This window comes from Macrobrachium rosenbergii, chromosome 25 (genome assembly GCF_040412425.1).
Source record: "Macrobrachium rosenbergii isolate ZJJX-2024 chromosome 25, ASM4041242v1, whole genome shotgun sequence".
Classification (NCBI taxonomy): domain Eukaryota; kingdom Metazoa; phylum Arthropoda; class Malacostraca; order Decapoda; family Palaemonidae; genus Macrobrachium; species Macrobrachium rosenbergii.
This window is the reverse complement of record NC_089765.1, coordinates 14,769,030-14,890,925: the sequence shown is the minus strand read 5'-3', so window position 1 is coordinate 14,890,925 and position 121,896 is coordinate 14,769,030. Positions and strand designations below refer to the sequence as shown.

The 121,896-nt window shown below is 37.1% G+C and overlaps 6 protein-coding genes and 1 pseudogene across 13 annotated transcripts; 5 read left to right on the top strand and 2 right to left on the bottom strand.

Annotated features, from left to right (window-relative positions):
* The first annotated feature begins 1,053 nt into the window (after window positions 1-1,053).
* LOC136852354 (methyltransferase-like protein 25B) lies at window positions 1,054-14,676 on the top strand. Of its 2 annotated transcripts, none has more exons than XM_067126935.1 (12): window positions 1,054-1,137; window positions 3,744-3,900; window positions 5,442-5,551; window positions 6,704-7,026; window positions 7,619-7,853; window positions 8,609-8,744; window positions 9,919-10,091; window positions 10,727-10,874; window positions 11,581-11,690; window positions 12,465-12,564; window positions 13,344-13,434; window positions 14,577-14,676. In XM_067126935.1, the coding sequence occupies exons 2-12, from the start codon at window positions 3,787-3,789 to the stop codon at window positions 14,666-14,668; spliced, it is 1,632 nt and encodes a 543-aa protein (XP_066983036.1). In that variant the 5' UTR covers window positions 1,054-1,137; window positions 3,744-3,786; the 3' UTR covers window positions 14,669-14,676. The 2 variants fall into 2 exon arrangements, with proteins under 2 accessions (XP_066983036.1, XP_066983035.1); XM_067126934.1 differs by having other exon boundaries at window positions 1,080-1,181.
* Window positions 14,677-15,932: 1,256 nt separating this feature from the next.
* On the bottom strand, window positions 15,933-37,283 carry Sec3 (exocyst complex component Sec3). 4 transcript variants are annotated; one of them, XM_067126930.1, is made up of 19 exons: window positions 37,179-37,283; window positions 34,897-35,074; window positions 34,343-34,432; window positions 33,836-33,931; window positions 33,116-33,224; window positions 32,415-32,581; window positions 31,682-31,909; window positions 31,373-31,522; window positions 30,731-30,823; window positions 30,097-30,337; window positions 29,354-29,505; window positions 28,328-28,456; window positions 24,451-24,665; window positions 22,951-23,158; window positions 22,596-22,749; window positions 21,754-21,899; window positions 20,651-20,754; window positions 20,121-20,211; window positions 15,933-16,716 (listed from the first exon to the last, which is right to left on the bottom strand). In XM_067126930.1, the coding sequence occupies exons 2-19, from the start codon at window positions 35,056-35,058 to the stop codon at window positions 16,564-16,566; spliced, it is 2,688 nt and encodes an 895-aa protein (XP_066983031.1). In that variant the 5' UTR covers window positions 35,059-35,074; window positions 37,179-37,283; the 3' UTR covers window positions 15,933-16,563. The 4 variants fall into 4 exon arrangements, with proteins under 4 accessions (XP_066983031.1, XP_066983034.1, XP_066983032.1 ...); XM_067126933.1 differs by having other exon boundaries at window positions 34,897-35,067; window positions 37,179-37,256; XM_067126931.1 differs by having other exon boundaries at window positions 37,127-37,234.
* Window positions 37,284-39,032: 1,749 nt separating this feature from the next.
* On the top strand, window positions 39,033-59,863 carry LOC136852173 (cyclic nucleotide-gated channel beta-1-like). Its single transcript, XM_067126616.1, has 2 exons — window positions 39,033-39,373; window positions 59,684-59,863. The coding sequence occupies exons 1-2, from the start codon at window positions 39,221-39,223 to the stop codon at window positions 59,861-59,863; spliced, it is 333 nt and encodes a 110-aa protein (XP_066982717.1). The 5' UTR covers window positions 39,033-39,220.
* Window positions 44,672-57,328, top strand: LOC136852352 (beta-alanyl-dopamine/carcinine hydrolase-like). The gene is given in 10 exon segments (XM_067126929.1): window positions 44,672-44,751; window positions 50,661-51,009; window positions 51,488-51,639; window positions 51,641-51,683; window positions 53,539-53,643; window positions 54,785-55,019; window positions 55,691-55,903; window positions 55,906-55,927; window positions 56,570-56,766; window positions 56,943-57,328. Coding segments are annotated over 9 exon segments (1,161 nt in total). The 5' UTR covers window positions 44,672-44,751; window positions 50,661-50,919; the 3' UTR covers window positions 57,047-57,328.
* Window positions 59,864-61,845: 1,982 nt separating the features above from the next.
* On the top strand, window positions 61,846-80,926 carry LOC136852351 (beta-alanyl-dopamine/carcinine hydrolase-like). Of its 3 annotated transcripts, none has more exons than XM_067126925.1 (8): window positions 61,846-61,919; window positions 74,219-74,569; window positions 75,047-75,244; window positions 77,135-77,239; window positions 78,418-78,652; window positions 79,288-79,525; window positions 80,165-80,361; window positions 80,538-80,926. In XM_067126925.1, exons 2-8 carry the CDS (start codon window positions 74,480-74,482, stop codon window positions 80,639-80,641), a joined length of 1,167 nt encoding a protein of 388 aa, XP_066983026.1. In that variant the 5' UTR covers window positions 61,846-61,919; window positions 74,219-74,479; the 3' UTR covers window positions 80,642-80,926. The 3 variants fall into 3 exon arrangements, with proteins under 3 accessions (XP_066983026.1, XP_066983029.1, XP_066983027.1); XM_067126928.1 differs by lacking the exon at window positions 61,846-61,919 and adding an exon at window positions 61,964-62,157; XM_067126926.1 differs by lacking the exon at window positions 61,846-61,919 and adding an exon at window positions 73,070-73,233.
* Window positions 80,927-81,952: 1,026 nt separating this feature from the next.
* LOC136852350 (zinc finger protein 585A-like) lies at window positions 81,953-92,067 on the top strand. Of its 2 annotated transcripts, XM_067126924.1 has the most exons (5): window positions 81,953-82,068; window positions 83,972-84,090; window positions 84,299-84,440; window positions 85,206-85,406; window positions 87,539-92,067. In XM_067126924.1, exon 5 carries the CDS (start codon window positions 87,655-87,657, stop codon window positions 90,445-90,447), a length of 2,793 nt encoding a protein of 930 aa, XP_066983025.1. In that variant the 5' UTR covers window positions 81,953-82,068; window positions 83,972-84,090; window positions 84,299-84,440; window positions 85,206-85,406; window positions 87,539-87,654; the 3' UTR covers window positions 90,448-92,067. The 2 variants fall into 2 exon arrangements, with proteins under 2 accessions (XP_066983025.1, XP_066983024.1); XM_067126923.1 differs by lacking the exon at window positions 84,299-84,440.
* Window positions 92,068-95,861: 3,794 nt separating this feature from the next.
* LOC136852348 (uncharacterized) overlaps window positions 95,862-121,896 on the bottom strand; it is a 302,795-nt pseudogene continuing 276,760 nt past the window's right edge.

Genomic DNA, 121,896 nt, shown 5'->3' with positions numbered 1-121,896 from the left:
GTTGGAATTTGGGGCTAATAGATGTAACTTCGTTATTTTTGACCGAGCTTCCCGTGAAAAATGGTGTATTGTTTCTTACATAAGACTGACAAAGCGATTTTCCCCATTATATTCATAATTAAACAATAATGCATTCAGTTTTGTAGTCGTAAATAGCTATTCTCAAAAATATATTTAGTTAATTCTGTAGTTCCTCTGGAATTCTCACTGAATCGGTAGGCAGGCTCCCAGAAAAAATTAAAAGTCTTGTCTAAGTATGGTTATTCGAAAACAAGACACTCAACTTGGCATTCTCTAAAATAAATTTCTAAAAATTTACTCAGAGCTACAAATTCTTAGAGCCCTTAGAGACGTAGAGGATAATCCAGATGATTTTATTTAAGGGCTCAAAGAATCTGTAACCCTGAGATCATAGAAGATTAGTTTATCAAGATGTTTTTGGATTTTTCTGTTATTTTGCTTTTATTGATTGTTTTTAAATGACCTTTCTTACCTTTTCATGAATGCTCTTGAGAAAACTAAATAATAAGGGCAATGTTTAGATATATCTGCACATTGAAAAATATATTAATCATAAATAGCCCTATGATACAGTTTACCATGTACAGAGTAATTTTATTTTTAAGACTGGGTAAGGTAGATCATATCCTCTCCAATGTAGCACCTCGTTATAGGCCTGACATCTTTATGCAAAATCTCCGTAGACATAAGTTATATTCCTTACCTGTATACTTTTATTGGCTCAATTCTTCATTATCCAAAATTATCAGCAACTGATATTAAATAAACGCACGTAGGGGATGATCTCTAAACCTCATCGACTGCATAATGTAAATTGTTTCTCTTACACAAGTCAAATACTCATGAACGTAGCCATTTTCAACTTATAAACTGATATATACAATTGACTCAAGACGAAATTCAAGTCAGAAAGTAACTAGTGTAAGAGCTTCATAAGTATATTACAAAAAAATAAGCTTACATTTCACAGATACAAATTCATACACGGCAAAAAATAATGGTTATAGACGTTACAAAGGCAAAATGAGAGAGCCGTTGAAAAGAAAGAGCTTTACTTTACTACTACTACTATTCTTCCCTCGACTACCATTCGGATTTTGACAGTTCGTTTGACAGGTAGTTACTTAATTTGTGATAGTTTTAAAACACAGGTTTTTTTGGTGAGTATTGCAGAGTTGTTTATTTTACCAATGAAAATCATTTGGTAATTATTTAATAGATGAATTTATTGTTAAATAAGCTATATTAACCGAATATTTTCTCGAGGTTTTGTATGTTAGATTATATCTTATTTTAGGTACGAGTTTTTGACCATCATTGTTTGTGCAAACCACGTGGTTGTTTGTTTATTTATTTTTCATTATTACCATATATCTAGCAATTATGGGGAGAAATAATGCATTTTTTGTCAGGTAATATGATAATTAGGCCCTATAGAAATACAGGGACTTAGGTTAGTAGTCTATAACCTAAGTTAACAAAGGCCTGTCCTAGGGTAAAGCACCATACCCCAAATCGTATAGTCCTAGGAACACCATGACCCCATGGCTATGGTTTCTGAATGGGATCCTCCGTATTGTTAGAAATACGGGTAGAACTAAGCATTAGCTCCGTGTCGGGCATTTCTTTAAAAATTGAATACTCCTATAGTATTTTGGTTGCTTATCGAGAATTTATCGTTATTTTTTGTCGGTCGACTGTAATTAACCTGTGATTAACCTCAGGACTGATTATGTTTATGTATGCTGGCCATTCTGGAATGCTATCGCACATGCGCAGTTTCATAGGGGAGCTTTTGGTAAAAAGCGGTTTCCTTTACCCGGGGGGTTCGGGGGCCTCCGCCCCCTGGCTAAGTAACACGGCCTGCTAGGTCAGGTTAGGTTAGGGTACATTAGGTTAGTGTGGTTCCTTTTATAATAGATATCCATAGCCAATCCCCTCTTGAACATATGGCTCCGTAATGACCCTTGTATTCACGGAACCGTCCTATACAGTCGTGCGGAGCTATTACTTAGAAATACTGGATTATGGGTGCGTAAGCCTGTAATAATTTCAATTTACCAATTTTTGTCACAATTGAATATCTAGGCAAGGCCTATTGCCCATATGCATTAGTAACTGTCAGCAAAATCATATTTCATATGTATAATATCTTTAAGTCACCGTCATTTTCAGAACTTAGACTCATCCAAATGGAACATTCTGTACTTGTTAGTCTTAAATTGTGTCCAAAACCAGCCAATGTGAAAAACACTAGCCAAGGCTATTTCATATTTTAAAATCACTTACGCTCTAAGTGCCAGTTTTTTTAAGCCTGCTCGCATCCAAATGAGACTTTTTTTTCCTGTTTACACAGAATTCACACATCCAAATAGAATGTTCTTTACTTGCAAGAACCCTAAAATCATATCCAAAACTATCTCTTATGAAAAACCTTAGCCTAGGTTATTTCATGTTTTGTAAAGGCTTATGTTGTAAGTGCACAAGTTTTTTGGAGCCTGCTTACATCCATATATGACAATTTTTTCCTTTTTACACAGTATTGTGGATACATAGGCATTTTACAAAGCCCTATCAACGCATGATTAAATGTTACAATGTTGGAACCATGATTACATAGAAAACAAGCAGCTAATCATGCAAAATCTGTTTTGAAACACTAATTGGCCAGTTTGGTAAATGATGTTACTCAGGTGGACCAAATGTTAGAGGAGGAAAGAATACAAAATCAGGTAAAATTTTACTTTAAATCGTTATCGTGTTTTGGACATGAAAATATAATTTTCTTATGTTTCAATGTGTGCTTTGAACGCCCGTAAATGATCGAACTAACCTTACCTAACCTAGGATATCTGGTCCTTATCCCAGTGCATGATAGTAGTGGAAAAACATTTCTTAAACTATCAGTGGGATTAAGATTCTTGTATTTTACTCATTTTGTATTTTTTGCCTACCAAAAACCCCTGCTTCCCCAGTGTGGTCCCAGGAATTGTAGGATATAAAGGTGGGTCCACTATCTCTAAAAGTACTTGTCTGTGAATGAAACAAATATCTGAAATGTTCAAAACACACTTTAAAACTTTGGAAAATTACATCTTCAAGTCCAAAATGCAGTAACGGTTTAAAGTAAAATAATATTCACAACAAACCAAAGTCGTAAACTGAGATAGTAAACATTTGCAAAAATTTTGTCATAGAAGAAAGAATTCTTAAAACTAAAATAGACACAGACTGTACTGTAATATTGTTGTTGTATCTTATTATAGGTTAAAAGTAATCAATATCAAATAGTTGGCAATGGCAGTTACAGGGATACAACCTAACCTCTTCATCATAAAGCACCTGTTGACACCCAGACTTAGATATCGAGAAAAATTTGAATAGTTTTATAGTTAAAATTTTTATACTACTTTGTGTGATTCAAATTTTCTGCTTCTTTTTGTGGTTTTAAGAACTCTGTTAAGGTTTTAGGAACTCTGTTAATGATGAATAAGAATTCCTGTCACAGTGTTAAGGGAACTGACATCTTGGTACAGAATCTAGTTGCATTGTTACATGAAAACTGATAGACGAAATGCCAGGCTTGACAAGTCCACTGTTTAGACATTTACTTAATTTTGCACCTTTTAATTCCTAAATTGACTTGCATCTGTAGTTCCTTGTAACTTTGAAAACATTGTGGTAATTGTAACTTTATTAACAATATGCCTATTTTATTTCAGATTGACATTTCTTAAACTTTAAAAAGAAAATAAATGTCAAAGAATGGTACAATCAATAGGAATAACCAAGGACAATGTTGACGTCTGGAAGGAGTTTCTTAAGAACTCCGTGAAATTTGTTGAAATGTACCGAAGCCTTCTTGATACCTATGTTTTAGTAAGTAAAGCAGAACTGTTTGTAACTATCTTATGTTAAAATAGCCACAGTCATTTCTGTAAATTTGGATTGCAGTGCCAGTAACCTTAAAACTTTTTCTTTAATTCTCAAAGAGTTAGTGGGAACATTTAATCATTTGGTATATTTGGTTATCTAAGTGATGGTCAGGTACCTGTATATTATTTACTGAAATATGTATGTTTATCACAAACCCATTACTTCCTTTATACTAACCTACATTTTTGGTCTTCAAATGCCCCAGGTACTAGTCTTATGTTTAACAAACAGAAGAGCATCATTGGACCAAGGGTTCATCCAATATCTATCATGCATCTCTTGTGCAAAGGCTGCTAAACTTCACCTGCTCTGTGCTAGACTTCGGGAGTGGTTCCACATCAAAGGGGCCATTGATGTGGTTGCTCTGATCTGGAATAATATTAGGAGATTAATATGGCAAAATTTATGGTTGAAATTGTGGCCAGACACTATATTTCAGGAAGATGGTTGACACGGAGGAATTTATGTACTTTTAGGGACAGGAGGGTGAGCAATTGCAAGAACACCCAGTAGGTTATTTGAGGCACCCCAGCAAGAAATATGAGCAAGGTCTCAGAACTGGTTTTCATGGACATGTTCAACCAGACAGCAACCCTCTATTAGTCTTGAAGATGTGAGGTGATGAAATGAAGTTATTTTAATATAAATCTGATTTTTCACACAAATCCATCAGTTCTAGATAAGCTATTACTCTTAAGTCCCCTTGTTATGGCCATTTTGAAAGCTTTGCTTAAAAGAATGAGGCTGTTACTTTCCTCATATTGCTGAATCATAGGTGTTCTCTGCCCTAAAATGGAAAACTGCAGTATCTGCATAATTTTTGAAATTGAGATATGCAAAATCAGTAGTAAGGCAAGGGAAAACTGCAGTATCTACCATTTTTCTCAGTTTTGTATTTTTGCAGATACTGCAGTCTTCCATTTTAGGGCAGTTCTCTCACCAGTAGTTAGTCAGTGGTTACTATTTAGTTATTCTTCATCTGTCATCAAGCCTTCAGAAGGTATGCGTTTGGGGGATTTTACATTGTAAATTAAGGCTAATTGTGATTGGTAGTTTTGCATGAAAAAATTAGCTTTACATTATTAAAACTAAATACCTAGATAATGTGAAAATTCAGGTGAAGAGTGAAAAGACCCAAAACAATTTAGAGAACTCATAGCATGTTTAGGCCTGTAAAGGGAAAATCTTATGTAGTAATACTGTTTTAATGATGATGAGACTAAAGTTTTCCATTTGTATTCCTATGCTTTATTTACCCATTTAAAATACTATACTAGATGATTGGATCATCAACTAGCACTCTTCCTATGCAAAGCGTGAAACTCACAAATAACTGCTGATGAGCTTATTCCTTGAAAAAATGTCCCAAATCTCCACAGAATTTATTATTGAGAGAATCTACTTGTGAATAATACTCTACTTTAATCTCATTATTTATTTGTGAAAATTCCTTACTATTTATATATAATTTACATATTTTGCAGGATTTCTTCACGGAAGACTTATGGAATCACATTAAACCAGGCTGGAGGGAAGTTCTTATTGAGCTAACTCCATCTCAGCTCGCAGATTTCTTATGTGATAACGCTCTTAGGTTTGTATAGATATTTTCTTCTCAAAACTTCATCTTCGTTGTCATTATTGTTTCAAACAAATTTCAGGCATATGTCACAAACCCATCAATTACATTTGCATGTTTTGTGGCCTTCACAATTCCTAAACACTCCATTCGAAAATAATAGCTTCAAGATCTTCAGATGACTGTTTGCGTGTTCATGCTGTAGGACCTTTGGTTCGAGGTAGTTGAAAACCTCACTTCTTGTGTGTCTATCTTGCTGACAGCAAGGCTCTAGACCTGATTGATACAAAAACATAAAATTTTGTGATGATGTTTCTGTGTGTTTTCGTACAGGGCGTCCCCGAGTTATGGGCGCACCGACTTAGGACGTTCTGATCTTTTTCAAATACATTTATCAAGAATAGGTATCTAGTTATGGTGCTGTAATCAAGTTACGGTGCCGTAAGCACCATTAACGGTTGCTTTAAACAAGAATAGGTATCTAGTTATGGCACTGTAATCAAGTTACAGCGCCCATTTATTAATAAGCACCAACTTACGGCGGAAATCGACTTATAGTGCGCCGCTGGAACGGAACCCCCATCATGAATCGGGGACTGCCTGTACCAGCCATTAATGTTTTGTTGGTGAGTTGTACTTTTTTTACCTTGCTGTACTTTGCATTTTTATTTGACAGGTATAAATGCTTATATTGTGTATCAGCGTTTCATTACTACAGTACTTATGGTACATTTTGGCCTTTGTCTGGTTGGTAAGTTACAATTTAACTACCCCCAAAAAGTAAGTACTGTCCTATAGGTATGTTTTGCTATTACCGTATTATCTTCAGAGATTTTCATTTTTCCACCAGTGGATCACATATACTTAAAACCCTGTACATTAACATTAAGAAAGAAATGAGATTATTTGCATAGCTTGTAAATTGTTATTTGACCAACAGCTAAATTGTTGAACATGTGTAAACTCTGTTGAATTTTATTGTTTTTTACCAATTTTTCAGTTATAAAGTGCGAAGCTTCACTGAGTATGATTTTATAAATAAATTGTCTTAAATAAGAATGTTTTACTTTATGTATATTAAATTATTACTGTACAGTACTATCAAATTGATTAGACTATTAAATCCTTACCTTGATAAATACTGTATATTTCCTCTCTCCCTTTTAGGCAAGAGAAAGTTTGGCCCCTATCTCTTCAAGCTCTTCGCGCATCAGCCTTTGCATATACCCTCCCAAGAAAGTCCGTAACAACAGATGCCTCATTTAAAGCATATCTAAGGAGGCACAGGAATCGGCATGTTTCGGAAAGTGAATATTCGTCTTGCGCAACAAATTTCAAGCAAGGATCTTTTTGCTCCCACGGCAGCAACTCGGACACACCAAAACTGGATGTTGTAAATGACAATTATGAGACTAATTTAAGTACGAATCATCCTCTGCAGGAGACAGCAGTTGTATCCTGGGAAGAGGCATTTTCTGAACTCAACCCAAGTAAGATAAGCTTCATTTTCTCATTATACTGCACACCTGTGTTATTATATTTCTGTGTGTTGTAATATTTGTTTCACAGCAAACCCATTACATGTAAGTAACCATTTTGTGTGCCCCACAGTTGTCTTAGATGCTTCAGTTCTTCTTAAGAAGAAAACAGTAATCAGCTATCACTACTTACATAAGAGCCAATTAAAGGTTTAGCTTTTACTCTGAGCAGTTTTCCTGTGGATAGATTCAACTCATTGTGGAAAGTTTGTTTTGCATTTTACTTTTACTATAATTTTCTTTTAGCCACATTTGCTTGATTTAATTTAGTGATAACAGCGACTTACAAAGATTTTTGTACAAAAAACGATTGGTTAGGACCACCCTCCTTAGAGAGGAATAAGTCATAAAAATGCAGTACTCTGTACTGTACTGTGTATAATTGCCATCATTGAATGTTCTGCGTTGTATAAGTATCTGAAGCATCTGCCGCTTAGATTTGTGACTCTAGACATCTCATTTGCGAGTCTGATTTTCCCACCTGCTGTACGAAAGGTCATGATTTTAGTTTTTCCCTGTTTATTAAGAAATCCTTCTATTCCAGAGACTGGTCAACACAAATTGTTGCAGCACGTTTTCCGAAGACATCTCAAGCCCAAGAAACAGCATGAAGTTGCCCGCTTAGCTTATATTGCCGGAAACGTCGCTCGCTGTGCTTGCGATAGCCTGATGGTTGACGTTGGTTCTGGCCAGGGACATCTTTCCAGATTTCTGGCGTATGGCCATAATGTGAGAGTCTTATGTTTAGAAGCTCAGGATGAATTCATCAGAGGTGCAAAGTAAGTTAATCCAATGGAGTCTATGTTAATCCCCGGAAGTCAGCTGTGTCCTCACACAAATACAGGCTTGATATTTTGCAGATTATTTTATTATCTGATATGTGTAGAGAAATTTGTCCATTTTAAATTGACAGATGGTTATGCAGACTTCTTGTAGGGAGCTGGTTGTAGAAGTATGCACAGCTTTGGTCATAAATATTTGGAACTGAGAGAAGGGCTAATCACAGTCAGTGGATCTGACAACCTGAATAATGACACTTGTAGATAATTGAAACCCAAACATGCATAGAAGTACTGTACTACCAGCTGACTGCTGTTTTCTTTATTTTTAAGAGGGACTGATGCATCTAAGATGATTTTACATGCACAAATTGTCTAACTATAAGTAATAGGTTTGTATGAAAAATTGTTTGAGAACATTGCCTATTTTGTGTAGTTCCTTGACTTAAGTCATTGTTGCAAGGGTACCGTAAAAGTACATTATTTGTTTACTTTAGTATTTTTGCCATTTCTTTATCCTGTTTTTGTTTTCCTAGACTGGGAATAGGCTAATTTTACAATTTCTAGAAATTTGTGTTCAGCCCTTTGTATATTTATTTGTTTGTTGCTGCTGTTCTTCTTTTCTCACTTTTGATGAAGACTAGGAGTATTTTGACTTTAGTGTTTTAGTTGTAAATATTATGAAAGTACTATTGGTATTAAATTCTTTGTTAGACATAGCTGATTAAATAATTTTCACTCCTCTCTCTTTGTAGAAAGTTTGATAATCAGCTAAAGGAGACTGTTGATAAGATGCACCGCAAGTATGAAAATCTTCCGCCATTACCACCACCTCCACGACACACCCACTGTCATTTAGAACCCAACATGGACCCTCAAGTATTTAGAGAGGTTGGTTATTCATACTACTGTTACATATTTGAATGCCTTTCATATATGAGCATGTCTGTTGTGATTTTAATTTTATTAAAATCACAAATTACAAAATTACAAAACCTCTTTTAATGAAGTAATTTGTTTATGGATCACATAAACAATGAAGATCTGGTTAGCAACAAGTAAAGTACTGATAAAGAGGGGAATGAACCCTACTTTGTTACAAGTACCTCCTGTATCCTTGTCTGGTAACTCAGATTTTATCAGGTAATAATTACTTTGCATATTTGCTTTCACTGACATCCATTTTTTTGTCTGCTTCGTTTTCGCGGTCATAATTACTTTGAAGTTTCCATTTAGCTTTTTCTGGAGTATTTACTCGTCACTTATCCTTGTTATTTTTGATATTTGGTGTGTGAGAGCTGTGTTTCGTTGATGACTGGGTGTGTTTCCACGGCTTTTCAAAGGCTGGCATAACCAGCATTTACCTACTTAGTGTATGTTTGCTGTTTTTTTCTGTTCTGATGCAAAATTAACAGTTCATTATATTTCTAGTTTGTGTTTTATGAATATATCATATAAAATTTTGTTAATTTTTCTCTGGTGTTGCTGTTGTTATGTGTGCAATTGATGCACTTTCCAACAGTGTGGTAAAAGTAAGCACAAGTATAGTACAGTATTGTGTCGTTTATTTGTTTGGAATCACTTACATATCTGTACTTAGTTTTCCTTTGTATCCTTCGTCTGAAGTTGAGACTACTACTAAGACACTTCTTGGGATATAAAGATGTCACATTAGCCTGGACCAGGTCCTGCCCATGCCCCATTAACCTAACTTAACTTAATGTAACCTAACCAGGTGCAGCCTGTGTACAGGGCTACCAGAGCATTTTTTGATGAGGCAGGTGCCATGAGTAGTTTATACCATATTCAACCGATGCCTTATTCTTTTTGCAGCTCATTTTACAGCCAGAAATCACCAAAGAACACTTCTAGTATAACTTCATTCACAGCTGTGCCTCCCTTTAAGAGTATCAAAGATGTATGACCTTAGCAACCCACAGAATCATCTCATGGAATCATTTTAGTTACTCATGCAAACACAAGACTGCCTGAAATGTGTGGTTTTTTTTTTATTAGTAAATTCAGTGATCTGTTTAGATCCTCATGTATTTTAAAACTGTTGCAGGTCGTGACCAGTGCTTGGCCAGAATTGGAATCCTGTGGATTTGAGCATGGACTTCTGGGTCTTCATACATGTGGAGATCTGGGACCAACCTTACTCCGTATATTTGCAAATTCGCCAGCATGTCATGGTGTTGTGTCTGTTGGCTGCTGTTACATGAAGTTGACTGTGAATGAGTAAGTATTTGTTTCACATAAAACCCATTTTTTATAAGCCCTTTTCTTTCTTAGAAATTGTCCCAGGTGCTTAAGTAACCTTTAAAAGAAAATGGCAGGCACTTGATAGTACTGCATGAATTGATCCCCAGGACTCGGGCTGCTCTTGAGAGTCATTACTGCTGATACTTGATCAGTGAAGTCTGAGAAATGACAGACCTATTACAAACTTGAGCTTGAAAAATTCAATAACCATATTACATGTATTCAGTGGGAGGTGAACGCCCCCAAGGTATTTGTAAATAATTGATAAATGCAAAGACTCCTAAACAAGAAAGAAACCTGAAGCTATATGTATACAATGTACAAATACAGAGCTGACTGGTATAAGTGAAAAAATATACATGAAACATCCAACCATTTTCAAGTTTACAAAATCACATTGATACCAATAGATTACATTAGTTTTGTAATTAGATTTAGAGCTCATGTTTTTCATATTTTATGTTTATGAAATTTTAAAAATTCATGAAGTTTCCCCTCTGTGGGACTTATAATTATCCAGTATACACTGCACAGAACAGCATACATTTCAGAGTAAAGCATTCCATTTCATTCCTCATGGCAATAGATTCAATTATTGCCTCATTTTTCAGTACAGGCATTAGTTATCCAGGCTACCCAATGAGCAAGTTTGTTCAGTCACTGAAAGGCAATCACCTGAGCTACGAAGCAAGGGAGGTTGCGTGTCACGCCATCGAAATGTACTCGGAGCGTCTGCATTTGGGTGCGGATAACCTCAAAGTGAGTTGAAATTTATATGACTATGCTCGTCATCTTTGTACTTAGCTTAGAATTGGATATCAGTGGAAATTTGATTTTCTGTCCGTAATTCATCTGAAATCCTGAATAAATTTCAAATTTTAGTTATGTTGCTATTAATAGCTTGGCTGTGTAAAACACAATTTTAAGAGTACATATAGAAAAATCTTTCCTTCACATGTTGGACTCGAGACAATTGTTATGGCATGTTTTAAACCTTAACCTAGATTTATTTTCTAGTGGTTTTTGTGTACAGTAATGAAAAGAGGATTTTGACCTTTTGGATAATGAATTTTATTCATATTTATTGTACATTACACTGTTTTAGGCTACTTTTAAAATGTTTTTGGTATAAATAAGTAAAAAATGTCAAAAATTGAGGGAAAAAATGGATGAAAACTACAAAGTCATAAAACAAATGTCTTAGGTCTTTCTGAGATGATAAATATCATTTCTCATAGTATAATTTCTGTAAAGATGTGGTATTGTTTAGTAGATTTATTTTATGTTTTGTGCCCAGAATGTTATTAAGCTATGCCTGCCTCTAAAGCTTCTTGTGATAGAATGGTAAAGGGCTCATATCATATAAATTTAAGTTTACTTTGTACAAGTACAATGAACTTTTTTCGTTGGATATAGCTTAAATATTAAGATTTTCAATCAAGTGCTCTGTTTTTCATATTGACAGGTTCATTGCTATCGAGCAGCGTTAGAGGATATTATTGTGAAACACTGGCCTGAACATCGCCATGCTGGGTTACGTTCCGTCAACCATGCCCATAAAATGGAGTTTGCAGAGTAAGCTATCAAAATTTGTCTCATATTGGTACTTTGGGGGAATATTGCCTCTGTTAATATTAACATTCACATTGGGGTTAAAGCTTTGTAATAAATTAATTTAGCCTCTCAATAATGAATGGATTATATCTTGATTAGTCTGTTTATGATTATTTTGTAGTTTTGGCAGTTAATAAGAATTAAGGTTTGAAGTTTGTTCAAAATATCTCTCTCTCAACTTATCTTTTCAGTATATCTTTACTGTTCCTCAATGAAACCTCAGTTTAGCTTAAGAAAGAACTTTTTTATGTGTTAAACATGCTACAAAAATCTGGAAAGTAAAAGAAGGGCATTAGAGCATTTGCAGTTGAAAGATAATTTTTTTATTTATCCATGATAGTGCACATATCTTAAAGGCAAGTAGATGATTATATAGGAATGAGTCCAGTGCAGTGAGTTCAGTTATCGTATTAAAAGATTATTGTTATCAAAGATTTGTTCTTAAACTTGAGGAAAAAATGAGAGTGAGGCAGTTTGAGAGAAGGAGAATAGTTTGTTAAGAAGATATAAAAAGGAATGGGCGATGAAATGTACTGTCTAGGACAGAAAGCAGTTATTTTAATCTCCCTTTGACTTCTTTTGACAGATATTTTGAATCTCAGGAAAAAGTACAAATATTTAGTTATATCCCTTTTGACATAATTTCTTGATGCCAAATAATTATCTGACAATTTTCTTAGAAACGCATTGGATGGTTTCATTGCGATTTCATTTCAAAGAATGTCTCTCTCGTAGGTATGCAGAAGCAGCTGTGAGTCGACTGAAGGATGTTAGTCTCAACAAAGAGGATTTAAATAGTGAGAAAACTAAGGAAAATCTTGGTCGTTGGATGCAGGTAAGATAGTCGAAAGGATTTTTTCTAGTGCCCAGTTCAGAGGGTTGTGGTTTTTCATGCTGAAAGTTTTATATTAATAGCATTGCCTTCATCTAATTATCTCATGTATATCACTAAAGGTAAATATTATCATTCGAGAATGTTTTTATGATGTATTGATACTTGGTTGATTTTGTGCATAGGACGATAATCTTTTGTTTTACATCATTGTCCAAGTTCATGGTGGTCATGAGACCAATTTTACTGCTGTATTTCAAGTTAATTCAGTGGTCTGGCTAAACTACCTGGCAATAATAATAATAATAATAATAATAATAATTGGTATAAGCACCTTTAGTTATTTAAATTTTAATCACTCACTTGTATGTGTCAAAGTTCCAACAAGATCAGGTTGACAGGGAAACAGCTGTGTTCTATTGCTGTTTAAATCTAAAGTGTCATTTGTTGTGATTATTTTTCTCTTATGTAATGATTAATAGTTTTTGCCCAGAAGTTACTGCTTTGTTGGTCTTAAATATTGTGAAAGTATTTTAACACAACAAATGCAAGGAACCTAGCCATTATATCCTTTCTTACTATGGTTTTGTCCTCCTTACCAAAGTATTCTTATTTATTTATCCTTTATGGGATTTTGATGATTATGCTCAGAGAAATTTAATTGTCATCTTTCTAAATGTATACAAAGGTTATGTTAGATGACTGGGCCTGAGGTATATAACCCCCAAACATACACAACTTGAAGTTCTTCATTTTCTTTAATCGATGACTATTTGTTACAGGTAGTCGTTTATTACTCTCTGAGATTGCTGCTAGCACCGGTAGTGGAATCTGTAATATTATTGGACAGACTAATCTTTCTCTATGAGGAAGGTAAGTGGTGCTTTTAAAGTATGTCGTTTATCATAATAATCATAGTTGATGAACCGTCAATATGCTAGACTTCAGGATAAATTTTGCTGTTCAGAAGATCATTTGATTAATTTTGCAAACTTTATCTCGTAACAACAGTTATACGATAGGAGTGGTGTTATCAGAGTCTTGTTATTGCTAAATTATAAACTGCTGTAAGAATTTATTGAGACTAGTGCCAAGTAGTTTAGTTTTAGGATAGATGGGTGAGCCATATTGATTTTGCTTGAGGTTCAATTAGTTCAGCACTGTTGTTAGGATTCCTTGATTCTTCTGATAGAAGTTACAGCAGACTTCATATTTGAAATGGAATATTCTGGCTTTTCTGTAAGCCTAGATTTATTTGCTGTAAGACAGAATTCACAGAAGGCTGTGCTAGTTGCTGTGCAGGTCACTTTATTAGTGGCTAGGCTGTGCAGTAGGCTGTCGAGGGCATGCTGACTGTGGAGTTTGGGGCAGTACTGGTCTAGGGATTTTTGAAGACGTAATAGAAGACTTTACTATAGTTACCCATGGAGATAACTAGCAGGCTTGCGGTTTAATTCTTCATACATGGAGGTGTTCCTCTCCCAAATAAAGAAACATAACTGTGATTGGATTAATTAAGAATACAGTAACATGCTTTTAACTCGAAGTTGGTACTGTATTTTGTGACTGAATTCTTAGTTTAGATTTTACCTTATGTACATTGTATTTTTATGTGTACAGTACACTGATGAGTCATCAAAATATTTTTATGCTTATTACTGTTCACTTAAAACTTCATTAATAAAATTTACTGAGGAAACTGGTGCAGATTGCAACAGCTCTTATTCCATGTATAAATACTTGCCACCTTTATGTAATTAAGAAACTTAGTGAGGAGAAGCACCGATGCAATATCTCCTACAGTCAGATATTATACACTATTATACAGTATTTTGAAACTACATAAAGAACACATAACATTCAAAACAAGTTTTATTTTATATGCTTTTGAAGCCTGAATTAAGGACAGTGAGAGAGAGCAAATAAAATAAAAAGTATTGATATTTGTACAATAGAGTACCATAGTTGATTTTGAATTTAAAAATAGACATCGATAAATTCTTTTGTATTTTCAGGTATAGAAGGAATTCTCCTACCTGCTTTTGACCCACTCCTGTCTCCTAGAAATCACGTGTTAGTGGCAATTAAAAATAAGGAAGTTTTATGATTATTAAATCAAGAGTTTTATTGCTTACACCCTGGGTGGTAAGGAGAATTTAAAATTATTTTCTTATAGCCTATACCCCAACATTTGCCCCTTTATTTTGTACAGTCATCATTATGCTTGTAATTTTATCTGATAAGCTACCATACTTGCAGCTCATGTGGAGTCTCTCTCACTTGCTGCCTAAGCCCTGCTGGACAGTTGAATATGATTTCTGAGCATGATCAGCACTTGGTGTATGTAAGTAAATATAATTCTCACACATCAGCTTCCAATTTATTAAGTGGTAATGTGAGAAACCATTTGCTGTGCCTGTTACATTAATTTTAGAAGCCAAGTGATGGAGGTCCAAGGAGAGAACTAGACAGAATCTGCGAGTATAAAGGATAGTGTATGTTAGTGTAGTTTCTTAATGGTAAGAATAACTATGTAGATTTGTGTTCATATGAGATTCAAACAAAAAATTATTTTTTGTGCCAGTATAGTACCTCTGATGAATAGGAGTAGACGGGTTGAGTTGTCGCCCGATTTAAGCAGTGTTTGAATGGAGTAGACGGGTTGAGTTGTCGCCTGATTTAAGCAGTGTTTGAACCATCAGTGAGACCCTGTCTTTACCTATCAATAACATTGACTTTGCCTTTCTTAGTGTACCTACAACACGTGCTGGAGTATTCTTCATGAGACCTACAGTCAGGTTTTCCTGTTTTCATCAGAAATTTTGGTATCTTATATGGCAACTATTTTTATTCAGCACTTACACTGGATTTCTTCTTGTAATTTGAAGACAATACCAAATGTTAAAAATGATTTCCCCTGCTGGGTTTGTCTGTCCATTGAATTCTTAGCTTCTGCATCAGTTTTCCAGTTTACTGGGCAGTTCAAGTACCAAGTGACAATGCACAGCTTCATGTTGATGACGATTCTCAGATTGCCACAAAGATTGCCACATAAATATTCATCTTTTTCTGTAGACGGATGGGAATATCCATATACAAGACAGTATATATATACCATATACAATAGAGATTATGTATTTACCATATACAGGGAATTATTTATATATCTTTTTCAAGTTTTTTTAATGCATTTTTAATATATCTTCCAGCATTTCATATTCTGTTTTCAGGAACGTTATATTTCCAGGTATATCAAATTCTCCCTCAGTCTCTGAAGTTATGACGCTGCAATTCCAACTATTTTAGGCTTCTTGGTAACCATCAAGGCTCTAAATAAGGCCATTACAATGTTTGAGAAATTAAAAATCTTATGTTGTTGAGATTTATACAAGGTGAACAGTATAAATATAACAATAGAATCAGCAAAAGGAACATTTAAGGTAACAAGAGAGTCTGGAAAGGAAAAACAATAAACTATTACAAATTAAAGCACTACACAGTAGTTATACAGTTTTTTGGAATGGAAAATTTACCATACATGTACTCAAGTTCAAGTTTCCGAGTACATAAGCACCCATAGCCGTAGAGGACAAGAACTCTAGAATGAGAATCTTTTACATTTTGTAATACAAAAGTCTATTCCAGCCTACTTGTAAAATGTTGCAAGTAGGCCTGAAATAAACAAACTGTCCACTCTGTGTCATATATATATATACATAATATACTTTATATAAAATTTAATATACAGCGGTTTATCTCTTGAACGATAAGCAGCGACTAAAAACAACCAACCACTAAAAGAAGACAGCAACTAACAAATTTATAAACTTCCATACAGAATTTATCAAGCATATAGCAATTTCCATACTGTGCCTTTATATCACTATCATAAAGATTATGTCATCTAATAAGAGGCAAATTTATATATATATGATGTACCTTCCTCAAAAAAGGCAACTAATTAACCTCCAGTGTATGGAAGTGTTTTTACTTCCCGCTGTCCTAATGAGATTGTGCAATATCAGAGAAGTAATTCAATATGTCATCAATGGAAAATTCTAAATTGATCATGGCTCCTGGGTAACAACGATGAATAAGATCCTCAATCAGTTTGTACTGACGAATAAATTCCTCTTGCATTGCCCTCCAAACAACCTGAAATGAAGAGCAAGAAAGTAAATAGTTAAACCCAACAAAAATCTAGACTGTCATGTGACGACACGACGGGTTAGATCTTAAGCATAGTATAATTTAGTTCTTATGAAACAAAATTGTTTTTCATACAAACCTATCAAAATCAGCCTTAGGATGAATTCCCAATTACATATCTTGGTTATTATAGGAATAAAAACACCAAGCCTTTCGTATGTAAGGTATCCTTCCTGCTCGTGCACTAGACTGGCCATGTACTAACTAAACAAGGGTGGTACCTAAGTTGAGAAGGGGGAGAGGGACATCCACTCTCACCCAACCAAAAGTACTTGTTCTTTCAGCTGCAATACAGGTCAGATGCGTCTCATGTTCTGTCTTTTTACCACTATTATTTGTGGTTTTGTGAATGATACATTTTCTGTCCATATGTATGCTACTGATGTAGTTTTGTGTAAGAAAGTGCTATTGTTTTTAATTGGAGCATTGCTTTTGGTGCTATTATGTCTCATGAAGGGCAAACAGGAGAACTGTTCTGAAAATTGTTGACATTTTAGTAATTTTATGTCACCTTTAAAAGTAGACCCTCACTTCGTGTATTTCTTTCAGGGGTTAAGTGTTTTCATGATTCATCCTGTCCTTAATGTGCTGAATGGCCTTCTCCACAATGGAAGCATTATGAGAAGAGGGGAAGGAAGCCAAAGAAAGATGCTTCATCTAGCACAGACCCCATGCCAAGTCCTGGAAGTCTAAGAAAGATGCTTCATCTAGCATAGACCCCATGCCAAGTAATGGAAGCCAAAGAAAGATGCTTCATCTTGCATAGTCCCCATGCTAAGTCCTGGAAGCCGCTTCCATGAAAGATGCTTCATCTAGCATAGACCCCATGCCAAGTCCTGGAAGCCTAAGAAAGACGCTTCATCCAGCAGAGACCACACACCAAGTTCTGGAAGCCGAAGAAGACACTTCATCTAGCAAGAGACCCCATGCCAACTCCTGGAAGCTGAAGAAAGACGCTTCCTCTAGCAAGAGACCCCATGCCAACTCCTGGAAGCTGAAGAAAGATGCTTCCTCTAGCAAGAGACCCCATGCCAACTCCTGGAAGCTGAAGAAAGACGCTTCCTCTAGCAAGAGACCCCATGCCAACTCCTGGAAGCTGAAGAAAGACGCTTCCTCTAGCAAGAGACCCCATGCCAACTCCTGGAAGCTGAAGAAAGATGCTTCCTCTAGCAAGAGACCCCATGCCAACTCCTGGAAGCTGAAGAAAGATGCTTCCTCTAGCAAGAGACCCCATTCCAAGTCCTGGAAGCTGAAGAAAGACCCCTCATCTAGTAAGAGACCCCATGCCAAGTCCTGGAAGCCAAAGAAAGACCCTTCATCTAGCCAGAGACTCCATGCCAAGTCCTGGAAACCCAAGAAAGACACTTCATCTAGCAAGAGACTCCATGCCAAGTCCTGGAAGCCGAAGAAAGATGCCTCATCTAGCAAGACCCCCCATGCCAATTCCTGGAAGCCCAAGAAAGATGCTTCATTTAGCAAGAGACCCCACACCAATTTCTAGAAACCGAAGAAAGACACTTGTTCCAGCAAGAGACCCCAAGCCAACTGCTCGAAGCTGAAGAAAGACGCTTCATCTAGCAAGAGACCCCATGCCAACTCCTGGAAGTTGGAGAAAGGCACTTCATCTAACAAGAGACCCCATTGCAGAGTCCTGGACGCCGAAGAAAGACGCTTCATCTAGCAAGAGCCCACATTCAAAGTCCTGGAAGCTGAAGAAAAATGCTTCATCTAGTGAGAGAACCCACATCAAGTCCTGGAAGCTGAAGAAAGAAGCTTCTTCTAGCACAGATTTAATGCCATATCCTGGAAGCCCAAGAAAGATGCTTCATCTAGCAAGAGACCCCATTTCAACTCCTGGAAGCAGAAGAAAAATGCTTCTTCTAATAGAGACCCCACATTAAGTCCTGGAAGCTGAAGTAAGACACTTCTTCATCCAGCAGAGACCTCACGTCAAGTCCTGGAAGCCGAAGAATGATGCTTCACCTAGCAGAGACCCCATGCCAAGTCCTTCCAGAATTTTCTCTCCCCCTGTGTCCATCCCCCTTTTCCCACTCTTCCCCAGCACTGCTGCTTCTTCAGAAGCACAGACTGCAATTTTATGAAAACAACTACACCTTCTTAAGACAAGGATGGGTTACAACAACTGAAACCCCTACAGCAACTGAGGAAGGTCTTCATTAAGTATTACAGGCTCACCTTCCCTCTCAACATTATTTGGAGTCCTTGGCTGAGTAAAGGGATGGGATTCAGTACAGTCTCTCCTATGGGAGCTTGCATGACAATGATGGGACTCCATTCCTCCACAGACCAGGAGAATAGAGTCCCATCACTCCCATGCAAGCTCCCTCCCATAGGAGAAATTGTACTGATTCTCATCCCTCTACTCAGCCAAGGACTCCAAAAAAACATGTTGAGTGGGAAGGTGAGCTTGTAATGCTTAGTAAAAGCTAAACCTTCCTCAGTTGCTGTAGGGATTTCAGTTGTTGTAACTCAAGATCCTTGTCTTCTGAAGGTGTAGTTATTTTCAGAAAACTGCAGTTTGTGCTTCTGAAGATGCAGCCGTGCTGGGAGTGTGGGAAAAGGGGTATGGACGCAGGGAGAGAGAAAATTCTGGAAGGACTTGGCGTGGGGGGGTCTGCTATAAGAAGCGTCTTTCTCGGGCTTCCAGGGCTTGACGTGGGATCTCTGCTGGAAGAAGCATCTTTCTTTGGCTTCCAGGACTCGGCTCTCTGCTAGATGAAGCCGGTACTACTCCAGTGACGACCCGCTCACTTTAGCCTCTCTGGTCTATTACATGGAGAGCAGGGATGGAAGGAAGTACAGCCTCACTCTCAAGGGTTGTGTCAGCAGAGCAGCCTGACCTGTCCTCTGGGACAGTGTCAGTGAACCATCCAGGGTAGCGTCAGCAGAGTGGCACTAGTAAACCCCCTTTTTTGTCTGCTCAGTGGCACTCTCCTCTGCCTGCAAATTAATTAGCCTTGACTGCAGGTTCTAACTTTCATTTAACTAGTAAAAGGCATAGTTGTGTTTGTATCCCTGTAGGAACAAATGCCAAATTTGAAAATTTTGTTTTTTCACAGGTATACAAACAGCAGCCTTTCATATTGGAGGTAGCCCTCCTTATCCACCTCATTTTGTTGTTTCTCTTCAGTTTTCTATATCGAATGTGGGTTGGAAGAACAATGGGTAGTGTTGGTTGGGTGATAATGGGGATATCCTCTTCCTCATCTTCACCTGAGTACCTCTTGTTTAGTTGGTACACAGCCATTTGGCATTTTCAACTTAAGAGTTTTAAATATCACATATATTGTTCCACAGAACCTGAACTAACAAGGACTTTTAGGACTTACCTGAAGCAAGTTACCTTCCTCTGACAGATGTTTCTCCACCTTTTTATACAGCTGATCCAAACCTCGTTTTACTTCCTTCCCTGGATACTCCCTATGACGACAGGGAAAAAGAATTAATATCCTAAAAGTAAACAATATAATTCCATAATTTATGTAAAAATGACAAACACCCAGGGTTTAAAATTGCGTGTGCAATGAGTTTCAAAAAATATGGTTTGCTACAGATCTAGAGGTACTAATTGAACACTATCTTAAAGACCAGGATACACCACTGGCCCTAAAAGATGAAGCAAAAGGCTATTCCTTAAATCAGCTATGAATGGAAGTAAGGAGACCAGCAAGGGTTACAAGACTGGTCTTTGGCAGCAATATACTCTTTCCTACTGCACTTGAGGCTGTGATATTTCTATAAAATCAATAAACTGGCAACCAAACTTTACATTTCACTATAGAATGACATATTTGAAAAATATACCAGTTCAGAGTTTGACATCACTCCTGTTTACTTAGAGTTATGAAAGAATACTTACTTGATAACTTTCCTGAGCTCTTGTTTACTAAAAGCCAACTGATATCCAACTTCTGATTCCTTCACACCACCAGCAACCTTTGCAGTAACACCATCAAAGAACAACTGTCAATAAAAAGTAAGTGTTGTAAAATATGAACACAATAAGAACACAATACTTGTCATAAACGATTTGGTTAGAATGGTATTTATCACTGTCATAAAAACTGCATTATTTACAATAAGCAAAACTCATCACACAAATTAAAAGGACATGAAATGAATAGAGGATTACTGGACATCAACAGAGACAGTGAGATTATGATCTCACTGTGTCTGCTGAGAAAATGAGAGTATAGAAACCGTGAGTGCTGAACCACCCTTTGGACAACTCTGATTTTAAAGTCATTCTGGTACCCAAACCTGCGATCAAGAGTCTCTCCAACTTTCCACAGGTCTGGTTTGATTATCAAAACCTACACGATGTCACTTTGGCCATTTCTGATCCAGCTATTTTGTCCAAAGCCACTTCATTACCAGGTAACTGCTCTGGTGACCAAAATCACAGACTTGATCATTTGTCTTCATGATCAAATTCCATCTAATGGCGGAACTACAATCAAAGCTGATATAGTGGCCAATCTGTAGCAAGAGCTTTTCTCAGTTTCATGACGAATGCCATTCTAATGTGCAGAGCTTTGAACAAAGCCACTCTAACTGCCTTAGCCATGACCACAGATGCACTGGTTCCGAACCGCTGCAGCTTTCTTGACTATTGTATTACCACTTAGAGGAACAAAGTGACTAACATACAGATTTGCTCTAGCCTTTTATAACTAAAGCAGCTCTGATGACTAGGACCAGCCCGGTTGCCAGAGTTCTCCAATTCAAAAAGTTCTACAGCTCTTTTAGCCTCCAGGCTCGAATCTGAGATGTTCCTCTCAGGTTCAACACCAACCTTGGTACAAGACTTGACCCAAAAGGTAGCAAAATTTATCTTTACCCTCTGAGGTTCCAAGCTTCAAAAGCAAGCATCATAGTCCCTATGATTTCCACAAAGCATAGCGTGGGACACTGACCAATAAACGTCAAAGCCAGAATAAGGTACGACTCACGAAAACTCACATTAAGTTTTTCAAGAGGTCTGCCGAAGTACTGTGTGACATAAGCATTCAGTGCCTCTTGGTAACGTTGCTTCGCTTCTTTTCTTTGAGCATCCATGCCTGGTAACTTCAACTGGAACATTAGCTGATGCAAAACATGGTAGTTCTCTGAAAAGAAGGAAAGAATGATAAATGCAGATCCATAAAAATCAAGTTCATAATGGAACAAGTATATAAGTGTTGAAAGCATTCAATGAAAAGCCATCATCTGTACAGTAGCTGAAAAATATAACCAGACAGGAATCTGACAATATTGTGAGGATATTAACTTTTCTCCAAGAGCACAGAGCATGGATACTGTATTAACCTAAACTGCATCCTACCATGCCTTGCTTCATAAACATTTGTAGAGGGGGTGATGAATATTTGTGATAGCATTTTGGAATTGACAGTCTAAGGTCCTTAACTGTAACAAACAGAGGGTGTTGATTTTTCATGGGTTGAAGGTATGTATACTGCAAAGAACCAAATGCATTTTTTCAATTTTTTATTAAGTTTGTTGTATTTCTGTGCACTGAATGTTCATTGTAGTTACGACATCAAATTTTTGGTTACTTGTGTCTTGTTCACTCCCAGAATTTAATTCTTTTCAACTGTACTCTCATTCACTCACCCTCAGACACTGTAAGAGTATCATAGCAGGAATTGTACGAATTTTTTAATTCCAAAATATCATAAATCTTATGGCGTTATTTTAGCATGTTGCCCAGTTAAATCTGCTTCTCAAATAACTAAATAAAACTGTATTAAAAACTTCCAAAAGAAAATATTTTAGAGCAGAAATTCATCCCTTATTAAACTTACCCATTTTGATAACTTCGGGTGGCGTTCTTTGGTGTTCACCTGCTACCCTTGGGATGTGCTCAAACATTGCCATAACTAACCGGACATACCATTTGTCCAAGTCGGCACGCCTCTCGCTCTTTTTGAAGACACTTTCCGCGGTGTGGCAGAAATCCTATAAAAGAGAAGAAAAGAATGAAATGCTTGCTAAACAAATTAAAATATATCCCAAATAAGCTCTTCAAAGACTTAAAATTTTAACATTTTTGTTCTATAGGTATGTAGGTAACTCCATAAAGAAAACAAAAAGTCAGACTACAAATAGTAAAATAATAAATAGGGTATCCCTTATATGAGAGAGAGAGAGATATTATACCTCAAAATTATTAATGAACGGAATGATTCCACATTTCTTCTTGGTGACACGGCATTCTTGAATAGACTGCAGTTGTGAATTCATGAATCGATCAAAATTCCGCTTGGCTTGTACAAGGCATGATCCAAAAGTTGTGCTCAAGAATGATCCAGTGTCTTCTGCGGTTAAAACGTGCTCACTCAACCTGACATATATGTAGAGGCAGCAACTGGAAAAAATGAAAAATTAGCAGCATAATAAAACCCTATATGGCTCATCAATTTCAATTAAATGCGGCCGAATGTATGTAGAAATGATTCCTATGTTTGATACGAATATTATGCATGCTGTTGAACTCCACCCCCCCTTCATGGCTTAAGACTAATTGAAACTAAGATTAAATATGTGCTTGTGTTGTCAATAGGGGGTCTATTCTGACAGAAGAAAGGAAAATGAACAAGCGAAAAGGACAGCAAGCAACTCTTAAGGCCAAGTTATGAGCTAAATTAAATAATTGATCCATGAAGTCCACATCCAATGTCAAGGTACTTATGAACCGGTTGAAAGCAAAGGAACTATAACTTATGTCAAGTTTTCTTTGAGTGATTTAAGATTTATACATGCATATATGTATTGCAAAGCACCCTAGCAATTGTTAAGGGGGCTCTTTTGACTAAGTCTATATCATTCTTCAGTGGCTGGGAATGTATTCCTACTATACAACACTTTGCTGTAATGCTACCAATATATGATCTATCACCTTTCAGGAACCCTAACCCTACTGTACAAAAGTAAGAGTAGCCTGTTAATGTGAGAATTTCTTTGCAAGTATGATGTGTCTTAAGGAACTCGAAAAGTTTACAGCTATAAAGATTTCCAATTGCAATTAAAGGAAGAGATAATCTATAAAGTTAAATAATGGCTTCTCATTAAGGTTCCTTGGTCGCAGTAAGGTCTTACAACCTATAATACTGTACTGTTCAATTGTGTGCATAACCAAATTGCAAGCAAACAACGTACAAAAATAGCCAGCATCAGCTAAAAGTAAAATCTGGAATATTTAAGTGAACAATATACAGTACTCTATGTTATTTTCTTTAGGTTATAATTATAAGGGAAAGAACAGTATATCTCAATTGATAATTATGAAGACCTTCCTAGTAAAAAAAGTAAATTTTAATAAGCTGAGGGTCTACCCTCCTAGTAAATCAAGTAAATTTTAATAAGCTGAGGGCCTATGAAATTAAGTATGACCCATTTACATCTTTCTTTACTTTCCTTCCAGCACAAATCATCAAAACACACATTTGTTTTCCTTTCACTAGAACTTCCATGTTTGTATCTCCTTTACTTTCCCGCAAGAAAAACCGAACAAAAGTTAAGTATACCTTAGTTTTACCAGACCACTGAGCTGATTAACAGGTCTCCTAGGGCTGGCCCGAAGGATTAGACTTATTTTACGTGGCTAAGAACCAATAAAACGTACATCTGTACACATATCACTTATGAACTGGAACTTACTAGGAATCTGCACGGTCATACGTATTGATGAATGAGTTGAGCTGCTGTTCCAGTGTCGTGAAGAGGGCTACCATCATGGCTCTAACTTCCCTGTTTACAAGTCTGCACTGACCCGGGGTACCGGCTGCCCCTCCACCAGATGAAGTTCCTGCTGATCCGCTACTTTCTTCACTGCCACTTGATCCGGGTGTGCTGGCCACAGATGACGGGGCTTTCTATGTGATAAATTTACAGGACTGTTATTACTCTTCAGTATTGAAGCTGACAAGTATCACAGTATTACTTTTGATGGGGGAAATTAAACAAGACTCGTTAGCTAGTAAATTGATACAAGTGCCTAATTTGAAAATTATCTAGGTTGCAATAATCAGCTCAGCTTCCATCTTTAAGAAAATGTGATTTTACAAAAAACAAAAGGAAAAGTGGACACTGGAACCAATTAAGAAGAGCTGCTAGTTTTCAGAATGAGATTACTCCCTGTCTTGAACTCCTCGTCTGATGACGACTTTCTTGAGAAGCTGCATTTAGTCTGAGACGCAGACAAAGCAACATTTTGGAAAATAATCATCAATCTAATTCTCTAGTACATGATAAGATCACCCACAGATAATAACTTATCCCTGCAAGTCATTAGTTAACCAAGTCTGAAATTTGTGGATAAAATTGTGGCACAATCAGATAATAAACAACAAAAGTCTAGTAATGCAGAGAAATGTTTAAGTTGAGGTTTTCTATGTTATAAGCTGCTTGAGTATAGTAACTTTACCAAACTGTTGTTTCTCCTGTAATCTGAGGATTTAATTATATAAAGTTCTGGGTCCTCCATAAGAAACCTTTGATGACTTTGTTGTGCGGTTGCTGCCTATTTAGGTAACAAGGTTTCAGAGTTCCAGACAACAAGTGAATAATTTTAGAATTTTTTTTTTTACTGGCACCAAGAGTCAATGTTTACTTTTATTTTTTGCATAACGGAGTTTTTGTGTTGAAGATAGGACACTGCACAGCAGCTTGCATGCACATAATAATAGAATTTTTCTAAAATGAATAATCACGTTACAGTACTTCTAGGTATTTTCCACTATTTTTTATGCAATATTCTAAGAAATAATATGATGTCAGATCAAAAGGTATCTGGAACTAACAAGTAATACAGTAATACTGCCATGAAAAATTTTTTAAGTCTATGACTTACGACAAAAATATAAAAATTAATGTCAACTCAGCATAAAAAATGTCATATGTTCAGACAAGTGACTTCTCGTTGCGTTAGGATTTTTAAGTGTCAATACAGTTCACAATATATACAGTGATTACGTTGTAGCAAAGCGTCATTATCAAGTCAGAAAAAGAAGAAAAATAGTCTTATCTAAATGAACATGAGACGAAAACATAAGCTGCATTAAACATAGGTTACTGTTGCATTAACTAATTTAATCAAGAGCATTTTATAGAATTGCCAGCAAACACTGACACATAAATACAGTACTCAAGAGGTGCTTCCCTTTAACATACTGCAGTACACTACTGGTTTCCCAAATCAATCAGGAAAGACTTCAACAACATAACTTAAACCTCAAACTTAAAGAATCCAGGAAATTTGAAAGTTAATGACAAAAGATAATTATATACAGTATACTGTATAACCTTTCAGAGAAAAAAATTAGTAACCTTTATAATTTCATTAAAAGTATTAATGATTATAATTCAAGTCTACAATTGAGTAAAGGTAAGAACACAGTAATTCTATTAAATGTACAATCTTTGAACTCCAATGGCTTCAAAAACAGGAACCCTGAAATCTGAAGAACAAAGTAAGTTCAACTCTGAATTTAACTCAGTCATGGGTGATTGTTTAAAGAAGCTCAGTCCTAAATTTAACTCAGTCATGAGTGATTGTTTAAAGGCGGCTCAATTCTGAATTTAACTCAGTCATGAGAGACCCATTTTAAAGAAGGCTCAATTCTGAATTTAACTCAGTCATGAGAGATAGTTTTCTTTTAAGAATTCACAACACACTAAGACTTCTTAATATTACAGGACTATTACTATTATTAAGCAGTGGCAATATGTGCACGCACAACGCTATTACGCATACACTTTGTGAGCTCGGTGAAATAACTGAGCATTCTACAGCTTCAGCAGAAGATTGATTGCATTGTCATGTTGACTTCTCATGACAGCTGATAATACTATATTTGCTCTGGACCAGGATGTTCCAAATTCAGTTTCCGAGCAGTAAGTACTGTAGTTACTTCCTACAGGTTGGTTTTTGCGATAAGCTCAGCAGCCCCATTGAAAATATATAACTATGCATTAAACTCACTCACTTTGGGTTCCTAATAAGAAACATCTGAATAGGATTGCAAGTCGAATGAGGAAACAACGAACACCATATTACACAACCCATACCAGATGGGATACACGTCGGTAGGTAGCTGTGTCATCTAATGTTAGGCTAAATATAAAATTAAAGCATTTGACTATAAATTGTGCTCTAATACTTAAGCCATTTTTAAAATAGTGAGCTTCAACAGATGGTACTATGGTTCTGCAGCTGTGCTACCATATTCCTTTACATCTATGAGATTCCTTTGCCATATTCCTTCATGTCTGTCCAACTTCTTTAACTTTACCTGGCTCTAATTTACACCTCTATACTTAAGAATAAATCCTCTGGGTGAGTAACATCACAAAATACACATTCACTCGCAACTTCTGCTGAATTGTGCGTGTGATAGCATTTTTAGTGACTACAAGCTATCTGGATGTATATGTACAAGGACTTTAAGGCGCTAGTGAAGTTTTGACACACAGTGCTATTATTGTAAAAGCTTTGATGACTTTTTTCAAGACAGTTTTGTTCTGGATTCAGTTTTCAAGTCACAACGACGATTTGCGTGTCAGATTTCCGTGCACGACGCCACGATCGATTATTTAAGCCGCAATTGCTGTAGCAGGCAAAAAATGGGGGAAGTTTGAACAGCAGCAGCAGTGCCTAGTGCAAACATACGACGATTTAATATGCTCGTGTGGTATTTAGGGAAATACCTGAGCCATCGACAGCCATACCGAAGGATGGCATCCCGTCACTTTGGAAGCCACTGTGGCCCAGTGACTAAAACCTCTTTCTCCCCTTTGGGCCGTCCTTGATCTCATTCTCGAGATGTGGCTGTTTCTTTCCTGCTCAAATTTATTTGTGGTGGAAGTCACATCAAGAGAGAAATAAACATATATAAAACAAGTTCTGGAAGGCAAAAGAAGCTTAAAAAACAGGATACATTTTTGTTCATGTCTGAGTTTGCTATTTTTTGGCAAAACTCTCCATGTTAATAATTACACAAATATTCGTTTTACATAAACTGTTCTTATCACATCAAAATTAAGTCGCTACTTCTTCTACATGCACTGTTCTAAATAAATTAAAATTATATCAGTGAAGGGCCAAGTGCTAGAGGTGTAACTCTAACAAATAATGCTAAAAGCACTGCACTGGTCAAAATGCATATATCAATGTTTCTTTGCAATTATTAAGTATAAAAATAAATCTTAAAACTGATGTCTAATTGAGAGACAGAGTGGACATATTTATATTCTAGTGTAAGCTAGAATGAAATATTTGTACTACTTTTTAACATCTCTGAGCAAAGTACAAAATTAAATAGTAATACAGCAATCATGAATCACTGTACACTTGACTGTGTGGTGTACATGTGACAATCCTGAGGTTATAGGAAATTACCAGAACTGTATAGCTACCTATCTAGTACAACAAACCAATCGAATATCTATCACTGAAAGAACATGCAATACCTGGCTGCCTTTGTAAATACTTTAAAATTCTTTAATGTTACAACTAAACCCGGATATACAATCTTACCTCCGTGCCAGCTGCATTTAAATTGAAGAATGCTATACAGAACTCTTGCTCTGCTAGACACACTGGTTGCAGCTCACTTAGTACCCTTTCAAATATCTCGTCAAACTTCTGTCTCTCTTGCATGTCCAACTGAAATGGCATTTCATGTATCAGAACAAGAGCATCAATTAACATACAACTGATAATAGTAACCATCAAAATGTCAGGTGGGAGAAAAGCTGTATACTGTACGGTTTCTCTAAGGAAGACAGCGATAAGAGAGTGAGATTGGTACACTACGGCTGAGGAGCTCAGCCCTGGTGGACGAAAAGATTGATTCAATTTCTGAAAAATATTGAAACTTCAGTTTTCTGAAGAATACTGCCAGAGCTATTCACAATTCTAAGCTGAGGTTTCATTGAAAAATATTAGCATACATAATATAAATGATAAGAAAGGAACAAAAAATGTTAATTAGCAATATTATTCAATCCTGAAGAGTTCCAAAAGTCTGGGAAACTCTGGGGCTTTTGATTAGTTAGCAGCCATGTAAAACAAAATGATGCTTATGGGTTTAGTGGAATATATCCATCAATACAGGACTAGTGCAATAATGATTAGCTTCACATCAGCTAGCCAAAAATTCAATTGTCTTTTGGGGTACCTATACCACATTAGATAACTACAGCTAATCTGGTTGAACTAATAATAATAACAATAAATAATAATAATAATAATAATAATAATAATAATGCTTACATGAGGTTCCACCATCTCTAAACTGCGATGGTGACACTTAAAAGCTTAAAAAAATATAGTTTTTATACTGAGTGGGAACATACTATATATTTTTTAAAATCATATTTTACAATGTGCTATAATAATAAAATGACAATAAATGCTAAAAAAAAAAATTGCAGATAAAACTTCAATAAATGCTATAAAAACTGCAGACGATATTTTTAATCATTCTGACCAACATCACAAGAATGAGGACAGAGCTCATATGAGTCAGTCCTACTTAAAGGAAGAAACACATCAACTTACCTCAGAGCCCCACAGATCGCGATCAACGCCCAGCAATGCTCCCGTGGTGGTTCGCGTGCTTAAAGTCTGAGCCCCGTGTTTTATCTGAGACGTCAACTTTCCAGCAACGCCTGCCATGCTGGCCAGATCTTGACTGGATCCGCTGCCCCTTACTTTGAATAAAATAGGAAAATTGATTTTAGATTTCATTCTGCGACAAGTATTTTAAGAAGTATTAAGAAATATAGAGTCAATAAAATAAAGTTATACACCTCCCCTTACTTTGAATAAAATAGGAAAATTGTTTTTAGATTTCATTTTGCGACAAGTATTTTAAGAAATATTAATATAGAGTCAATAAAATAAAGTTATACATACAAATGTGACAAAAATAAATACTAACAACTTTCACAGCTTGATCTTTTTCCTAAACTGAACCCCTTATCACATAATATTCAATCTGATATAGTCAAATATATCTCTCTGCAACATGTCTTTGCCTATCTCATATTTCTTGGGGTCAAACTGTTTCAGAAAAACTGTCAGGATCTATACATTATTCAGTATATAGGAAACATCACAGCAAATGCAAATGACTGGGACCATATTATCTTTCACAATATATAAACTTGTGGGAATTATTGGACACATATTCCTAGAAGGAAGAAATGTTTCAGTATAAAAAACCAATCTTCAGTACCATATAATTTAACAGAATTATAAAGAATTTTAAATATCAAGTTATACAACACATATAAACTTACATCTCCTGCCCCCAGAGATACGCTGACGTGCTTCTTCAAAGAACAGCCTTATATCCCTCTCATACAGTTTACTTATGGAGTTGGCATAAGTTTTATTCAGATGCTGGTATGCTTTGTGATCCAATGCTCTGACCCAGTGCATAAGAGGAGTGTATGGAGACAGTTCTGTGTGGATGCTCCCATGTCGTGGAAGAGTCAGTTGCTCGGCATGAAGGCTGAGTGTTTCCCCTGGATCATTCCCCTAAAATGAATTTATATTTACGATGCAAATCACTTCTGCTATGGTAAAAGTAGGTAAACTTCCTGGAACCGACTGTTTTAGGAATGGATATCTTATAATGATACCAGAAATTCAGTACACCATATACATATAGTCAAGAAATTGGCCTTGATATATCTAGTGGTACCTTATGTGCTCCATGTTGAAACAATTTTGCTGGTTACCACATCATAAATTTTGTACTTTAATTCTAAAATTGTTAAAGGAAAATGTATGCCATTTTTTGCAAAGTAACAAAAGCAACAGTCTAAGTTCTTGTCTTTTCAGACAAGTTACAAATGTTCATTAAAGATGCACAAAACTTACCATGAATATTTGAAATATATGTTAACCAAAAAATATCCACAAACTTACCAAATGAATGAACAGGTTATTAAGGTGCCTTGATATTATTTGACTGAACCTACTTTTCAATTTCTCAAATCTCTTCTTTTGGTCTTGAACAGCCTGAAAATAAGAAAAGTAACCATGTCAAAGACGAGGCTGAATTTGCTTCTCTTCATTAATATCTATCTTACAAAGCCATGTGACATCTTATGGTTTTTAAGTAACTTCAAAGTTTTAAGAGTGGTCAATGATTTCTTACATACACTGCATAATGGAAAATGAAATCTGTAGGTTTCATGCAATTTTGTTTCATTGTCAAAACACATGTAGGAGTCAGCGAGGTCAGCAAAAAGGCATTTAAAAAAAATAAAAAAAAGAGTGACTTTTTACCTGTTAGCAAGATTCACCACCACGAAAAGACCAAGTTTACACAAGGGGAAGAATTCAAAGAATTGGAAGCTCAAGGTATCTTTGCTTCTATCCTTTGCAGGTATGAGTGAAATTCTTTACTGTCAATATCATCCTCATGACCAATGCTGAGCGATGCCTGGGGCTTCTTGGAATTTCCACCACTCATGTAGTTTAGTCAAAGTATCTACACAAACTTTTATTATAAGGCCATTACCTGAGCACTATCCACTAATTTACAAAACATCTTACAACTCATACCTGTAGTTGTGACAAGTGCATTGGAATTGGAGCACTAATTGCAGTTTGAAGAGCTGTTGCCGCCTCAATGATTTGAGGAAGGGAGCCAGTTTTGTTCAAATCTGCCTCTAACAAAACTTGTTGATGTCGCTGATGGAGTTCTAACTGATTCTGAAACATGAAAATTCAAGTTTTTATCGATGCAAACGTTAAAATGGTATCTTCAAAAGAGGGGAAACAACATATTGCAAGTAGATACAATCCATGTGTAAATGTATGGGATTTGAGAACTGAAAAAACAAGCAAATATAGTGCATGTACAAAACTTACAATTAATTTATCCAGCTCCTCTAAGAGTTTAGAATTATTAGCATTCGTCTGCTCTATGGAAGTGTTCTTGTCCGCCATCTTTTCAATGGAGTCCTTTACGTGCTGCAGGATCTCGTCGTACGAATCAAGCCGACTCTCAATCTTTTCTGCTTCCGTGTAAGCTGCATCAATCATATCCATCAGAGCCTCTACCTGGGCTTCTGATGCCATCATACTGTGAATGTTAGCCTGGAATGTAAACATAATTCTTTAGTTCAGAAACAAGAAGACGGTGAATGTAACTGACATACAAGTATGTCTGTATAAACACAGTCAACTTACCATGGACTAAACTTACCATGGCAAGGCTTTGGTGAAAGCAAATTATAAACAATTTTGTCCCTATCAAACACTCGCTACCAGATTTCAAAATTTAAATTGCCAAAAATATAATCTGACATCCTCTCCAAGAAATTAAAATATATGTTGTGTTACCAAGCAACACTTTCATTTGAATAAATTTTTCACTGCGCTACTAACAATTCCTACAATAAATTCCAGATATTTTAGCTTATTTTCAAGTACTTCTGGTATGACAAGATACAGTTATATTTCATTATAAGTTATGTTACTAAATCAAAGCAAATATTCTATTAGTAACTGCCTGGACCCATTTTACATAACACCAACATCCAGTTAATAAACAAACCATATCTAAAATTTCTTCCTTAAATCTTATCTGTAACATACTTACCCCATCAAGTACAGACAGATCACGAGACAGCTGTTCAGCAAAGGCCTCGGCATTACTGACAGCCGAGTCACATTGTTCCATCAGTCTTTCTAAATCTAGCTGTTCTTTTTCTGACAACGCCCGATAATCACCTTCATCCTCTAACGCGGCTTCAACTGTGTCAAAAGCTGGAAAAGCAAATGTAAAAAGACAAAAATAAGGGTCCAAGCAAAATTGTAAGGTCGCTTACGCATGGAAAAACTTTCATTGCAGATCCAGTGTGCATTAATTTTGTCAGTATACATGTGAATGGCATATAAAAACAATATACGTACATTAATTAAAACTACTTAGAAATACTTGTGGCATCTCATTAATTATTAAATAATAATAAATTACAATTATTATTGTTACTGATACTGTATTAGTATGCAGTTTACCCTCGCTATATAATGAAATAGAAAAGGTCACTATGCCAAGTTGTGCAAAGAATGAAATTAAAGAAGTGAAGGGAACTGAAAAACCATCTGTGAACATCAGATATGAAATGTTTAACCATCAAGTTTGCATTAGCAAATCCTATTCAACATTACCAACTTGCCATTAAGAGCATGCTGTCTATACAGTAACATGCTTTTCCTACTTTTACGTGAAAGCTAATTTCATGTACGACTCGCCACATTTTTATCATAATGCAAAAAATATAATATTAGAAAACATACCTGCAGTAGTCACATCGCCACTGTCAGCAAATGCAGCATTTTCTTCAATTAAGTCAGAAGGAATATTAATAAACTGTGGTTTCTGCTTCGGTAGGTAACGACAGCAAAGCTGCAAAGAAAGCACAGAAATTAGATGTAATCTCCCAAAAAAAAATTGGTTAAAAATTGCTGCTTTATAGCTACACACTGACTGAAATGTGGCTATAACCTTGCACTGATAAATGAAAGGAAGAGTAAGCACCTTCTTAAAAGTATGTGTCTGAATTTATGACAAATATTATAGCCAAAAAAGTGGGATTTGTACCATTTTATTATATCTTTTAAGGCAAGCAAAGCAAACTGACGTTACCAGCAAAGCTAGACCCCTGAAAACATACAACTTGAAAATAAGAGAGCAATAATTCGGATTTTAACAAGTAAAGTGTATAATATTTCCTCTTAAAATAAGATGGCAAGTCTCTTAGATTTATGGATTTTAAGCTATCAAAATATTCAGTCTTAACACTCCAATAAAAGGTAACAGATGAGTCAACAAATGCAATACAATGAACAACGACAACAAACATTGCTAAATTTTCACACACGTAGATTGTGAGTCCCTCTGTTCTTCGCAAATTTGAAAGAATATGAGACAAATAAGGATTACATGGTATCAACATTTCTTATTTCAATAAGCCTAGGTCTAAATTAAAACATAAAGGATGGCAAATTCCAACTTACCTTCCAAAGAACTTGAATAAAGGCATTCTTGTCAGGAGTGCTGTTCGCAACCCACTTGTAAACGCGATCAAAAGTCAGATCAAGCTCTGCCGTATCCTGGAAGTATTTGCACAAAAATAAGAAAATCCTTCGCTAATACCTGACTTTTCCTCCAACAACAAAGCACAGATGATTATCAATTTTCATTTTACCTTGGTATACAAAGTTCAAGCTTTTTATAATGAGTTAGCCACACAACTCTTAAGACTGCTTTTTTTTGCATGGTTCCATATTTCTTCTACTAAAACAAAGATAAACAAAAACATTCATCAGAATTCAAGTCAGCAATACAAACACTGGCCCCAACAAAACGATCAAGCATCTAAATACTTCATTTCACCTGGGACACCTTTACTGTTCATAGGCACTTCTCCCTACAACAGCATCCATCATTCTCTCAAAATAGTAACCACAATTACAAAAATAAGATTAATATACTGCTTTATATCTAAACAAACATAATCTTACCTTATTCTCATCTCTCCCATCAACTACCTGCAACTCACGAAGGAGCCAAGAGTTTTTCTTCTTATATATATCCTTGTCTGTCTTTTTGACCTGAAAAACAAATAAGTATAAATTTTACAGTTCTAAAGTGAAAATTATCTTTTACAATACTAAGGATATCTCAGCTTTGTTCTATAGTGAAATTTATCTTTGACAATACTAAGAATATCTCAACTTTAAAGTTTTTATAAGTGTTTCTACACAAATACGATTCTTTTAATCTCCATAAACCTGAATCTATATGCAAAGTAATAACATGATCCTACACTAACTGTCAAATAGACAGCACCAATACGATCATAAGTTTAAACAGCCAAGTACAGAGATTCACCTAAATCTTAAATAGGTAAGTGTTCTTAAGTATGCTTTTGTGGTGTAAAAATGGATGCTAATAAGAAGAGTCAAGTTTCATTTTCCATCAAAAATGTACGAACCAGTTTTTGGAGTTTGACGTTTGCCCTACCTACTTTTCGGCGCTTGCCATACCGTACTTGTTTTTCACCTAGTATATTTACCTGGTGAACTGTAGCACTGACTGGTTTTTCCTTATTTATGGTGGCACACAGGAAACTGGTTTTCTTTTTCTTCCCAGGCTTCGTAACATACAGGACTCCAATAAGACGTTCTTCGGTAGGCTCAAAGACATCACGCTGGAGACTATGGCGAATAGTTGCCATGTTTTCGCCCTAAAAGCTTCAAAGAAATTAGCATAGGATTAGCTGAAATAACAGATTCATAAAAACTGGTATTTACATCACAACTATTACTGTAAAAATGTTTTTCAACAATCCCTGAAGTTTACTATTATTATTGTGATATTTGCTATGTTCTTCTAGATCACGGTTTGTATTTCAAATCCAGTAAGTGCCCAAGAACAAAGATAACAAAGAATCTAGAGGATACAGGTAGACCATCGATTTTCCGGCATCCTTGGTTCCTAGGCCATGCTGGATTTTCGATTTTCCCGGACCAGTGAGGTTCCCCTCTTGCCAACATACTAAACAAATATTAAATATAAATTAAATTAAATGGAATACAGGTATAAACGATTAAATAATGAAATCTACAAAGGGGTGCATCTTCCGAACAGGCTAATTACCTTCTACTGTACTGTACTAGTTTTCCTGCATTTGTCATGCCCATTTTTTATGCAAAACTGACTGCTATTGTGCTCTGTCATTTTTAAAACATGTGACATATAACATGGATCTTAGACAAGGTATGATCATTTACCCAATATTAGGCCTATATCATGTGATTCAGCAAGACTTTCTTCGTCGATAATGCTGTACAGTACAGTATATGCTTCTTTATAGCAATTCTTACAAAATCTTTCTTCTTAAGAGTTACCAAAAATATAAGCAAAATTAGCAAATAATGCAACAATATTCGATAATCACTACCAGCATTAACAAAGCCAACAAACAGAATGAGCGCTGGAACAATCAGTGCCATCTATCAGCCGCCCAGTAAACTAGTCTAGCGGCGGTGGAAATTTTAAAGTTTTGATGGGCAATTCAAAGCTCCAATCGTAATTTTGTCCTGATTAAAAGAGGCACTGGACCAGCCAATACTGGAAAATCCATGGTCAACTTGCACAGGCAGTCCCCAGATATTGGCAGGCTTGGTTATCGGCGATCTGGTTTTATGGCGCTTGTCTAGCACGAAAATCAGTGATTTTTGGCGGCAACATGCGCCGATTTCCGCTTATCGCCACCGATAATCGGGTATTGGCACCGATACATACCTAACAGAAGTGCCTACCTCCGGTTATCGGCGCTGAAAATCGCTGATTTTCAATTATCGGCGATTTTCGCTTATTGTCATGCCGTCGGAACGAAACCCCCACTGATAACCGGGGAGTGACTGTACCTCCCTTTCAAAACTGCAGCACAAACTTCTCAACTCCCTGCAAGCACCTAGGTTAACACTCCTCGTCTAAAGCACCTGAGACAAATCCAATCTACAGCCCCTGACTGCAAACATGGCAAAATTGTAACCAGTAAACACCCCTACAGTCCAGCAAACACCCCTAAATATACCAACCTAACGTACCGTAGGGGCATTTACTGGTTACAATTTTGCCGTATTAGCTATGGAGGGAGGTGGTGGGCTCGCTGCGGAATGTCGGCTTACACCTACCCCGCATTAGGTAATTCAAGTCGTGTAGTCTTCAAAGGTCAATTACAGTTCAGTTACAGCCGGCCGACAAAATATTACTTTAAATTCTTGCAAAGCAAGTAAACTAACATAAGAGAACGTCAAATGCCATAGTCTAGCTCACAGCGGACAGCCGGCTTAGAATTACCAATATAAAAAGGGGAACAAAATAAAAAAATCTAATAAATACACATACACACACATATATACATATATGAAAACTAGTGACCCTCCATGAAATTTTTCTAGTGCAACAATTACCGAACCAGAGGGCCGCGGTAGTAGTCTTCAGTTTTACCATATTCACTTCAAATGCCTGATACCTGTATTATTCTATCTGCCTGTTTTACGATTTATTAATAAATTACCATTCTTGCTCATGTAACAGGCTATAGTCTTGGCTATAACGAAGAAAAGTCTGAATTCATTACACACAAAAATACGACTATTACCCGTAATTAGTGTCATTGCAATTAGGCTACGCCTTCAACAACTGACGACTGGTTATCAAGATAATTTAACCCACAGCTGATAAATTAACATCTACTTCATTAATCTGCCTTATTTTGTCACGGAATAACGTACCTGGTGGATAATCTTCGTCAAAATAAGAATGAAATGCCAAAAAATCACACACCTTAGGGGGAGTGTCGGGTCTATGAAGTGTCAATCGACTTCCCTTGTTTACATTTCTTCTTCTTGGTTTGGCGAACGTAGACTTGAAGGCTATTCTGAAACTGTGATTCTGTAATTGCTATTTAAAAAGGTTTATATACATTCTAAATCAATCGTTTTGTTATATAATTCCCCACATGAAATTATTTAAATAGTTTATTTTGTATTTAATGTGAAACAACTCACCTAAAGAATGTTTTCAAGCATATGTGTGGCCACTCTTTCCCTTGCCAGTTCTTGGCAGATGTCTTTGAAGGCTGTAATTGGCGATCGTTACCTGGATTTTAGAGATAAGCTATCAGTGGTCCTTTTCCGACTTCCATTGCCCTATATTTCAATATTTTTTATCATTCATGTACACTCTATATTTTTAGGTTGCCCTAAAGTACAGAAGGATATTTTAATAAACTGAATTATGTGTATCTTCAATGTTATGTACCTTTAAAGTTTTATTGTGCCTATAAACTCATTTCCAGAGGTGCCACAGGGCATTGGTAGACAATGCAAGACTAGATTTGTGTTCTTTTCATAAATTTCCTACAAAGAAGTAGAGTTTATTGTAAAGTTATTTATTTATAGTAATTCATTTAAACTATAAAGGTATGGTTGAACAGCCAGCCAACTGAATTTCTTAGTAATTGTGCCGTAGTGGGAAGCACATAAAAATTTCTTGAACCAGCTGAGAATTTTCCAGATTCATCACCAACGGTAGCAAAATGGGTAGATCTGAATGTTTATGTCAACATAATGCCTCGAGAAAAGATGAATGGGTTTGGGTGAATACATAACTATTAATTAGGCGAGACCTCAAGAGGATAGTGACCTTTTGAAAATTCTCACACCAAGACTGGACAATAATTGATCGTCACTGAAACCATCCTAATCATTGTAACATATTCCCACTAAATTGCAATTTATTACAATTGCATTCGAGATTTGCAACTCAAAACAATTTTACCCACTTTGGAGGCCCAAGCCCCAGACAAAATGCTGTTGTAGAACAGGAACTGACAGCGGTACCGTTCATACAAAACCGAGAAATCGTTTTCTGTTTACATGGCTGAAAATACTTCCTGTCTACGAGACAGTTTCCTTACTACAAGCATTTAAGCAAAATAATCATAGCAATGATGCTTTGCAGGATACCAAAATAGCACAAGAATTTTTAATGTTACGATTGCAATACAAAGGGTTAGTCATGATTTACAGTATTCTGGTCATACACATTCGTGCAAGTACATAATACTTGATATAAACAATTATCTTAAAGCTTTGGAGCAGAGATGGTGTGAGAGGGCATTGAAAATTTAACATATATCTCAGTAATAGTAGTTCACGAAACCACAGTAGCGTTGAAGCCATATAAATGATAATCAACCAATAACCCATTATAAAAGAGCTGTCTCTCTCTCTTCTTGTCATAAGGAAATGAATGACTTTTTCAAGTATGGCTGACAGGCTAAATGGCACTGCAATGCTGGTCTTAAGTATTGCAACTGAACAGGAACATTATGCTTTTGTGTTCATTCCGGTCAAAGAATCACAAACTTTATCAGGTTCGTTTGGTTTGACTTGTTTGTCAAGTTTATCAGGAGCATAACCTGTGAGAACCAGGACATTTGTAATCATGCTAAATTGGCTCTAATTTCAAGTTTTGGGAAAGTAACATGAGCAGTATATGTTACATTTTTAGAAGTGAAACTCAGGAGCGTAGTATAGGGAGGATGAAGTCTCAGGCTACCTTCTTTTGTTTCGAACACTGCAGAAATGAAACTCATGCATCTACGGAAGAGTCAGCCAAATACCCTCAAGAAGAAGAAGTGTATATCGGTCTAGTTGTACTGGTGTATCACGTTATGCAAACATTTTCCCTTATTTAACTGTTTAATGCCAAAAGAAAATACAGCTTAATAGTGACGACAGGATGATAAAGCATTTTGGTTTACAAAAGAAATAACGAGAGAGGAAACTTGCAGATAACGGATAAAAAACAAACATGTTAAAATGAGGCGACAAGAAGAAGAAGAAGAAGAAGAAGAAGAAGAAGAAGAAGAAGAAGAAGAAGAAGAAGAAGAAGAAGAAGAAGAAGAAGAAGAAGAAGAAGAAGGCAAAATAAAAGAAGAGACGAGAAAGCAAAGGAAACGTGGGGAGGAAGCCGTATAGCTTGTTCAGGCGAGGAATCTGATAATATGTATTAGCCCTGCGACCTCCGTCAAGCTTGTTACAAAGGACTTATGCAGCTTCAACAAAACCAGGTTAATAGCAGCTCCTTTTTGGCACTGCTCGGACTCTTGTCACTCTCTCTCATTCTCTCTCTGTCTTCTCCTTCTCATGTGCTTTCTTTGTCCGCAAGCGTACCCTTTTAAGGCTCTGGTACTGATGTAATGCCAATGAGATTATTCGCGGTTCCGTTGGAACGTGGCGTTTTCAGAATATCCTTCCACCCCGTTATGAGAATAGCCTAATCATCTTTGTTCATTATTGTTCTCGTTGCTGTGTGTTTTTTTTTTTTTCTGAGGTCTCTTGGTGTCTATTGCTTCGACAGTGTCTTGTTTTTTGTTTCGAATTCCTCATCCTGAAGGATAAACTGTATGAAGGGTAACTGACGTCATCGGTCAGAGAGGAGAACAAGTTTGAGAGAGAGAGAGAGAGAGAGAGTGCATTTAGTACGTATTTACAATATATCTAAAAAAAAATCACTAAAAGAAAGTTGTAAACGACATTGTAGAACCTATTAAAACAATGTATAGTACTAATGAGAAAACCCTCAGACACATGAAATGATAAAACTATTTAAGAGCTAAACTATAAACAACACTTAAATAGAAGAAGAGCAGAATTGAGAGCCGTTCGCCGCAGAAAGAACCAATGTTATCGTAATAAATAGATGATGTAAACATGCTCAAAATTCATGCAAAGATTCGTCTGAACTCTTCACAAACTGCGCAAACACAGACGTGTACAGTACATAAAGTAGGTTGCAAGAGACACCTTGATCGCTAATCATCCCAAGAATACGCAAAAAGCTTAGCTAGGCTGAGAGGGTCTCTGAACAGAAGCCTACAAAAGCAGCCGAGGAGGGGGGGGAGGAGGAAGAACCCCTCCCTCCCAAAAAAAAGCCCGGAACTCCGGCGGGAGACCCCTAAGCTGATCCGCTCCTCATTTACATAAAGCGACGCTCTTGGATACGCTATTCCGATTCCCTCCGTAATTATTGTGCAGTCTTGTTAGCAAAAATGTCTAAAATTTGCAGTGATGGATTTGATATGGGAATAAATTCGAAAAGAAACTTGTGGCAACTTTTTACTTCTAAATACGTAAAGCCTAACCAGTTCGAAATTGGTTAGACATGTCGACCTTCCTGTACCCTCCAAAAACAAACTGAAAGTGTTTTTTTTTTTTTTTTTTAACTAAATTTAGCCTGTCACAGACTCAGCAAAATTCGCTGGAAGTCTCGGGAAGTTTAGTCAACTCTGGGTATTCTTAAATTTTGCAGAAACTGCATAAACCGAAGGCAATCCACGTTGCCATCACTTATTGTGGGCCTATGCCAAAACCATTTTGTGCGCTGTCGATAAAAAAAAGATTCTGCGGAGTCGTTTTTTGCTACATGACAGCGTTCATCAAAAGCTACTTTTAAAATTTTAGGAAAAGTGACCAGAAAAATTCAGAATGTCTTTCTAGGACCAGAGAGAGAGAGAGAGAGAGAGAGAGAGAGAGAGAGAGAGAGAGAGAGAGAGAGAGAGAGAGAGAGAGAGAGAGAGTGTGTTTACGTCTAACGCTGACGGTCGTAGGAACACATACCATAGTTATTTTTAAGTAGCGTTTCCTACGTAAGGTACTGAAGCCTCACCAATTTCCCCGAGGTCAATTTACGTGATGTGTAACTGTACGTAACGCTGTCTGCGTATTTGACAGCCTAGTTTCAGTGAACTTTTAAATGAAAGTCTCGATTGCAAAGGTAAAATTACAGCCCTTGAAAGTATGTTTTAATCTTTCTGACACATATTCCATAACTCGATTTCATCAGCACCTAAGAAGATATTCTACGGTGTTTTTGTCAAAACCTTGAATTGTCTTAACACGAAGCACACCCCTGGGTCCACATAAGTATGCGTCTCCTGACACAAACTGCAGACCTGACTTGAATCTTGATAAGTTAATTATATCTTAGTTTAACCAGACCACTGAGCTGATTAACAGCTCTCCTAGGGCTGGCCCGACGGATTAGATTTATTTTTACGTGGCTAAGAACCAATTGGTTACATAGCAACAGGACCTACAGCTTATTGTGGGATCCGAACCACATTATAGCAGAAACAAATTCCTCTTGTTCTTCACTGGCCGGTCGGAGATTCGAACTCGCGACCAACACAGTGGTAGTTGAGGACGGAACCCGCTCACCCAGCGAGGAACAAAATCTGGAAATATATTTCATATGCTTCATGAAACTTTGTTTTTTGTGATCTGGTCATTTCCAGAAACTTGAACATCACAGTATGAAGACTTATAGAATGGAACTGAATATAAGAGTTTAGGCCACAGGCCAAGCACTGGGACCTATGAGGTCATTCAGCGCTGGAAAGGAAACTGAAGGTAGGTAAGTCTGAAAGGTGCAGGAAAACCTCGCAGTTGCACTATGAAATATTTGTTAAGAGAAGGTGGATAGCGAGATGAAAGAAAGATAATACGAACGGAGGTACAGTAAAATGAATGAGAGGGGGTTGCAGCTAGGGGCCGAAGGGACGCCGCAAAGAACCTTTAGTCATGCCTACAGTACACCGCATGAGGTACACTGACGGGACTACTCCCCTACGGGGCAAGACTTATAGATATCGAGTCTGTTATCAATTCATTTTTATGCTGTAAACTTAAGGAAATTCTCTTCTGTAAAATATTTACTCTGCTTGTGGCATCAGCACCGATAATGACGCATTTTTATCGATTTTTACAATCCTCGATTTTGTTGAGTCGATAAGACTGATTTCGAGCAAGAATCTCACGACTATGGCACTGGATTCGTGACGAACCTCAGACTTAATCAATTTAGCTTCAGGCAGCTCCGTTTCTCCTTTATTCTCTGACCTTGGGATATTGAGGGACAACAGTGTCTGCCCATGAATTCAATTCGTGTCTTGGGGCATTCTTTGGGCACATATCTCACGGCCGAAGGGAATCTGAAATTTCGGCATTAATTTTAGACGATGCGTTTGTCCACCAGTAGTTTATGATGTTTTGTTTTCTCTGAAAACAAAACATCACAAACTACCGAACAAAGGTGCAATGGAATGCTTCCTGAGCCCTTGCGACGAAACCGAGAAGAAGAAGAAGAAGAAGAAGAAGAAGAAGAAGAAGAAGAAGAAGAAGAAGAAGAAGAAGAAGAAATGCGTGAAATAGGAAGCATTTCGAACAGAGTCGTATCATTTTTAATGATACAACAACAGCAAAAGGTTGCGGACGAAACGATTAGTTAAGAATGTTAAACTGCATTTGTCCTGCAACTCGGCAACGCCTGAGGCAAACTTCGAGATGGTCAGGAGTATAACAAGTGAGACTCAAACATATAAAGTATATTTGTCGACGTGGTTCTACGTCGTGTTTTTACATCTGAGAAATGGAATGAATCATCGAGTAGGATGCCGAGGATTGAGAAAGCACAAAAGACCGTCGAATCGAGGAAAGAAGATAATTGGTGAACGTAGTTTTGGAGATTTTGGGAAAAACGAGTTTCCAGCAAACGCCTGACTCAATGACTCAATCGTCCGGGTCGAGAGCGAAAGAGATACAAATAATTTTGAAGTTGACACCGATCTATTAGTCTAGGAAATACCCAGGTGTGGTAGGTGCATAATCCTGTCTCAAGACGAAACGAGCATCTATGTCTATATATATATATATATATATATATATATATATATATATATATATATATATATATATATATATATATATATGTTATGTGCACAACAACGATATTCTCCATTTTTTTAGACTCGTGATCAGTCTAGCTAGTGACCAGACTCTTTGCTATCTGGTGCCTATTCAAGTACTGAGCTGTCAAGCACTGGAGATCAACAACAATCAGCCATATCTCGTTAATTCCTGTATTTACACTTCGCTAGCTGGTTTATCATTGAAGTGGGAGAGATGATAGCAGGCTGATTGTTCTGACAACATCAGAAGTGCCTTGTGGGATGAGGGAACTTGCTAAATCAGGGAAGCCACGATACGACGCAATCCAGGCGCCTTCCTGGTAACAGGTGGTGTCCAAATCCTCACGTTTTATCTGGTCAGTTCTCTCTAACTGTAATCAGAGCGATTCGTATTTCATGGCTTCAATTGCTGCTTACTCATTTGTCCTGCTATTTCAGAAGGTTTCACAGAGATGGCACCTTCTGTAGCTCTGTAGCAGAGAAGAAACTGGCAGATGCGATGACGCCATGTAGGCAATCCAGTCACAGAATGGAAAGGTACCGAGTGTTTTTTTTTTTTCTGAAATTCAGCTCTACCACGGAGGAAGAGTGACTAATATGGTTACTCAGGGGTGCAAGGTTTGTATGAACGAAAGATAAGTGTTTGAGAAACGTGTGAAAAGCATAACTGTTCCCTTGAACAAGGATAAAATGGGAAAGGGGTATTGCAGGATAAAAAGAGCAATTAAGGCAGAATTAGAGCTATATGCAGTATCATGGGCATAAGCAAGGGTGGACAAGAATATTTTAAGAGTGGTTGCTTTGATAGTGATGGAAAACTGCAGAGACTAGTGGAAGAAAGCCTGCAAGTGCTTGCAAGAGTAGAGAATGGAAAGGGAATTCGAGCAAGAAAATATTGTGAGGGGAAATGGGAAGTAGTTGATGGTAAAGAGAAAGTTGATATATATTGTTGAAGAATGGACTAATAAATTCTAATATCTTGCCAAACTGTTTAAGAATGTACACAAGGAGATTATTTATCATCTCCAGGGGACATCCTCTGATAAACTGACGTACTCATGTCACTGGGTACGTAAATTTTGCTTATTGTACTACTTAACTCTCTCTCTCTCTCTCCCGGAGGACGTGCGCAATTTCCAACATCGTGCATATGCGTTGCACTGATACAGCACCACCTATCAGTAACTAATTCAGCTTTCTTATCTCTCTCTCTTTCTCTCTCTCTCTCTCTCTCGCCGTCTATAAAACCAATAAATTTCTCCCAAGATCCCGAAAATATAAAAACTGGTCTATAATTGTGACCTACACTCACTTCTTTAAAGGTGTCACTTACATTTAACTGGGTCGCTTCAGAAGCAAATATGGACGTGTTATTTGAAGATGAAGTTTGTGTAAACCAATTACCCATCTCCCTCTCTCTTCTCCCTCCCCTCCCTCTCTCTCTCTCCCCTCTCTCTCTCTCTCCCCCTCTCTCTCTCTCTCCCCCCCTCTCTCTCTCTCTCTCTCTCTCTCTCTCACCGTGAGACAGGTAAGCGAGGCTGGGTTAATACCGGGCCCGCATTCTAACTTGGATCCTCCTTCGCTCCGCTCCTAACTGACTAGGTAAGTACTGCTGAATTTGCTTGTAAGACTGCCTTCCGTTCTCCAGTCGCTTTTCGCTTGCTTGAAACTTCCAAGACATTAAATAAACTTCTAGAAAACATCTGATTATCTTCGGGATTTCTCCCTTTCGAAGCGTACTCATAAACACCAGTTAGTAATTGAAGAAGGGCTGTTCATCTCGAATAAGTTCGCGAGATTGCTGATCGTCTCGGACCTGACAAGCAACACTTGCATTCAGGTCATATTTCGTTTCTCTTTAAAATCACCCTGGGGGGGGGGTTTCGAATTTATTTTACTTCAACGTGAAGCGGCATATTTGACTTCAGATCATTTTTCTTTTTACAGCGGTTCAGTGTTTACGTTTATGCAGTCGATGAATTCCATTAGCAACAGTCCCTTGACCTACTAAAGGCTGCCCAAGATAATATTCTCCACGTTGGACTACGAACAAAAGCTTTCGGTGTCTTACTTTAAACCCAAGACACGTTTTTGTTCACTCATGGGACTTTTCATCCTCCAAGAGAGACTGATGCGTAAATAGATAGATAGATTGATAGATGGAGCCAGGAGCAGTTGCTCATGTATCACTCCTGAGAATTGATGAGGCCTAAAGATGACTACGAATTTGCACGTCTTGCGATGCGTGGCTTTTGTTACCAGGACATGAAAGGCCCACGTACGGGAAAAATTCTTTTCCTGTTTTCCAGGGATCCCCCAGAATAATTTTTTGGTCACTTTTACTATCTTTTTTTTTTTATTTTGAAAGAATACTCAGGGGTGTGTTCCCTTCTGCTACAAGTATTTAGCTCTGAGCAATAGCAAGACAAGTGGTCGATGTTTAACTATGCTGGAACTTCACTTATCGTGCTCAGATGTCGGCTATCTTTCAGTATTTCATAAGTTCTTCTTTTGTTAATGTTGGTTGAATGAAATTTACGTTTCCCCTTAATTACATTTATTTAGTCTTTAAACTGTATAACTTTTCCACCTTTCAATGGGTAGCAATGATCGAGTCTTTATTTTAAAAGGCACATCGTCAAATTCGTGGACTTAGAATTTCACTTGTACTGTGGGCATTCAGAAATTTTATAAGTTCACAAGTCTGGGTTTTCACAGTCACCTCTCCACACATCTCGCACACTCCCTGCCCTGATGCCTTTTTCTAACCGACTCCGCTTCCAGAGCCTTCATATATATGGGTATGGGTTCGATGCCTAAATCTGGTATAATTTTCCCTATCTTCGTCCAGATAGGCTTCCCTTTTCCATTAATGTTTCACGTTTAATTGTCTATGCAGTTCGTTCGATGGCTGTTATCGAGTTAACGTTATGGTGTGCGAGAGGTCACCGGGCGAGGTCAAGATCTAAATTAGTTCATCTTTTTGCCCAGCGCAGTGCGGGTAAACACTTTTAGTCGCCGGCGACGAACGGTTAAACTCGGCATCTGTTATACATAGTTTTTTGTTAACGTCTGTCTGTTTTTGCTGTCTGTCTTTATCAGTGAGTATATATATATATATATATATATATATATATATATATATATATATATATATATATATATATATATATATCAAACAGCGGTGGCCACAACCAGATATATATCATTGGGGAGGCGGACATAAAGACTTGTTTAAAAGGGGCCAATTTATTCCCGACGTTTCGTTAACGGCTTCATTACATTTTCGAGGGCTGTACAAAATAAAGAACAAATTACAAAAAGGCGATAAATTTAAATTTAAAAAAAAATTAGGACTGCACAATGGATTACAATTTAAAAAAAAAATAGAAGGGACAATTAAAAAGGACAACATAAAAAACAAAACAAAATCTCTCTAAAAAAAATATATATATACAATATAAAAAAATAATAAAAAGTAAGCAGATCTGGACCAACCTCTTCAGTGGCAATGTTAAAACTGGACTGAAAACGAAAGACTAAGAGAGGTACAGTGTGCCGGCAGAGGTCTGGCTGTTTAACAAGGGGGACGAGTCGTTTATTCATTAAGGATTCCAAAATGGGCAATTCATGGCTGCTTGAAGCTCGCCCTAAAACAGAAGAATCCTTATTTTCAATTGAAGTTTTACACATCCTGGAACGATTTCTGACGTTCGAAAACTCTGGGTTTGTAATTTTACTGCCTGTCCTATGACTTACGCCACGATGAGAGTCTATGCGTGCCTTCAGAAGCCTCCTGGTGGATCCAATGTAAGTTCCTAAATTACATTTAGGACACGTATAGCTATTACACACATCCGGAGGACATATAAGGGCATAAACGATCTTTGTACTTAAACCAAGACCCGATGGTGAGAGGATTGACAGGTATCAGGTGGACCTTAATGGCTCCAAACTTACTTTGGATCTGTTGTAAAAAGCTTTTTCTAGAAGTATTATCAAATAAAAACGGAAATTTAGCATAAAAATTCAATTTAGGAACACTGTAAATTGTAGGTTTGAGGAGAAGTATTTGTCTAGAAGCGTGCGGAGTATCGTGTGCAATGCTAATTTTTTTAATTTAAATTTATAGCCTTTTGTAATTTATGTTATTTATTTTGTACAGCCCTCGAAAATGTAATGAAGCCATTACGAAACGTCGGGAATAAATTGACACTTTTAAAACTAGTCTTTATGTCCGCCTCCCCATTTGATATATATATATATATATATATATATATATATATATATATATATATATATATATATATATATATATATATATATATATACATATACAGAAGGACAGGGTGACAAGGAGATAGCCGGTCATCAAAAGGTGATACATATAATGCCGACGCGTTTCGTAACAACATAGTTACGTCATCAAGGCTAAAAGAGAAAACAACAGAGATTAAAAACACATGGAATATAACTTTGACTTTAAGAGTCTCAACAAATTATACCAAACTTACATTAAAACAAAACAAGATTTAAAAAGCACCTGCTAGACTAAAGGCTGAAGGCTTTATGATTCGGAAAACGGCTCAAGCCAGAAACAACTGTATAGAGGTGGTGTGATTGTTCAACTTGGCCACTAACTGCTTAATAAATAATGACTCTAAGATAAGCAGTTCGTGTAAACGGCTTGTTTGGCCCAAGACAGAGAAGTCAGAATTGTTAATGCTGGTGTTACAAATTTTTGTGTGATTTCTGATATTAGAAAATTCGGGATTGGACAATCTGCAGCCAGTACGATGGCTGACACCATTATGTGAATCAGCTCTGACCTTGAGCAATCGCTTAGTCGAACCTACGTAAGTCCCCAAATTACATCTGGGGCAAGTATATTTATATACGACTGAGGATTGCAATAATGGGCAGATTTTGTCTTTAAATTTAAAAAGTGATCCTATTGTAAGGGGATTTTTTGGAATTAAAATAACTTGCAACATATTAAAGTGTTTTTCAATTGCAGACTTGAGATTCCTTCTAAATTTGTCATCTTGGATGTATGGAATACTGGCATACAGTTTCTTTCGTGGAACAGTGCTTATGGAAGGGGAGTCTGATAGTTTCTTATTTAGAAAATTCTTGCAATGTCTGAAGAAAAGAATTGGTTCTTAGCCACGTAAAATAAGTCTTATCCTTCCAGTCATTAGGCTAATTTATCCATTGTGTGATTTTTCTTTTCGTGTTTGCCTTTTTTTAATGTTTCTTAGTCCTGTGTTTTTTTTGATGTTTTTTTTTATTTTTTCTCGTCTTGAGTTTGTTTTTTCTTAGTTTTATTGGCTATTGTAACTCACTGAATTGTATTAGTTTTAAGTCGCTATGTTTTCTTTTCTGAGTAGTGTGGTTTTTTTATGGTAGCGTAGTTTATCAAAAATATTCTCGAGTGTGACCTTTCTTTGATTTGTATTTTACTAGTATAAAGTTTTATGTTTTGCTTCTTATTTTAGGTCGATAGTGGCTTAGTGTGTTCGAGCCGAAACGTCCCAGTGGAGTAAACATGTTGAGACATAGCTCTTGTTGGGCTGTTCTTGATGAGGATCATATATATATATATATATATATATATATATATATATATATATATATATATATATATATATATATATATATATATATTATGTATATATATATTATGTATATATATATTATGTATATATATATTATGTATATATATATTATGTATATATATATATATATATATATATATATATATGTATATATATATGTATATATATATATATATATATATATATATATATATATATATATATATATATATATATATATATATATATATATATATATTATATAGGTATTATTACAGTTTCGGTCAAATTCGGATATCTAATATTTTTTACTTGCTATCATATATTTTTGTCATGATTCATACGAAATACTTACTCGCATCTTCCGCAAATTAAGAGTTACGGAGATATTTGCCGATGAATATTGTGCCTTGTTGTTATCGCAAGGATGCGTTTATGCTGCCATGTCAGTTTTTCTGCTGAGGCGTTTTTGTTTTTTGTCAATGTATTGTGGGTAAAAATGCCTAATCGTCTTTTGTTTTTCGTTATGAATTATAAGTACGGTACAAATGCTGAAACCTGATTGGTTGCTTTGTTTCAAGAATATCCAATTAACTGCGATTTTGGAATAAGCCGGCTTTCTACAAAAGTGCGCTTCAGTTGACTGCCATGGATTCCGTCGTGCACGTCTGCAGTGGGTGTTCTCTGTCTTACTTTAAGGCTATTGGTCGTTTCCATGGACATTACAATGGAACTCCACAGGTTGTGAATACCTTTCTTCGTGAAAATTTAGTACTACCATCTATTTAAGGTAAGTGAAGTGGTTAACAGAAAGGGTAACATTGCAGTTTTGGCCGTGAATTTCACCGAAACTGTAACTAGACGTTAGGGGTAAAATTTCGTTCCCTGTAACCCCTGTGGCAAGCGCGCGCAGCGCAATATTACCGCTTGCCAGAACATACGAGCTTGCAACAATCATTTAAAATGTGCATAAGCCGCGAAGCGGCGTTGCACCACCCGAAACTGAGAGCGGTACCCATGGCCGCCATGTATCTCAAAATCTAATCATTTGCGGAAGAAATAAAGGTCAGATTCGTTGAAAGTACACTATTTAAGCTAGGGAAAATGTAATTTTATATCGGAAATGTGAATTTGACCGAAACTGTAAATTTACCATTATATATATATATATTATATATATATATATATATATATATATATATATATATATATATATATATATATATATATATATATATATATATATATATATATATATATATATATATATATTTATAAACATTTGTTCATTTCTGTATGCTCGAACACTAACATTACTTGTGGTGCATCACTATATTGTGATCGAAAATAATGAGTAAAGAGCCGCAACAATGTAACTGATAAACTATTTTTTGTATTTTTTTTTGTATCTTGAAAAAATACAGTTTATCAGTTACATTATTGTGGCTTTTTTACTCACTCACACTACTCATTTCTCTTATTTCCGCACACTCACGGCTACACACAACACACACACACATATATATATATATATACACAGTATATATATTCCCAGAGGAATGACTTACGGTTATCAGCAAGTGTCTGTCTATACTGAGAATCTTTTCCTGACCCTTACCATCAGAAAAACAGATTTATAAGAAAAGATACAAAGACGAATACTAACAATAATTATTGTCCGCACACCAACTGTCCACGTGTGTTATGTTACACACGTGGACAGTTGTGTGGCGGACAATAATTATTGTTAGTATTCGTCTTTGTATCTTTTCTTATAAATCTGTTTTTCTGATGGTAAGGGTCAGGAAAAGATTCTCAGTATAGACAGACACTTGCTGATAACCGTAAATCCAAAGAGCAGAACTATATGAAAACCAAGCTCGGTTCTAATGTCTGCCTCCCTCCATGTTTCAGGATCACTAGGACAAACTGACACTCGGAAAATAGCAACAGATTTTACGCGCCTTCGTTTCTCTCTCTCTCGTCGACCTCCCTACTTCCTAAAGGCCCTTCCTGACCTCGTCCTCTCCTATATGAACGCCGAGTAATTCCTCAGGAAGGCCTACCTACTCTTACTTGCCCAAAGAAACTCACCTCAAGAGTCTACAGCCGTCGAGGGCGTGATTCCTCTCCCGGATTTTATCTTTCGAACACTCGCTTAACTTCGGCCAAGATGCCTTCAGTTCCAGCCGATATTGGACGCAGGAATGCCCTGCCAGTGCTCTACACGAAGGGCACGTACTACGAAGTTGGCTTCGACGTGGTAAGACATTTTTTTCTTTGTGTTTTGGTGTGGGTGGGACGGTGAACCACAGAATGGATCCGCGAAGTGAGCTAGTGCTAGTTTCGACTGGGCGCGTTTGACCAAGGTCTTACTTTATGCAAGTTCTTCATGCAAATAAAACACTCCCAGTCGAATGTGTCAGGCTAATTTTATTGCTTTAAAGAATATATTCTATAGTGTCTTGAATTTTTCATATTTATGGTGGACCTTTCCTTGTCTATATTGCTTCAATCCACACTATGAGGAAATATACTAAAAAGCAGTGGAATTAAGTAAATTTTAAGCTAGTGTGAATGTTTGGGAGCATGTATATATTTTTCTTGTGTAATTTTGAAGGTTCCTCATAAACAATGCTCTTCTGAAATGTGGAAATATGTTTATCGAGCTTCTGCTGTAACAGATTTTACTCCCAGTAAAATATCTGACAGATCAAGGCTTCCCTTTCTTCTTCTTCCAGGGCAGAACATTCCGCGGGATCATCGAGGACTTCTTGAACACCTTTAAAGAACTGCACGAAAGTCTCCTGCCCGCCTACGAGACTCCCGAAGGGCGCGCTGCCTACGATCAGACGCTGGCATCTCTTCAGGAGAACTATCCTCACTACGTCAGGAGCTCCAGGAACGGCAGATGGCGCCCGTGTACCATTCCATCATGTGAGTCTCTCTCTCTCTCTCTCTCTCTCTCTCTCTCTCCTGATAAGCAGGTCAAGGGAAAAAGTCAGCTTTCGGGTATGATTCACATCAGTATTCATATGCAAAATTGACATATAGGTCGATCTAATGCATAGACTCACAAATCTGAGATATTAGCATTCGAATGGCTTATTGATATTTTCCTGCATATATTGAAGGGACAGACATAACTTAATGTCTTTTCTTGAGTCAATATTAAAAACAAATAGAAAATAAGACATTCTTTGCTAATAATTAAATTTATAACTCATACTTTAGCACTCGAAGAAAGAGGTATAATTAATCCGATTCGTTTTTGTTTTTCCCGAATATTCTCTAGGCCTAATGCTAGGTTAGCGTAATCTAAAGGAATCTATCGTGTCTGCGTTATAAAAGATTACATCAGGTGCCTGTATCGTAAAAGAGACCTTAGATTGAATAAATAAAACGATTAACTATATAATCAATGTCCATTACGGTTTTAATCCTTTTAGAATGCTTTATACACACATGTACGTTAACCCTATAGAATCGAAGCGCCACAGATGAACATACGCAACCTCGATACTGTATTTCCCTCGCGTTGCTTTTTTTTTTCAAACAGAAAACTGAAAATTAGAACGTTTCGGCTGCTGCTATCATCTAGACGCGGCATGTAACATAACATAACATCTTGAAGGGCAGATAACATCTCGTTTAATTAGTGCTTCTCGCCTTGATTGCGACATGTAAATGAAGTTTCCAATTTCCGTTATGGACGACACCAAAACCAACACCACACCAACCGTCTCTCTCTCTCTCTCTCCCTCTCTCTCTCTCTCTCTCTCTCTCTCTCTCTCTCTCTCTCTCTCTCTCAAACCGATTTTCTCTTTCTCTCTCAAACCGATTCTCTCTCGCTAGATGGTCGTCAATATCGGGAAATTAAGAGCTCGCCTCTCTGTGCGCTGGAGTTCTGTAAACGAGAGGAAGAAGAGGAGCCATGTTAACATAGTATAGCAATGACGTTTTGATAACTTGCATACGAATTATGTATGTTATGAAGCCATTGATCTTGTAGCGAGTAATTCAGATGCGTTGGTCGATAGGTGCTTAATTACACGAGAATTTCGGGAATATTTTGTGGTATAAATATGAAGTTAGATACTTTTTACTTATATGAAGATACTTTTTATTTGTAAGAAGTTTCGATTGCATGTTTTTTTTTTTGTCCTGTCAAACTGTTCTTTGCGAATGCTTTTAGTTTCATTAGAGAGAGAGAGAGAGAGAGAGAGAGAGAGAGAGAGAGAGAGAGAGAGAGAGAGACGTAATTTGGGTGCAAAATGATGAACACGGGAGAAACGACATTGCTAACTATGGTTTCGCGGCACAGATTTATAAATAACAGGAAAGTCTGTGAAATACGGGAAAACGTATACATACTCCACCTCATACAAAGCATTAGAAATGCAAGATATTTGCTTCATTAAATAGTTTATGGGAAAGAAGGAACGCTAGATAGAGAGGCTTTTCAGTGACGTAACAATATCTGGTCATTTTGTTTTGATAAGCCAATAACAGGACAGAGACGAGCGAACTAAATTATGCTGAGGAAGAGTTTACTCGCGTGTTGAATGCTCTCTCTCTCTCTCTCTCTCTCTCTCAAGTGGTGGTTGATAACTGTGAAACACAGGAACCTGATTTCATCTTTCTGTAACGTAAATCGCGAATGTTTAGGCCTACGCACTGAAAAACTGTAATATAGAGACGAATGAACACAAGAATTAAAGTTGATAGGCCTAGTTTGATTTCTTAAAGCCAATTCATGGTTATTATATTATCTTTATCTTTCCTTTTACAGCTCATGCTACTACACATGGACCAAATTGTACCAATGAACTCCGGACTACCGAGGTCAACTGGAACAAACGGATGTTCGTCAGTTTGTGTCAATCACGATGAACACGTACGTAACTTGATCAAGAAATCATTCAACTTTACCCTTAAAATTCTTTTAATACCATTTTCACTTCCTACTTATAAAAGTGATTTTGACTGAAGGCTACTTCTCTGACTTGGCAGAAAGGTTAAAATAACTGCAGACTAAATCATTTTGTATTTTTTTTTGGGGGCGACGTTTTTGTCAACTGGCGGAAGAGGAAGCCATATGAATGGCATTTAAGGTTGTTATGGGAAGAGACTTCCTGGCCTGATGCCCTACTGAAGAATTATTAGGTCTTCGCCTCAATGAGATATATATATAAATATATATAATATATATATATATACATATATATATGTATGTATAATATATATGTATATATATATATATATATATATATATATATATATATATATATATATATATATATATATATATATATATATATATATCACACCAGCTTCTTATGAAGAATTTTTACAGTGAAGTCAAGGTTAAGCTCAACATCATACTGAGATGTTAAAAGTTGTCAGATGGGAATTGAACCTTAGCCTTAACCTTTGAACTAAACAAGCTAGTAATTTCATATTTGGCAAGTGCGTTCCGTTAGTGAGGTTTAGGTCAAGGTCAAATCATATCATACTAGAAGGTCAAAGGGGTAATGGAACGAACCTTGGTAATACCTTTGAACTATGCAACATAGAAGCTTAATTCTTGTGCACAATCCAGCAATGAAGCTGATATGCAGTCTGAAGTCAAGGTCAAAATGATACTCTGAGGTCAAAGGTTAAATAGGAATTTAGCCTTGGCTATAATTCTTGAACTATATGCGATAAAGATCCCACATTTGACACAAGTAATCGCCTAATAATGCTGATGTACAGAGGGACGCCAAAGTTAAGGTATAGAGGTCAGACTAAGAGGTCACAGATCAGAATAATTTCGTACTGAGAGGTCACAGATCAAAATAATCTCGTACTGAGAGGTCACAGGTCAAAATAATCTCGTACTGAGAGGTCACAGATCAAAATAATCTCGTACTGAGAGGTCACAGGTCAAAATAATCTGGTATGTGCAGCCAAACTTCCAAATCTACCATTGATCCAATTTGCCACGAAGTTATTTTAGCAATAAAACTCCTAAGGACATCCTTCCATCCTTCCAGGTATTACTAGGACACACGGAGGACGCCTTACCAGAGACCCTAAACCACGCCTACATCGTCAGCGCCCACATCCACGAGGAGACGCCCCAGGGACGGTACGGCACCAAGAGCGAGGGCTTCATGGCCCTCTGCTACGCCGGACACCTTCCCGGGTTCTGCATGGGGTACAATCACCATGGCCTCGTCTTTTCCATCAACGTCATCAGCCCCCAGAAAGTCTTGGCTGGAAAGACGCGTAAGTGGAGATGTATGTCCGTTTGCCTGGAAAGGCAAGTAAGCGAAGATATATTGGCCTGCCTGGAAAGGCATGTAAGTAAAGATGTACTGGTCTGCCTGGAAAGGCACGTAAGCAAAAGACTTATTGGTCTGCCTGGAAAGACACGTAAGCAAAAGAGTTATTGGTCTGCCTGGAAATACATGTATGTGAAGACACATGAGTCTGCCTAGAAAGATGCGTAAGTAAAGACATATATCAGTCTGCCTGGAAAGGCACATAAGCAAAGACATGTTGGTCTGCCTGGAAATACATGTAAGTGAAGGCATATATCAGCCTGCCTGGAAAGACATGTAGGTAAAGACGCACATGAGTCTGCCTGGAAAGACGTGTAAGTAAAGACATAGATTAATCTGCCTGGAAAGGCACATACATAAAGACTTATTGGTCTGCCTGGAAAGTCACATAAGAGAATATATATCAGTCTGCCTGGTAAGTAAGTGAAGGCCTACTGTCTGCCTGGAAAGACACATAAGTGGAAACATACCAAGTAATTAAAGCCTTACGTTTGCTGTGGTACAGCTCTTATATAACAGACAGTTAGCACATCAGTCTATAGGCCTAATCCTTCTATAAAGCTTAGTTCCAGTTTCCTCCTGGAAAATCCTCAACGGCCACTTTTCACCTTCCAGCTCGTCACTTCCTGTGCCGCACCCTCCTGTCTGCGGAGACGATGATGGCCGCCCAAGAGATCCTGAGGGACAGGAACACGGGTTCTGCCGACGGCTTCAGCGTCAACATGAGCTTTATGAGACAGGAGGGAGACCACCTCTTCCACAATGCGGAAGTCGGACCGGCCGAGGATTGTGATGAGAGTCCCATATCAATTCTCACCATCAGCCCAGGGAGCATCTCATTCACACAAACAAGTAAGGAGAAGAGGAAGATTTTCTTTTCATTTTCTCGTCTGGGTGGGAACTGACAGTGCTGTTATAGATCTAGGCATTGTCATGAGACAGTACGGTGCATTTTACTCAATAATCAGAATGAAATAAGATGCAGAGGTTTACATTTTGTTCTCTTGCCACTTCCATAACACATGAATGACCCTTGGCCACAAATGTGTCCCCAGAGTTTTGTGAACCGAGGTCACGTGAAGATATATTTGTGGGGGTACCTTTTTATATCTTATATAACAAGAGACAAAGAGACCGATTTTGGTAACACTGGCGTAGCTACTGAGAGGGGGCGTGGCTGGGACCCTTACCTACAGATGGGTGCCTAGAGTTTTGCGAACCAAGATCATATGAACATAATTTTGTGGGGAAGTTTTTTTTTTTTATAGCTCTTAACCAGGTTTCGCACATAGGGACCAATTTTAGGTAACAGTGGCCTAGCTACTGAAAGAGGCAAGTCCCGCTCAGTATTTCACTTATTGCACTATCATTATTGCACCAATGACCCTGTTCTCTTATGTTCAAACATCCTTTCCTATCCTGACAAATATCCTGCTGAACTCCACCTCTAATTAAAGTCCTTTAACTACTGTGATAATGACCCCACTCCTTCAGGTACTTGCGCCTTGAAGTCCCTGAGGACGCAGGCCTCTGTATGGAGAGCAGCAACCACCGTCACGAGCGTGCTGCCGTCTGCGCCCCTCCAGAATCCAAGGAGGCCCTCTTGGCCCTTCTCTCAGATACCCACGACACCGAATACGCGTTCTTCAGGGAAGGAGGCGAGCCTGATTTCGTCAAAACCATTGCACTCGGTAAGGTCACTCGGAAATCACATTCGAGAACTGACGCTCTTGAAAGTTTTCATATTTAATTTAAAACAAAATGCATAAAAACTAAATCCTATACCATCTTAACACTGCCTGGAGATTGCTTAACAAATCAATCTATTATTTAAGGGATTTTAAAAGAGATTTACTTTCATTTTTAGGCATATTTGACCTCATAGACAAGACCTGGACCGTCTGGATGAAGAACCCACGTAACTACGATTGCCTCTTCTCCATTCCAATGCTCTTCAAGTGGGACAAATAAGAGACTGATTATCCGTTCGTTCCTCCTCTTCGAGATGATTTATATATATATATATTTATACATATTTTCTTCATTATTTTATGTATGTTATTAACAGCCGTCCTTAGTGCGTAAAAGAATAAGACGTTAAATAAAATAATCAGCTTGGTTGTATTGATTTTTTAAGACTTACTTCACTTTGCAGCCAATAGTAAACTGAGACTTAATTTTTTTCTTCATTTGCACTTGAATTTTTTTGGACGTAAGTTAATCAAGTTTTGCTACATTAAAATGTCCACGCAATACTCATTCTTATTTTCCTGCTTATTGAAATCAAGAGGTATCGAGGTCCTTTTAAATTTAACACACAAACTACCAACAAGATTTAGCAGATAATCTTCCAACACTTTTTCTTAATGACACTCAAACACAAAGCAGTGATGTTCATTTGTTTATTTTTTGTATTGTCTCTCTATTTTACCTCTTAGTTTGTAAATCATATATGTCATTCATGAAGTGATTCATCAGTTCCAGTCAGTCATAGCAACCCTTCTTTTCAAAAGATATATAATTTGACTGGCATTTACGTTCTTGTGTTTTTTGTTTTCGTTCAAAATAGAAAACCTGAAATCCTGTATAAATGTACACACTAACAAATGCTTAATCTTTATTCATATGGAAAGGTAAGGTCAACTATATTACTGTTCGACAGAGCAGCGAGGCACAAGAATATGGCCTTAGGCTGACCCAGGAAGGTCAAAGGTCAAATTCAATTGAAACAATGTTACTCATTTCTTCAATGGTAAAATGAGCAATGAGATTAAAGTTTAGATATATATTCTTCTTTTCAGCAGGTGAAGTAAAGGGAATAAGAACCGTAAAATACAGAAAATTTTACCTAGGTGTTACAATAACTCGAAAGATTGCTTCTGAGGATAAATGAAAAAGACCCACATCGCACCTAAAATAAGTAAATAAATAAAAGTCAGTTTATAAAGCAATACAGAAAGCACCAAAGTACTCACCATACTGCGCCTTAAGATCTGAAATAAGGGGCGTTGTGAGTCACTCAGAGACATAAAGAATAAATGAATTAATCTGAAGGTTACTCTCAATATAAATACGCTTAGGCTGCACTATAAGCTAACACAAGTGATTAAGCACATTAAACACCATTCTATATGAAGGAGTTAAACATGAATCTAAGCAACACTGAGCGAATTAAATACAGTAAATCAAAATGTTAATAAATTACGACATATAGGCTTGGAAAAGAATATAAAAAACTGAATATTTATATTATGAAATGGTAAAATGGAATAATAGGGCGCGGGAATAAAAGGAGCGGGGGAGCCGTTACAAAGGTAATATCCATATTACCAGTAACATTACTACTACTACAATTTGACAGCTATTACTACTACTACGATTTCATTCAGAAAACAGTACGTAAACAAAGCTCAGGCCTATTTACACGTAAATAAAAACAATCTAGATTAAAGGTAATCGAGGTTATCGCTCGTGGTAGGTTAATGGAATGACTAATAAAATTTTCGTAAAATACCCCATTAACTCGGACTACCCTGGGCATCTTAGGCATACCCTAGGCTACGCCTGTAGGGTAACATAGCAACAGGACCTACAGCTTATTGTGGGATCCGAACCACATTATAGCAGAAACAAATTCCTCTTGTTCTTCACTGGCCGGTCGGAGATTCGAACTCGCGACCAACACAGTGGTAGTTGAGGACGGAACCCGCTCACCCAGCGAGGAACAAAATCTGGAAATATATTTCATATGCTTCATGAAACTTTGTTTTTGTGATCTGGTCATTTCCAGAAACTTGAACATCACAGTATGAAGACTTATAGAATGGAACTGAATATAAGAGTTTAGGCCACAGGCCAAGCACTGGGACCTATGAGGTCATTCAGCGCTGGAAAGGAAACTGAAGGTAGGTAAGTCTGAAAGGTGCAGGAAAACCTCGCAGTTGCACTATGAAATATTTGTTAAGAGAAGGTGGATAGCGAGATGAAAGAAAGATAATACGAACGGAGGTACAGTAAAATGAATGAGAGGGGTTGCAGCTAGGGGCCGAAGGGACGCCGCAAAGAACCTTTAGTCATGCCTACAGTACACCGCATGAGGTACACTGACGGGACTACTCCCCTACGGGGCAAGACTTATAGATATCGAGTCTGTTATCAATTCATTTTTATGCTGTAAACTTAAGGAAATTCGCTTCTGTAAAATATTTACTCTGCTTGTGGCATCAGCACCGATAATGACGTATTTTTATCGATTTTTCCAATCCTCGATTTTGTTGAGTCGATAAGACTGATTTCGAGTAAGAATCTCACGACTATGGCACTGGATTCGTGACGAACCTCAGACTTAATCAATTTAGCTTCAGGCAACTCAGTTTCTCCTTTATTCTCTGACCTTGGGATATTGAGGGACAACAGTGTCTGCCCATGAATTCAATTCGTGTCTTGGGGCATTCTTTGGGCACATATCTCACGGCCGAAGGGAATCTGAAATTTCGGCATTAATTTTAGACGATGCGTTTGCCCACCAGTAGTTTATGATGTTTTGTTTTCTCTGAAAACAAAACATCACAAACTACCGAACAAAGGTGCAATGGAATGCTTCCTGAGCCCTTGCGACGAAACCGAGAAGAAGAAGAAGAAGAAGAAGAAGAAGAAGAAGAAGAAGAAGAAGAAGAAGAAGAAGAAGAAGAAGAAGAAATGCGTGAAATAGGAAGCATTTCGAACAGAGTCGTATCATTTTTAATGATACAACAACAGCAAAAGGTTGCGGACGAAACGATTAGTTAAGAATGTTAAACTGCATTTGTCCTGCAACTCGGCAACGCCTGAGGCAAACTTCGAGATGGTCAGGAGTATAACAAGTGAGACTCAAACATATAAAGTATATTTGTCGACGTGGTTCTACGTCGTGTTTTTACATCTGAGAAATGGAATGAATCATCGAGTAGGATGCCGAGGGATTGAGAAAGCACAAAAGACCGTCGAATCGAGGAAAGAAGATAATTGGTGAACGTAGTTTTGGAGATTTTGGGAAAAACGAGTTTCCAGCAAACGCCTGACTCAATGACTCAATCGTCCGGGTCGAGAGCGAAAGAGATACAAATAATTTTGAAGTTGACACCGATCTATTAGTCTAGGAAATACCCAGGTGTGGTAGGTGCATAATCCTGTCTCAAGACGAAACGAGCATCTATGTCTATATATATATATATATATATATATATATATATATATATATATATATATATATATATATATATATATATGTTATGTGCACAACAACGATATTCTCCATTTTTTTAGACTCGTGATCAGTCTAGCTAGTGACCAGACTCTTTGCTATCTGGTGCTTATTCAAGTACTGAGCTGTCAAGCACTGGAGATCAACAACAATCAGCCATATCTCGTTAATTCCTGTATTTACACTTCGCTAGCTGGTTTATCATTGAAGTGGGAGAGATGATAGCAGGCTGATTGTTCTGACAACATCAGAAGTGCCTTGTGGGATGAGGGAACTTGCTAAATCAGGGAAGCCACGATACGACGCAATCCAGGCGCCTTCCTGGTAACAGGTGGTGTCCAAATCCTCACGTTTTATCTGGTCAGTTCTCTCTAACTGTAATCAGAGCGATTCGTATTTCATGGCTTCAATTGCTGCTTACTCATTTGTCCTGCTATTTCAGAAGGTTTCACAGAGATGGCACCTTCTGTAGCTCTGTAGCAGAGAAGAAACTGGCAGATGCGATGACGCCATGTAGGCAATCCAGTCACAGAATGGAAAGGTACCGAGTGTTTTTTTTTTTCTGAAATTCAGCTCTACTACGGAGGAAGAGTGACTAATATGGTTACTCAGGGGTGCAAGGTTTGTATGAACGAAAGATAAGTGTTTGAGAAACGTGTGAAAAGCATAACTGTTCCCTTGAACAAGGATAAAATGGGAAAGGGGTATTGCAGGATAAAAAGAGCAATTAAGGCAGAATTAGAGCTATATGCAGTATCATGGGCATAAGCAAGGGTGGACAAGAATATTTTAAGAGTGGTTGCTTTGATAGTGATGGAAAACTGCAGAGACTAGTGGAAGAAAGCCTGCAAGTGCTTGCAAGAGTAGAGAATGGAAAGGGAATTCGAGCAAGAAAATATTGTGAGGGGAAATGGGAAGTAGTTGATGGTAAAGAGAAAGTTGATATATATTGTTGAAGAATGGACTAATAAATTCTAATATCTTGCCAAACTGTTTAAGAATGTACACAAGGAGATTATTTATCATCTCCAGGGACATCCTCTGATAAACTGACGTACTCATGTCACTGGGTACGTAAATTTTGCTTATTGTACTACTTAACTCTCTCTCTCTCCCGGAGGACGTGCGCAATTTCCAACATCGTGCATATGCGTTGCACTGATACAGCACCACCTATCAGTAACTAATTCAGCTTTCTTATCTCTCTCTCTTTCTCTCTCTCTCTCTCTCGCCGTCTATAAAACCAATAAATTTCTCCCAAGATCCCGAAAATATAAAAACTGGTCTATAATTGTGACCTACACTCACTTCTTTAAAGGTGTCACTTACATTTAACTGGGTCGCTTCAGAAGCAAATATGGACGTGTTATTTGAAGATGAAGTTTGTGTAAACCAATTACCCATCTCTCTCTCTCTTCCCTCCCCTCCCCTCTCTCTCTCCCCCTCTCTCTCTCTCCCCCTCTCTCTCTCTCCCCTCCCCTCTCTCTCTCTCTCTCTCTCTCTCTCTCTCTCTCTCACCGTGAGACAGGTAAGCGAGGCTGGGTTAATACCGGGCCCGCATTCTAACTTGGATCCTCCTTCGCTCCGCTCCTAACTGACTAGGTAAGTACTGCTGAATTTGCTTGTAAGACTGCCTTCCGTTCTCCAGTCGCTTTTCGCTTGCTTGAAACTTCCAAGACATTAAATAAACTTCTAGAAAACATCTGATTATCTTCGGGATTTCTCCCTTTCGAAGCGTACTCATAAACACCAGTTAGTAATTGAAGAAGGGCTGTTCATCTCGAATAAGTTCGCGAGAGCGCTGATCGTCTCGGACCTGACAAGCAACACTTGCATTCAGGTCATATTTCGTTTCTCTTTAAAATCACCCTGGGGGGGTTTTCGAATTTATTTTACTTCAACGTGAAGCGGCATATTTGACTTCAGATCATTTTTCTTTTTACAGCGGTTCAGTGTTTACGTTTATGCAGTCGATGAATTCCATTAGCAACAGTCCCTTGACCTACTAAAGGCTGCCCAAGATAATATTCTCCACGTTGGACTACGAACAAAAGCTTTCGGTGTCATACTTTAAACCCAAGACACGTTTTTGTTCACTCATGGGACTTTTCATCCTCCAAGAGAGACTGATGCGTAAATAGATAGATAGACTGACAGATGGAGCCAGGAGCAGTTGCTCATGTATCACTCCTGAGAATTGATGAGGCCTAAAGATGACTACGAATTTGCACGTCTTGCGATGCGTGGCTTTTGTTACCAGGACATGAAAGGCCCACGTACGGGAAAAATTCTTTTCCTGTTTTCCAGGGATCCCCCAGAATAATTTTTTGGTCACTTTTACTATCTTTTTTTTTTTTTTCAATTTTGAAAGAATACTCAGGGGTGTGTTCCCTTCTGCTACAAGTATTTAGCTCTGAGCAATAGCGAGACAAGTGGTCGATGTTTAACTATGCTGGAACTTCACTTATCGTGCTCAGATGTCGGCTATCTTTCAGTATTTCAGAAGTTCTTCTTTTGTTAATGTTGGTTGAATGAAATTTACGTTTCCCCTTAATTACATTCATTTAGTCTTTAAACTGTATAACTTTTCCACCTTTCAATGGGTAGCAATGACCGAGTCTTTATTTTAAAAGGCACATCGTCAAATTCGTGGACTTAGAATTTCACTTGTACTATGGGCATTCAGAAATTTTATAAGTTCACAAGTCTGGGTTTTCACAGTCACCTCTCCACACATCTCGCACACTCCCTGCGCTCATGCCTTTTTCTAACCGACTCTGCTTCCAGAGCCTTCATATATATGGGTATGGGTTCGATGCCTAAATCTGGTATAATTTTCCCTATCTTCGTCCAGATAGGCTTCCCTTTTCCATTAATGTTTCACGTTTAATTGTCTATGCAGTTCGTTCGATGGCTGTTATCGAGTTAACGTTATGGTGTGCGAGAGGTCACCGGGCGAGGTCAAGATCTAAATTAGTTCATCTTTTTGCCCAGCGCAGTGCGGGTAAACACTTTTTAGTCACCGGCGACGAACGGTTAAACTCGGCATCTGTTATACATAGTTTTTTGTTAACGTCTGTCTGTTTTTGCTGTCTCTGTCTTTATCAGTGATTTTATGTATGCCCTTGTGCGTATATCAAAGTACTTAGTTTATTCAATTATAGACTCGTTTCTATTATATATATATATATATATATATATATATATATATATATATATATATATATATATATATATATACAAACAGCGGTGGCCACAACCAGATATATATCATTGGGGAGGCGGACATAAAGACTTGTTTTAAAAAGGGCCAATTTATTCCCGACGTTTCGTTAACGGCTTCATTACATTTTCCAGGGCTGTACAAAATAAAGAACAAATTACAAAAAGGCGATAAATTTAAATTTTCAAAAAAATTAGGATTGCACAATGGATTACAATTAAAAAAAAAATAGAAGGGACAATTAAAAAGGACAACATAAAAAACAAAACAAAATCTCACTAAAAAAAAATATATATATATACAATATAAAAAAATAATAAAAAGTAAGCAGATCTGGACCAACCTCTTCAGTGGCAATGTTAAAACTGGACTGAAAACGAAAGACTAAGAGAGGTACAGTGTGCCGGCAGAGGTCTGGCTGTTTAACAAGGGGACGAGTCGTTCAATCATTAAGGATTCCAAAATGGTCAATTCATGGCTGCTTGAAGCTCGCCCTAAAACAGAAGAATCCTTATTTTCAATTGAAGTTTTACACATCCTGGAACGATTTCTGACGTTCGAAAACTCTGGGTTTGTAATTTTACTGCCTGTCCTATAGCTTACGCCACGATGAGAGTCTATGCGTGCCTTCAGAAGCCTCCTGGTGGATCCAATGTAAGTTCCTAAATTACATTTAGGACACGTATAGCTATTACACACATCCGGAGGACATATAAGGGCATAAACGATCTTTGTACTTAAACCAAGACCCGATGGTGAGATGACTGACAGGTATCAGGTGGACCTTAATGGCTCCAAACTTACTTTGGATCTGTTGTAAAAAGCTTTTTCTAGAAGTATTATCAAATAAAAACGGAAATTTAGCATAAAAATTCAATTTAGGAACACTGTAAATTGTAGGTTTGAGGGAGAAGTATTTGTCTAGAAGCGTGCGGAGTATCGTGTGCAATGCTAATTTTTTTTTTAATTTAAATTTATAGCCTTTTTGTAATTTATGTTATTTATTTTGTACAGCCCTCGAAAATGTAATGAAGCCATTACGAAACGTCGGGAATAAATTGACAATTTTTAAAACAAGTCTTTATGTCCGCCTCCCCATTGATATATATATATATATATATATATATATATATATATATATATATATATATATATATATATATATATATATATATATATATATATATTACTAAAAGGACCTCATTCAAACTGGATGGTATTTAATGGAGTTTTATTCAAAAAGTTACAAGCTTTCTTGGACAAACAGTCCACATTATCATATCCGTACAATGAGCAAACGCATAGTCCGGCTGTATTTATATCTGTGTGCTGGGTACTTTTAATCCTATAATCGCCTAGCTCTTCCTGTGTGACCTCCACCCTCTCTTGACCTTGGTCTTTCTCTGATCCCTGGTTCCAGATGTCCGTTTTCCGTGCGTTCTCTTGCGTTTTTTCTTCGTTTCCTTGCTACTGTGGAGTATATGATTTTTCTAGATATGCTGTCTTCAAAGCCGTTTCCGGTGTTCCCTGCCATCGTGTTGTTGGCGCAAGTTATGAAGGCATTCTCTACAACCAGTCTAGATGTTTTGTTGGTGTTCCTGTACAGAAAACTCATATTTTCCCAGTCTATTGTGTGATCATTTTCCCAACAGTGTTTGGCAACTGCCGACGTCTGATTATAATGCCTTATGTTCTGCAGATGTTGTTTGCTTCGCTCTTTACATGATTTGCCAGTTTCGCCATAGTACCCTTCTTCACAGTCTAGACACGCTGCCATATAAACCCCCTCTAATCTCTTCCCCTCTACCGACTTTTTGTTTCTAACTATTTTATTCCTAATGGTGTTTTTTAGCTGCCTATCAATTTGAAATTATTTAGCTTCCTGTTGATGGGTGCAATGAGTTGTTGTCCGGAACTGTAATTATTTTCTTTCCTACCAAATGTTCCTTTTCAATCCTTTCCCTCTCCCAAAATAGTTTTTCCTTGCTTTGATATGTGCCCACTCCCACCAATACTTAGGGTAGCCTAATCTCCTAAAACTCTCCCTCAGGTAATCCAACTCTTCGTCTAAAAAAATTCGGGACTGCAAATCCTATAAGCCCTGATGCCAACCCTGTCATTAATCCTATTTTTATTTCTTTCCTATGACTGGAGAACCTATGTATGTATGAATTGGTGTGTGTCTTCTTCCTATATACCTTGAATTTTAAATTCTCCCCTACCCTCTTGACCAGGACATCCAAGAAAGGAATTTCTCCTTCCTTCTCTTCTTCTAATGTGAACTTGATGTGTTCATTTAGTTTATTTATGTTTTCTAAAAACTTGTGTAGATCTTCCCTTTCTCCCTTGTAAATGATGACATCTTGATCATTTACAAGGGAGAAAGGGAAGATCTACACAAGTTTTTAGAAAACATAAATAAACTAAATGAACACATCAAGTTCACATTAGAAGAAGAGAAGGAAGGAGAAATTCCTTTCTTGGATGTCCTGGTCAAGAGGGTAGGGGAGAATTTAAAATTCAAGGTATATAGGAAGAAGACACACACCAATTCATACATACATAGGTTCTCCAGTCATAGGAAAGAAATAAAAATAGATTAATGACAGGGTTGGCCATCAGGGCTTATAGGATTTTGCAGTCCCGAATTTTTAGACGAAGAGTTGGATTACCTGAGGGAGAGTTTTAGGAGATTAGGCTACCCTAAGTATTGGTGGGAGTGGGGCACATATCAAAGCAAGGAAAACTATTTTGGGGAGAGGGAAAGGATTGAAAAGGAACATTTGGTAGGAAAGAAAATAATTACAGTTCCGGACAACAACTCTATTGCACCCATCAACAGGAAGCTAAATAATTTCAAATTGATAGGCAGCTACAAAAACACCATTAGGAATAAAATAGTTAGAAACAAAAAGTCGGTAGAGGGGGAAGAGATTAGAGGGGGGTTTATATGGCAGCGTGTCTAGACTGTGAAGAAGGGTACTATGGCGAAACTGGCAAATCATGTAAAGAGCGAAGCAAACAACATCTGCAGAACATAAGGCATTATAATCAGACGTCGGCAGTTGCCAAACACTGTTGGGAAAATGATCACACAATAGACTGGGAAAATATGAGTTTTCTGTACAGGAACACCAACAAAACATCTAGACTGGTTGTAGAGAATGCCTTCATAACTTGCGCCAACAACACGATGGCAGGGAACACTGGAAACGGCTTTGAAGACAGCATATCTAGAAAATCATATACTCCACAGTAGCAAGGAAACGAAGAAAAACGCAAGAGAACGCACGGAAAACGGACATCTGGAACCAGGGATCAGAGAAAGACCAAGGTCAAGAGAGGGTGGAGGTCACACAGGAAGAGCTAGGCGATTATAGGATTAAAAAGTACCCAGCACACAGATATAAATACAGCCGGACTATGCGTTTGCTCATTGTACGGATACTTGATAATGTGGACTGTTTGTCCAAGAAAGCTTGTAACTTTTTGAATAAAAACTCCATTAAATACCATCCAGTTTGAATGAGGTCCTTTAGTAATTCTACTAATGCACAGAACAATTGTGTATGTGATAAAGTTATATATATATATATATATATATATATATATATATATATATATATATATATATATATATATATATATATATATATATATATATATATATATATATATATATATATATATATATATATATATACAGAAGGACAGGGTGACAAGGAGATAGCCGGTCATCAAAAGGTGATACATTTATTGCCGACGCGTTTCGTAACAACATAGTTACATCATCAAGGCTAAAAGAGAAAACAACACAAATTAAAAACACATGGAATATAACTTTGACTTTAAGAGTCTCAACAAATTATACCAAACTTACATTAAAACAAAACAAGATTTAAAAAGCACCTGCTAGACTAAAGGCTGAAGGCTTTATGATTCGGAAAACGGCTCAAGCCAGAAACAACTGTATAGAGGTGGTGTGATTGTTCAACTTGGCCACTAACTGCTTAATAAATAATGACTCTAAGATAAGCAGTTCGTGTAAACGGCTTGTTTGGCCCAAGACAGAGAAGTCAGAATTGTTAATGCTGGTGTTACAAATTTTTGTGTGATTTCTGATATTAGAAAATTCGGGATTGGACAATCTGCAGCCAGTACGATGGCTGACACCATTATGTGAATCAGCTCTGACCTTGAGCAATCGCTTAGTCGAACCTACGTAAGTCCCCAAATTACATCTGGGGCAAGTATATTTATATACGACTGAGGATTGCAATAATGGGCAGATTTTGTCTTTAAATTTAAAAAGTGATCCTATTGTAAGGGGATTCTTCGGAATTAAAATAACTTGCAACATATTAAAGTGTTTTTCAATTGCAGACTTGAGATTCCTTCTAAATTTGTCATCTTGGATGTATGGAATACTGGCATACAGTTTCTTTCGTGGAACAGTGCTTATGGAAGGGGAGTCTGATAGTTTCTTATTTAGAAAATTCTTGCAATGTCTGAAGAAAACATGTGAGGGAAACCAGTTATCGGTAAAATATTTATACAAGAACAAAATTTCTTTATGATATGAATCCCAGGAAGAGGTTAGAGTGTAAGCCCGATGAAACAGGGTAAAAATTGAATTGAGTTTAAAATGATAAAAACAAGCACTATAAAAGTTTGAACCCAGACCTGAGAAAGTCTTTTTTCTAAAAACGGAAGTGTTAAAACTATTACCATGTCGAAACACCAAAACATCCAAAAATGGCAATCGATCGTTCTCCTCCGTCTCTAATGTAAACTTGATATTCGGATGTAATTCATTAATGTACGAGAGCAACTGGTCAGCATGGAAAGCTGATTTAAAGAGAACAAAGGTGTCATCAACAAACCGTTTATACACAAGAGGATAAAAAGCAAGGGGGCAATTTTCCAACATGTCCTCCTCCAGGGAGCACATAAAAATATTGGAAAACGTAGGACCGAGGGGTGATCCCATTGCCATACCGTCAACCTGTTTGTACAAACAATCATTAAAAATAAAGGCAGTGTCCAGCACTGCTAACTGCAACAATTTCTTAAAATAGCAACGATCTCAGTTAAAATAAGTATCACTGGGTTCAATAAAAATTTTATCTAAAATAACCTCGATTGTTTCTTCTACTGGGACATTTGTGAATAAGGATTCCACATCGTAACTGGTCATATACAAGTCAGAGTCTTGACATAAAACATATGATTTAAATTCTTCAGAGTTTTTTAAGGTATGTTGATTAGAAGTAAACGGCTCAAGCATAGGAACTAGGTATTTGGCTAGTTTATAATTGGGAGCATGAATTGATGACAGTATTGGTCTCAATGGGGTTCCCTCTTTGTGAGTTTTAGGTAGACCATAAATGACTCCAAAGGATGTACCTGAGCAATATAAATCTTCGTAGGTGTCTTTGTTAATGATATTCTTAGTATTAAGTTCTTTTAAAAATCTATTGATTCTGTCTTCAACTTTAAATATATGTTTACATTCAGGTTTACCAATTTTCTGAAATATTTTACCGATAACTGGTTTCCCTCACATGTTTTCTTCAGACATTGCAAGAATTTTCTAAATAAGAAACTATCAGACTCCCCTTCCATAAGCACTGTTCCACGAAAGAAACTGTATGCCAGTATTCCATACATCCAAGATGACAAATTTAGAAGGAATCTCAAGTCTGCAATTAAAAAACACTTTGATATGTTGCAAGTTATTTTAATTCCAAAAAATCCCCTTACAATAGGATCACTTTTTAAATTTAAAGACAAAATCTGCCCATTATTGCAATCCTCAGTCGTATATAAATATACTTGCCCCAGATGTAATTTGGGGACTTACGTAGGTTCGACTAAGCGATTGCTCAAGGTCAGAGCTGATTCACATAATGGTGTCAGCCATCGTACTGGCTGCAGATTGTCCAATCCCGAATTTTCTAATATCAGAAATCACACAAAAATTTGTAACACCAGCATTAACAATTCTGACTTCTCTGTCTTGGGCCAAACAAGCCGTTTACACGAACTGCTTATCTTAGAGTCATTATTTATTAAGCAGTTAGTGGCCAAGTTGAACAATCACACCACCTCTATACAGTTGTTTCTGGCTTGAGCCGTTTTCCGAATCATAAAGCCTTCAGCCTTTAGTCTAGCAGGTGCTTTTTAAATCTTGTTTTGTTTGAATGTAAGTTTGGTATAATTTGTTGAGACTCTTAAAGTCAAAGTTATATTCCATGTGTTTTTAATCTGTGTTGTTTTCTCTTTTAGCCTTGATGATGTAACTATGTTGTTACGAAACGCGTCGGCAATAAATGTATCACCTTTGATGACCGGCTATCTCCTTGTCACCCTGTCCTTGTGTGTGCTGTGGCCCTTGATGCCAACGTATTCTGTCTTATATATATATATATATATATATATATATATATATATATATATATATATATATATATATATATATATATATATATATATATATATATATTAGAGAGAGTTACTGCCTGGTGTGTATGAGAAAGGTCCCACTTGCACAAAATCCGCAATAGGCCCACCCAAATTTGGAAACGTAGCCGGAGGAATCAAATGAAAGAAATATTTCGAGGGAATAAAATATCACATCTTTGAAACGTCGTTGCATTTATTCGCGTTAATGAGGAACGACAAAAAAAAAAAAAAAAAAAAAACTATGACTTTTCAATAATCTTGATACTAAAAATGAGTACTCTAAAAATAGAAAAAAAAATGAGAGTCACTCTGATGAGGAAAGCGATGTTGCCATTACTAATCAGTTTCCAAGTTTTATTAAAACTGTTCGATAATAACATCAGGTGTAACGGCTTCAAGACACTCATATACGTAGCAAAAGAAAGTTCTGACGTATTTCAACAGCTGAAACACTTCTACCAACGTGCATATTGAAAAAAAAAGTGGGGAAAGAGCGTTCTAATGAACCTTACGACATCGAGCCAACAGCTGCGGAGTGACATCTGTGATGTAGGCGGTCGATAACCTTGTGGATTGCGAATGTTCTAGCCTCAGGGTGATAAGCAAGTGTTTAATGTAATGGTGGTGAAACCTGATATAAACGTTAATGGGCTGGTTTTAAGGCATATTGAGAAACTGGTCTATTTATATGTGGGCCTCTTTTTTTTAATATATATATATATATATATATATATATATATATATATATATATATATATATATATATATATATATATATATATATGAAACCTGATATAAACGTTAATGGGCTGGTTTTAAGGCATATTGAGAAACTGGTCTATTTATATGTGGGCCTCTTTTTTAATAATATATATATATATATATATATATATATATATATATATATATATATATATATATATATATATATATATATATATATATATATAAGACAGAATACGTTGGCATGCAAGGGTTACAGCACACAGTGCTGTGCACTGTAGGCATTACTTCTTTACTGTACCTCCGTTCATATTCTCTTTCTTACACCTAGCTTTCCACCCTCTCTAACAATCGATCCATAATGCAACTGCTTTGAGGTTTTCCTCTTGTTGCACTTCTCAAACCTTTTATTGTCAATTTCCGTTTCAGCGCTGGATGACCTCATAGGTCCCAGTGATTGGGCTTTGGCCGAAACTCTATATTCAGTTCAATTCAGTTCAACAGAAAGGAAACTAAGAAAGTTAAATTCAGAAACCTCTCCAACCCTAGATCTTTAGGATGACTTTTAAGAAACTCCTTGACCTTGGGATCAACGCACAGATAAGGATTCCCAACTCCCGGTTCTGAAACGTTCGTCTGTGGAATCTGGGGCGATGTGGGGAATTCCCAGATAGGAAATATTAAAAGCTTGCGTGGATTCTCAACGGGGACTTATTTGTCATGCTGTACACACACACACACTCACACATATATATGTGTGTATATATATATATATATATATATATATATATATATATATATATATATATATATATATATATATATATATATATATATATTATATATATATATTTGTATATGTATATATATGCATATAATATAATAAACATATATAGATATATAAATATATATATGCATATATATACACATATACTCTACTTATACATACATTATATACACACATATACATATATATTATATATATTCACATATATTTATACACACACACACATATATATATATATATATATATATATATATATATATATATATATATATATATATATATAGTTGCTAGATTTTGATTCCCAGGAATCTGGTCCTCATCAGGAACAGCCAAATAAGTCGCTTAGTTTTTGTTTTAAAAGAATAATTATATTTCAGATGAAGAATGCGACAACTGTCATGCAAGCGGTTGTTCCCTCGCTGTTTCATACGGATTATTACCGAAGATCCTTAAGACGAACGTACCCTTAAGACCGGTGGTTGCTTCTTACAACACCCCGTCTTATCATCTTCTTCTATTTTAGCGAAATTCTTAGCGCCCTCTTTAAGCGCTGTAAAGGACGCTACTCATTCTCTAAAATAAACTCATACGAATTAGTTAGTGGCTTAAAGCATTTGAATATACCTCGAAATCATTTTTTAGGCAGTTTTGAAACTGAATCTTTATTTACGAACATGCCTCTTCATGGAACCGTTGCCATAGCAGTGAATGAAATGTACAGGGATTGGAACACTTTCAGAAATTCGCCTGGGAATAAGTTCCAGACACTTTTGGAACTTCATGTTTAATGATGAGTTGTATCTACAATTAGATGGGGTCACAATGGGTAGCCCAATTTCATTTGAAACCTTTGCTCCCTCTATAAGCGATTTGTAGATGATACTATTTTAACTTTTGAAAATAAACAACTGGCTAATAGTTTTCTCCACTACCTAAATAGCAAACATGAAGATATAAAATTTACTTTAGATAGGGAGGTGAATGATAAGATGCCATTTTTAGATATTTTCATCGACAAATCCGAGAGTTAATTCTCTGTTGACAGAGAACCCACTTTTTCAGGATTGGGTTTGAGTTTTTTCAGTCACTGTCCAAACATTTTCAAATAAAATGCAATTAACGCTGTGATCTCCAAGGCTTATCAATTATGCTTCAATTTTGCTTTGTTTCTTGAAGGGATGGAATTCTCGGTACAATTTTTCGCAAATAATAATGGTTATCCAACCAGTTCGGTCTTTAAACATATTAGGGTGTTTCTGGAAGGTATTTACAGTCCTGAAATGCCACATGTTGCAGTTCCTAACCTAGTTTTTTTGTATTGCAAATTGCCTCACATTGGTGAATCAATTAAGCAACTTGAACTGAAATACTGTTTTGAGAGATTTAACAATGACTTTACAATAAAAAGCCTACTACCTCTCAAAGATAAACTGCCTGATTCATTGCGTTCTGGTATTGTGTAGTATTATACATGCCCCAACTGCCAAGTGGGGTATTTGGGTACTTCCATGAAGGCGCTCAAAACGCCAGGTAGAGAGAGACAGAGACTGCGCAGTCGAGCAGCTATCTTCCTTCCGTGAACAGTGCAGTGATTGCAGTCAGGCAAGACCAAATATAAGGGATTTTAGTTGTAGATTCTTGTTCAAAATGGTCTCATTTGAGGATTTTAGAATCTTTATATATATATATTCACAAACTTAAGCCACAACTCAACCAAGGTCAGTCATCCTTTCCTTTATCTATAATCTACTGATTTTCTATCCGCTCCCCTCCCCCCCTGCCCCCACCAGTTCCTCGTTGGACGAGTCGGTAGAGTTCTCGGCTAGCATTCTGCTAGGCCCGAGTTCGAGTCTCCGGCCGGCCAGTGAAGAATTAGAGAAATTCATTTCTCGGTATAATGTGGTTCGGATTCCACAATAAGCTGTAGGTCCCGTTGCTAGGTAAGCAATTGGTTCTTAGCCACGTAAAATAAGTCTTATCCTTCCAGTCATTAGGCTAATTTATCCATTGTGTGATTTTTCTTTTCGTGTTTGCCTTTTTTTAATGTTTCTTAGTCCTGTGTTTTTTTTTATGTTTTTTTTTATTTTTTCTCGTCTTGAGTTTGTTTTTTCTTAGTTTTATTGGCTATTGTAACTCACTGAATTGTATTAAGTTTTAAGTCGCTATGTTTTCTTTTCTGAGTAGTGTGGTTTTTTTTTATGGTAGCGTAGTTTATCAAAAATATTCTCGAGTGTGACCTTTCTTTGATTTGTATTTTACTAGTATAAAGTTTTATGTTTTGCCTCTTATTTTAGGTCGATAGTGGCTTAGTGTGTTCGAGCCGAAACGTCCCAGTGGAGTAAACATGTTGAGACATAGCTCTTGTTGGGCTGTTCCTGATGAGGATCATATATATATATATATATATATATATATATATATATATATATATATATATATATATATACACAGTATATATATTCCCAGAGGAATGACTTACGGTTATCAGCAAGTGTCTGTCTATACTGAGAATCTTTTCCTGACATTCTTATGACCCTTACCATCAGAAAAACAGATTTATAAGAAAAGATACAAAGACGAATACTAACAATAATTATTGTCCGCCACACCAACTGTCCACGTGTGTAACATAATTAAATCCAAAGAGCAGAACTATATGAAAACCAAGCTCGGTTCTAATGTCTGCCTCCCTCCATGTTTCAGGATCACTAGGACAAACTGACATTCGGAAAATAGCAACAGATTTTACGCGCCTTCGTTTCTCTCTCTCTCTCGTCGACCTCCCTACTTCCTAAAGGCCCTTCCTGACCTCGTCCTCTCCTATATGAACGCCGAGTAATTCCTCAGGAAGGCCTACCTACTCTTACTTGCCCAAAGAAACTCACCTCAAGAGTCTACAGCCGTCGAGGGCGTGATTCCTCTCCCGGATTTTATCTTTCGAACACTCGCTTAACTTCGGCCAAGATGCCTTCAGTTCCAGCCGATATTGGACGCAGGAATGCCCTGCCAGTGCTCTACACGAAGGGCACGTACTACGAAGTTGGCTTCGACGTGGTAAGACATTTTTTCTTTGTGTTTTGGTGTGGGTGGGACGGTGAACCACAGAATGGATCCGCGAAGTGAGCTAGTGCTAGTTTCGTCTGGGCGCGTTTGACCAAGGTCTTACTTTATGCAAGTTCTTCATGCAAATAAAACACTCCCAGTCGAATGTGTCAGGCTAATTTTATTGCTTTAAAGAATATATTCTATAGTGTCTTGAATTTTTCATATTTATGGTGGACCTTTCCTTGTCGATATTGCTTCAATCCACACTATGAGGAAATATACTAAAAAGCAGTGGAATTAAGTAAATTTTAAGCTAGTGTGAATGTTTGGGAGCATGTATATATTTTTCTTGTGTAATTTTGAAGGTTCCCCATAAACAATGCTCTTCTGAAACGTGGAAATATGTTTATCATGCTCCTGCTGTAACAGATTTTACTCCCAGTAAAATATCTGACAGATAAACGCTTCCCTTTCTTCTTCTTCCAGGGTAGGACATTCCGCGGAATCATCGAGGACTTCTTGAACACCTTTAAAGAACTGCACGAAAGTCTCCTGCCCGCCTACGAGACTCCCGAAGGGCGCGCTGCCTACGATCAGACGCTGGCATCTCTTCAGGAGAACTATCCTCACTACGTCAGGGAGCTCCAGGGAACGGCAGATGGCGCCCGTGTACCATTCCATCATGTGAGTCTCTCTCTCTCTCTCTCTCTCTCTCTCTCTCTCTCTCTCTCTCCTGATAAGCAGGTCAAGGGAAAAAGTCAGCTTTCGGGTATGATTCACATCAGTATTCATATGCAAAATTGACATATAGGTCGATCTAATGCATAGACTCACAAATCTGAGATATTAGCATTCGAATGGCTTATTGATATTTTCCTGCATATATTGAAGGACAGACAACTTAATGTCTTTTCTTGAGTCAATATTAAAAACAAATAGAAAATAAGACATTCTTTGCTAATAATTAAATTTATAACTCATGCTTTAGCACTCGAAGAAAGAGGTATAATTAATCCGATTCGTTTTTGTTTTTCCCGAATATTCTCTAGGCCTAATGCTAGGTTAGCGTAATCTAAAGGAATCTATCGTGTCTGCGTTATAAAAGATTACATCAGGTGCCTGTATCGTAAAAGAGACCTTAGGTTGAATAAATAAAACGATTAACTATATAATCAATGTCCATTACGGTTTTAATCCTTTTAGAATGCTTTATACACACATGTACGTTAACCCTATAGAATCGAAGCGCCACAGATGAACATACGCAACCTCGATACTGTATTTCCCTCGCGTTGCTTTTTTTTTTTTTCAAACAGAAAACTGAAAATTAGAACGTTTCGGCTGCTGCTATCATCTAGACGCGGCATGTAACATAACATAACATCTTGAAGGGCAGATAACATCTCGTTTAATTAGTGCTTCTCGCCTTGATTGCGACATGTAAATGAAGTTTCCAATTTCCGTTATGGACGACACCAAAACCAACACCACACCAACCGTCTCTCTCTCTCTCTCTCTCTCTCTCTCTCTCTCTCTCTCTCTCTCTCTCTCTCTCTCTCGCTAGATGGTCGTCAATATCGGGAAATTAAGAGCTCGCCTCTCTGTGCGCTGGAGTTCTGTAAACGAGAGGAAGAAGAGGAGCCATGTTAACATAGTATAGCAATGACGTTTTGATAACTTGCATACGAATTATGTATGTTATGAAGCCATTGATCTTGTAGCGAGTAATTCAGATGCGTTGGTCGATAGGTGCTTAATTACACGAGAATTTCGGGAATATTTTGTGGTATAAATATGAAGTTAGATACTTTTTACTTATATGAAGATACTTTTTATTTGTAAGAAGTTTCGATTGCATGTTTTTTTTTGTCCTGTCAAACTGTTCTTTGCGAATGCTTTTAGTTTCATTAGAGAGAGAGAGAGAGAGAGAGAGAGAGAGAGAGAGAGAGAGAGAGAGAGAGAGAGAGAGAGAGAGAGAGAGAGAGACGTAATTTGGGTGCAAAATGATGAACACGGGAGAAACGACATTGCTAACTATGGTTTCGCGGCACAGATTTATAAATAACAGGAAAGTTTGTGAAATACGGGAAAACGTATACATACTCCACCTCATACAAAGCATTAGAAATGCAAGATATTTGCTTCATTAAATAGTTTATGGGAAAGAAGGAACGCTAGATAGAGAGGCTTTTCAGTGACGTAACAATATCTGGTCATTTTGTTTTGATAAGCCAATAACAGGACAGAGACGAGCGAACTAAATTATGCTGAGGAAGAGTTTACTCGCGTGTTGAATCTCTCTCTCTCTCTCTCTCTCTCTCTCTCTCTCTCTCTCTCTCTCTCTCTCTCTCTCTCTCTCTCTCTCTCTCTCTCTCTCAAGTGGTGGATGATAACTGTGAAACACAGGAACCTGATTTCATCTTTCTGTAACGTAAATCGCGAATGTTTAGGCCTACGCACTGAAAAACTGTAATATAGAGACGAATGAACACAAGAATTAAAGTTGATAGGCCTAGTTTGATTTCTTAAAGCCAATTCATGGTTATTATATTATCTTTATCTTTCCTTTTACAGCTCATGCTGCTACACATGGACCAAATTGTACCAATGAACTCCGGACTACCGAGGTCAACTGGAACAAACGGATGTTCGTCAGTTTGTGTCAATCACGATGAACACGTACGTAACTTGATCAAGAAATCATTCAACTTTACCCTTAAAATTCTTTTAATACCATTTTCACTTCCTACTTATAAAAGTGATTTTGACTGAAGGCTACTTTTCTGACTTGGCAGAAAGGTTAAAATAACTGCAGACTAAATCATTTTGTATTTTTTTTTTTTGGGGGGGGGGCGACGTTTTTGTCAACTGGCGGAAGAGGAAGCCATATGAATGGCATTTAAGGTTATGGGAAGAGACTTCCTGGCCTGATGCCCTACTGAAGAATTATTAGGTCTTCGCCTCAATGAGATATATATATATATAATATATATATATATATATATATATATATATATATATATATATACATATATATATGTATGTATAATATGTATATATATATATATATATATATATATATATATATATATATATATATATATATATATATATATATATATATATATATATATATATATATATATATCACCAGCTTCTTATGAAGAATTTTTAGTGAAGTCAAGGTTAAGCTCAACATCATACTGAGATGTTAAAAGTTGTCAGATGGGAATTGAACCTTAGCCTTAACCTTTGAACTAAACAAGCTAGTAATTTCATATTTGGCAAGTGCGTTCCGTTAGTGAGGTTTAGGTCAAGGTCAAATCATATCATACTAGAAGGTTAAAGGGGTAATGGAACGAACCTTGGTAATACCTTTGAACTATGCAACATAGAAGCTTAATTCTTGTGCACAATCCAGCAATGAAGCTGATATGCAGTCTGAAGTCAAGGTCAAAATGATACTCTGAGGTCAAAGGTTAAATAGGAATTTAGCCTTGGCTATAATTCTTGAACTATATGCGATAAAGATCCCACATTTGACACAAGTAATCGCCTAATAATGCTGATGTACAGAGGGACGCCAAAGTTAAGGTATAGCGGTCAGACTAAGCGGTCACAGATCAGAATAATTTTGTACTGAGAGGTCACAGATCAAAATAATCTCGTACTGAGAGGTCACAGGTCAAAATAATCTCGTACTGAGAGGTCACAGATCAAAATAATCTCGTACTGAGAGGTCACAGGTCAAAATAATCTGGTATGTGCAGCCAAACTTCCAAATCTACCATTGATCCAATTTGCCACGAAGTTATTTTAGCAATAAAACTCCTAAGGACATCCTTCCATCCTTCCAGGTATTACTAGGACACACGGAGGACGCCTTACCAGAGACCCTAAACCACGCCTACATCGTCAGCGCCCACATCCACGAGGAGACGCCCCAGGGACGGTACGGCACCAAGAGCGAGGGCTTCACGGCCCTCTGCTACGCCGGACACCTTCCCGGGTTCTGCATGGGGTACAATCACCATGGCCTCGTCTTTTCCATCAACGTCATCAGCCCCCAGAAAGTCTTGGCTGGAAAGACGCGTAAGTGGAGATGTATGTCCGTTTGCCTGGAAAGGCAAGTAAGCGAAGATATATTGGCCTGCCTGGAAAGGCATGTAAGTAAAGATGTATTGGTCTGCCTGGAAAGGCACGTAAGCAAAAGACTTATTGGTCTGCCTGGAAATACATGTATGTGAAGACACATGAGTCTGCCTAGAAAGATGCGTAAGTAAAGACATATATCAGTCTGCCTGGAAAGGCACATAAGCAAAGACATGTTGGTCTGCCTGGAAATACATGTAAGTGAAGGCATATATCAGCCTGCCTGGAAAGACATGTAGGTAAAGACGCACATGAGTCTGCCTGGAAAGACGTGTAAGTAAAGACATAGATTAATCTGCCTGGAAAGGCACATACGCAAAGACTTATTGGTCTGCCTGGAAAGTCACATAAGAGAATATATATCAGTCTGCCTGGTAAGTAAGTGAAGGCCTACTGGTCTGCCTGGAAAGACACATAAGTGGAAACATACCAAGTAATTAAAGCCTTACGTTTGCTGTGGTACAGCTCTTATATAACAGACAGTTAGCACATCAGTCTATAGGCCTAATCCTTCTATAAAGCTTAGTTCCAGTTTCCTCCTGGAAAATCCTCAACGGCCACTTTTCACCTTCCAGCTCGTCACTTCCTGTGCCGCACCCTCCTGTCTGCGGAGACGATGATGGCCGCCCAAGAGATCCTGAGGGACAGGAACACGGGTTCTGCCGACGGCTTCAGCGTCAACATGAGCTTTATGAGACAGGAGGGAGACCACCTCTTCCACAATGCGGAAGTCGGACCGGCCGAGGATTGTGATGAGAGTCCCATATCAATTCTCACCATCAGCCCAGGGGAGCATCTCATTCACACAAACAAGTAAGGAGAAGAGGAAGATTTTCTTTTCATTTTCTCGTCTGGGTGGGAACTGACAGTGCTGTTATAGATCTAGGCATTGTCATGAGACAGTACGGTGCATTTTACTCAATAATCAGAATGAAATAAGATGCAGAGGTTTACATTTTGTTCTCTTGCCACTTCCATAACACATGAATGACCCTTGGCCACAAATGTGTCCCCAGAGTTTTGTGAACCGAGGTCACGTGAAGATATATTTGTGGGGGTACCTTTTTATATCTTATATAACAAGAGACAAAGAGACCGATTTTGGTAACACTGGCGTAGCTACTGAGAGGGGGCGTGGCTGGGACCCTTACCTACAGATGGGTGCCTAGAGTTTTGCGAACCAAGATCACATGAACATAATTTTGTGGGGAAGTTTTTTTTTATAGCTCTTAACCAGGTTTCGCACATAGGGACCAATTTTAGGTAACAGTGGCCTAGCTACTGAAAGAGGCAAGTCCCGCTCAGTATTTCACTTATTGCACTATCATTATTGCACCAATGACCCTGTTCTCTTATGTTCAAACATCCTTTCCTATCCTGACAAATATCCTGCTGAACTCCACCTCTAATTAAAGTCCTTTAACTACTGTGATAATGACCCCACTCCTTCAGGTACTTGCGCCTTGAAGTCCCTGAGGACGCAGGCCTCTGTATGGAGAGCAGCAACCACCGTCACGAGCGTGCTGCCGTCTGCGCCCCTCCAGAATCCAAGGAGGCCCTCTTGGCCCTTCTCTCAGATACCCACGACACCGAATACGCGTTCTTCAGGGAAGGAGGCGAGCCTGATTTCGTCAAAACCATTGCACTCGGTAAGGTCACTCGGAAATCACATTCGAGAACTGACGCTCTTGAAAGTTTTCATATTTAATTTAAAACAAAATGCATAAAAACTAAATCCTATACCATCTTAACACTGCCTGGAGATTGCTTAACAAATCAATCTATTATTTAAGGGATTTTAAAAGAGATTTACTTTCATTTTTAGGCATATTTGACCTCATAGACAAGACCTGGACCGTCTGGATGAAGAACCCACGTAACTACGATTGCCTCTTCTCCATTCCAATGCTCTTCAAGTGGGACAAATAAGAGACTGATTATCCGTTCGTTCCCTCCTCTTCGAGATGATTTATATATATATATATTTATACATATTTTCTTCATTATTTTATGTATGTTATTAACAGCCGTCCTTAGTGCGTAAAAGAATAAGACGTTAAATAAAATAATCAGCTTGGTTGTATTGATTTTTTAAGACTTACTTCACTTTGCAGCCAATAGTAAACTGAGACTTAATTTTTTTCTTCATTTGCACTTGAATTTTTTTTTGGACGTAAGTTAATCAAGTTTTGCTACATTAAAATGTCCACGCAATACTCATTCTTATTTTCCTGCTTATTGAAATCAAGAGGTATCGAGTTCCTTTTAAATTTAACACACAAACTACCAACAAGATTTAGCAGATAATCTTCCAACACTTTTTCTTAATGACACTCAAACACAAAGCAGTGATGTTCATTTGTTTATTTTTTGTATTGTCTCTCTATTTTACCTCTTAGTTTGTAAATCATATATGTCATTCATGAAGTGATTCATCAGTTCCAGTCAGTCATAGCAACCCTTCTTTTCAAAAGATATATAATTTGACTGGCATTTACGTTCTTGTGTTTTTTGTTTTCGTTCAAAATAGAAAATCTGAAATCCTGTATAAATGTACACACTAACAAATGCTTAATCTTTATTCATATGGAAAGGTAAGGTCAACTATATTACTGTTCGACAGAGCAGCGAGGCACAAGAATATGGCCTTAGGCTGACCCAGGAAGGTCAAAGGTCAAATTCAATTGGAAACAATGTTACTCATTTCTTCAATGGTAAAATGAGCAATGAGATTAAAGTTTAGATATATATTCTTCTTTTCAGCAGGTGAAGTAAAGGGAATAAGAACCGTAAAATACAGAAAATTTTACCTAGGTGTTACAATAACTCGAAAGATTGCTTCTGAGGATAAATGAAAAGACCCACATCGCACCTAAAATAAGTAAATAAATAAAAGTCAGTTTATAAAGCAATACAGAAAGCACCAAAGTACTCACCATACTGCGCCTTAAGATCTGAAATAAGGGACGTTGTGAGTCACTCAGAGACATAAAGAATAAATGAATTAATCTGAAGGTTACTCTCAATATAAATACGCTTAGGCTGCACTACAAGCTAACACAAGTGATTAAGCACATTAAACACCATTCTTTATGAAGGAGTTAAACATGAATCTAAGCAACACTGAGCGAATTAAATACAGTAAATCAAAATGTTAATAAATTACGACATATATGCTTGGAAAAGAATATAAAAAACTGAATATTTATATTATGAAATGGTAAAATGGAATAATAGAGCGCGGGAATAAAAGGAGCGGGGGAGCCGTTACAAAGGTAATATCCATATTACCAGTAACATCACTACTACTACAATTTGACAGCTATTACTACTACTACGATTTCATTCAGAAAACAGTACGTAAACAAAGCTCAGGCCTATTTAAACGTAAATAAAAACAATCTAGATTAAAGGTAATCGAGGTTATCGCTCGTGGTAGGTTAATGGAATGATTAATAAAATTTTCGTAAAATACCCCATTAACTCGGACTACCCTGGGCATCTTAGGCATACCCTAGGCTACGCCTGTAGGGTAACAGTACTAAAAAAAAAACCTGTCCTAGCTTCTCATTTTGTTTTATGATCATTAAATAGCTTAGCTGTAGCTTAGGCTTTTGCTCCAAAGACAATAGACTAGCAGTAGCGTAGCCTAGTTCTAAATAGCCTAGTATTAGGCTATAGGCTGTTTAATATAGTTCTGAATAGGGCTATTGGAGTTTTTTTTTTTTTGCCTTGTCTGACGTTCCCTTAATATGCAAATTGCATATTGCAATTTGGTAAAAATGGAGACTTGGCCCACCACTGCGCCCCCCTCTACTTCGGTACCTTCTGGTTTGTGTGCGGAATGGAAGCCGTCTTTAGACATTTGGGGATGAACATAACATAAAAAAAAAGACGATTAATATCATAAATATGAATAAAAGACATGAACAACAAAAAGGTGATAAATATTATGGTCAGCATTTATAAACCTAGGCTCCTTGTAAGTTCTTTGCTTGGATAATGCTCGTTTTTTTTATTATATCTTTTGAATCTTCATAAAAAAATGAAAAAAATATTCTTTATACATAATTCTTGGAAACGAATATTTATCACAGTTAAAAATAAAATGCACGTCAATGATTGAGGATTTTTCCTTAGTTCTAATTTTGTGAATTGCACTTGTGGGCATTTGAAGGGACATTTGATTCCCCAGGGGCTAGTACTGAACACAGCGAAATACATTTGACCCCCCCAGGGGCCAGTACTAAACACAGTGAAACAGTGTAGATGAATCGCTGTTTAGTACTAGCAGTTCGGACCGGAAACGAACTTTTACCCTTTGTTTAGGTTAGGTTAGGTTCCAAGTTCCCCCAGTCAGGTCTAAGCTTAAGTGGGGTTTTGAAACTGGGGAATTGCTTGAGAAAATTGGTTAATTATTGTTCCTTGGATTATTTCAGCTGATATGAATGATTTAATGTGTATTGAATGTTTATGATTCTCAATTTGGTAATAAATTGCTATTGAAAGATATAAGAACGGTATCCTACAGTTATGGGTGACCGCAGGTGGAAACTTGGGTTTTTGAGCTGGGAAAATATACTAAAGATTAAATACAAGAATGTATTCTAAGTTTGCCATGATAGCCTGCCCATGCAAATCCTGATTTTGGTTATTGTAATGTTTATACGAACGTTTTTAAAGTGACACCATATACTAGATAGCCTAAGTAAGGACCTGATGTCCTAGGTTAGGTTACTGATTTTAATTTACAGCAGCATAGGTATTGGGGAAACACTAAATGAGAATTTTTTTGTGTGTCTTTTACCCCATGGTTTTAAAATTCTTAAAATTCTTCTGTCTTAAAATGCGCTGTTGTGGCTGACTGTTTATAATCTTAATTTTCTTTTATTACAGGCTATATTTTATTTTCCATGGTGTGATGCTGGTTTTCTCATTTAGAAACTGGATAAGTGTACTTTATAGCATTATGTGTATGGATAAAATGCAAAAAATTTAGTTCAGAATAATGCCTTGAAGTTTTTTGAGAACAGAAATTTCTCTACTTTAAATAAATTAATCTCTAAAGAAAGTATCAGAGTTTTGTAAAGTCTTTATATACCATGAAGATAAAGTGTAAGTCTCTTTTCCAGTGATATTGTGTTCTTCTACTTATACTTGTATTGCTTATAAAAAAATTAAGTAAAAATAGGGAAAAGTTGGCAAAAGTTTTATGATTTTCTCTTCGTATTTATTTGAATGATAATTCTTTTTGAACAGTACCTGTGGTCATGGCATCCCCAACTCCCTCTAGATGTCATCCCAAAGCTACGTGACGTCAGAGGGTTGATATTTGCATGAAGTCATTCCTCGTCATTGGAATCTCAGAAAGTTAAAGGGTAAAAGATATGTTATGTATTTTTGTTCCGCACCCAACCCTTGGGAGATATTTTAGCCAGATAGTGTATATTATTAATTACATGACTCAGAGTAATGCACAAGCCCGTAACATTAAATGTACAGTGTTTTGTTTCATTGCAAATGTATTAATTTTTAAATGCATAATTGTGCGTGGCTCATGATTTCAAACATGTCATCCACAAGAAGATGAAGCAGCTACTTGGGTAGATCTGAATATGAACACATACACCCAGCGGATTGTGGCCGCTAACAGAATTGTTTTTTCTCCGTCTACTCACTGGTTAATAGCATGAGCAACTCATGCCTTATGGATAAGTTCAGGATGATTGTGAGTGTCTTCCAGTTTCCTTTTATTCTTTATTGAAATTTTAATTTTATAAAAATTAATTTTTCCTATGCAGACCCATTACTGTTGTATCGCCTGTTTGTGCACCTTCATATCATCTCAGACACTCTTATCCCTGAATAAGTGTGGCACGTGTATATCTGGTCCAGAGTGAGAAAACCTCAGTTCTTGTGTCCTTGTTAAGTTGCTGAAGTGTAGTCATAATGTATCCAAGGTACTTTACATTTTTGGGATTTTTGTATGATAAGAATTTTAAATCCATCAACAAGGTGCATTTGTGTGCTGTATATGATGAATATCTATCTCAGCCTTTTGGGAAGGCTGGGTCTTCCTGAAATATGTCATTTTGGCTCTGACTGCACACAACATTTTAAGGCTATTTTAAGTCAATTTGCAAAGTATTATTTATGAAACATACCACAGCAGTGATATGGCTGATTTTTTATGTTAACTTACCTACAGTATTTTCATATCAGTAATACTGTATTTTGGTTTATGTACTGTGAGAATCATATTTTTAAAAATCACATGAACTGTACTTACTTGTAAGACAACAACAGATATTTCAGTAGGAAAATAACAATAGATCAGTCTACCCTCTGTATTCACTTAGTGAGGATATTATTAGAGAAATTGTCAAAATTATAAAAATTTTAATCAGGGCACAAGAGTAAAGCTAAATAAATCATTTTATTCATGACGTTCTGCGGAGGTGATCATTAAATGTTTGCATACTTCATTTTTCAGCATTGCCACTTCGGAAAAGTAGGATGCAATCAAGATGACCCACTTCTTGAAGAAGGAATTAATGTCATCTAGCATTATACCAAGAAAGAGAATATTTCAAGGAACATCGATACTTTCAAGAGAAATGGTGAAGCTCGACATTGCCTCCTAGCTGATGGATGAAAAACAAGACCAGGACAACTTTCTGTACTCTACTGAATGGTATGTTTCCTTTACATTTAACTGTAAAACTACTTGAGCTTGTCTTTAAATGTATTATGAAAAGTTTTACTTTCTGAGAAACCAGTTGTAAATTGACAAAACTGTAAAACAAAAAGGATATATAGTACAGAGCTATCAACTGTACAGTACTTTATACCCTAATCTGACTTACCGTTTACATGCTCAGGCACTTACCATAGGCCAAAGTTGGGCAAAATCACCTTACAACAGCGCTCATTTCATAATAAAGGGTTTAATATCTTGTATAAATATCATATAGACTACTGAAAGAAGTTTTGCATGCCTTAGGCTAGGCTAGCCTATCTTAAATGTACTCAGATAACTTACCAAAGCCAACAGCTTTCGCAAATTTAAGGTAAACAGCCTTTGGCAGTTATGACACTTGTTTTTCTTTGAAATGATGTAGTGGGGTTGTGCATGGATGCACAAATAGGCTAAGTCAGAGTAATGCATATGTATTAAATTATTATTGCTGTTAGATATCCTCACATTTGAAGGAGAACCTATGTCAAAGACCAGTAAAATTTTTCCTGCAATAGGAATAGCTATCATGTCAGGCCTCATTTATGGTTCCACCAATGATGAAGCTCTCGTAATTATTTTCAGTAACGTAGGTCTTCAAAAGAATCATCGTTCGACCACATGAAACAGATTTTCTAAAGGAATGGGAGAAACTGAATTTTCACAACCTTTCCCAAAGTTTTCATGTGATTGTGGTACTTGAGGAAACTTTGTAGAAACTGTGCCAGTATTAGGATCAGTAACTTGTTCATCGTTTCCAGTAAAAGTGTGATGCACTGCGCAGGTGTAAGACTTTTTCCGATTCCCAGAAAAATGATTTGTGTGATTGTAGCCTTGATTTTTTGCATAATTGGTCTAAATTCTTCTTACGCAGAATTTCTATCTGATTATAAGAAGAGTTAAAATGCTTACTGAAATCAGTTTAGCCATGACCAGTTGTTTTATGAAAGCTGCAGCACCTAACCACTCATTTGTTTATCATAAAACCAAGATACTTACATTTAAAGAGCCTAATAATCCCTTATATGTTCATAACTGTTTGGAGTAGATTTTCTGTTAACAAAGAAAACCTGTGATTTTCTTTACCTTTGATGAGCGTAGGATCTAGATTCTTACACCTAAATTGAAGTTTTTTGATGTGCCTCATCATGTCTCTTTCTGGACTGGAATAGGTGAAGTACAGTAATCCTTAATTTTCTGAAGTGGCTGCACCAGCATTGGCTGGAGTTTTATCACAAGGATATAGTTCCAAAACCTGAAAAAGTTTCTTTGCACAGTATAACAATACTGTAGTGCATTTATCATGGATGAAGGAACTGCCTCAATAATTATGAACAGTGATGAAAGACTCAAGTGTGTGAATTGGGTTTGAAGTTGAACGAACGACATGAATTTCAAACAAAAGTTTCTTCTTGTTCCACTTATCAATATTATAATGTTATCTCAATTTAACCCTTTTGCCTGTATTCCCCTACCAAATCCATATAAGCCTTAGCTTCTTGTATCCGCAAAGTATCGGTTATCTTCCAGTATAGTCATTGTATTACTGTAGTGATTAACCATTTCAGTTGTCATCCTATATTCTCTCTTGTTGCTTTGTCGCTGAGAGTTCAGCCACAAACTTGACATGTAAATGATTTTAGTATTCCTATGTTATCAAAGACCTCTGGCAATATAGTTCTGTAGCTCGACAAAGATGGCTGAAGAGGTGCTATAGCAAATCCCACTTACATAGTTGTTCACTATAAGTAAAATTAGAGGTCTGTATTGCGGGGGGAGCCTGCCTCCTAATCCATCTGTTTAATGCTTTGCAATGATTACTACTTCACCATTAATTAAATGGAACTATGATGTAAGGAGGTACAGGAATGTCCCCACTGGCACATGCACTTTAGGGGAGTAATTCAGGGATTCTTTTGTCTTGTGTAACTTTTCACTTGGCCAACCAATCCTTTATAGGCATTGGGCATAAGTAAAATTACAGATTTGTATCTGTGGAACATGGGAAATGTTTAAAATTTTGTCTAATTTCATATTGCGTAATAAATGTATTCAGAGATGTGATTCTTGCATCCACTTTTCTTTGACAGATGCAGCTTCCACATTACAAGGGTGATTCATGGAAAGAGAAGACAACAGTTGAATAGGCTCATGACTTACAACTGATATCACTGAGCACAGAGTAAAGGTGCACATTTCGACAATAATGGATAGTGTGTTACCAAGTCTCTTTCATGATTGTTTTCAAGAGTCATCAAGCAGTAACAGTAGTTCTGAACCGGATGTGTTGGATGTCAGTGCTGACAAGATGGGTAAATCGTGTGGTTTAGTAAAACCATTCTCTCTTGAGCTGTACGATGTGCACATTGAAGAGGATACAGCAGATTATGTTGAGGTTGAGGTATACGACAAAGATGCTAAGAAAGAACCTATGATTATCGTTAAGAATCTAGTAGGAAATGTTCCTAATGCGTCAAATGTCAGTGAGGAAACTTTAAATTCACAACATGGCACACTTGTGGAACACACCAGTTCTCCAAAGGGAAGGGCTAAAAAGAATGTTGGTAAAACTAAAAAATCTTTAAGAAAAGATGAGGACAACTTGCAGGAATTCAAGTGTAGTGCTTGCCAAAAAGTCTTCTCTGAGTCCTCTGATTTCCATAAACATATGAAAACCCATCGTTCGGAAAAACTTTACCAGTGTGAACAGTGTTGCAAAACATTCAGGCAACTGAATCACTTTAATATGCACAAACAGATTCACACAGAAAGATCCTTCAAGTGCGACATATGTTTGGAGATTTTAAAGTCAAAGTCGTCTTTAAAATCTCACGTGAAAAAGCATTTAGGAGTGAAAAATTACGTTTGTAATGTATGCCCTGCTGCTTTTCATTCAAAGTATGAGCTGAAGATACACCTCATCAAACATGCAGGTGACTTGCCTTACAGTTGCTTAGTGTGTGGTGATAAGTTTCCTGTCAAGTCCAGGCTGAAGCGTCATATGATGATTCACACTGGAGAACGACCTTTTCAGTGCGAAGTGTGCGGAGTCATTTTCCGCGAACAGCTTACTTTAGATATTCACATGAGCGTCCACTTATCCCGCAGACCTTTTATTTGTGACATATGTGGGGAAAAGTTTTCTCGCCTTAATGGTTTGACATTGCACCAAAGAGTTCATAAAACTGATGAGACTTATTCTTATGTAGCCAAGAGAAAAAGCAGTGATGAAAAAGATAGCCTCTCCTCAGCAAAACCACCTGCTAGTGACTCATTCATAGAAAATTGCATGAGTGATGAACTGGTCTCAAAAACAGATAGTTCTCATCCTCCAGAGATGAAATTGGAAGGTAAAACGCTGAACTTTCCTGTTATCGAGACTTCTCCGAGGGTTGATGGGGCATTGCCTACTTGCGTGAGTGAGGCCACATCTGCAGCTAGGTGTAACCTAGAAAAATGTTTGTCAGAGGTTGAAGGGACAAATATACCTCATCCAGGTGTTATTCGGGATGTGCTTTCATCTGGCACAATCTTAAAATCACAAGAGGATGGTAAGGGGTATTTTATAATGTTGCCTAAGACGTTAACCGAGAAAAATTGTACTTTGTACACTGCGTACCCATCGTCAGTAGTTTCCTATAGTAAAATCAGTGAGGGTCAGGTTGCTTCTGATAAAGATAATGAACAGGATTCACAAAATAATGATAACTTGTTTGCAAGTGATAGCCACATTGACTCAGCTAGACCTTCTGCCATTCAGCTTAATCAGGAAAGCGATGCTGAAGAAGTGGTTGCTAAGTTCAAGAAGGTAAAGAAACTTAAAAGTACAATCTGTGATGATTCTGCAAGTGAGAGTGGCTTACACTCAAGGAAAATGGAAAGATCAACAAAGAAGAAAGCGAAAAAAGCTAATGCGAGTAAATTTTACCATTGCGATCAGTGCGGAAGAAATTACAAAACTTCGTCTAACCTGAATGTCCACTTGCGCACACATACAGGCGAACGACCGTATTACTGTGACTTTTGTGGGAAGGGTTTCAAGCAGATGGCTCACCTCCAAAGTCACGTCAGGATTCACACAGGAGAAAATCCATATCAGTGTCATTTGTGTGATCAGGCTTTTAACCAGTCATCAAGACTGAAATATCACATACAAAACAAACATGTCAGTGTAAGAAAAAAGAGGGTGAAAGTTGCCAAGCAGTATTATGTAAGAAATTTCTATTGTAAAATTTGTGACCATACCTTCATTGATTCTTGTTATAAAAGTGATCATATGAGAACTCATTTACAGGATAGAAGATCCAAAGAAAGTCCTGGAAGTTCAAAAATAAATGTGAACTTGCAACATGATGTCCAACGAAGTGTTGATTTTGGTATTTGTGAGTTGTGTGGCTTTCAGTACAAAGATGTTAAAGCATTAAGAGTGCATAAAGAGGAATCACACGGAGTAACAGAAGATGGCAAAGAAACTGCAGATATGCTGAGCAATTCCAGTTGTTCTGCCAATTCTATTAATCAGGCTAAAGAACATACTTGCTCAAATTATATCAGGGCAGATAGCATAATAAACAAGGAGACATCAGCCAAAGATTGTGTTCCATTTATAAAATCTTTGAATTGTGGAAAATATGAGTGCTCTGTTTGTCACAAAACCTTTAACACCAGGTCTAATGCAAATATCCACCTGAGACTGCATAGCGATGTCCGGCCCTATATTTGCAGTGATTGCGGGAAGGCCTTTAGGCAAATATCTCATCTCAAAGACCACGTTAAAATGCATACTGGGGAAAAGCCTTTCAGTTGTAGCGTTTGTCACGCAACCTTTGCACAGTCTTCAAGTGTCAAAGCCCATATCAAAAAATGTCACAAAGGACAAGGTTTTACAATTAAGAGTAAAAAGGAGCAAAATATCAAGCAAGAGTTTATTACGGTTGAAAGTGTTTCTCCAGCATCCAATGATACTTTGGTTGTTAGCATCGAAAGTAGTAGTCACTGAACATCTTTTGGGTTGAAGAAAAATGGATATTTTAAAAAAAACAGATTTATTCTGTAATACAAACCCTGCGGTTTACATGTGCCTAATCCTGCGATGAGCAGCTCCCAGGAAGCACGCGAAGAAGAACCCTTGCACTGCCAGGTGTCACTCTGGCAGTGCCTCTTGTGATAATATTGCTATTTAAGTCATTTCCTCTGTGATCTAGTGTGTGTGTGTGTGTGTGTGTGTGTGTGTGTGTGTGTGTGTGTGTGTGTGTGTGTGTGTGTTTGTGTGTGTGTGTGTGTGTGTGGAGCTGGGGACCTTTTACTATGTAAACTGATGGTATTGTATAAGGAAATTAGTCAGTAATTTTATTTTTGAAAATCTCGTTTTACACCTGCTTGAGTAGCTGTATTTAGTATGGAGGGCCTCCATGTTGTAATACAATTTATTTATTTGAAAATTTTTAACCATGAATTTTAATTTTATTGTAATATACAGTATATAGTGTACATTTCTTGTAATTTATTTGAAGTAACATTATAATTCCTATCCCACAGTCATTTAAAAACTGCTCAATTTGACCAGGAAAATAATTTTAAAAATGTATTAAATCAGTAAATAGACTACTGTACTATATAATGATTATGCCATTACTAGAATCCATTTCACCATATTCAGTATGTTTCATAATTTTTCTTGAAGCAAAATAATTTTTCCAGATAATTTAGAGTAACGTGACCCTTTTCTCTGTATAAATGATACTGTAAGTACTGACTGCAGTCTTCATCCTTCCAGTACTCAGAGGTAATCTGAAAGTCCGCATATAATCTCACTGAATTGAGAGACTTGCTTCCTAACATGCAGGTTACTCACAGGAAACGAGGTACTGTACTTGTTATTCCTTTGAAAATATACTGTCTGCAGTCACTTTCAAGACAACCTGTTAGTGGGTGAGTTCATACTTGTTCATGTTGATTCCAGTGCTCATTTTAACTTGATTATACACTGTAAACATAAGTCTTATGTTTGTAAACTTTGTAACTTGAAGTTCTTTCTGGTGCACTATTGTGATCTGAAATGCTAATGAACATAAGTCTTACGTTTGTAAACTTTGTAAGTTGAAGTTCTTTCTGGTGCTATTGTGATCTGAAATGGTAATGAACGTAAGTCTTACGTTTGTAAACTTTGTAACTTGAAGTTCTTTCTGGTGCTATTGTGATCTGAAATGGTAATGAACATAAGTCTTACGTTTGTAAACTTTGTAACTTGAAGTTCTTTCTGGTGCTATTGTGATCTGAAATGCTAATGAGATGCCAATTTTAAGTCATAAAATTGAATTTTACTAGCTAGACAATGCTCTTCATGGAGAGTGGCCACTGTTTTAGAATTTCCAGTGGCTTGGAAATTTTTCTTTTAGGGACACTGATGTCACTGTAGAGTATTCATGTCATTAACTCTTAGAATCTTTAAGGTTTGAGTTAGTATTTAGATTTATAAAGGCAGCCTTGAGTGATGTAAATTAACAATATCTGCATTAGCATTTTTGGAAATAAGCTGGTCCCTCAAGAAAGGCAATACAGTACCAGATTTTGTACAATTGGTTATTATTGTCTGTAAATATAGTGATTTCAAGAATCATTAGGAATGATTTCCATAAGCTTCCGACTTGAAATATACCTTACTGTATTTGATTCAACGAGAAAGAGTGAGAGTGAGAGAATTGGCATTGGAAGTGGATAATGCATTATTATTATTATTATTATTCAGTAGATGAAACCTATTCATATGGAACAAGCCGACCAAACGGTCCATTGACTTGAAATTCAAGCTTCCAAAGAATGTGGTGCTCATTAGGAAGAAGTAAGAGTAAGTAAAGGGAAATACAGAAAGAAGAGATCCCATTTACTAAAAAAGAAAAAAATAAATTAATAGGTAAATAGATAAAAGTGTATTAATATGCAAGAATTGTATTAGGTTAGTAATGCATTGCATCTTTGCTTGAACTTCTGAAGTTCCAATTGCACAACTTCCTCCAGGAGGCTGTACCACAGTCCAACGGTGTGAGGAATAAAAGACCTCTGGAACTGAGAAGTTCTACAGCAAGGCACATTTGCTGCATATTGGTGCTGCTGTTCAGCGAATCTGGTTGCTCTCGGCAGATAAAGGGGATCAGAGATCAATTGTGAATGTGAAAGATTTCTGTTGAAATACAACTTATGAGAAAGTGACAGACGAGACCATCTGTTGATGGTCCAAGTCATAACTGCTACTGCTATTAGGAAACAGAAACCTACCACCACGAACCACTCTATCTAAAAGAGATAAATCTCTGGCAGAAGCAGACATCCACACCAGAGAGCGGTATTCCAGTAAAGGAAGTACAAATGACCTAAAACAGGTTGCATTGAGTTTATCGCTTAGAAATATATAAGGCCTTCCGAACAATACCTAACTTTCGTACGGCATTTGCTGAAACTTTCATTAGATGTTTCTTAAAAGTTAGATGTGAGTTAGAAGTTACACCTAGAATAGTTAAAGCTTCAGACTCAATCAGCAAAGTTCCATCCGCCTGAAGGGGAGGATGGGGTGGGAAATCTGTATGAGACCTGCTAATCAGATGTGTTTTTGTTTTACTGGAGCTCAGCCTCATACCCGACTGACTACACCATTCCCCGATCCGGTCCATGTCCTGATTAAGGCTGAGGGCAGCTTCATTTCTCGTAAGTGGAGACTTTACTAACCCGCAAGTGTTGCTTCTTCCAGCATACTGAACAGTTTTGTTTTCCAGGCCAACAACTGTATGACTTGTACACACTAACCAAAGGGAGGGGTACAGATTGAAAGCCTTTTCAATAAAGCATGGTGTCAAATTGTCCCCAGATTTGCAACCCTTTAGGTAATTACCGTATATTCCGGCAGATAAGGCAACTTTGAGATCAGATGACCCACAAATTTCTGTGACTTATGTGGTTTTAGCTCATATTGGTGGTATAAGATGAACCCAAGCTACCAAACTATATATGGTGAGGTTTAGGTCAGTGAGCGCCAGACATCTGAGATGTTGATATACCAGTACTGTACAATGAATGAAATATTTTAATGTATTACCCCTAATAATGTCTCATACCTTAATGTATTACCTTTAACTTGTTTGAACTATGTGTTTAGCAAGGCATGTAATAAGATAAATACTGTATGTCGGCTATTGCCTGTAGTAGTAGTTAGTAGTTTAACCAAGGTCGACGACTGATTTGTTTACATACCGCACTTGTCATGTTGACTTGATTAAGTCACAGTTCAGTCAGTCACGAGCTTCTGTCTTGACCAGTTTAAGAATTTTTATAAAATTGCTGTGGTGCAGTCACCAGCAAAACGAAGAAAGTATGTAGTAGGTTTTAAGTTAAACATAGTCTTTGGAGTAGAATTTCAAGGTCACTGTTTTTGTATGTGGCCTATAGGATGACCCCATTTTTTTTAAATTGAGATTTCATCTTACCCGCCGAAATAGACAGTAGTACCAAGTGAAGTTACTGCTGTTTCATGACATGCCTCAGACATAATTCAATTTAAACTACACCTCCTTTACAATACTAATCTTGTATTGGTCACAAATATGAAAATTATAGTTTCTGTAAGATAAAAACAATAGCAAAGTGTGCATTTTGTCATATGTATGTATGTATGGGTAAAGGCATACTTACTTTGCTCTCTCCTTAGACCTGTTTCAACCTCTGTTTCATTAAACCTGTTTCATTGGAGGATCAGACTACAAGCATTATCTGAAAAACATGGAGATTTCTCAGTATGTGTAGTCAACAGCTTCTCATACTATGAGATGCTAACCTATGTCAAAATTTGTTTGTATAATTTTTCTGAGTACAAGGAAAACACACAGGCTAGATTCATAAATAATATGTAGCAATGCAAATAGTACTAATCTTGAGGGCTACTTGTATACATTCAACTTCAAGACGAATGAAAATTTTCAGTAATATATAGGCCTCAGACTGTTAAAAATTTGACATTAAACCAGACAGTTATGTAAATTCGGTAGAAAGTACCCTAAATGTTAGAAAAACACAGCATTAACTGGTTCCATGTATAATATTTATGATCCACACTTTTGGTCATAGTACATACATATTTAATACATACAATATATCTATATAACATGTTCATTATGGCACTTTTAATCAGGATCTCACACAAGCCTGAATATTCACACATGATCTATTTATATACATACATATGTTTACTTGAGGTGTGTTCATTGATTGATACAAGGAGGGATAAAATGAAGATTTTCTTTATGACAAGATCTTCTAGCACAACTGGAAAGGAAAAATGAAGTCGAACACCCAGATTTTTCCTCTTGTCAAATTGGGGCATCTGAGGACAATTGGTATTCCATGGTAAACAGGACAAGTTTTTCTTCTTTCCTTCCAGTCACAAGAAAGCGTTGACCTTCGTAACCTCAACGCCATTCGCACGAGACATCACACAACCACTCATAATATTGTCAACTGGGATTTGGACATCCAAACATAGAAATATATGGTTTTTATTCTACACCAACATCACGTTCATATGCGACGAGCAGTACAAATAAACATGAAACGTTTTACAGGTGACCCAAGGAATGGAAACTTCGAGAACTGATATGGAAAACTGTTTTGTTGGGAACAGATGAGATGATCATCTCCTTGCAGAGCCAAGAAGTGGATCTGCTGTAAAAAGTCTTTCATTTCAGGTTTTAGACAATGGCTGAAAAGTTATCGAGTTGTAAGTGGAAATTTCATTGTTTTATTTCTTCAGAGCAAATGTGTGTGTTAAAGCAACTAGTCTGTCACCACAGTTAGATGATAATTCATATTTATATACAGTGTACATATGTGTGAGAAGATAATTTATATATATATATATATATATATATATATATATATATATATATATATATATATATATATATATATATATATATATATATATATATATCATACAGACATTATAAGGCGAACATCAGTAAAACATACACTTTATTTATTCTTAAATAGTCTTCTACCGCACTTCACGGAAGCACTTACGGATGGTTTTCCCCGAGCAGGAAAATATATGAATAAAAAAACACCATTATCTTGTTCAAAGTATCGCCAAGAAAGCATATGACATTTTCTAAACACCGCCAACCGCAGTTATGCATACAAAACGTTCATAAAACTCTATAGACATACAAATTTATACATACAAAGCGACATCATCCAAGTGCTCAAAAAGTCGATAAAGTCTGATTTTTCAATTCTGTCTCACAAAAGGGTATATCATCCCTTCTGGAAAAAAAAAAACCCACCTCCAACAGTTAATAATATAAAATTCTATACAGCATCAGTTAAATATATTAATTATACTTCTACATGACAATCACATAGGAATTCACATAGTCTTCGGAAGAGAGAGAGAGAGTGAGAGAGAAAGAGCACTGGAAATATGAGTAAACTATACTACAGAATATTGTAATTGTTGTGTTATATCTTTCGCCTTTTTATTTATCTATTTATTTATTTATTTTTTACTCTGGAAGACCACTGAGAGACTGAGCTCCCATCAAGCAGCAGGAGCAACAACAGTCATAGCTCAGGCTGTGAGGGAGGGCGAGTTCCTTTCTTTTCAAATCAAGCGAAGGCTGGAATCCGTGACGGCAGTCTGAAGGAGGCTGGTCTGTCTTTGACGTCGTTGGAGATTCCGTGAATTTTAGGACCATGAGGCTGCTGGCCTTGACGGCTTGTGTCGAAAGTGCCAACAGACCTGGGACCACGAGTCCGTGGAGTACTAGGAAGCCAAGGAATGTGAGGGGGATCTTCGGGGGTACGGGGCATGAACCTCCAGAGGAGGCACTCTTGACGCCCAGTTGCCGAACTGGAGTTTTCTCTGCAACTTTTTTGCCAACTCGACCGGTGGCACTTGGCTCTGTCGTCTCTGCAAGGAGAAAAATAACAGGTGTGAGGGGTCGTTACTTTTGTAAGTTATTCACGTACTCAATATTCCTACTTGACATTCCTTCAGTCTGGCTTGAAAAATGTTAAATTTAGGAGCAGTACTTAACTACGAGTTTTCACATAACAAGAGCAAATAGAGAACATTACCTGAATCAGCTGAATTCAACAACACATCTAACTTTAGTGCTTGTGGATGACTTAAGAATATTTCCAGAATCCAGAATTTACAGAAAATTTTGCTTTTGAAACCACATCCTCATTGATAACTTGTGACATCTGTGTGAGCTGTTCCATGCCTGTTTATTATGTCTTCAATATTTCTTTTATCAGAAAACTACATGATGATGATGAATTTGCATAAAATCAGTACTTGGATAAATGAAATTCTCTCTCTCTCTCAACATATCATTGCAGTATTTTCTTACATTACCTCTGCACACAAATCAAAAAAAGGGAAATGATTTGTTCCATCCTAAAAAAGCTGTATCACAGATGAACTCCTTCAGTATTATATATTATATACACTCCTATGCAAGTAAGGATATAAATGGAGCTTGTTGTTTTGCCATGTAAATGTTTCACAGAAAAGTTGAACTACTCTTGAATTTTCCTGCTAATGCAAATGCTACTTTGTTCCTACAGGAATACAAACCACCACCTTTTATCTTGTTCATAGGGGTAGACCCTTGTACTGTATGGGCTTTTTGTAGGGGAAGGGCTTTCTCAGGGCCTTCCCCCTGCAAGGAATCCGTATTATGGGACTTGCCACAGTGGTTTAGGTTTGAGAAGAGGAGCAAGAGGGACAAGAAGCATTTGCTGACTTCACTAGGGGGAAATCCTCCCTTAGTGACTACACTGAACCAATCTAGCTCCCTCTTACCCCATCTCCTGTTCATTTTTGCTCTGTAAGTGTTTCTTCCTCATGGGGGTGTAACACTAGTCCTAAGCATAAAACCAATCTGCCATCTCTCCCAAGGACATGGCTGTTTTTTAATGGAGGTGCTCCATCAATAGCTGTGTTGCCTTTGGACGATTCTAACTTTGACACTGACGTTCATAGCTCCCGCATAAAGACATTGCTGCAGTAACTCAAGAAGATATGGCTTTCTCTTAACATCCCAGGGAGCCTGTCCTTTGTTGCCTTCTTGAACAACCTGGCTGAGGGGAAGAGGACTTTAACGCCTGAGCACTCTGGCAGCGTCCCGGCCGAAGTACGTGTTAAAGTTAGACTAGGTACAGATTTTGGTATCCATTCTCTATCTGAGACAGGGAAGTGTCCTCTCGTCTTCTCTCCTATAAAAAGGGAGAAAGAGGGCACGGTAGAGTTCAGTCCTGAACCCTTCTCTTGTAATAGCCAGAACTAAACTGCCTCTCGACATGAAGTCTCTTCCAAGATATATTATGGTTCTCCAGGGCCCTTCTACTCTGCCAACTTTTTCGTCACACTGGTAGGAGGTTACAGGAGCCATGCTTCTTTCCCTGCTTACTAGATGTAAGTTCCCTGAATAAAAGGTAACGTTTTGTATTCCCTAGAAACGAATAAATTTTGAATAACAATTCGTATTTTTCCTCGGTATATAAACCAGAGCCTTTTATATTTAGTCCCACCTCAACTGGCCCGCTCAGTTCCTGTGGCTGTAGGAAAAGTGAAGGCGATGGTTGGTGAGTAAGGGGATACTCCCCAACTCACTCCCTGTCTCCAACTATTAACCACCTGGTTAAATACCTTGCTGCCAAGTTTCAACTGGTTTCCAGCTTGTGCTGACAGATACTCCTATATAAAAGGCTCTGGTTCGTACGCCTAAGAAAAATACACATTGTTATTTAAAATGTTATATTTGCAGAATCATTTGTTTTCAAGATATTGCTGATGACAGTACTCTCTCTCTCTCATATTACACAATGCTACATGGAACTGGAGAAAAGATCTCCCTACTTTGCAATGAGATTTATAAGGAAAAGTATTAAATTACAGCCCTTGAAACGCATAATCTTTGATGCCTCCGCAACAATACCATTACTGTCCAGCGTTCAGACCTCTGCAAAACTGGAAGTCATTGTTATTCCATATTCCTGACATTTCAACGAGTGTGTTTGTATTCGTTTGCATTTCGTCGGATGTTCAAACAAGTATACTGCATTCCCATGAATATATACATTCTGTCTCTTTCTGAGTGTGCTTTACATTGTATGTATACAAAAGGGAATGAATAGGTAAAGAAAATATGCAAAGGGAAGACAGGATAAAAGGTAATTGTGTGAGAGTTGACATGAGAGCAGCAAGCCAAACTAGACGTAACTGTTCCTCTCCATACTGGTGATTTTCCTGTGACCTTTCCTAAAAGGCAGCCAGTCGCAAGAAGCAATGGCATGCATTTGTACCTGATCACGGTACGGCCCTTTAAGTGAAGGTAGCCTAATAATACCTAGTTTAAGTTGCCAAGTAGAGAGAGAGAGAGAGAGAGAGAGAGAGAGAGAGAGAGAGAGAGAGAGAGAGAGAGAGAGAGAGAGAGAGAGAGAGAGAGAGAGAGAGAGAGAGAGTTGTGAATGTTGTACGGACGGCCTCTCTACAAAGAACTGTTAACAAATTCTGGAGTCCCAGGTTGCATGGCTGATAACGTGATAATATTGATTTACTTGCTTATATGTTTGTCATTTGACGTTTAGTTGCTTGATTTGCTTATTTGCAACTGTCAAGAACACGAAACATTGTGATCAAATATGAATGTTAAGATGTAGAGATTGCTTTATTGATGTGGACTTAAGTGAACACATAAAAATTTTAATGCTCACAAGGATATTCATTTTAATCCACATCATAAAAAAAAAATGTTTTTTTGAATAACTTATGAAAGATTTAACAAAAATGTTTTTCTGAATAACTTATGAAAGATTTACGTATTTAAAAAGGGGTGTAACGGAATTGCTTGCCAAGCCAGATTTATAGCATGGGTAAAATATTTACTTGTTTAAAATACACATGTCGACAACACTTGTCTCTGGAATTTCCAAGTCCAAGTGAAGGCAAGTATAATTACGCAATCTCTGTGAGAGAGAGAGAGAGAGAGAGAGAGAGAGAGAGAGAGAGAGAGAGAGAGAGAGAGAGAGAACACAAGAGTTAGTGCACCATTGTGTTTGAATAACAAAAGGCTCACCATTCACTTTCCACCCCCTCCCAATCCAACTCCCAACCCCCTTCCTGGCCCCCCCACATACACACAGACCCCTGCCTTTTTTTTTTCTTTATTTGGAGCCCAAGAGATGCATTTATTCACTCTTCTCTAATGAAGGGAATCTGAGAATGATATCGAAGTGCGCAGCAATGCTCGTGCTGAACATTACCGTCAGGTTGCAGGCCACCTTTGGATGCTAGGGTACGCATTTTTCCTCTTTTAATCTCTACCTCTCTTTCCTCCATATATTTTCTCCATTTATAGATGTTCCTTGATGCTCCTGATGCTTTATTTCATGCATAATAAATTAGCAGGACATAATGTTTAGGAGGCAGGATATATGCAGGGAAGGAGAAGCATTAAGTAGATTTCTGAACAATTGCAACTTGGATTCCAGTTGGGTTAATGGCGTAATCTCCTATCCATTTGTCTGGTGATGTTACTTATAACTTTGTGTACATGTGTGTGCATAAGCATGGGTGCCTGTGAATTACTGACTGTAAGATCTGGTAGTGTTGTTGAGCAAAACATTAGCTTATTTGATATCCTAGGCATGAATATAAGTATATTGTTGAACATGTATGCAGTCCTTATGAAAGAATAATTTCTTCCCCATTTGATAGCTATATACTCTTAGAGAGAGAGAGAGAGAGAGAGAGAGAGAGAGAGAGAGAGAGAGAGAGAGAGAGAGAGAGAGAGAGAGAGAGAGAGAGAGAGAGAGACATCAAATCTTTAAGTCATATTCAGACGTTTGAATAGCTTTCACCAAGAATATTAACTTTTTTCCTGTTTCTTACTCAAGCGCCAGGTCTACAATTCATAGACACCTCTATGTTTTATTTTTACTGCCTGCTGTTATGTTTCTGGGGTAACTTATACTAAGAACTGTTGTAACTGTATTCACATTTCTCCAATGCATAGATATGAAGAGGGAAATTGCAGCTATACAAGTTCTTATTTAAAAAGAACGAGCCAATGCCCTTAACTAGCCTTTTAAAAGGAGGTAGACTATGAATCAAAGAGGATTCCTGAATTTTAGAGGAAATTTATGGACTATCAGGCTGAGAAGCATTATCATGACTTTATTACCCCGTCAGAAAATGGGAAAAGTAATACATAAATCTGTGAGAGAGGTTTAAATAGAGGATTACTGCTATTAGTGTACTTCACGTGGTGCACTGTAGGCATTACCAAAGGCGTTTGCAGCGTCCTTTTTGGGTCCAAGCTGCGCCCATTTTTTAGCCTTGTACTTTGCCTTCATTCCTGCTTCCTGTCTTCATTCTTGCTGTTCAACCTCCCTTAACTATTACTTCATAGTGCCACCTTTAGAGCCATGTACTTCATACCTTTATTTTCCAGATCTCTATCCCTGTATTGCTGTCCAGCCTCTTTAACTGCCTCTTTTCACTGTCTCAAGCACTGACTGGCTGACTGTGTCCAACTACTTGGCTTGACAGGCTAATTTTCACAATCAATCAATCAAGTACATTTTGCTGCAGTGAGAGAGATTCAAAGGAAGAATCTCATCAGATGTGGGATTTATATTGCAAACAAGGGCAGATAAGGATTATATTAAACGTAAGTGATGGAGATGGAAGCGAAAACTTGCAATATCACAACAAATAACCTTATTTTTTAGGACAGAACTTATCATTTGTCTAACGTGACGTCTCCAAAATAAGCTTGAGATGAACCTGAACGCTGACACAGGGGAGAGGTTGGATTACATTTTAATTAATAATGATCAAGGATTATTCTTGGTGGTATCGAATTCTACGAAGCTGCCGGTTATACCCTTTTAGATGTGGTCTTGATACTGGAGATGGTAGAGAGAGAGAGAGAGAGAGAGAGAGAGAGAGAGAGAGAGAGAGAGAGAGAGAGAGAGAGAGAGAGAGAGAGAGAGAGAGAGAGAGAGACTTCAAAAGTCTCACTCACTAAGCATCAGGCATATTGGAAAGGTACCCAAGGATTACAGTGGATAATTCTTAAATAAGAATGGAAGGAATTTCTGTATATAGAGGTATATATCACACGTCTGTTAATTATAGTACCTGTTAATAATATAGTCTATTTCACACCTGAACTTAATCAGAACTCATCAAAGTAATTAACCCCAGATCTCCGTAACCAGCATTAAAGCGAGGAAGAGTAACCATTTCTACTTATTTCGAGTTTTATTAAGGGCAGCACGCAGTACATTAAAGAAGATATTTAACTGAGTTGAATTTCATGTCCCGTAAAACATCCACATTAACAGTAATTCCATCTGTGTTTGAAAAGTCTTCCAAATTAGTTCTCATTATAAAAAGCAGGTGAAGAAGGAAAAAAAAAAACACTCCTAAATAATCTCTTGGAAAAGAAATATGGTGGCGCGTGGGTCGATTTATTTTACTGGGGATGACAAAACTAATTTAGTTTGATCATTAAACTTTTTCTTTTGGGGGGTGGGGGTGGGGGGGAGGAAGGCTGTGGCAAGTAAGTCATCTGAGAGTTTTAATTAACAGATCTCTCTCGCACTGCATAAAAGCGGTTTAAAGAAACAATTAAAATAACTCTGTCGCCGTCTGTACAGAATCAAGTCTTTGTGATGCGTCCACTCTCTCTCTCTCTCTCTCTCTCTCTCTCTCTCTCTCTCTCTCTCTCTCTCTCTCTCTCTCTCGGAATCCAGATACGTCTCACGGGATCCTCATGGAAGGAAGAAGAAGAAGCAGCTTTCTGTTTTCACCTCTTCTTCTTCTTCTTCTTCTTCCTCTTCTTGCCAAGACACCTGGACACACAACGTAAGGTCTGGCAGGTGTCAATTATGAGGCTGGTGAAAAATAATTTTATCTCGCCAAAACCTTTTGCGATCGTAATCGTAAATACTCGAGTGGCGTCCACTCACAGGTGGCCAGAGAGAGAGAGAGAGAGAGAGAGAGAGAGAGAGAGAGAGAGAGAGAGAGAGAGAGAGAGAGAGAGAGAGAGAGAGCAGAAGACCACTACTAATTAACGTCCATCAGGTGATATCCAGTGTGCCAATTTAGTATTAATTAAACTGATTATTTTCCTAAAATACATATTTTCGTTAGGAGGTCTGGAAAGGGGGAAGGGGGGGGGGGTCAAATTAAGTCAATTTACGTGCGATAACATTCAAAATTCAATAATTGCCCATTCCGTCGCGAGGGTACTGCCCCCCGTTATCCAATTACTACGAGTACCGATGTAATTTACGTCACTTGTGCATTTTTCATCATCCATTTACACTGATTAGAGTAAACACCAGCTACGGGGGAGCTACGCAAAATGAATCCGGGATTCAATTATTCGTTTTTCTGCTGCGCACTCAAAACAAAACTGTGTGATGGCGTATGGCGATTTAGAATTATTATCATTATTATTATTATTAATGTTACAGTTGCTGAGTTTGCTGTAGCTCATGTCGTTAATGATAAAAGCTACAGGTAAAATTGGCAAGCATTAGGCTAGGCCTATACGCCCCGCGCTCGGCATGTTTACAAAATGCAGCGAAGCGATTTATCATTATTATTATTATTATTATTATTATTACAGTTATTGAGTTTGCTGTTACTAATGTAGTTGTTGAAAAAAAGCTACAGGTAAAATCTGGCAAGCATTAGGCCTATAAGCTCTACGCTCGCCATGTTTACGAAATGCAGAGTTTTTTTTTTTTTACCTTGCGAGTTATTATTATTATTATTATTAATATCATTATTATTAACATTACAGTTGTTGAGTTTGCTGTAGCTGATGCAGTTGTTAAAAAAAAGCTACAGGTAAAACTGGGAAGTTTTAGGCCTATAAGCTCCGCGAGGGTCATGTTTTGGAAGTACTGTGAAGCTTTTTTTCCTCTTGAGATTTATTATTATTATTATTATTAGTTGTTGAATTTGTTGTAAGTGATGTGGTTGAAAAAAAGTTACGAGTAAAATTGGCAAGCATTAGGCCTATATAATGCGCGCACGTCATGTTTACGAAATGCAGTGAAGATTTTTTTTTTTTTTTTTTTACCTTGTCACGACATGCAACCGTGTTTTGTGATACCTGGTCGTGACCTGGTCATGCAGTCTCGTTTAGACTCGCCACAGCGACCAGACTGTCTGTAATTCGGTGAAAACCTACGCCAGCTGTGACGTCACAACTGAACCACGACTAACGGAAAATGCTTTTCAAAGATGGCTCCTGGAAGCAGTATTTGTTTAAGCTAGCTTTGAAGCATTAAGACACATTCGGTTTAAATCGTGGCAGAGAAAAATGAATTCAATTCAACAAAAATCTTTATCTTCAAATACTAACGACAACAAAGCGAAAAAAACAAATGAATAAAAGTTATTCCAATGATAACCTTAGACCGATATCTCGCAGCTAAAACCACAATTGATGGAATTTTAACTCCAAGAGAGGACTGAGGGTTAAATGTAAGTTAATTCGACATTTGCTCACGATAAAACTCCTAAAAAAAGATCTACGACTAATTTCCAAGAGTCAAATATATAAAAAAAACTCAACGAAACCTTAATCCGTCCTTATTAAAGATATTGTAACTGATTCCAAAGTTTGATTCAACTCCTTTTGTATCGAAAGAAAGCTGTGAGAGAGAGAGAGAGAGAGAGAGAGAGAGAGAGAGAGAGAGAGAGAGAGAGAGAGATTATTCATCAGAGATTTCCTTCCTTTTCCAAGACTTATCGTATTTCCGCACAATACTGCTCATCAGCTTGTGACATCTGGTGGCGAGCTGATTAATTCTAAAAGATCATTACGGAACACGACACAAGCCACCATTAATAATTTTGAGTCATCGGGGGTTGGTTAACAATAGCTCGCAAAGATTCCCGCCAACAAAACCTGATTACATCTCTGAAGTTTACCTTTCTTCTCCAACGAATATTTATGGACTGCCATAACTGAATTAAAGTCAGGTACGATTTTAAAGGTACAAAGTGAATGTTTATCATTTTAGTTCTCGATTTTTTTTAAAGTGATATTTTAAATGTTTTAAAAAGCACTCATTTAAAAGCAAATCAGGCAGAGTCACCACATAGGTCTAACTACTTTACCAATCAGTTACGGAAGAAAAAATTTGAATTCTGGCGTTCACCTCGTTTATTTTAAGCCCTTCCAAATTTTGCTTTTTTGATTACCGTCTAGTTTATATTAATTTCTTTATTCCCTATCATTTATTTCCTGCTTTTATTCCCCATTTCCCCCCTAATATGTACTTTCCTTTCTTATCCAACAGCTGATGGTCACCGAAGATTTAATTCTATACCCTCTGGTTCTGTCACGCACTGAACAATTTTCCTAATCCCTGCTTTCAAGAACCTTTTAATTATTTCTCTTCGCCAAAAGGACTTCGAATAAAACCCAAAACAAAGGAGAAATTACCAACGGCTACGCTAAAACCTTCAACATGAAACTCATTCTGGTGTGATTCCTTCGTAATCATTACGTTAATTCTCCGTTTTCATTCGCTTCCCGTATTCGTTTTAACTCCAGTTTTCTGTTTTGGATAAGAGAACGATTTCAATCTCTGGGGAATTTTAATTATTCTCGTTTCATTCGTTTAATGTCGTTGCTTCATGTTTTAATACATCTCTCCTCCTGCGTAATGGCGTTTGTCGCTATTTTAGCTTACATGATTATTTCAATTTCGTTTCTCCCTATTTCTGTTCCATTCTGTTGTATCTGACAAAGAAAGTTTTTAATTTTGCATCATATATACAATATATATATATATATATATATATATATATATATATATATATATATATATATATATATATATATATATATATTTCTATTTAATAAATAGATATAAATATATATATATATATATATATATATATATATATATATATATTGTGGAAAACTATACATATATTATATATATATTGGAAAACTGGATGGGGTTAACAGATAAAAGGGTCAATGGTAAAAGAACAGTATTGGTTTGGACAAAGGAAGCGGGTGGGGGTAAACAGAGCTCTAAGGTGGTCTGGTCTCATGGAGAGAATGGAAAAAAATACGTTTGTGAGTAGAGATGAGAGTGGCATGGATGAGGCTATTTATATAACTTTCCAGACCTCAAGGTTCCTATCGGTGTATCAAAACAAATGAAAATCGAGACAGGACTGGTACAAATTCGCCTAAAGGGATGCACACACAGGTAACATACTTAAATACTTAAACATACATTCAATATGCTGTCAGGTATCTGTTAATACAGAATGGGACTTACCAGCTACAACATGGACGTCGACAGAGGCAGGAACGGCGTTCGAAGGTTGACAGGTATAGTTGCCTGCGTGATCTGCCGTCACCTCGCTTATCGCCAGAGTGCTGTCGAAATAAGGACACATTTAGGTTCTTGCAATTTCCCTCAGTGGAGTGAATTTATAATAAGTTTAATTTAAATTCATGATAAGGTATGATTTGTTTCATATTTAGAATTTTTTCTTTGAAAAGGTTGGCACTAGAGTCCGTGAGGTCTCCCGATTTCTCTACATGCCTCTACCATTTTTCTCGATACTAGTTTTATCAGTAAAAGCTGTTAAAATAGGTGTAATCATAAGTGATGGAGTAGATTCATAAGAATTTTAAGGTAAATATATGATTTTTTTCACCAAACAATTTTTCCTCTTTGGAAGGATTGACAGCAGGGTGGGTAAAGCCTCCCAGTTTCTCTACATGTCTCTACCATTTTTCTCGGTAGTAGTTTTATCCAAGAAAGCTATTAAATCAGGTGTAATGATAAGCGATTCCCTTTTCAACATAGGTTAGGGAAGTAGAATCTTACAAGTTATATTTCTACCATTCTTCAAAGAATCTTGCATTGTAAAGCATTTCAGACCTGTGATCAAATACAGCATTTCAGACCTGTGATCAAATACAGGAAGTTATTTTAAAAAAACTCAAAAGATACTGGCATATCCTTGGTACAGGGGGCGCAATAAATTGTCTGAGACATATTGAGACATAATTCTAAAAGAAAAAAAGGAGTTTCACTTAAGACGCAGGGGTCATGGAACTCATGCTGAGTAAACAAAATCTTTTTGTTTAGGAAACAGCGTGATGGAGATTGATGAACTCCATACTCTTAATTACCGGTCTTTAGAAATTCCGTCCGTGCTACAAATAGCAACTTCGATGTGCTTTACACAATTATGGGATTACATCAGTCAGTGCTTGTCATTTGCAGAGAGAATAATGACTTCATGCATGAAAAGAAAAAATGCTTGAATGCACGTGACAACTTTAATTTGAATACAAGCAACATTATTTTGTTATAGCTGAAATTACTATTTTCTGAGAGAGAGAGAGAGAGAGAGAGAGAGAGAGAGAGAGAGAGAGAGAGAGAGAGAGAGAGAGAGAGAGAGAGAGAGCTTTGTGAACAAATTCAATGAATGACCAAAATCAGGTCATTCACCCCACAGCAGTTAGTGAGCTAACAATGAATTATCATTTAAATCTTTGAAAGAGAATATATATATATATATAGATTTCGGATACGTGAAAAGCCTTTCATTTCATATTGCCACAGAGTACGGAAGAGTTTGATGATACCGTCAGTACGTGGAGACTCTCTCTCTCTCTCTCTTCTTTTTAGTACTCAACGTCCATTAGGCTACTGCTGATACCAGACAGTAATACATACACATTTATAACCTATCCACGTCTTTTCTCTCTCTCTCTATATGTATACTGTATATATACTATAGCATAAAGCAAGTATCTATTGGCCTGGTATCTGATCTGTTCCTGCTACGCCTTTTAACTCTTTCGTTCACAAAATCTTTGGCCGTATTTTTTGTCTCCCCGCCTTTTTCATAAATCTCAAATCTCTTGACAGGGTACGAACGTTAAGCCGCGGCGCTAGTAAAACCTTGAATTTTCTTCTTCTTCTTCTTCTTCTTCTTTCCAAATTAGTTTAGTCCTTCGCATGACAGGTCCATCATCTCTTGAAAGTGGGCTGCGACGCTACATCTGCTGCTGCTGCTATCATTCCTTCTTAATCCAAGCGGCGTCGAAGGAGACGTGTCTTATAAAATTTACTTTTCTAGTTTTGTACCTTAAGATTCCGGTGCCTTCGTTTCTTTTCTTCAAGTCCTTCTCCTGCTGCCTCTGGGAGGCTCGTTTCGCCTTCTTAGAAGGGATCGAGGCGATTCTTATAGAACAGATCAGATCTGGGAAGACATAAATTTGTTTCCGTTTCTTGTTTTTCATACTGGGTCCAATTTTTGTGATTTTGATTTTTTTAGTTTGCTGTTCGCCTTCAGATCTGGAAAACTAATGAGGCTAGATGGCTGCAAATTGGTATGTTGATCATCCACCCTCCAATCATCAAACATACCAATTTGCAGCCCTCTAGCCTCAGTAGTTTTTATTTGATTTAAGTTAAAGTTAGCCATAATCGTGCGTCTGGCATGTGGTTAAAGTTTCATGGGCCGCGGCTCATACAGCATTATACCGAGACCACCGCAAGATAAATCTATTTTCGATGGCCTTGATTATACGATGTACAGAAAACTCGATTGCGCCGAAGAAGCTTCGGCGCATTTTTAACTTGTTTTTATTGAAATTTAAGCTGTCGAGCAAAGCATTGGGGTACTTTCGGTCTTTCAGTGATCACGGCATTGTATCTATTGTCTTTATATCTGTTTTCCAGGATGTATCATCATATCGATTTCATTATATCTGTTTTCTAAAATAATCATTATATCAATTTTCATATGTTTTACTAACTCTATCGTATCTTTTTCATTGTAGATGTTTTCCAAAATGCATCATTATATCCATTTTCATCGTAAGTTATCCAAAATGATCATCATATCAATTTTCATTATATCTGTTTTCCAAACTGTACCAATACCCATTATCATTACACCTGGTTTCCAAAACGTATCATTATACCTATTTTCATTATATCTGTTTTCCAAACTGTATCAATACCCATTATCACTACATTGTTTTCCAAAACGTATCATTATACCTATTTTCATTATATGTTTTCTAAACTGTATCAATACCCATTATCACTACATTGTTTTCCAAAACGTATCATTTTACCTATTTTCATTATATGTTTTCTAAACTGTATCAATACCCATTATCATTACATCTGTTTTCCAAAATGGATCATTATATCCACTTCCATTATATCCGTTTTCTGGTGGAACTGGGAACAAAACCACACGGTTACACTGAAAAAGTAACAGTCAGAGGAGCTGAACAGCAAGAACGAAGAAAGGAAGGGGGAATGGAGGTGAAGTAAAAGGCTAAAGAGTGCGGGTGCAGTTAGGGACAAAAGGGACGTTGCAAGCACCCTTTAATAATGGCTAGAGAGTATTGTGATAATTTGTAGAGATATGTAGATCAACCTCCCACCTTGTATACTGTCTGTCACTATCATTCAGACCAGCGGCTCAGAGATGCAAGGGGGGGGAGGACCCCCTCTAGGAGTTGGTCCTTCCCTCCACGCCCCCCGGCATCTATGAGCAAAATTCCCACCCATATTTAAAGGAAAATTAAGAAAAAAGAGAAAGAGAGGGAGCGTTTTTATTCTTTTGGGAACGAATGAGTGAGATACGTGACACTGCTTCGTAGCGACTCTTGTTAAGTGAATAACGAATATAATTAGAGAACTTTTAATTTGCCCATAAGACTCGCGCCCCCCTTGGAAATTTCTGACGTACCCTTAGGGGGGGGGGCGCACCCTCCAGGTTAAGAACCACAGATTCAGACAGAAGACATGACATCTGACAGACACCAAAATGATGCAAGTATCGGACGACTGGGGAAATAACATAAACAAAATATATCCATTTTAAATATCTTCGTATACATTCCTAAAAAAAGACAGTATACCAGTAAAGGTTGAAGGCTGAATTCTTGGCCAGAAGAAACCTTCTTCCTGGCCCCTTGTATTGTGTTTCCGAAATCCGCTGTTGCAATGTTGCACCTGGTTGCAACGGCGAATCTGAAACGCTAAAATCTAGTGACAGATGGAAACCCAATATCATCTATCGATTCAGCTGACTGCTCGCGCGCTTGAAAGCGTCGGACAGAATAAACGTTAATATAATTTCTCTTTTACACACAAAAACCCTTCTTCTTCTTCAATAACTTCTCTTTTAAATACAAAAACGCTTCTTCTTTTTCTCCTTCTTGTTCTTCAATAATTTCTCTTTCAAATAAAAAAGTCTTCTTGTTCTTCAATAATTTCTTTTTTAAATACAAAAACGCTTCTTACTCTTCTTCTTCTCTTTCATACTAAAACGCTTCTTCTTCAATTATTTTGTCTTTTAAATACAAAAACACTTCTTCTTCTTCTTCTTCAATAATTTCTGTTTTAAATACTAATAAGCTTCTTCTTCTCGTATTCCGACGCGAAATAGTTGATTCCTTATCCTGCAATATACTCAGGGGCAGTTTACGTACTCATTTATATTTCCTGAATGACTGACACCGTTGAGCTTAAAGTAGGACTTCCCCCTGCGAAGGATATGGAAAGGACTCGAAAATTGGACGAAGGAGAATCGAACTTATTCGAGATCACTACAGATTTATCCTGTATTTGAAATAATGGAAGCAAATGGGGAGGTTTTATAATGAAGCGAAATGCGTCCTGAGATTACGAGGGTTTGAGAGTTCGTGCGTATAATGAAAATAGATATAATGGTACGTTTTAGACAACAGACATTATGCAAATAATGGAAACAGGTACACTGATAATTGTGGAAAACGGGTATAATGATATTTTGGAAACATATAAAGAAAATTTATATGACGATGCATTTTCTAAAAGGGATATAATGAAAATTCCTATGTTGATGCATTTTATAAAAAAGATATAATGGTAATTGATAGAGTGTACATTTTAGAAAAGATATAATGAAAATTAATAAGATGACACATTTTAGAAGACAGATATAATGAAAATGGATAGAATGATACATTTTGGAAAACATATAACGATAATTGATATAATGATATACTTTAGAAAAGATATAATGAAAATTTATATAATGATACATTTTAGAAAACAGAAACAATGATAACTGATATAATGGTGCATATCTAGAAAAAGATATAATGATACCTTTTAGAAAACACAATGAAAATTGATACAATGATACATTTTGGCAAAGATATAATGATTGATATAATGAATCACATGGGACTGACAAGGACGGAGAAATGTTACCAGTTCTAAAGAGGCTGTGATGAGTTTAGGACTTAATGACAAGTGGCTAGATTCAAACCAAATTTAATTCCTGACTGGAAAACGTGAATAACACGCTTTATATTCATCCACTGCTTCTTATTTCTTAATTCTTCTCGTTTTCTCTCCTTCTCTACGTTAATCACATATTTACACTTCACTTCTCTTCTATTTCTTCTTCTTGAAAATTACGAAAAATCTCTCTCTCGCTCTTTTCCTCTTCAAAATTCGTGGGTGGCTAATCCCAAAAAACTCAAGACATTCTCTCTCTCTCTCTCTCTCTCTCTCTCTCTCTCTCTCTCTCTCTCTCTCTCTCTCTCTCTCTCTCTCGTTCTGCAGCCTCTGAGGAAATCTGCGGACGAGAATTTTTAACAAGGATTCTGCATCTCATCAGATGCCACTGGGTTCCTTTTGCTGCGAAATTGATATTATTAGAAAGAAGAGCCGGAATGCGCTTTGGGACAGAGACAGAGGAAGATATCAAAGATAATAATAATAATAATAATAATAATAATAATAATAATAATAATAATAATAATAATAATAATAATAAGGAAGTAGACTCTCTCTAAAACAAAACCGGTTAAACAGGATGACTGCATATCAAATGAACTCAAGTAATAATAATAATAATAATAATAATAATAATAATAATAATAATAATAATAATACGGGAAATAAACTGTCGTGCAGACGAATTTGAACAAATAATACATTTGAAATAAGAATGACTCAGAATCTCTCTCTCTCTCTCTCTCTCTCTATGCCTCTTCATCTCCGCATTCGTCTTCAACCGGAACGCACAATTCCTTGACTAATCACTGTGATTACTGGTATTCAAATTATCCCTGAATATGCAAATTACTGCGAAATGCGGGATAATACGATGAAACGGGGATAAAAGCAACGAACAACAAAATGTATCAGAAAGGTATCGGGAAAACAACAAAGGAATAATATAATGGTAAAAACAACTTTAATAAAAATAGGGATTTGAAAATAAAAATATTGTGGGAAAAAGACTGACAGGTGTCAAGTAAAGTAAGGAGATTCTGTCAGAGAAGACGCTGAATGACAAGGGGAGGAGGAGGAGGAGGAGGAGGAGGAGGAGGAGGAGGAGGAGGAGGAGGAGGAGGAGGAGGAGGAGGAGGAGGAGGAGGAGGAGGAGGGGGAGGGGAGGGGAGGGGGGGGGGAGGAGGAGGAGGAGGAGGAACTGACGCTTAACACGAGTGACGTCATGCATAATGACTTGTTTGCCGTGGCCTAGAATGAGGGATGGCGGTTAGCGTTTGAAGCGCTTTTGAGAGAGAGAGAGAGAGAGAGAGAGAGAGAGAGAGAGAGAGAGAGAGAGAGAGAATTCCTTCTGGAAAGTACATTAAATAGATAAAACGTTTGGATAAGTGGCCCAGCAAACGGTTTAAACTGGATTGGAGGTTCCCATACAGAAGATCAATCAATGTGCTATGTCCTCTATAGAAATAAAAACATACACGTAATATCTATCTATGTAGATGCTTGAACTTTGGGAGGGGAGGGGGGCAAGAGAAGGGGGGAGATACCCCTCCAACCACACCCCCTTTCATCCCGTAACATATTTCCGGCAAGTTCATACAAGACTTGAAAAAGTTCTCCCGCTGACGAACGTTCCACAAGAAGATGGATATTTGTCAGGTCGGGTGGAACTTGGAACGGGGGAACATACTGACAGATATTTATTCAAATGTAATTTTGGAACTTGGAAACTTTCTATTTTCTGCTTTTAATCGATTTTATAAATTTTTTTGGGGGGGGGGTTTAATGGAGACTATTGTATTAACTTCAGTCGTCTGTGATACGGTTCAAGAGCCTGTGAACCTGATGTAATTCAACTTGTATTTTAATATTTTACTTAGATTTTTATTTTTATTTGTCCATTTACTTGTCAATTTATCTTTTTTAATAACTGATCTCATCTTTCTGCATTTCCCACTACCTTCTGTTGTTTCTTTCGAAATAACACCATCATATTCTTTGGAAGCTTGAATTCAAGTCAGTGGCCCCTGTTGGCTTGTTACATACGAATAGGGTTCATCTTCTGAATAATAATAATAATAATAATAATAATAATAATAATAATAATAATAATAATAATAATAATAATAATAATAATAATAATAATAATAATAATAACAACATGGATTGTCTTTTTACGAACTGATTTCCAAATGGCCAGAAGTACTTCAAATTTGGACCTGCAAATTTGAATAAACTTTCAAGGTCAAAATTGTCCAGTAATTCTGTTTGCAACATCGAAGATATGACGAAATTCTACAAACACATACACACACAAACAAACACGCACGTACACAATACACATACACAAACACACAAACAACAACACACGCAAACAAAAGCCTGGTTTTTAGAGAGAAAATCACGGAATAAACTGGTACTAAGCCAAATTTAATTTCATGGCGTTTAATTACTTTTGGAGCGCATTCCGTTGCAAACTGACTATTGCAAGCACTGCAATAAATATAATTCTGAGTCCTTTATATTATGGTTCAAAATGTCCATATTACAATTAAAAAAACAATGTCCTTATATAGTTAAAATCATAAATAGGATAAATATCAGCATTTATATAACAGTAAACAGACCTTCATTAAAAAAGGCAATTCACAAATAGGATACAGTCTCAAATAACACTAAATTGACCTTCACTGACCTTCAATGAAGGATTCCCCCCACCTTCGTTGAAAGTCATTGAAGGTCTCCTTTGCTGTTGCAAATAGGGTGCAGCATCACATAACAGCCAAGGAGACCTTCACTGACCATCAATGAAGACGAAAGAAGTCCTTCAGTGAAGGTCAATAAAGGTCAGAGAAGGTCTACTTTGCTGCAGCATCACATAACAGCTAAAGGAACCTTCACTGGTCAATGAAGGAGACCTTCACCGACTTTTACTGATGATCGACAATGAAGGAGGCCTTCACTGTCCTTCATTAAAGGTCAATGAGGGAGACCTTCACCGACTTTCACTGAAGGTCAATAATGAAGGAGACCTTCGCTGACCTTCATTAAGGGTCAATGAAGGAGACCTTCACCGACTTTCACTGAAGGTCAACAACGAAGGAGACCTTCACTGAAGACCATCAATGAAGGCTGCCTACACTAACCTTCATTAAAGGTCAACAATGAAGGAGACCTTCACTGAAGGCCACCAATGAAGGATACCTACACTGACCTTCATTAAAGATCAAAATGAAGGAGGCCTTCACTGACCTTCATTAAAGGTCAATGAAGGAGACCTCCACTGAAGACCATCAATGAAGGAGACCTTCACTGACCTTCATTAAAGGTCAACGATGAAGGAGACCTTCACTGACCTTCACTAAAGGTCACCGAAGGTCGATTCCTTCACCGAAGGACTTCCCCGACTCCCTCCCTGAATCCCCGACCCCCTCACCTGCGCATGGGAGAGCTCTGGGTGACCGTGATGCCCCGGGCGGCATCGTAGTTGACCATCCTCTCGTAGTGGTACCAGAAGACGTAGCTGGGCTTCGAAGAGGCGCCCTCGATGATGCACACGAGCCGCAGGTCGCTGCCCGAGGCCACCACTCTCTCCTCGGGGCCCTCCACCCGGCTGTAGGCGTCTGCGGAAGGGAGAGAAGGTTGAGGATTGTGTTGCAGATTAGGTATGTTTCGGTGGGAAGACTGGAGTGCAGATTAGGTCTGATTTGGTGGTATGGTTGGAGTGCAGATTAGGTCTGATTTGGTGGTATGATTGGAGTGCAGATTAGGTCTAATTCGGGGGTAAGATTGGAGTGCAGATAAGGCCATAATTTCATCAATATAAAGATAATTTCCTACTTTTAAGGGTAAAAAAAATGAGACAATTCTATGCCTTTAAAGAAAAAAAAAAGGTAGACAATGGCAGATCGTACAAAGAAAAAAATTCAGAATTTCGTACTTCTAAGGGTAAAAAAATTGGTAACAGTGGCAGACCAAAACAAACAAATAGGTAAAGAAATGAAAATGAATATATATTAATAAATAAATAAAGTCAGAATTTTGTAATTTTAAAGCTAAAACCAATGGTAACATTGGCAGATCACAAAAAAAGCAGGAATGGGAAGAGAACCAATAAATGCCCTAAAAATAACCCTAAGAAACATTAAAAAAAAAAAAAAAAAAAAAACAGACGAAATGAGACATTACAAGACCAAAAAGAAACGAAAAATTACAGAACAGAAGGCAAGAGAAACATTACGAGAACAGAAGCGAAAAAGATCACAAGAACAGCAGAAATCAGAAACATTACAACAGAAAAAAGAGAAACATTACAAGACAAAAAAGAGAAACATTACAAGAAAAGAATAACCCTCGAAACATGGCAACAGAAGAACATAAAAACACACACACAAAAAACAGAAGAAATGAGAACCGTCACAAGACCGAGAAACATTAAAAAAAGAGAATAATAATCTTCGAAATATTACAAGCACGTAAAAAAAAAGAGAAACATTACAAGAACAGAGGCGAAAGAAGAAGGCCATCCATTTCGGGAGGGCCACCAGTCCATAAAGGTGACGGAGTTAAGTCGCAGTGATAATACGAATGGCATCGCCAATATCGTTGTCACTAATGAATGAGTGATTTGCGCCCAGGCAACGGAATAAATTAGCAATTCAGATCATCAATGCACATTTGCTCCCGTCGCCATAATCGTTAGAATAACAGTTATTGTGAAGGCGAGTTACGGTGTAATGAAAGGGCTGGCAGCAGAGAGAGAGAGAGAGAGAGAGAGAGAGAGAGAGAGAGAGAGAGAGAGAGAGAGAGAGAGAGAGAGAGAATGGCTAGTCTTCACAGATCATCATAGGAGGAAAAATTCATGTTCATTCCTTGCAATTATTAGTGTGTGTGTGTGTGTGTGTGTGTGTGTGTGTGTGTGTGTGTGTGTGTATGAGAGAGAGAGAGAGAGAGAGAGAGAGAGAGAGAGAGAGAGAGAGAGAGAGAGAGAGAGAGAGAGAGAGAAAATGGTTAGTCTTTACAGGTATTCATAAAACATAATAGTAGGAAAAATTCATGTTCATTCCTCACAATTTTTAGTGTGTGTGTGTGCGTACGTACGAGAGAGAGAGAGAGAGAGAGAGAGAGAGAGAGAGAGAGAGAGAGAGAGAGAGAGAGAGAGAGAGAGAGAGAGAGGCTAGTCTTTATAGGTATTCACAGATCATCATAGCAGGAAAAATTCATGTTCATTCCTTGCAATTATTAGTGCGCGCGCGCGCACGTGTGTGTGTACGAGAGAGAGAGAGAGAGAGAGAGAGAGAGAGAGAGAGAGAGAGAGAGAGAGTTAAGGAATATACAGATGAAATTAGCATGGTTTCCTTTGAATAGCTGAAGTGAGAATACACCCTCCTGTCTGAGGCAGTGAAAAAAAAAACACACCCTTCAACAATTAAACATTAAAACTTCAGTATTGCCAAGAAAAAACATCTGAAAAAGCACAAGAAAAAAAAAAAACGAGAAAACGTGTAGTAGTTTTCGGTGCCAGAAAAAATATGTCACTTTTTTCCAATTAAGCTCGGAAAGTTAACACGAGTGCCAGCTTTCCCTTTTAGAAAGTCAGCCAAAGGCCCTACTCAAATTAAATAAAATGAAAAAAATATGACAAGGGCCCATCCTTTTTATAAAAAAAAAAAACACCCACACAACGGAATTAAGAGAACAAAGTTTAGTAATAACTGTCAATGAAAACATCCAGGTTTTTGTTTTTATTTTTATTTTTTTTCCATGGACAATGCAATCACTTTCTCCAACTTTCTTTCGATTTCCTTCCTCCCTTCATTAACATTCTGCTAACTCCCTTGGCTAAAATATATTCTGGTCCACCCCCGCTTTCTCCTCCTCACCCTCCTCCTCCTCCTACTGCCTCAACCCCCTCCTCCTCCTCCCCCCTTCATTGTATACTTAAGCAAGCAATTCTCGAAAGCATTCCTTGGATTTCTCTTTGGAATTTCATGAAAATGTTTTCACCGGAACAAATGATATTTTAAGAAAGTGAAATACACGAGTGGGTAAATATATAAAATAGCAAGTGGATGAATTAATCAATATTTGATACAGTTTTTCCATTATTCATGTTTTGAAAGAATGCAGACTCTTAATGTGTCATCTGAATTTAAAAATATTTTGTTCACTTACATTGCTATGATACAGAACTTCTGCCTAGCTGGTCTAAAACAATAAATTTTTATTAAAGTGCAACTTGCTTCATCAAAATGGACCTTGCATTCCCTTATCTGCTTTAGTCTGGACGAATCCAAAGGTCCACATTAGCCAACATACCACCTTCAAACAACCACTGAAAAATTTAAGTTCTCGTAATATTCCCCATTTTTTTTTATAAAATCACCTTCTGCAATGAAAGCATATGAAAGTAAAGAACGTTCCCTTATCTGCTTTACCCTGGACGAGTCCAAAGGTCCACATCAGCTATCCTATCACCTTCAAACCAGCATAACCTAAACTACCACCAACCGTATTCCACTGAACAATTTCATTTCTCGCAATATTTCTCCACCTTTTGTTTATACACCCTCCGCAATGAAAGTAAGGAATACATTTTGTAATTCAATACCTTTCCCTCCATTTTCTGCTTGCAATAAAATACGACTCGAAATGCGGAGAGTTTAAATGCATCAGAGAAAAGGAGTTCCATTCAACATCCTCTAAACGGAGGAAGAAGAAGGGAAAAACATTCAGTTCTGGGAAAAAAAAATTACTACACCCTAATTCCATGGGGGAACAGAGACAATGATGAAGAAAGACGGTTTTCATGAAAGAGGAGTTCCTTCTCTCTCTCTCTCTCTCTCGCTCTCTCTCTCTCTCTCTCTCTCTCTCTCTCTCTCCAAAGAAGCCTCGATAACACGCACCAGGTAATGTTTTGAACTGGAGTACCATTCGTTCGTTAGTGGAGAGAGAGAGAGAGAGAGAGAGAGAGAGAGAGAGAGAGAGAGAGAGAGAGAGAGAGAGAGAGCAGAATCACTTTTAAAATGTAAACATAGAGGAGGTTTCTCTCTTAAATGAATATATACAGGATGATAAATAATATGGTATGCACAAACCAAACAAAACCACGTATGTATGTATATATATATATATATATATATATATATATATATATATATATATATATATATATATATATATATATATATATATATATAATAATGCATGTACAAGAATCCCAGAAACAGGCAAGAAATAAAAAAGCTCAAATAACAATACCTTCCAGCCAAAGATAAAACACGAATGAATAAATACGTAAAAAAAACGCTAATTATCATTTAAAAGAAAAAGCCACGAATGAATGAACAAAGAAAACCAAGAATAAGCGTCACAAATGCACAATTCGAGGGCGGCTTCCGCCAGGACGAACCTGGAGACCGCATTAGTATCGGATTATAATTCCGCCCAAATGGAAAAGCAATATTTGCAAGCATTATTTGCAAGCGCCTGACAGCTCTTCAGAATCATTTCGCGTCTTATCCGGGCTCCTAATATTGTAATGGGGGGTGGGAAGGGGGTGGGGGATATATTTCCCTCTTCTGAAACGGCGCATTTCTTACTAGTTTTATTTTGCTTTGAGTTTCTACCTGAATACATTGTAGACTTTCTGTTAAAAACGAAGAGTTCTGTAAAGGAAGCAAGATGCTTCGAGTGACTGCGATTAATTTTCATAAGATTCTGTTTGGCCACTTACAAATTTTTTTTTTTTATAAAGATTGGCATAGCCAGTCTTTTTATATCTTTATCTATAAAAAATCTTATTTATAAAGACTGGCATAGACAATCTTTTCATATATTTTTTCAAGAAATTTTTTTATAAAGATTGGCATAACCAATCTTTTTTCACGAAAATAGATTTTTTTTATAAAAGACTGGCATTGCCAATCTTTTCACATCTTTTTTCACGGAAAAATATTTTTTATGAAGAGTGGCATGGCCAATCTTTTTATATCTTTTTTCACGAAACAATATTTTTTTATCAAGACTGGCATAGCCAATCTTTTTATATCTTTTTTTTTTACAAATTTTTTTTTATAAAGACTGTCATGGACAATCTTTGTAAATCTTTTTTTTGACAAAATAATTTTTTATAAAGACTGGCATAGCCAATCTTTTTTTCACAAATTATTATTTTTCTATAAAGACTGCCACGGACAATCTTTTTAAATATTTTTTCACAAAAAATCCTTATTCATAAAGACTGACGTAGCCAAGCTTTTTGTATTTTTTCAAAAAAATTCTTGTTCATAATGACTGGCACAGCCAATCTTTCTATAGACTGGCATAGCCAATCTCATTATTCTCATTTTCAAGTGAACATCTCTTCTGATGTCAGTGATTATGTGACTGACGGCCGTAATTAAATCTTTTCTCAGAAATTTTATGTCCTATAAAATTCTGCTAATATTTTATTAATAAGTTTCGGTTAATAAATATTAAAGAAAAATAATCGCGTGGAAATTCTGTTCCCGTCAAAAAGATTAGAGAAAAGACACGAAAAAAAAATTATGATTTTTTTAATTCATACTTAATGCGGATGTTAATCTGCATTTAATTTGAATTTAATTTTAACATTATGATTACATTATTAAATTTTAATATACTTTCAACCTCGACTCACCATCTTCTGTGATCATCAAAGGATTTAAAGATTTAAGCTTAAAAATGATTTACTAAACGAATATACCACCAATTATTCTCTTCGCTGAAGCATAAACAACGATTGACAGAACACTAGTGGCCAGACTTTTTTGGACAATTATACGTGAGGCCCGCCAGGGAGTGGGGACTCTCTCTCTCTCTCTCTCTCTCTCTCTCTCTCTCTCTCTCTCTCTCTCACCTCAGCAGGTGGCTCTGCTATTGACGACACCGGTCAAAATAATCCCTCGTACGCAAAAAACGGGAACAAGCACAAGAGCCTCTAAAGAATAAATGGAATCAAGCACTCGACTCTAAAGCAATTTGCTTTCGTTATTCCCATCAAAAGGCTTTCGAAAATGGGGGAGAGAGAGAGAGAGAGAGAGAGAGAGAGAGAGAGAGAGAGAGAGAGAGAGAGAGAGAGAGAGAGAGAGAGAGAGAGAGAAAATAAGCGTATGAAGGACCGACGATGAAAATGGGATATATATATAAAAAAAAACGGTTGTATGAATAATGGGGTAGAGAATTGGAAAATGTTCACAATGGTCGGGACTCATAGTCGAGTTTTTGTTAAACGCAAATTGGAGATGTCATCTCCAGCCCAGAGGTAATGACATGCAACGCGGATATCCTCTTCCGAGGAGATAAGGAGGAGGAGGAGGAGGAGGAGGAGGAGGAGGAGGAGGAACGGATTTTCGAGGACGGGTATTCCGCGAGACAAGGCGAATTATTTGAGGGAGCATTCCGCTGACTGTATTAAGTTGAAGATTTCCGAAACGCTGGAGAGAGAGAGAGAGAGAGAGAGAGAGAGAGAGAGAGAGAGAGAGAGAGAGAGAGAAAGCATTTACGTTTAAACAAACCTGAGTATACAGAATACTTCGGTTAGATTTACATATTTTCCTGGCGAAAATGAGAGAGAGAAAGAGAGAGAGAGAGAGAGAGAGAGAGAGAGAGAGAGAGAGAGAGAGAGAGAGAGAGAGAGAGAGAGAGAGAGAGAGAGAGAGCATTTACGTTTAAACAAACCTGAGTATACAGAATACTTCGGTTAGATTTACATATTTTCCTGGCGAAAATGAGAGAGAGAGAGAGAGAGAGAGAGAGAGAGAGAGAGAGAGAGAGAGAGAGAGAGAGAGAGAGAGAGAGAGAGAGAGATTCCTAGACGATTCTCTTATGACTCGACTCCCTAACTAAGCATTTATCAGTAACCAAATCTCTGAAATGCAAAGAATATATATATTACATCACTCTTAACCTGGCAGAAGGGGAGAGGGTCTACTTGGCACTGGCTAAAGAATAGATATAAAAGAATACATAAATTAGCTCTAATGTCATCCCCCCCCCCCAACAACACTGACTCGGAAAATGACGTCATAATGTCGTGAAAGACGAGCTTCCATTAGGATACCATTATTCAAATGAGGTAGAATGAATATGAAAAAAACTACATAAATAAAAAAATAAATATTCAAGTTTCTCGTTATAGATATCTAAAAGCGCATCATCGTTCACCGTATCGGGGTTCTTAATCTTCGTTCTAAAAAGAGTGAGAGATGTTAGATAAAGGATTTAGTTAATGTAATTCGCAATTTTCACACTTTTCAAGATACGTTAATGGCAGCAAGAGAAAGAGAAGAAAATAATTCGTCATTAGTGATTTAAATGGGAGTTTTATGAAGGCCATAATTTTAAGAGTGCCCTGAAACTCCTGCACATAAAATATACATACATACATATACATATACATGCATAAAATTATACGTATGTGGAGAGATAGAGAATTGCTAGATTTCTCTTTAAGGTAGTTACTGTGAATGTGTCAAATACTTGAACACGAAGAGAGAGAGAGAGAGAGAGAGAGAGAGAGAGAGAGAGAGAGAGAGAGAGAGAGAGAGAGAGAGAGAGAGAGAGAGAGAGTCTTGTTTTCAGATATGTAATAGGAGGGGCGAAGTTTACCCTGTTAGCAACTTAAGATGGAATGGGTTTTGTGCGTGTGACTTTGTGTGAGAGAGAGAGAGAGAGAGAGAGAGAGAGAGAGAGAGAGAGAGAGAGAGAGAGAGAGAGAGAGAGAAATATATATATATATATATATATATATATATATATATATATATATATATTATATTGAAAAGAGGAGTTTAAGAAAGAGGATATAACAGTAATTTAGTGGTCTCCTGAGAGAGAGAGAGAGAGAGAGAGAGAGAGAGAGAGAGAGAGCACACGTTAGTTCTCTGGGACGAAAAACTATCCACCACGAAAATGGTTTCCGGCCACAATGTTCGCGAAATAAAAGTGAAAGTCAAAAAATTAGTTTTGCTAACGTTTGCTTATGTGTATTAACTCGAAAAACTTTGGCTGGGCGAAGACCCGAGTTTGGGAGAGAGAGAGAGAGAGA

What these genes read in the sequence shown, in the direction of transcription:
- LOC136852354 (XM_067126935.1), top strand. Translation starts at nt 3,787, where the DNA reads ATGGTACAATCAATAGGAATAACCAAGGACAATGTTGACGTCTGGAAG. An exon ending in TGGGTGCGGATAACCTCAAA is followed by an intron (nt 10,875 to 11,580) that starts GTGAGTTGAAAT and finishes TCATATTGACAG; the next exon opens with GTTCATTGCTATCGAGCAGC. An exon ending in CATAAAATGGAGTTTGCAGA is followed by an intron (nt 11,691 to 12,464) that starts GTAAGCTATCAA and finishes TCTCTCTCGTAG; the next exon opens with GTATGCAGAAGCAGCTGTGA.
- Sec3 (XM_067126930.1), bottom strand. Translation starts at nt 35,058, where the DNA reads ATGGCAACTATTCGCCATAGTCTCCAGCGTGATGTCTTTGAGCCTACC. An exon ending in ATCTGTCTGTACTTGATGGG is followed by an intron (nt 31,910 to 32,414) that starts GTAAGTATGTTA and finishes TTTACATTCCAG; the next exon opens with GCTAACATTCACAGTATGAT. An exon ending in TGCACTTGTCACAACTACAG is followed by an intron (nt 30,824 to 31,372) that starts GTATGAGTTGTA and finishes TCTTATTTTCAG; the next exon opens with GCTGTTCAAGACCAAAAGAA.
- LOC136852350 (XM_067126923.1), top strand. Translation starts at nt 87,655, where the DNA reads ATGGATAGTGTGTTACCAAGTCTCTTTCATGATTGTTTTCAAGAGTCA.
- LOC136852173 (XM_067126616.1), top strand. Translation starts at nt 39,221, where the DNA reads ATGAGGCGACAAGAAGAAGAAGAAGAAGAAGAAGAAGAAGAAGAAGAA. An exon ending in GGAAACGTGGGGAGGAAGCC is followed by an intron (nt 39,374 to 59,683) that starts GTATAGCTTGTT and finishes ATGCTTCCTGAG; the next exon opens with CCCTTGCGACGAAACCGAGA.
- LOC136852351 (XM_067126925.1), top strand. Translation starts at nt 74,480, where the DNA reads ATGCCTTCAGTTCCAGCCGATATTGGACGCAGGAATGCCCTGCCAGTG. An exon ending in ACGAAGTTGGCTTCGACGTG is followed by an intron (nt 74,570 to 75,046) that starts GTAAGACATTTT and finishes TTCTTCTTCCAG; the next exon opens with GGTAGGACATTCCGCGGAAT. An exon ending in GTGTCAATCACGATGAACAC is followed by an intron (nt 77,240 to 78,417) that starts GTACGTAACTTG and finishes CCATCCTTCCAG; the next exon opens with GTATTACTAGGACACACGGA.